This window comes from Muscardinus avellanarius, assembly GCF_963383645.1.
Source record: "Muscardinus avellanarius genome assembly, chromosome: 2".
Lineage (NCBI taxonomy): Eukaryota > Metazoa > Chordata > Mammalia > Rodentia > Gliridae > Muscardinus > Muscardinus avellanarius.
In genome coordinates this window covers 9,770,959-9,915,137 of record NC_137787.1, presented here as the reverse complement: position 1 = coordinate 9,915,137, position 144,179 = coordinate 9,770,959, and the positions used below count along the sequence as shown (strand labels likewise).

The window sequence follows — 144,179 nt, the reverse complement described above, 5'->3', positions numbered from 1 at the left end:
TTTAGAGTGTTCCTCAGAACTCCTGTGGTAGGCAAGAGAGCCAGGCTGGAGGTGGGACGCGGTTGCTGTGGAGGCCCCCGGGGCGGCGGCTGTCCCCAGGCTGCAGCATCTCCTCTCTGCCGTCCACCGTGATGTCCTGAGGACCTGCAGCCCCAGCTCCTGCTTAAAAGCCAGCATGAGTGCGCTGAAATCTCCAGCTCTGTGAGCAATAAAACCTCTTCCTGGTCTAGGTTGTGCACGTCCGGTGTGCAGGTCACAGCAGCGGAGCTGAAACACCCATCAATGCTCCAAGAAAAGCCATCAACAGTTTACGCCCTAAACACCTCCGTCTCAAAATATCTGCCGTGCTGTTTCCACCCTATGAAATCCCATTGTATCTGGTTGGGTTTTCTAGAAGTCACTCAGGGAGTGAGGCTCTGCCGCTCCCGCTCCCGTCCAAGACGCCGCGCGGCCCGGGCAGCGTTGACCCGGAGTACGGCGCAGCCTATTTTCTTTTTCTCTCTCTCTTTCTCTCTGTCTTTCTCTCTTTCTGCCTGGGTTCTGATGTGTTCGCAGTGTCTGTCCTGACGATTTGTGGGAGCTGGTTTGTGAAATGCAAGAGCACGGGCCACAGAGGGCTCCAGGCACGGCTGGGGTTTGCTTTTCTTCCTCTTTGTTTGTCATTCATGGGAAATCCAGGAAAAGGAGGGCAGAGCGGAACTGATCGCTGCAAAGGCAGCCAGGGCGGCGCGCACTGCTAATTCCGGTGCTCGGGAGGCTGAGAGGTTCAAGGCCAGCCTCAGCAAGTGCTGAGACTCTCATCCGCCTAGGGAAACCCCGTCTCCAAATAAAGACAAGATAAGGCTGGGGGTGAAGCTTGGAGGTAGAATGCCTCTGAGTTCAATCCCCAGTGAGAAAGAAAGAAAGAAAGAAAGAAAGAAAGAAAGAAAGAAAGAAAGGGATGAAAGAAAAGAAAGAGAGAGAGAAAGGAAGGAAGGAATAAGGAAGGATGAAAGGAAAGAAAGAAAAAGGAAGGAAGGAAGATGGCGACCGAGAAAAGCGGGGCTTGAGAGTCCCGCTAACAACCAATCTCCATTACCACAAAAAGAGCGCCTTTCATAGCCAGAAAACACCATCACCAGAAAAACAAAAAAACCACCAGGCTCCAGAGAGAAAGCGGACTGAGAACAGAGCTCAGGGCCACAGAGGAGACACACGCGCCCGAGGACGCGGCAGCAGCGCCATACTGCCGGCGGCAGCGGCGAACTCAGCGGACGGCTACAGCAAGCCGAGGTGAGCCACTGCGGAACAGCCAGGTGGGATTTCTCCACGCAGAGAGCGTCTAAAGCTCCCAGTGGCCGAGCTCAGCACACGCTGCAGGGATTCAGAGTGGAAATCAAAACCAGAGAAGAAAAAATACGCCAGCCTCATGGCCGAGGGCGTGGCAGAGGCGCCATATTGCCACCGGCGGCGGCAGCAGCAGTGAATTCACCGAATCCAGTACAGCTACATCTGCGTACTCAAGAACAGTGAGTCAAATTGCGGGCCACAGAGGAGAAATCGCAGTATTGGGCCTCCTGGGACTTGACCCAGTGAGGGAGTGGTGGTGGCAGAGATATCACACCATAGGAGAGCGTGCAACCTGGCACCCCCCATAGTTTAAAGCAGCCTCTATCGACTCCCTGGGTCGGAGACTCTGTGATACAACCCAGTAAAGGAGTAGTGGGGTCTGAGATAATACAGACTCGAGATCCAGAGCACCTTAAGTGAAGCCATAGTGACCCAAGGGAAGAACCCAGAGAAGGCACAAACCTCCGAAATCATGGGAAAGAGGAATAACACTGGAGTAATGAATGTGCACAACCCCACAACATCAGAACCTGATAAAACAGAAAATCAGAGATTTCTAGAAGATCAAATCAGGAAAATAACTGTAGAAATAATAGAGGTGCTTCGAAAAGAACTCAGAGAGAGCCAAAAAGAGATAAAGGATGCAATTAATGAAGTAAAGTCCTCAATTCAAAGCACAAACAACCGATTAGACCACATGGGGAACAGAATCTCGCTCTTAGAAGATGAGCAATCCAAAAATGAATGCATAGTTTCTAATCTAGAAAAAAATATCCAACAGCAGGAATCTGACATTGAAGAAATATGGGCCCATCTTAAGAGAGCTAACCTAAGAATAATTGGAATAGAGGAGGGAAAAGAAAGTGATACCAAAGGGATCAACAATCTCTTCAAGGAAGTAATAGCAGAAAATTTTCCAAATTTAGAGCAAGAGGTTGATACACAGATCCAGGAAACTTATAGAACTCCCTTTAGACAGGATCGGAGAAGAGGATCCCCACGCCACATAATTGTCAAAACGACCAATGTGGAAGCCAAGCAGAGAATCTTAAAGGCAACAAAAACAAAGGGCCAACTGACATTCAGAGGCAAACCAATTAGAATCACTCCAGACTTCCCAAACCAAGTCATGAGAGCCAGAAGGGCTTGGAGTAACATATTCCAAACTCTGAAAGAAAACAACTTCCAGCCAAAAATTTCCTATCCAGCAAAACTTTCTATCAAATTAGATGGAGAAATAAGAAGCTTCCATGACAAACAGAAACTGAAGGAATTTATGTCTTCAAAACCAGCGCTAGAGAAAATACTCAAAGAGATTAACTACAAAGAAGAAATAGGTAACACACACCAGAACCCGAGAAATAAGAGTTTCCATCCAACAGACAACTAAGATTGGTTATCTGTGGAGATTCATTATTTATGTTAGTCTTTTACCTATCTCTAAGTTGTATTGTTTGCCTTTATTGTTGTTAATTTTTAGGATTTCTAGTTGGAATATTAATATACCTTCAGATATAGCATTTGGAAATATTTTATCCAATTCTATTAGTAACTTTTAACTCTGTTTACATTGTCTTTGGATATACAATATTTTCTTTTATTTTTTAGGGAGTTTGTATATTCTTCTGTTGCCTGTGCCATTGAAATCATATCCAAGAAATCACTGCCAATTTCAATGTTGTGAGGTTTTATGACCCAGATTTTCTCCTAAAAGTTTATAGTCTTAAGATTTATATTTAGGTCTTTTATCTATTTTGAGTTAATACTTGTATATGGGATTAGGTAAAGGTCCAATTTTATTCTTTTCCATGTAATTATTATTTTTCAACAATATTTAGTTAAAAGATTATTATTTCCACCACCAAATGTTCGTGGAAACCTTGTCAAAAATAACTTGACAATATAGGGAAGAATTTAGCTCTAGGCTTGTATTTAACTCCAATGGTCTATATATCTGCCTTTAGAACAGTACTACACTGTTTCAATTATTGTAGCTTTATATGGTTTGAAATCAGAAAATATATATCTGCTAGCTTTGTTCTTTTTCAAGATCGTTTTGGGTATCTAGAATTCATATTTCATATTAGGATAGATTTTTTTCTGAAAAATAAATATATAAATATATGATAGTTTCACCTAAAAAAACAGAAAAAAATATGCTCTAGTAAGAAAGAAAGCAAAAAGAAATATTGAAATGTTATCTTTAAGTCATCAAACGCTTGGTATCAGACAAATGAAACTGTTATGTGAGATTATCATTTTTAATTTTGGATAAATTGCTATAATACTAGATGTCAACCACTAAGCCAAGCCTGGGAAGGAGGGATGGGGAGAGAATGGGGTGGGGATCGGGTGGGGGCTGACTGGGCGATGTGTGCATGTATGTCTACAAAAGTTTGTATCCCACTATGATGTATGAATACAGTGCACCAATAAAATAAAATTAAAAAAAAAAGAAAAAGGAAGGAAGGAAGGAGAAGGAAGGATGAAAGAAAGAAAGAAAGAAGGAAGGAAGGAAGGAAGGAAGGAAGGAAGGAAGGAAAGAAAGAAAGAAAGAAAGAAAGAAAGAAAGAAAGAAAGAAAGGAAGGGTCACGTGGCTCCCCGTGAAGCGGGGCAGGAAGCACTGGCGGGCAGTTTCTGCTGGCGCAGTGGTGCCGCAGACAGAGAAGTGCCAACTTTCGGGTGCATTTGAGGGAGGGGGGCGACAGGTCACAGGCTGCACCTGCCCTGGGGAATGACAGAGAGGGGTCAAGGATGCCTTAAAAAAAAAAAGAGGCTGCTAAGGTGGTGGTCCACATCTGTAATCCCAGGACTTGGGAGGCTGAGAGAGGAGGATCATAGGTTAGAGGCCAGCCTCAGCAATTTAGTGAGACCCTGTTCAAACAAAAATTAAAAGGGGGCGTCTGGGAGTGGAGATAGGTAGCTTAGAGGTAGAATGCCCCTGGATTTGGGAGAGAGAGAGAGAGAGAGAGAGAGAGAGAGAGAGAGAGAGAGAGAGAGAGAATGAATGAGAATAAAATCATTTTATTAGTGCCGCTATCTGGGCTTCTGCCTCGCACATCAAGCTCCGTCTGAAGTACACTGTGTCCCTTCGGGTACTTGTTATAAATCTTCCCAACGACCTTAATGAAATAAGAGGATGCTGATCTCAAAAGGAAAGCTAGAGAATTTTAGGTCTCACGACTCTCCAAAGAAAACCAGGCACTCAGAAGACAGCCCGTGCGGGTCTGTTCTTTTGCTAACAAAGCACTAGGGGCCGTCGCTCTATTTTGCAGAATCTAATTAAATTACAAGGAAAAGCTACAGTGCGGGCCACCGGCAGAAGTTGCTCCCGGGCTGCTCGGTCGCCCTGCGGTGATGATGCACGGAGCGCACACCGCGGCCACGCGACCACAGCGGCGGGCGCTGCGACCCCTGCCCAGGGCGCCTGGACACGGGCCGTCGGCGGACGGAGCCGCGCCCAGGGGCCTCTCTCAAGACCCAGCCAATTTATTCAGATGCAGATGTCACCGACTGATTAAAAAAAAAATACGGAGCCCACTTTTTTTTTTTTATTTCAGGGGGAAGAATGATAGATTTGGTTTTCTACTGAATCATGCTTCCATTCTGGGGATAAATCCCCCGTGGGAGGAACCCACTGATCAGAAACTGTGAAGCGCATGGAGGTGGGGCTGCCCACCTCCCCAAGAAAGCCAGGCAGCAGCCAGGGGTCAGCTCAAAGGGGCAGAGGCAGGGACAGGCAGGTGGGGACCAGGCAGCCCAGAGGAGGGTAGAGGAGGGTAGAGGAGGGTAGAGGAGGGTGGAGGAGGGTAGAGGAGGGTAGAGGAGGGTGGAGGAGGGTGGAGGAGGGTACAGGAGGGTACAGGAGGGTAGAGGAGGGTACAGGAGGGTACAGGAGGGTAGAGGAGGGCTCCGCAGGCTGCTCCCGGCATCTGCTGTTGAGTTGATCAAATCTGCACTTATCAGCTGGGCCTGGTGGCTCTGCCTGAATCCCAGTACTTGGAAGGCTGAGACAGGAGGATCAAAGGTTCAAGGCCAGCCTCCGCTACTTAGTGAGACCCTGAGTAACATAGCAAGACCTCGTTTCAAAATAAAAAATAAAAAGAAGTCCGGCGTGGTGGCGCACGCTTGTAATTCCAGTACTTGGGAGGCTGAGACAGGAGGATCCCGGTTCTCCGCCAACCTCAGCTACTTAGTGAGACCCTCCTCAACTTAGTGAGAACCTGTTTCAAAATAAAGAATAAAAAATCAGGTTGAGGGTGTAGCTTGAAGGTAGAATGCCCCTGGGTTTAATCCCCAGCACCACAAAATAAATAATAAATAATAAATAAATAAATAAAGCTGGAAGTGTCCCTAGGAAGTACAAAGCCCTTGAGTCCAATCCCCAATGCTCTCCGCTGCCCCCAGCCCTCCCCACACACAGCTCTGTAGTGCTTTGCTTCTCTGGAGCCGGGTGATGAATAAAAAGGCAGAGGGCAGCACCAGTCCAAACCCCGGCCTTTGCTGGGCAAGAGAATATTTCACTTTTTTAATTTATTTATTTATTTATTTATTTATTTATTTATTTATTTATTTATTTATATTTGGAAACAGGGTCTCTTAAGCCAGAGCGGCTGGCTCCGAACCTGCGCGATCCTCCTGTCTCTGCCTCCCTGATAAGTAAAATAAAAAATTAATGCGAGTAAAATAAAAATAAGTGAGTACGGCGGAGTGTGAAAAACACGAGAGAGGTCCGGTACACGTGGCATGTAAAGTTTTAATGGCACGGCTCTCCCAGGGATCAGGGCAAGGCACCGTGGGGCCCGCGCGCCTGTCCGAAGCTTGAGGACGCGGGCTCTCCTTTTCAAGGTATGCATCTCGCGAGATGAGGGTTTACTCGCGGGAACGCCCAATTCTCGCGGGGGTTTCAGCCCCTCCCTTGCCCTGCAGAGGTCATGTGACACAAAGTCACATGAGTGCAGGACCCAATTTATCACTCCCAAGCGCGGGGATTATAAGCGTGCGCCACCACACCCAGGTTAGAGAATATTTCACTTTTTAATTCTAAATTTCTCTTTCTTTCTTTCTTTCTTTCTTTCTTTCTTTCTTTCTTTCTTTCTTCCTTTTCCTGTGTGTGTGTGTGTGTGTGTGGTGCTAGGGATTAACCCGGGAGCAATCTACCTCCCAGATACGACCTTTTTATTTCTTATTTGGAAACAAGGTCTTGTAATGTTGCTAAGTAGCTGAGGCTGTCCTCCAACTTGGGATCCTCCTGTCTCAGCCTCCTGAGTACTGGGATTATGGGCATGCGCCCCTGTAGGGGTGCTGGAAAGCAGGCTGGAAGAAGTGCTTTCCTCCCCTATATGAGAAGTTAACTAGAGAAGTCTTCTCCCATATTAGGATTAGAAATAAGGTATTAAAATATAGTTAAGATAGAAGTAGGGTAGGATTGGAAATAAAATCAAGATCCATCCAAGGACAAGGGTAGGGGACCCACAAGGTCAAAGCCTCTAATCTCCAGTTTGCCAGCCAAGGTCTTTGTAAACGGGACCCCATCCCCATATCTCTGAGCTAGATCAGCAAACAAGGCCAGGCTAATCTGCTCTCCAGTGCAGAGATAATCTGTTCTTCAGTGCAGAGATAAGCCTGGCCCAGCCAAGGTGTGTGGGAAAGGCAGAGCAGGCTCTGACGTGTGTGGATGCATGTTTTAAAATTATTGGTTGTACTTGTTTGTCCTTGTATCTGATTGGTTGTATTCTAAGGTTGGCGGGCTCTGACGTGTGTAACCACTCCCTCGTGTGTAACCACTCCCTCCTAGGGTTATAAAATTCAGAGCGTGGAGTGGGGAGGGGTTGAACCTCGACCATTTAGTGTCTTTTTCTCGACCCCTGGCTAGCCGGGACAGAGCTGCAGCACAATAAACCTCGCTTGCATTTTACATCTCTTGTGAGTCCTTCGATATTTGGGTTGGTGGGCAATTCTTGGACCCTTCAGCCCCCACCCCTGGCTTGATTTTAGACGTATTTCTAAGATACACAATGTAAGCACTTGGCAGCCATTCTATAAGCAGGGCCCTCCTTGAGCATGTGCGATGTATAGAAAGCGCTGGACGCCTCTAAATACTGATCTTTACCATTAAAGAAAAATATCAGCAACTCTACATAGCAGTCCTGAATTATAGTTCCCAGCCAACAGTTGATCACTCTTTGTAAATATAATTAGTAACATGTATTCATTAACAATTAAAAATTTTTTTGTGTGTGGGTCTGGGGGTGGAACCCAGGGGCATTTGACCTCCGAGCTACACCCCCTGCCCTATTTTTTTTTATTCTTTATTTTGAAACCGGGTCTCACTGAGTTGCGGAGGGCCTCACTAAGTAGCTGAGGCTGTCCCCGAACCGGGATCCTCTGGTCTCAGCCTCCCGAATGCTGGGATTACAAGCATGCGCCACCACGCCCGGCTTACAATTAAAATTTTAATTGCCGGGCGTGGTGGCGCAGGCTTGTCATCCCCTCGCTTGGGAGGCGGAGACAGGAGGATCGCGCAGGTTTGAAGCCAGGCGTGCTGGCTTAGGAGACCTTGTTTCCAAATTTAAAAAAAGTCTAACATGGGTCTGGGAGTGTAGCCTGGAGGTAGAAGGGTTTCCAGGAACCCCAGTACCATATATATATATATATATATATATATATATATATATATATAATATATTATATACATATACATACATATATACATCATAATTACACAGCAGAGTGGGTTTTCTTGTGGAATATTTGCACGTGCACACAACACAATTCGATTGGTTTCATTGCCCTCCCCCCTTCCCCCTCCTGACCTTCTTCTACTGGTCTTCCTTCTATTTTCAGGCAATCCTTTATCTCTTTTTTCTTTCATGACAAAAAGCCTTCAGAGTCTAACTTATGTTCCTGAACATGATGCTCTTAAGTCCCATCCATTTTCTTATGGCAGACTGCAACTCCATTTTGTAGAGATACGCCACATTTCCTCATCCAAAAACAGCTAAACTTCATTTAAAAAAAAATATATATATATATATATATATATATATATATATATGTGAAATAATATTTTTTTTGGTGGTACTAGGGTTCCTGGAAGCCCTTCTACCTCCGGGGTACACTCCCAGACCCATTTTTATATTTTCTGTGGAAACAGGGTCTCTTAAGCCAGCACGGCTGGCTTTGAACCTGCGCGATCCTCCTGTCTCCGCCTCCCAAGCGCGGGGATGACAAGCGTGCGCCACCACGCCCGGCTAAAAACAGCTAAATTTTAAAAGACCGACAAGGACAAATGCCGGCAGGGGCACGGGGATCCCCACACACCGCTGATGAGAAGCAAATCGGCGCAACCACCCTGGGCCACTCTCTGGGTGTCAAAAAGTCCCACGTAAACGTGCCCCGTGACTTGGCGACTTCACTTCAAGATTTTACATGTAACAGAAATGCGGGTCCAAAGCACCAAAAGACACGTATGAAATGTGTACGGCAGATTATCTGGTTTAGCTCCAACCTGGCAACATCCTAAATGTATATAACCAGGTGACTGGATGAACAGATCACTGTGCGTTCATAGGATAGCTCAACAACAGAGAACAATGGCCAACCCTGTGCCATGACACAGCTGAACTCCAACCAGTCAACAGGATACACAACGCCGGGGCCAGGCCCAGGGCATCTCTGCGAGGAGCAGCTAATCACGGGCGGAGGCGGTGCCAGCGTCCTGGGTACTGTTGGTGGGCCAGTTCTCATAGGCACGGAAGTCACAGGGGTTGTAAGAACTCGCGGACATCATAGCCTTAGGATCTGCGTCCTTCTCTGTGTGTGTCTCTTTCTTTAATAATATTGCTTGTTGCCAGGCGAGGTGGCGCACTCTTGTCATCCCCGCGCTTGGGAGGTGGAGACAGGAGGATCGCGCAGGTTCAAAGCCAGCCTCACTGGCTCAAGAGACCCTGTTTCCAAATAAAAATATAAAAAAATAGGTGTCTGAAGTGTAGCCCGGAGGTAGAAGGGTTTCCAGGAACCCCAGTACCACCAAAAAAAAAAAAAAAATACTGCTTGCTGGGCATGGTGGCACACACCTGCAATACCAACACTTGGGAGGCTAAGACAGGAGGATCAAATCTTTAAAACCAGCCTCTGCAACTTAGTGAGACTCTTGGCAGCCTAGGTGAGAGTTTTTTGTTGTTGTTGTTGTTGCTATTTTATTTATTTATTTATTTATTTATTTATTTATTTATTTATTTATTTTTTGCAGTACTGGAGATGGGACCCAGGGGCATTCTACCACTGAGCTACACCCTCCAGGCCTAATTTTTAATCTTTATTTCATTTTATTTTTGCGGGTCTGGGGATGGAACCCAGGGGCATTCTACCACTTGAGCTATACCCCCAGCCCTCTATTTTAGTCTTTATTTTGAAAGAGTCTCACTGAGTTGCAAAGAGCCTCACTAAGTAGCTGAGGCTGTCCTCGAACCACGATCCTCCTGTCTCAGCCTTCTAAGTCCAGGGATGACAAGCGCTTGCCACCACTACCCACTGTTGTTATTTTTAAAGGGAAAACTTGGAATCAGTAATCTAAGCTCCTACCTTAAGAAGCTCTACAAAGAAGAGCAGTCTAAAGCCAAAGCAAGCAGAAAGAAGGAACCAGTGGAGATGAGAAAGGAAATAATAGCCGTGGGGTGTTATCTCATCTTCCAGGCAACGCCGGGTGCCGGGGTGCCGGGTGCCGGTGCTTTGTCCTGAGCCAAGCTCTGGGTGCTATGTTTCCACAGGGTAGCAGCTGCGGCAAAGGCGCTGGTCACGTGATGGGATGGACAGGTGATAGGAGATAAGAATGACTGTGTCTGCAAGGGGAGGGAGGGGAGGCACAGGACCCCGAGTTCTGAGAGGGCCACTTCTCAGGCCGCCCTGCCCAGGCCGCCCCACCCGGCCCGGCGCCAGCCCGTCCGCCCTGGCCTTCCTGGGCGGCACTTTCCTGGCCTCAGCAACACCATCGGTCAAACAGCTGATGGGCAGACGCAGGGAGATAGAGGACCCCAGAGAGAGGCAACTCCGGACATGTCGCAGGCCGCCCGTGAGTGAGGAGCGTGGATGGAAAGGAGAGACGGACAGGAGGGAGGGAAGCATGGCTGGAACGGCCTCCCCTCTGCATAGGAAGCCGGCTGAAGAGCCGCGCACGCTCTGTCCTAGCGGCAGGCTCTTGACCCTCTCCCAACCCAGGCTAAAAGTGTATTTGTAGCCAGGCGTGGTGGTGCAGCTTGTGATCCCAGCGCTTGGGAGGCTGAGACCGGAGGATCGCACGGGTTCGAAGCCAGCCTCAGTTACTTAGTGAGGCTCTCAGCAACTTAGTGAGACCCTGTTTCCAAATAAAATAGAAAATAGGTCTGAGAGTATAGCCCAGAGGTAGAAAAGCCCCTGGGTTCCACCCCCAGTACCACACACACAAAAAAATATATTTGTGTAATTCTCAGCTTATAATGAGGACGGCCTCATGCACTGGCCGCACACGGCTGACTCTAGAACATTCTCTCTACCATAGCAGCAACCACCCTGACCACTGTTCTCCCATTTACCTGCCAAAATAAACACGAACTGCCTCATTCTGCTTGGGCCCCTGTCCGTCTCTCCTTCAGACTCTCCCACGAGGGTGTCTGCACTGAGGCACCATCTCTACGGTAATCCTGTGTGTAGATTTCTTGTTTGTTAGTAAATGTATTAAGTGTTTGATAGTATGTGATAATATGTACAACACTAAAACAGACAAAACTTAGGGTGTTATGATGGCACACCCCTGTAACCCTAGTGCTTGGGAGGCTGAGACAGGAGGATTGGTACTTTGAGGCCAGCCTTAGCAACTTAGCGAGACTCTGTTTCCAAATTAAAAACAAGAAGGAGTCAGGCTTGGGGGAGCACACTTGTAATCCCAGTACTTGAGAGGCTGAGACAGGAGGATTTCAGGTTTGAGGACAGCCTCAACTACTTAGCGAGGCCCTCTACAACTTAGTGAGACTCTGTTTCAAAAATAAAGAATAAAAATCAAGCTGGGGGTGTAGTTCAGAGGTAGAAGACTCCTAGGTTCAATCCTCAGTACCACAAAATAGACAAACAAACAAAAAAACAAACAAATAAATAAATAAGGGCTGGGGCTGTAGCTCAGAATTAGAATACCCTTGTTAAAAAAAAAAAAATCCAGCCGGGTGCACGCTTATAATCCCAGTATTCGGGACGCAGAGACCAGAAGATCGCAGGTTTGAGGACAGCCTCAGCTACTCAGCGAGGCCTTTCGCAACTCAGTGAGACCCTGTTTCAAAATATAAAAAGGCTAAAAAATAGGCCTGGGAGTGTAGCTCGGAGGTAAAATGCCTCTGGGTTCCATCCCCAGTACTGAAAAGAAAAAAAAATCCAGACTATGATACTAGAAGTCCAGATTCCCCTTGAGGGAGGTAACAGCTGAGTGGCGCACAGGGGAAGAGTTCTCGTGTTCTGATAATGCTCCATTTCTTGATCTGCACACTGGTTACATGGGCTTTTTTTCTTTTTGTGAAAATTCATCAAGTTATACACAATAAACCGGGCGTGGTGGCGCACGCTTGTAATCCCAGCATTCAGGAGGCTGAGACCGGAGGATCGCGGTTCGCAGACAGTCTCAGCTACTTAGTGAGGCCCTCCGCAACTCAGTGAGACCCTGTTTCAAAATAAAGAATAAAAAATTGGACAGGGGGCATAGCTCAAAGGTCAAATGCCTCTGGGTTCCATCCCCAGACCTGCAAAAAAAAAAAAAAAAAAAAAAGGTCATACACAATATGTGTTTCTACATACACAGTTTTTATTTTATTTTATTTTTATTATTATATTTTGTGTGGTACTGGGGTTCCTGGAAGCCCTTCTACCTCCAGGCTACACTCCCAGACCTATTTTACATTTTTATTTGGAAACAGGGTCTCCTAAGCCAGCGCGCAGCTGGCTTTGAACCTGCGTGATCCTCCTGTCTCTGCCTCCCAAGCGCAGGGATTACAAGCGTGCACCACCACGCCCGGCTCACAGTTTTTATCTTATTAAATTAACATAAGAAAAACTGACTTCCTGGCAACATAGGCCTATGAATTTTAACTTAGGTAAAGATTCATGTGACTACCATCATCATCAGAATGCAAAATGGCTGTATCACCCCAGAAAAGTCCTTCATGATATCCGTCTGCGCTCACCCACTCTCCCACCTCAAAACTATAACAACCACCTATCTGTTCTGATATGTTAGTTTTGTCTTTTTTTTTTTTTTTTTTTTGCAGTACTGGGGATGAAACCCAGGGGCTTTCTACCTCTGGGCTACACTCTCAGACCTATTTTATACTTTATTTGGAAACAGGGTCTCACTAAGTTGCTGAGAGCCTCACTAAGCAGCTGAGGCTGGCTTCGAACCTGCGCGATCCTCCTGTCTCAGCCTCCCAAGCGCGGGGATTACAAGAGTGCGCCACCACGCCCGGCTAGTTTTGTCTTTTAAAAACTATCATATAAACTGGGGGCGGTAGTGCACGACTCTAATCCCATTCTTGGGTTCTAGCCACAGCGCTGCCAATTCTGAGCCACTCAAGCAGGTCCTTGAACCTGCCTTGACCTTTTCTTGTCTGTAACGTGAGGAACCTGGATCAGGTGATCGCTGAGATCTCTGCCAGCTCCAAGTGACAGGGTTTGGAGTTGCCCAGTACAGATCCGTTCCACACGCTTCCTGCTTCTGTTCAACAAACAGAAATCGGACCAAGGCAGAGACAACTGCCATTCTATCAATCATACGAATATCTGAAGAGAGCCGGGAACCAGGCGAAAAGAAGTGTGCTCTGAACATGCTTACGTGGATATTCAAAACCGATGCCAAAGGGGAGGAGGCCAGCTGGTCTCTAGTGTGACCCACCTGAAACTCCAAGGGCGGCCAGATCTCTCCACATAGCTCCTTTCTGTAAGCTATGAGTAAGTCACAGGACATTTCATCACCTGCACTCAGGGAAAGGAAATGCCCCTGAATATTTAAATATGCCTTTAAAATATTCAGCATCTCCCACAGGCAGTGGGAGAGATAGAGTTATCCTGTGTCGTGATCTCTCCGGGCAACGCCTGCATCTGTGCCTGGTTACAGCTAAGGTCAGTTCACTTTTAACAAGAGGATTGCGGGTCCCCGCATCCTCCTGCCGCAGAAAACGGGAGGCGGAGGCAGGAGGATTGCAGGTTCAAGGGCTGTCATGCCAACTTGGTGAGATCCTGTTTCAAAAGAAAAAAATAAAATAGGCTGGGAGTATAGCTCAGAGGTACAATGTCTCTGGGTTCATCCTCAGTACCGAAGGAAAGAAAGAAAGGAAGGGAGGGAGGGAGGGAGAAAGGAAGGGAGGAAGGAAGGAAGGGAGAGAGGGAGGGAGGGAGGGGACCTACTCTGAGGTACAGTAGCAAAGCCTCTTTAGTGACCCCCCCATTCACCTCATCACCTGTGAAGGAAAGCAGAAATGCATCCTCATTCAGCAAATGGGCCAGGCGAAGCTGTAACGTATCCGATTGCTTCTCTGCACCAGCAAAGTGAAAATGGTGTATTTGGAGGGTTTCCCTGCGGTGGCCATGGAAAGCCAAGAACCAGGCCCTGAGAAAGGTAACACTGCCAGCCGGGCGTGGTGGCGCACGCTTGTAATCCCAGCGTTCAGGAGGCAGAGACCAGAGGATGGCGGTTCGCGGACAGCCTCAGCTACTTAGCGAGGTCCTCTGCAACTCAGTGAGATCCTGTTTCAAAAATAAAAAGACTAACGCCGGGCGTGGTGGCGCACGCTTGTAATCCCCGCGCTTGGGAGGCAGAGACAGGAGGATCGCGCAGGTTCGAAGCCAGCCGTGCACGCTGGCTTAGGAGACCCTGTTTCCAAATAAAAATGTAAAAATAGGTCTGGGAGTGTAGCCCGGAGATAGAAGGGCTTCCAGGAACCCCAGTACCACCAAAAAAATAAAAAATAAAAAAATAAAAAAAAGACTAAGCCGGGCGTGGTGGTGCACGCTTGTAATCCCCGCGCCTGGGAGGCAGAGACAGGAGGATCGCACAGGTTCGAAGCCAGCCACGCGCACTGGCTTAGGAGACCCTGTTTCCAAATAAAAATGTAGAAATAGGTCTGGGAGTGTAGCCCGGAGGTAGAAGGGCTTCCAGGAACCCCAGTACCACCAAAATAAATAAATAAATAAATAGACTAAAAACTAGTCCTGGGGGTGTAGCTTGGAGGTACAATGTCCCTGGGTTCCATTCTCAGCACTAAAAGAAAAGAAAAGGAAATAAAAAAGAAAAGAAAGGTAACACTGTCATGAACCCCAGCAGGACTGGCCGGGGACACGGTCTGGGCTTCCAGAGCTGAGTGACATCTCGGGGCCCCATCACAGTGGCATCTTCATCATTTCTTGCTTTTTCTCCTGAGTGGCCAAATTTTTATCTCCTTTGGCTACAACAGTAAAATTCTTCATCCGTCTTCTCCTTCACCTGTTGTGGTTGGGGTTTAGAATGTCCCGTCAGAAGCTTGAGTGTAGAAATGATGGTCCCGGTATGTGGGGCATGGACAGAGGAGCAAGCTCACTGGGGTGTGGCCTTAGGGGGAGTGGATGCCCCCGGTCCCCTCCTCTCAATCTTCTTTTAGCTGCTATGACTGAGAGCAGCGCACACACACACACACACACACACACACACACACACACACACACACACCCCACATGCCTCTCGGCAGCAGTGTCTGCCTTGGAGCCAGCCAACCATGAACTGACCCTCTATAACTGTGAGCCAAATAAATTCTTCTTCCTCCAAGTTATACCTGCCAGGTATTTTGGTCACAGGGATGGAGAAGCTGCCGGGCGTGGTGGTGCACGCTTGTAATCCCAGCATTTGGGAGGCTGAGACAGGAGGATCGTGGGTTGCGGACAGCCTCAGCTACTCAGTGAGGCTCTCCACAACTCGAGACCCTGTTTCAAAAAATAAAAATGAAGCCGGGCGTGGTGGCGCACACTTGTCATCCCCGCGCTTGGGAGGCGGAGACAGGAGGATCGCGCAGGTTCGAAGCCAGCTGCGCGCGCTGGCTTAGGAGAGCCTGTTTCCAAATAAAAATGTAAAAATAGGTCTGGGAGTGTAGCCCGGAGATAGAAGGGCTTCCAGGAACCCCAGTACCACAAAAAATAAATAAATGGACAAATAAGAAATAAAAATAAAAATGAATAAAATATAGGACCAGGGGAGGAGCTTGAAGGTAGAATGCCCCTGGGTTCCATCCCCAGTAACCACTTCCCAAAAAGAAACCCAGCCCTTACTGCTTCGGGAGGAAAGGATTTCTTATTTCCGCCATCCACTTGGAGCTCATTTCAGAATGACGGGGCCTGCAAACCCATCCCAGCACTACTGTCCAGGGAGGAAGGAAGCCTGCCTCGCCTACTGCGTCCGTGGACAACGCCGGGAGGACCACGGGCTCTTAGTCCCAGAGGGTTGGAAACTGTAGCTTGACTACTTCTCATCACTGGAACTACTGAACTTTGTTCTATGTATTTAGTGAGGGCTGTTTTCTGGGAAGTGGGACAAGCGTAATGACATTTTTTGAGGCAAGTGGCAGTCGCCCCTCGAGTCAGGGGTGAGAGGATGTCCTAGGGTGTGGAGCGGCGCGGGCAGGATGGCAGCTAAAGGTCACTTTCACAGTCTACTTGTTTTGGTTTTGAGACAGGCTACTTTGAACTCAACGAGATGCCAGGCGAGCAGCACCGCACCTGGCTGGATCTCACTTCTTACCCTCTCTTGCTTCTGCTCGCTAAGTTCTGCAGTTTTGATTGTTACTAAGTACAATCACTGGCAAAACGTGACAACTGAATCCTCCCAAAGCTGCACCACAGAATCAGCGTTTCTCGAGTGGGGTGATAACGCCTTAAATCTGGAATATTCGGGAGAATTAGGAGACATTTGGGGGTGTCTGAATGACCGGCAAACGCTTCAGCTATCTGCCCAGGAACTAGGAATCCATGTGCTTTGATGGCTCACTACCCGGAAGAATTATGCCAACGAAAGTGCCTCGGTACTGGAGGGCATCCCACAGAACCCACACCAAGATGCCGAGTATCAACGCGTGAGCCTGGTGAGCCCTGAGCGGGCTTGGCAGACGAGGAGGGCGAGGCCCAGCGAGGCGAGGCGCTACACTCGCTAGGAGATGGAGACGGAGCCGGGACGGTCGGGCTGCTGACTGCTCCAGGTGGTCTTCACAGCGCTCAGCGAGTTCTCACACCTGGGGCTCTGCTGGGACCCAAGACCTCTGTGTTCTGCGTGGTTTGGTTTGGTTATTGTGATGTTGGGATTGAGCCCAGGGCCTAAGGCATAGTAAGCAAGCATGACATCAGGACACACTTTGGAAGTAGAAGGAAACAGAAGACGGACTGCATGAGCCTCCTTAAAAAAGGAATGAACCAGCCGGACATGTTGGCGTACGCTTGTAATCCCAGCATTTGGGAGGTTGAGACCAGAGGATCGCGATTCACGAACAGTTTCACCTACTTAGTGAGGCCCTGTTTCAAAATAAAGGATAAAAGTAGGGCTTGGAGGGAGAATAATCCTGGGTTCCATCCACAGTACTGACAAAAAAAAAAAAAAAAAAAAGGAAAAGAAAGGGAAGGAAAGAATAAACTGGGTGTGGTGGCACACGATTGTAATCCTAGCATTTGGGAGGCTGAGACAGAAGGATCATGGTTCTTGAACAGCCTCAGCTACTTAGTGAGACCCTGTGTCAAAATAAAGACAAAATAAGGCTGGGGTGTAGCTTGAAGGTAGAATGCCCCTTGGCTCCATGCCAGTACTGAAAAAAAGGAAAGCCAGGCTCTGTGGCACATGCCTAGAATTCCCGTATTTGAGAGACTGAGATAGGGGGATTGCAAGTTCAAGGCTAGAAAAGTAACTTAGCAAGATCACTTCAAAATAAAAAATAAAATAGGGCTGGGGGTATAGCTCAGAGGGAGAATGTCCCCAAATTCAATTCCCAGGACCAAAAAAGAGAGGGGGAAAAAAAAAGCAGAGCATGGTGGCACAGGCTTGTAATCCCAGCTCTTGGGAGGCTGAGCCAGGAGAATCACAGATGTGGCCAGCCTCAGTAATTTAGTGAGATCCTGTTTCAAAATAAAAGAATAAGGCTGGAGGTGTAGCTTGGAGGTGGAATGTCCCTGGGTTTAATCCTCAGCACCCACTGAAACCCCCCAGGGACACCAGAAGCCTGGATGTAGCTCTGTAGCTCAGTGTTGGAGCCCTTGCCCTTGGGTTCAGTGTAACAGTGAACCAAGATCTTTGGGCTATCCTTCAAGGAATGCTAACTTTACCGATGTTTGTTGATAGCAGCTACCCATGGAATATTACTGGTACCTTGTTCTTTCCGTCTGGATTCGTTTTTTGTCCTAATATTCCTTAGTATTTTATTTTTTGCGGTACTGGGTGATGGAGCCCAGGGCATTCTACCTCCAAATTACACCCCCAGCCCTATGTTTTATTCTTTATTTTGAAACAGGGTCTTACTGAGTCCCAAAGAGCCTAAGTAGATGAGGCTGTCCTCAAAATGTGATCTTCCTGTCTCAGACTCCCAAATGCTGAGATTACAAGCATGTGCCACGATGTCTGGCTAGTATAAGTTTCTTGAGAATAAATTCCTAATATGGTGTTCCCAATGACTGTTTCAATGTATTTAGTCACACGGTATTTAGGATATTAAAATCTGTTTTGGAAACCTCAGTTACAGTGAAAGTGTGACCTTCTGACATGAGTGCTGGGGCTGAGCCACCGCAGGGCTCAGGTACAAGCACCTGACTTATCCGTCAATGTCGCCTCAAGTCCCACGGGAAATTTTTGAGGGCTGAATGATTTGGAGTTCCCTGCAGGTTCTTGCATAGGAAGGAGAGCTCTGACCTGCCAGTACTTCTCACACAAAATAGGATGCCTCAGTTTCACACCGGGCGGATGCGGGAAAGGACGCGTATGGCTTCTGTAAACGACAGTTCTGAGACAGTACTGCAGTGGTCGCACACTTCCCCCTCCCAAAAGTGTGGTGGGTTTTTAACGCGTTGGTCTAAAGAGGGACACTGCACTTTTCCATGAACCGCGATCATCCTGCCTGAAGCCTTCCAAATGCTGGGATTATAAGCATGTGCCACCATGCCCGGCTTCACTTGCACTTCCTGTTAAAGTGACCAACTATCAGTGAGATTTAAACTTTCATCCACGTGACCCTTCCCCATGCCAACACCAACTCCCACCATCATAGCAACCGAGTGTGCAACACAGGACAGACAGCATCGCATCGGTTACGAGCTCGACATCAACTGTCCTGGGGTAGGCTCGGATAGCAGCGTCTGTGTATACAGTCACCATCTGTGACTTGGTCCTTTTGCAGACCAATAAAGACATCAAAGATGTGCTTTTTCCTCAGTTACACCAAGACACTATATGTTTGTGTGTGCTTGATATGTCTTATGTATCTGTACCTATATATTTTTCATTTATTAAAAATAGCAAAAAAAAAATTGTCTTCCCATACCAGTCACTCTTTAAAAAAATTTCTCATTTGCTTTCTCGTTAATCAATTCCACATTATCTTTTCTGGGTTCAGAACGAGACTGATAGGGACACTGGTCAAAGGCCAAGCAGCCGGTAACGACAGGAACGACCAGTGACTTCAGTGTCCCGAGTACAAGTCTCTGCACATTTTCATACATCACCTAATCCCAGACACTATTTCACCAACGCACAGGAGTATCACACATGCAAATCTCTCTCGATGAGTAACAGGGCCATTTCTGTATTTCTTACAGTGTTCTCCACTAACACCACTGCAGTACTTATTGAAATAGCCTCCCCCAAACCATCCACACGAAGACCACTTCTCAGAGGCACCCTCTAATTGTGCGTAATTTAATCAAATTGACCATGTAGGATAATGCTGTTTATTAAAAATATAGTCAGGGAGAAGGAAGTCAGTGCATTTATGCAATTTTACATACACATTTGTAGTTTGAGGTTCCATTATTTTTCCAACAGTTCATATAAATCACTGTTTCAGATAAAAGGAAAAAAAAAACCACTTTACACAGATCAGCAATTGGTTATAGGTTTGATAGTATGAGTAGGCTTGTAGTAAAAATAAAACCACCTCGCCATTGTTAAAGATTGCTTCCTTTATGCAGAGCCAGTCTTCAAGAGTTAGAGATCTTTTCTTGCCTAAGAATTATTTAAGTTCTTGAAAAACAGCCAATTGTTTTCTCTTTATAGAAATGCTGTTTTGTTGGATTTATTTTTGAGATTAACAAAAGAATTTTCAATGACTTGTGACTAGATTATCCTTTACTGTGAATGCTAACTACTGCAGTGTCAAACCTAAGACTCAAAAAAAAAACCATTCGCAGAGAATTATACAGACCATGACATTGCCAAACAACATTCTCATTACAACAGGGGAAATGAAATGGGCCAAAACACAAAGGCTAAAATAATTGAAGGGTGATCATTTTTGCAAATGGAGAATAAGTAGCATCCCGAATCCCTCCCAGAGGGACTTGGCTTATGAATACACTTTTGGGTGCTTTCCCCAACAAGTCTCATTACTTAAGCGGCCTTTTGTCTTGGGATAGCGAAGACACTCCCATTTCCTGAGCTCACACTTCCTGGTAGAAACAACACAACCTCAAGGCGATAAACCAGAAGGAAGACTACACACTTAACTTGTCCCAGATAACTCTTACTGTGGGAAATCAAGAGTTGGGTGCAACTTCCTGGATACAGAAGCTGGTGCTCTGCCCCTGGACTCTGGCCTTTGTGCACTGGGGGCTGTAGACGGGAAATCGCGTTCCCTCAGCTACAGCATTCCTTTCCATGCTATGTACCTGGCTCAGGAAAGGGACTTTTAGAGGACACCCGTCTTCGTTAGACGGAAGCGTTCTCTGACCATAAACATGGGGAGCCAAGGCCAAAGCACGAAGAGTCTGCGTTCCTGACGTGACATGAGGCTGTGGGAAGGGATTCTGCGGGGCTAAGGCCTCTAGAACTCACACGTCTGTTCACACTAGACGACCTAGAACCTACAAGGGACCTTTTTTGTGGGGCTGGGGGGTCAGGAAAGGAGATTACACTTGGCCATCTCTTCCTTCTCTGAGTGCAATGGTTTAATACGTACTTTGTGTAAAGCAGATCGACTGCCTAAATGACAAGTTCTGTGATTGCTGTGACTAGCATCTGGCTGGCTTCATCTCAGGAAGAATTAAAGGTCAAGTCACTACCCAAGTGTCTAAGTGTTTAAAGCATACAAAATGAGTGCTCGTTGAGAGGACTCAGCAAATAAATTTAAGGCATAACCGGAAAAACAGCAAACGAAGCACATACTTGTTCCCTTTGACGCAGTATTAAGGCTTCTACCAAGAAAGGGCGCTTTACAGCGGGAAGAGTTGTCCTGCCCCAAATTCACCAAGGGGCCCATGTACTGAAGAAGCAATCAGCCGAAGGCTGGCAACTCTCAACAGGTAGCTACTGACTCTGAAACACTCGACACGCCCAGAGTTTGAATCAAAACCATCACAGGTCCTCCTTAGATGCTGAAATAGTGAGGCTACGTCTGCCAGGGCCACACAGGGGAAAAATGCAAATATATTGTTTTAATATGAAACACTGTTATGTTTATACATGTCTAAATTTTAACACAACACCTTAAAAAATAAGAAATGAAATGCTACGTTCACACAAAAATCTTTGTGCTTAGTTCGTAAAAAGACACCAGAACTTCAATGGGATGGTCATTCCTTTCACCTGAGGAAGCTGCTCAGCTTCTTTGCTGTCTGGGACGGAACTGCAGAACCCAACTCCCTTCTTGGGCCTCAGGGCAAAGCTACTCACTCACCAGCCTCTGTGAAGATAGGGAGATCGCCTCCAGCTCTAGCTCCTGTGACGGCACTTCCCCACTCAATGGGGCCAGTGACCAAGTCAGCTGTCAGGAGGGGACGTTTCCAGGTAAGGCCATAAATGCGGATCAGGAGGTAACCTACGTAAAACAAGCCACTTCTCTTCTGGGTTGTGGGATGGGCAAAAGGGCTTCCAATGTCAATTAAGCAAGACTTTGGAAGAGTCAATAAAATTGATTTCTCAAAGTTCAATAAAAAAAACATTGTCTCATTATAATTTTCAGAGATGAAGTCTAGAAAATTCTCTCAAATTTATGCAACAGCCTTAATTAGAAGTGTAAGGAGGAAGGAATCTCCTCCAATTTTCTTTCCACATTTTAAGTTCTTCAAGTTGCTATTCCATCAAGATCAGCCATGACCCACATCATGGAGACGTGATGGTTTTTCTTACATCAGAATATATACATTGAACTTTATGCATACAGCACAGAACTATAAACGAAAAGGTGAAGCAAACTTTATTTATTTTCAGGTAAAAACATTAACCTGACGGATTATTGCAGATTTGAGAAATCAGCACATAAAACAAATGGACAGCATTGCTTACAGGTACTTTTATCTGTGTGGAGACAAAGGCTGAGCTGTTTGTCCCAAGTCAGCACTGGGAGAAGAAAGAGGGAACGGACAGGAGAATGGAATAAAGACTGTGAACAGAAATTTAAACAATAAAGGAGAAAAACAACTTTTACTCCAACAGGGAGTGAAAACTGCTTGTTTAAAACTTTACATCAATTTAAAACATTCTGGCCACAGAATAAATACTGGCTAGCCCAAGCTGTAGACTTTTTGACCTACACAAAAGAAGTGAATGAACATTTCTTCCCTCCTTCCATTCCAGAGGTGTCGCTGCCAAAATCACTGTGTAAACAGTCCTGGTATCACCTGGGAACACCAATGATACCGTACAACTCTATCAAAACTAAGCTACAATTAAAGCCTACCTAGTTACAAAGGCTGAATTACATTGACAATATATTTCAATTCAAAGAATTTTAAATTAATTTTAATTTGAGAGAACATGGGACAGCAAAAGCCCACAGCTCAGGACTGGTAACAACTGTGAGTGTTGTATACGGAAGAAAACCAGAACCAAACCCACCCACCCCCCCCCCAAAAAAAAAAAGAAAAGGAAAGAAAAGATCAAACCTGTGTGAACTGCACAGAGAATACTGAGTGGAGGAGAGCGATGGGAGGGAAGTGAGAAGCACGCAGGGTGCGCCTGCTCAACTACACTGGTCAAGTACAGGTGAGCTTTAGTTTCTGTACTTGTGGACAGGAGTTGTCTTTGGAGGAAACAAAACTGCAGACTTAGCTAGATGGATACACACAGCCCAGAAGTAAACTGCACAGCGACATTTATTGTTCCAGCCTGGAAAAACATCCCTTTTTTAAATTTCACACAGCAAAGCAAGTTAAAAACTTCACTCATCAAATAAATGATAATTTAAACAAGAACTTGCTAAAGAAACCTCATCACAACAATGCTTTAGGGCCTGATCACCTAAGTCCACGGGCCATGAATGGATATCAACCAAGTGTCTCTTATAATCTGCAAGCCGTTTTTTCCTACAAGAAGAAGGCGTAACATGTTTCCTTGACTCGGGTGATACATTTAGAAAAGAAATCATGGTTTTTTCTTTTGCTGTAACAGGCAGACTGATTTCTTGTTGTGATCAGGAAAGATGGAATGACTGCTGCCCTTCTCTTGCTGCTATCAATAGTTTGTCACGCATTATCTCAATGCTTGAGTAGTCCGGCAACTTAAGATAGTTCACGCAAGTCATTACAGAGGGTAAGAAGTCATCTGGGTTTTCTGTTGATTCAAATGTTTTCCGGACAATTGTCAAAGGTGGATTTAGACTCCGGAATCCTGGGTAAAAGAAGGGGGAAAAAAAAAAAAGACCAGGGAAGTTGGCGAGTTTTCTTGCCATTCAGAAAACAATACACTGCTCTGCTTGTACGGTATTACCACACACACACAGGGCATTCTTTTCTCTTGCTTGGTAACTACACTTTAACACACATTCAGGGTACAGAACCGGCTTCACTTATTTATCTTTTAAAAATCACTAAATAACATGGAGGCAATAGTTCTTAAGACAATATAAACATCTGATCTCCTAATGTACTGCTAAGAACAAACTGAAGACTCAAACATTGTATTGGAATAACTAAGGGGTTATCATATACACAGTCTTCCATATCGGTACAATACAGGTACAATAAACGCTGCGCTTCAACAGTGGACCCACCTCCAACAGGCAAACGTGGGCTGCCAGTCACAAACTGGAGAAACAACCTCTGCTGCTCATTATCAAAACTACTGAGAATCTCAAACAAGAACTTCACAGCCCGACTACAACAAAAAGAAATAGACCAAAATTATTTCCTCATTTTTAAAATACAGGTTTTAATCATACCAAATCTGATTTGCTAGCCCCTGGTGATTAGGTCATCAATTTCCAATAAGATTGCATGCAAATTCTTGGTGCAATGCACTAAGAAATCAAATTTGGTTTTATTTGGTTGTTTTAGCTATACTCCAAAGGGAATGATTGCTGTGATAAGAAGTGATCTGGTATTATACAGATACTTCTGCTTTACCATATACAATAGTGGGTAATGGGATTAAACCTGTGCCTATCCTCACCATCTAATTTTCCCAGAAACATGTGAAAAAGAAGCCCATGGGCCTTAAATTGTCTAGTTTTGAGAGAACTAAAACTAAAATATCTATATAAGCCTCCTCTAGCAGGTAGACAAACTTAAAAATAATCCCCCCAAAACATGTTTATATACATATCTTCCAAATTCTTAACTGATAGTTGAAAAACTGGCTAACCTAGTACTCACCTGTCGTGCGTGTAACCGTGATCAGGCCTGCAGCACTCCATCAATGTCTTTGCATCCCACGTGTCAGCTTTACTGCCACAAAGGAGCTGGTCCAGCTTTGGGTTTAAGCAAGAGTAAAGAATTACTATTAAAAACACCAAAACAAAACAAAACAAACAAAAACAAAACCCACCTACACAGCTGAGTGAAAACAAAGGTCGAAGTGTACCCTGGAGGAGAATCATTTTCAGCACAACCACCTTCTGCCCAGGCCCCTGCATAGATCCCACTCTTCTGGTAAACTTATTCTAGTTCCTTTTCAGTTGCTCGTCAATAGGTAACCTGTCCATTTGTAACGGCTAGGTTCTGGAGAAGCCTTTAATTTCACATAAAACACAGGAGTCTGATACAGACAGACCCTGAAATTTTGGTCTTACTAACCATTCTTATTACTTGGGAGGCTTTAAAAAATGACAATCTGCTTCCAACCGGGGAGATTTTATAAACCCTGGCTTTCAGAAACACAGATGTGTACAGAAGCTAGGAGATACAAAATTGAGTTGAGGAGGGAAGTGAACAAGAAAGCCAAGTGGACACAGGAAATTTTAACAAGAGGCACATCTTTGCCACAAGTTTGGTTGTCTAAGGACCAACCTAGAGGTTACAGAAGGAGTATTAGAAAACAAATATTTCTATGCCCTTAGAAAATATAGTGTTGGTTTTAAATTAAACATTTCTTTCCGCTGGTTAACCATCCACTGTGGAAGACCACATAATTTTGAGAAAATCAAATTCAGGGAAAATGAAGTTTCATACCTATTGAGTGTCACTCACTGTCAGATTATCTCATGTATTTTCTTAATTTTGATCACCCTATAAGAAAGGGATCATCCCAAGTTCATGGGTGATATAGTCATAATACATACAGTAGCTTGGATAAGCGTATGTAGTTAGATGACGACCCAGACTCAATTCCAGGAGCCACAACTGACACACCACACGCTTGGCTAAGTGGCAAATCACAGTGAACATACAAACAACAACAGACTAAGTCACTCAAAGGCTTCTGGAGTCTGCTGGTGTGTGTACACTAACTAGTATTTAAAAAAAAGGTTCTCAATTGGTGAAACCTAACACATAGTCCCCTTCTATGACATCTCATTACCAGTGAGTAGTTTGAGATTCTTACTGTACTTCAAAATATTTCATCCTCAGTAATCCCTGTTTTTAACAAAATCTGCAATAGTTCCTTAAAACTTTAAGGATTATGATCTCGAAACCTTAGTTACTTCATTGCAGGCTGTCCCTGCAGCCTCAACATGCATAATGTGCCTCACATCCAAGTGCCATTCTCTCCTGAGAAGCAAGAAGGTCTCAGGTGACACAATGCCTTGGTTCCCACACGGACCTGCCCGCTGTCCTAGAGAGGACACTTGTTTAATATTCTTCCCCGAAGCTCAGGAATTTCCTCAACTTTCCCATCCCCTGCTCTCCAACCCCATTGGAAAAACAATAGTCTTTTTGATTAGATAGCACAAAAACATTCTACCAAGAAAATCAGAGGCACAGAACTCGACATGGCTGTTTTTAAACTCGAGCTACTCACTTCCTCTGGGTAGAAGTACTGAAGATGACTGAGTGGGAAAACCGATTCAAATCCATCTCTGAACGAGTCAAATTGCCTAGAAACGCCTTCATTTAGTGCCCAGAATATAACCAGCTGGAAAAAGAAAAGTATTTTTAAAACTGTTACAAGATTTCAAAGCTTTTACTATTTAATATGTGGTGAAGTGCAGTAGAACACACTTCTGGATTACTTAAAAACAAACAACTAACCATGTTATTAAATCTTTAAACTATCTCTCAGAAAACTGCACGAGTATCAACAGGTCAACCTCTAACTTAGGGGTTGGCCAGTAAGAAAATGTATCCCCCACACAAAAAGCTATAAGAATTCAGTGTCTTTAAAAAAAAAAAGTCCTTATATAAAACCCCTATAGTACAGTTGTAGTACCTCACAAGATAAGAAGCTAACGAGAATTTTCCAAAAGGAAAAAATGTTCCTGAAAATTAAAGATAACCTTTCATGATCATAGACAGCAACTGGTTAAGAAAGCCTTTAATGTAGATTGTATAGTTCTAACTGCAGTAAGTTCTGAGAATCCAACTCTTCTGCAGTGTGGGCTTCCTCTCAGAAGTAGGTACAGTCTGGCAAGGCAGGCACATGAAAATGAGAGGTAAGAGAAGGTGACCATTAATTGACCCAACATTATCTAGCCATCAGAGGCTGGGGCTAATCCACTGGGTAGAGAAAGAATGTATTCAGATAAAAATGAAAAGTTAGCATTTTGCTGATAAAAAATACAAGCAATATTCAAATTTATTATTAATTGCAGCTGGGGATCGAACCCAGGAGCACTCTGTTACTGAGCTACATCCCCAGCCCTTTTGCTAAGTTGCCTTAGCTTCCTGACTCAGATCAGAGGAGTGTAAACCATGCAGCCAGGTGTGGTGGTGGTGGTGGTGCACACTTGTAATCCCAGCATTTGGGAGGCTGAGATAGGAGGACTGCAGTTCACGAACAGCCTCAGCTACTTAGTGAGGCCATGTGCAACCCAGTGAGACCCTGTTTCAAAAGTTTCAAAACAAAGAATAAAAAAATAGGGATGGGGGTGTCGCTTGGAGGTAGAAAGCCCAAGTTCCATTCCCAGCACTGGGAAAAAAAAAAAAGTTAGTACAAGTGGACCATATGATAAGATAGTCCTACTAAAGAGTAGAAAGAATTACTCAAGATTTATAGAATTCATGGGTAACAGGATCTCAAATTACTTTATCTTTTCTTTTTTTCTTTGAACCTGATGATACAACTAGAAGTCCCAGTGTAAGTAGGAAAAGTGAGGTATAGGAGTAGGTGGCTGATTTAAATTCAGTTTTCTTTTACCTAATCCCAGGAACAAAGCCAAACAAGACTTTCAAACACTGGCAATATACTTTATAGGTTATAATTTAAAACATAATTTTATTTCTCTTCAAATACAAGTGTGTGTGAGTGCATCTGTGTGGGTGTTGGAGGCAATTCTGTAATGCTAGATGGTGTGGAAAAAAAGGATGCAGTGCAATTTAGTAAGGACAAGAGTGACGGCTCCCTGTCAACTAAGAAAACACAGCGCTGCGTGCTGCATTCGAGCCTGAGGGTCTGTAATGCCCAGAGGCTCAATACAAAAGCTGGGGCCTGGGAAGCTGCCCTCATGAGTGGCCTCAGGGATGTGGAAGACCACAAGTCACAGCCTGTGTGGCAGTGGCCAAATATCCTGCCTGGGCTTCAGTCAACAAGGTCCCTTCTTTTTTGTCTCAGGGGAGTACAGCAAGCAGTCTTACATTTCATTTGCCCCTCAAAAGACATGTACATACTCGTAGGTACTCCTCTAAATTGTAGATGGTGACTGGTATATCCTTCCCTCCTTTCTTCAGTTCGATGTTGGGAAACCCAGGTAGCGTGAAATCCAATCCTAGATCTTCAACTGAGCAACCATTCATGGTAAGGGCTTCTAATGCATACTGCAGACTCTCTTTGGTCTTTAAAAAAAAAAAAGGAAGGAAGGAAGGTGTCAAGCACAAGAACTCATTGAGTTATATTTCTGTGTTTATAAAAATATAATCCTAATATAATTATGGCTCCTTTAGCTGTTAATCTTATTATTTATGGTCATACTCTGCATTGGAACAGGTCTCTGAGATCACAAAGGAAACAATCGTAAACATCTCAGAATCCAACCATTTTTGTATGTGAAAACAAGATCGCTAGTGTCCTGCACAGAGATACCTCTGCTCACTTTAAGCAAACAAATCAAATTTCACAGACTGTAACAGTGTGAACCCTAAAAGTGGAAAAACTTTATAAATTCCATGCCAATCTTGAACCTAACATTAAGTACACAGTGAAAAATGAGTAATACAATTGGAAAGCTATAAATATTAATAATGTGCTTTCTAGCAATACATATTAGCACTTTCCCCTGAGAAAATGCTCAAGAATGCTCTGGAGATGCTTCATTCAACTACTGCAAGCTGCTGAAGCATGGCACATTGGTATTCATACAGCAACTGATGAAAAGTGCCCCCAAGACAGGCCTAAGAAAGGCCAGGCCATGCGCTGAAGTAAGTGTTAAAAGCAGACTTTAGTACTCATTTTTAAAATGACTAAGATTTAAAAGGTCCATACGGCTGGGCATGGTGGTGCACACTTGTAATCCCCGCGCTTGGGAGGCAAAGACAGGAGGATCGTGCAGGTTCGAAGCCAGTTGCACTGGCTTAAGAGACCGTTTCCAAAATAAAAAGTATAAAAAAAATAGGTCTGGGAGTGTGGCCCGAAGGTAGAAGGGTTTCCAGGAACACCACCACCACCACTACTACTACTACTACTAATAATAATGATAATAGCCGGGCGTGGTGGCGCACGCTTGTAATCCCCGCGCTTGGGAGGCAGAGACAGGAGGATCGCGCAGGTTCGAAGCCAGCTGCACGCGCTGGCTTAGGAGACCCTGTTTCCAAATAAAAATGCAAAAATAGGTCTGGGAGTGTAGCCCGGAGGTAGAGGGGCTTCCAGGAACCCCAGTACCACCCCCCCCAAAAAAAATAATAATAATGATAATAATAAAAAACAGGTCCATACAAAGTATTTTTTTCCCCTTAAGATTAGGAATCAAGCCGGGCGTGATGGCACACGCTTGTAATCCCAGCATTTGGGAGGCTGAGACTGGAGGATCAGATCACGGTTCACGGACAGCCTCAGCTACTAAGTTGAGACCTTGGTTCAAAATAAAGAATAAGGGTATATTCATTTCGAGTCACCCCCCCCCCCGTGCCATTTTGGCATGGGGCTGTATTTCTATTTTCTATATTTCTATCTTTCTAATAAACTTTAAATCTTCAAAAAAATAAAATAAAATAAATAAAGAATTAAAAAATAGGGCAGGGGGTGTAGCTCAGAGGTCGAATGCCCCTGGGTTCCATCCCCAGACCCTCAAAAAGGGGGGAAAAAAAAAGATTAGGAATCAAAGGTTGACATGCAAAAATGCACATCTATCTGAAAATGAAAGCATCCTGTAGAGAAGCAAAGGCTTTCCAGATTGGAGATGCCTCTGTGTATGCAATTCCTACAGTTGTGGTACAAAAACCAAGTCATTTAAACTAGAAAAGGCTAGGAAGTCAGGGTTAGGGGTTAGTTGTTGTTGTTTTTCTTTTTCTTTTTTAAAGAGGAAACGGAGAGCTGCTTAGGATTCTAGATAATTCAGAGCACCAAGGAGGTGGCAGCTGTTTAAGATTTGGGCATGGTGTGGCTGCTAGGGTGAAATCAGTGCTAGACCTCTTTCCACTCAGGTGCACCATGTGAGGACCCTCAGAGGGAGGCTTTTTGTTTCACTGTTTTCTTCAGCAGGAAGTTTTCCTTTTGTCCAAGTGGCTCTCCATATTAATGGTCACCACTAAAAAGCTCTCAAAACTGCCCCCATACCTCCCATCACAGATCAAGGTGACTGCTACTATTCTAACCAAAGTCTCTGCTCATAACTACAAAGAAAACCGCTCATCTGCAGAGATGTGCACTACAAAGTGCTTTCCATAGCCAGGAATCTATAATAAACAACACGTCCTGGATGTGTTTAAAAGGAATTTACTGCTGTTTCTCTAAATCTAATGTGTTGAATTCAAAGCTAAACTCTGGTGCCTTTTCCATGGATCTTCAAGAATTAAAAACTAAAGGATCTGAGCCAGGGCAACTTGACTCATCTGTATACTTTATAAAATAACAGAAAAGGTATCTTTAGAAATGCCACCATTTCTCATGCTATGGCCAAAAGCTGGTTAATACTAATTAATCAATTTCTGGAGGATGGATTCTGTATTGTGCATTTTAAAACTGACAATATCAGGAATAATAAGGGGGGGACACATCGAAAGGAAACTGCTGTGGAGAGCTGTGGCAGTGCACTGTGCCAGGAACAAGGGTGCCCAGAGCCTCTAGTGTGGCACACAGCTTACGCGTCAATCCCAGCTCCAACCCATGTGCCTTCCATTTCTTATCTGTAAACTTATATACCAACAACATCTCAACCTCGTATGAATCCAAAAACAAGCCAACTGAAACAGCACCAGGAGTTTCACTTTCATTTTTTCCCTTTTTTGACCAGTATTTACCTACAACACCATGCTAAAAACACCACAGTACTTTACAACTCACTAAGTGGTTAAGTGTAAAGCTAAGCAGTACTAAATATCCTAAAACACCAGATTTTATACTGTAATAAACTTGCATTCTTTAAACACTAGTTTTTCAATAAATAAACATCGTTCTCCCCCAAAAAGCACCAGTTAATAATTACTAATATGAAGAAAAAATAAAGTTCCTTACCAGTCATTTCCCTAATGTAAAGGCACTCCAAAACACCATCCCTCTACTGTAAACTTCTGCCTCATGAGACAGGTGACACCCCCCCAGCTTGACACAGAATTGCAATTTGTTACTCTTACTTTCTACAACTTATAAAATGAGAGCTGATTTAACATAACATCAATATTACCCATGAGAAGTAAGAGATACCACACATGTGCTACCAAGAATCACCTTTGACCTTCAACAAGGAGTATCATTCTGAGATCTCTAGAAACACATGAACTGTCCTAAACTACCTTCCTTGATAACAAATGTCCTGAGAATAGTTTTACTGATTTAAATGCTTACCAAAAAATTCAATATGATAAACCATACTTACTAAAAAAAGGTCTTATTTACAGTTTCATTTCATTTATAAGTAAATTTTATTTGGAAACCAAGCTGTTTGTTCACTACTTGCTATTATGGCTCGGACCCACTATGAAGTCATGTTTCAGTTAGTATAAAAGAAATATTAAACAATCTCTCTTAAAATAACCTGTTAGTAAGCCAGACAGGAGGACTGTGCAGGTTCAAAGCCAGCTTCAGTTACTTAGGCTCTCAGCAACTTAAGTGAGACACTGTTTCCAAATACAATATAAAATAGGTCTGGGAGTGTAACCCAGAGGTAGAAGGCCCCTGGTTCTACCACACACACACACACACACACACACACACACCCAATCAAACACAAGCTACTTATCTTTCCAAGATAGATATGTGATCCATCAACCATCTACTAAGTCTACCTGGGATTTATCCTGCTCCAGTCTTTTCTTCTGCCTGACAACATCTTCTAGATGATACACGGATCTGGCTACAACGGGGTCAATGTCAAACAAATCATGTGATGTTAATGAAGTTTCTTGCCGCAACATCCACTTATAAAAGGGTAAGCCAAGGGGAAGGTCCACCTGGAAGAGAACATAAAAAATATTTTAACTGTCACAAGCTTCTGCAATTGCTTAGTTCTCTAACAGGCACTATAGAGGTCACTTTAAAAAGGTCAAGTAGTTCCCAAGAAAGAGTAATTTAGGATCTATATCTCTCATTACATCAAACTAATTACCTCAATCTGGGAACCTGATCATTATTAAAACTTTAGACTACTGAAGACTCCTACTTAAACAGTAACGCTAAAAAGGAATTTTTCAATGATTGACATATATTCTCCATAATCTGTATTTACATGAGGGCCTCTGAAACACCAAAGGTGCTTAGAGGAATTTTACTCTATTTTGAGCCAAGTAAACCCAATTCCACTACACTCCATATTATTGAATATTCTGAAACAAGAGACGTTAAAATAAAAAACTTGTAATTATATTTAAAAAAAGAAAAACAAATGAAATTTTAAAAATAATAAACTGTCAAACTGGGCGTGGTGGCAAACACTTGTAATCCCAGCATTTGGGAGGCTGAGACCGGAGGATCGCAGCTTGCGGACAGCCTCAGCTACTTAGTGATATCCTCTGCAACTTAGTGACACCCTGTTTAAAAAAATAAAGAATAAAAAATAGGGCTAGTGGCACTGGGCGTGGTGGCACACACTTGTAATCCCCACGCTTGGGAGGTGGAGACAGGATGATTGCACAGGTTCAAAGCCGGCCTTGCTGGCTTAAGAGACCCTGTTTCCAAATAAAAATATAAAAATAGGTCTGGGAGTGTAGCTGAGAAGTAGAAGGGTTTCCAGGAACTCCCGTACCACCAAAAAAAAAAAAAAAAAAAAAAAAAAAAAAAAAAAAGGGATAGTGGTGTAGCTCAGAGGTAGATGCCCCTGGGTTCTATCCCTAGTACTGCAAAAAAAGATTGAATAAATATATAAACTATCTACTCTTTAGTTCAAGTGAAAATGTAAGCTTGTGAATTTGACAGACAAAAATGTCTTTACAAATACTAATCTTTCTTTCTTTCTTTCTTTCTTTCTTTCTTTCTTTCTTTTTTTTTGGTGGTACTGGGGTTCTTGGAAGCCCTTCTACCTCCGGGCTACCCTTCCGAGACCTATTTTATACTTTTTATTTGGAAACAGGGTCTTTAAGCCAGCACAGCTGGTTTCAAACCTGCACGATCCTCCAGTCTCTGTCTCTCAAGCGTGGGGATTACACGCGTGCGCCATCACACCCGGCTACAAATACTGATTTTTAAAAAAAATCTAAAAAAAATGTGAGGGAAAAAAAGTCCAGAAATATTTGAATCTGCTGGGCATGGTGGCGCACGCTTGTAATCCTTGCGTTTGGGAGGCGGAGACAGGAAGATCGCGCAGGTTCGAAGCCAGCCTTGCTGGCTTAGAGAGACCCTGTTTTCAATTAAAAATATAAAATAGGTCTAGAAGTGTAGCCTAGAGGTAGAAGGGTCCCATTTCCAGTACCACCAAAAAAAAAAAAAGAAGAAGAAGAAGAAGAAAAGTACTGATTACTTGGGTTTTCATATTTTTAGGGGTGGGAAGCACTAGGAATTAAACCCAGAGGCATTCTACCTCTGAGCTACACTCTCACCACCTTTTATTTTAAAACAGGGTCTAAGCTGGGCGTGGTGGCGCACGGTGGTAATTAAAGTACTTGGGAGGATGAGACAAGAGGATCGCACAGGTTCGAAGCCAGCCTCAGCTACTTAATGAGGCTCTCAGCAACTTAGTGAGACCCTGTTTCCAAATAAAATATAAAATGGATCTGGGAGTATAGCCCGAAGTAGAAAGCCTCTGGGTTCCACCCCCAGTACCACCAACAAAACAAAACAAAACAAAACAACAAAAAAACAGGGTCTAAGTTACTGAGTTAAACACACGATTCTCCTGTTGCTTCGCCTCCCAAGTACTGGGATTAGGGGCATGTCCCCCTTAATAAATAACCCATGCCTAGCTGGGTTATTTTCATCAGAGCACTCTAATGAAGGTTTAATGAGGTTCAGCTATATCCTCATGTTCAAAAATAAAAATGTAACATCAAACACCTTTGAAAATATGAATGCCACCATTAATGTTCCTGATTCTCTGAACCCTCACTACTCAAGGAGTGGTCCACACACTGGTCGCTAGGCTTGCCTTGGTAACTGCTCCAAGAACTCAAGAGTCCTGGACACTGGACAGCCTCATCCCTACCTTTCTGAATCAGAGCTGGCATTTTAAATACCCCCAACCCAAGTAATTCATATGCACCTTAAAGTTTAAGAAGCAGCACTCTAAAATAAAGCACTGAGTAAGAAGGAACTGAGGTACTTTCATAGAACACTGTACACCAAAATTGTAGAAAAGTAAACAACCCGAAACTTACCAATCTGAAATCCATGATAGCCTTAGCCATTAATTTTCCTAGGAAGCGAAACTTCATCTTAACTTTTGCAATATGAGCTGGCTTAGCTGTCCTACCAAAGGGAAGCGCAAACAGGCCCTGAAGGTTTTGGATATATTTGGTCCCTTCTTGGCTTCCTGTAAAACGAGCAATACACCAACACCAAACTTGAGATTATATTTCAAAAACAAAGCAAAACAAAACTTGGAAACTAAGAACATGTAAGAAACTCAGTATTCTGAAGCTGCAGAGCGATCACTGAGAAGTCCTCCTGGGCTGGAAGGGCCTTCCCCATCTGGCAGCTGAGACCACAGAGAGGGCCTCAACAGAAGGACTCATCAGCTGAGCCAAGCAATGCAAATTGATTAACCACTTAAAATTACCTTTTGGATTGCTGAGAGTTACTTCTTCCCCTCTCCACAGACCCAAATCAGCTCTTTGTAGTTCCTGAGATACAAGTGCATAAAACTCCAGTGTAGGTCCAAGACCTGTACCAACCTACAAGAAGAACAAAGTAGAATCGTTTCATATGCTAGAAACTGTGGTGCTATCTCATCTGCCAAGCTCTTGGCAATGTGCATACTAATAACCATCTGCCAGAATGCATTAGATGTTATTGTCCAAAATGTCCTAATGAGACATTTCAGTCCTTCAGTCCTGGCCATGTGGAACAAGAGCGAGTGACCTTTACTATTTGCTATGCCCTCGCCCCACACCTGACCCGCACAGTTCAAGCTTCAGGGGACAACGTGGCAAGAGTCTCTCTCTTGAGTAACTGTTATCCCACAGCCAACTCAAAGTCACCACCTCAGGAGGAACTTCCCTGTCTGCCCCCAAACAGTTTGTCCCATTTCTTAGGACTTGTATTTCAGCTACTTAAGTACTTCTACAGCGATTTCATTATATCCTCGCATATTTCATGAGTTGTCTCAGTCACCTTGTACTCCCTACTGTCAGGCACATGGTAGCCATTCAGCAGAGGCATGTGATCCATACCAGCAGCACAAGGCCAACTCAGCCTCAGAAAGGACACCAGTGCTTTCCAAGGTGGTCTAGGATCCCCAAGAGCTTTATCACGATACACACATAGAAGCCAGGGGTACATCTTGAAAGGTTCTGATCTGGGTTAGTTTAGCACCTATGTACTCTTTCTTTCTTTCCTTTCTTTCTTTCTTTCTCTTTCTCTCTCTCTCTCTCTCTTTCTCCCTCCCTTCTCTCTCTCTTTTTTTTCTGTAGTACTGGGGATTGAACCCAGGGGTGTCATACCTCCCAGCTGCACTGTAAACTTTTTGACTTTATTTTGAAACAGGGTCTTGCTAGGTTGCTGAGTTTCACTATATTGTTGACCCTCCCATCTCAGCCTCCCACGTACCAGGATTACAGGCACGCACCACCACATTCTGCTGGTATTTTTCAAATAAGCTCCAAAGGTAACTGTGCATCCCTGAATAAAACCGCTGCTTCGTGAGATGCATGACACAAACATGCCTGGGGCAGCCTTCAGAGCCTCATCGTTCCTTCATATTCTAGCAAGAACCTACCAGCACGGACCGAAAGTGAAGATGCACAGCTAATGACAAGTTCCTATCACAGTTTACAGGCTAAATCTAACTAGAACCTCCCAAGAAACTACATTTCACCTACAGACTACTTGTAAATAAAGGATGTCCTTTTATAATTATAATTACTTTTTAAAAGAATTCATACCAACTTAAAAGATCAGATGTAGTCAATCAAATGTTTAACTGACTTTCAAAACAGTGACTGGCTGGCATCTTCTTGATTAACTCCATTTCTCTTAGAATTCCACAAGCACACCACATCACTATTTACCTTGGAGCAAGGCAACAGACCAAAGTTTTGCAGCCATCCTTGGCTCTCCTTTTCCTTAATCCCCACAAGCTAGACTCTGAGTAAACATGGTAAGCTCTGTCTTGAAAACACGCCTTAAACACTAGCCGGGCATCCCACTGTCACTGCAGCAAGAGTGATCCTGAGGACACAGAAGCGTGCAGCACTCCTCCACCACCTCCGAGGTGTCCTGTGTCACTCAGGCCAAGCTTGCACAGTGCCCTGGAATCCTCGATTCCTCTCCTCCTTCCCGACACTTCCCCCTTGACTCCTACCACCCCACCTCTGCCCGCGCCACCCTGTCCCTTCACAAGGCCAGCACGCTGCCTGCTGTTGTGCTGCAGCCACTCTGCTCCACACCACAGCACTCAAATGTCATGGTCGACCGCCCTGTGCCGCCTCCCCATTGCATGCCATCCTCCTACCTTGCTTCACTTCTCCTGACCACATGGCCTGGCAGAAACACACACACGGAAACACACACACACACGCATGCGCACACACACACACACACACACACACACACATACACGCAAGTGCGCCTGAGCCTCCAAAAACTAAGGGGAAGGCTCCGTAATTGGAGGGATCCTGTACACTTTACTCTCCACTAAAGCCCAGGGAAAAGAAAGACAGAGACAAAGAAAACTCTAGAGTCACACTTGGAAGCCACTTAATTCTTCTTTGACATAAAATTATTCTAGGCTAAGGAGAAACCCCAAGTAAATTAGTATATTTTTTTAATCCAAACACTAAACAGGATTAACTTAAAATATGCAATCCCATGAGTGTAAAGGAGAGCGCCTCCTCAGTGTTTCCAGGGGAGACAGAAGACCCCTGCCACATCTGCTTTGGCAGGCCAAACCCACCAGGGGCTGGCCAGCACCCCTGCAGATCAAGCAGACCTTTCCAAGAAACTTCCTTCTACCCAGCCACTTCACTGAAAAAGCAGCTACCTTTTTCATTTCTGTTCTTAAAAGAATAAAAACCATTAAAACTCTAGAAACAAAAACACAAGAAAAAAAAAAAATACAACCGGACTTAAAACTGAGTCTTCCCTCAAAGCTCACACATACTAGATTTCCTATATGACAGGCAATGTGCTACATGCTCACATCTTTTAGTTTATTAATCACCTAACACCATGATGATGTGGGTGCATTTATTATGCCTGTGGTGGACGTGAGGATAGTGCGAAGTTTATGAAACTTGCAGACTTTGCACAGCCAGTAAGCAGGGACACCAGGCTCCACAGTGCAAGCTGCTAGCCATTTACCATCCCAGAAGACGAGGTCAATTGTAGACTTAGTTCCTAGGGCTTAGCTGGCTAATCAGAAAATCTTCCTAAAAGCCCTTAGCTAGTTCATACAGCTGAATTTGATTCACAGCCTGAACCCCTGTGCATCCATAACACCAGTGCTTAGGGACATGGGGGGACTACCTCCTCTCCTAATGAAGCCAGGTCCTGGAATCTTTTCCAGAGTCAAGAGGTAAGACCCATCAAGGAAGGTCATAAAACCTTGATTTCTGCACCAGCAATTCTATCCTGGTCCACAGAGCAGTCGGTGTGGGGCCATTCTGAGCTTGTTTAGGATTCACATAAGATGTGATTTGAAGAGAACCATGAAGGGTGAAAGAAGAAAAGACATTTCTGGCAAAATATAAATATGCTCAAGTAAAATACTAGAAAGCCCATTTAAGCAAAGCCAGCACATCAACCTGGTTAGACCAAAGCTGTGCAGTGTTATAAGAAAGAAATGTGAACATGTAAACAGGTAAGAATTTTGTCTCCTGAGCAATAGACTAAATCAGTATAAACTGTAAACAAAACTCAAACTTCTTACCCATTAGTGAAGGACCTCCAGTGGCCTTTCCTTGCCCATCGCATTCTTTCCCAACACTTCAGTAGAGAGCCCCTTGCTGCTCTCCTGCAGTAAGACAGGCCTCCCACACTCTCCCACTGAGGTTTAGCCAAGAGATTCCTTCTCCACGAGACCTCCCCATACACCTGAGACAGGCGCCGTGGTGTGAAAGCCTCATCACTGTACCTCTACTGCTCACCTGCCACACCCTTTTGTTCTTCTGTCTTGTGTCTCCCTGACTACATGGTGAGCTGTGTGGGAATTCTGCCATGACCGGATTACTAGCACACACACACATAAAACTTCTTGGATACATGCAGACAATACTGCCGACTAAACTTAAAATTTGTAATGCTTACATGTGCCACATTGTCATAAGCTCTTCACATATATTAACTCAGTCACAACTTTGAAATTGTACTATTACCCACATTTTGTAGATTAAAAAACTGAGGGGCAGCCAGGCGTGGTGGCGCACGCTTGTAATCCCTGCGCTTGGGAGGCTGAGACAGGAGGATCGCATAGGTTCGAAGCCAGCCTCAGCTACTTGGTGAGGCTCTCAGCAACTTAGTGACACCCTGTTTCCAAATAAAATATAAAATAGGTCTGGGAGTGTAGCCCAGAGGTAGAAAGCCTCCTCTGGATTCCAACCCCAGTACCACAAAAAAAAAAAAAAAAAAAAAAAAAAAAACCTGAGGGGCAAAGCAGTTTGCTAATGTAGTAAGTAATTGGTATAGAGAAGGTTAAATATTTAAAAAGTCTGTGAGAAAGCTAGGTGTGGTGGCGCACCTTTATAATTCCAGCATTTGGGAGGCTGAGACAGGAGGTTCGTGGTTTGTGGACAGCCTCAGCTTCTTAGTAAGACCCTTTGCGACTCAGCGAGACTCTGTTTCAGAATACAGAATAAAAAAATAGGGCTGGGGATGTAGCTAGGAAGTAGAATGCCCCTGGGTTTCATCCCTAGAACTGGAAAAAAAAAAAAATCCTTGAGAGTTCAGAGAACTCTAAAGTCACTAAGCCTTATCTTTTCAATTTGTAGTTAAAATGTCAACAGCTCCCCTCAAAAAGCCTTAATTGAATCTTTTGGTATACTTTCCTTTCTATGGAAAGAAGTCAAAGACAAAGATTGGAAAGGAGGAAATAAAGCTGTCTTCATCACAGACGGTATAGAGGTCTGCAACACAGGCCAATCGCAGCTCTGCTTAATCCCTGCTTTTGTGACTCAAGTATGCCATGAAGAATTGTTAGGTTTCTAGATGGTTGAAAATATCTTGAAGACTACTTCTGTGTGAATATGAAAGGAACTTCAATTTTCTGGGACCATCAAGTTTAACTGAAACACAGCCACACTGATTCATCTATGACTGTTTTGCCACTTTCACACTACACAGGTAGAATCCAGTAGGTGTGACGGAGACCACATGACCCCCAAATTTAAAATGTCTACTAATATATATACTGCTTTACAGAAAAGTTTCCCAAGTCCTAGGTTTACAATAATCACAAAAGATGTATTAAAAGTTATTGGTATTAATAATTAAGTTTATAGCCGGGCGTAGTGGCGCACGTTTGTAATCCCCATGCTTGGGAGGCAGACACAGGAGGACCGTGCTGGTTCGAAGCCAGCCTCACTGGCTTAAGAGACCCTGTTTCCAAATAAAAATATAAAATAGGTCTGGGAGTATAGCCTGGAGAAGGGTTCCATCATCCCAAGTACCACCAAAAAAAAAAAAAAAAGTTTATGACGGTCACAGAGAACAAGGACAATATAAACAACTCAACTGTATTTCCATAAACCACCACACTGGAAATTGAAATAACAGCAGCATCAGAAAAAAAACAAAACAAAATTCACACCATCAAAAAAAAATATTTGGAGAAAAACTTAAAAAATATGCACAAGGCTCCTAGACAAATTACAATGCAATGCTGAGAAAAATTAAAATCCTAAATAAATGAACAGCTATAACATGTTCATGGATAAAAAGAAACAATACTGTAAATGTCAATTCTCTCCCAACTGATAAAAATTCAAAAAAATCCCAATCAAAATCCGGTCAAGCCGGGCGTGGTGGCGCACGCTTGTAATCCCCTCGCTTGGGAGGCAGAGACAGGAGGATCGCACAGGTTCGAAGCCAGCCATGCTGGCTTGAGACCCTGTTTCCAAATAAAAATATAAAAAAAAGAGGTCTGGGAGTGTAGCCCGGAGGTAGAAGGGCTTCCACGAACCCTAGTACCACACACACAAAAAATCCTGTCAAACTTCATGTAGACATTGAAAAGGAGATCCTAAAATAAATAAATTAAATAAATTAATAAATAAAGTTGGCAGACTATCCTTTGATTTCCAACAGAAGTGCAAAGGTAATGTAATAGGGAAAAGAATGGTCTTTTCAATGAATGGTGCTAGGAAAGCTGAATGGTTTTTATTTAAGAAAACAAAGGAGTCGGGCATGGTAGCTCAGGCTTGTAACCCACATTTGGGAGGCTGAGACAGGAGGATCCCAGTTAACGGACAGCCTCAGCTACTTGGAGGCCCTTCGCTTCTCAAGTGAGACTCTGTTTCAAAATAAATAAAAAATAGGGCTGGAGATATAGCTCGGAGGCAGAATGTCCGTGGTTTTCATCCCTAGTACCCCCCCCACACACAAATAAATAAGTAAATAAATAAGACTAAAAAGTAGGGCTGGGGGTGTAGCTCGGAGGTAGAATGACCCTGGGTTTCATCCCCAGTACCACAGTAAATAAATAAATAAATAAATAAATAAATAAATAAATAAATAAACAAACTAACTAACTAGGGCTGGGTATATAGCTTGGAGGTAGAATGCCCTTGAGTTCCATCCCCAGTACTGAAAAAGAAAGGAAAGAAGGAAGGAGAGTGAGGTAGGGAAGGAAAGAGAGAAAGAGAAAGAGAGAGGGAGAGAGAACAAAGGAAAAAGAAAAAGGTCCTCAACTCTTATTGGATAGAATGATCAGAAACTAAAAGCCAAAACTCTTAAGACTTCCAAATAAAACATACAGGAGAAGATTTCTTAGACCACAAAAGGAATGTACTAGAAAGGGAAAAATGATAAATTAAATTTCAGAATTAAGACCTCTGATCTTCAAAAGATATTATTTATTTTTATTAATTATATAATTAATTTACTTCTAATGCCAGAGATTGAATACAGGGGGGCTATTCTACCTCCAAGCTATACCCTTGGCCTAATTATTTTATTTGGAAACAGGGCCTCAGTAAGTTGCCATAAGCATCACTAAGTTACTAAGGCTAGCCTTGAACCTGTAATCCTCCTGTCTCACCCTCTCTAGTACTAGGATTAGAGGCATGTGCCACCACACTCTGCTTCAAAAGACATTTTATAAGGAAATGAAAAGCCACAAACTGGAAGAAAAGGACAGCAAAACAAAGAGTTGTATCCAGAAAAAGAACTTTGCGTTTGTGGTACTGGGGACTGAACCCAGAGGCATTCATACCCCCAGCCCTACCTATTTTATTTTATTTGTCGAAACAGGGTCGCTAAGTTGCTGAGGCTGGATGCAAACTTGCAATCCTCTTGTCTCAGCCTCCCAAGAACTGGGATTATGGATATGTGACATCATGTCTAGCTTAAGAAAAAAAAAAAAAAGTGACTCAATGATAAAACAATATCCTAATGAAAAAGTGGACAAAATTCTTGGGGACTTTTCCCAATCAGATACACTAATGACCAGTAAGCAAGGAAAAGGCAATGTCATTAACCATCAGAGAAAGGCAAACTAAAACCACAAAAAGATACCGCTACAGTCTTCCTAAAATAACTAAAATGAAAAAGACCGATAATATTAAGTATAGGTAAAGCAGGAGAAAGAACTGAAACTCATACTCATACATTACGGATAGAGATGTACACCATGACTGCCACTATAGGAAACGGTTTGATATTTCTTATTAAATTAGAATGTATCTTACCAAATGACTTAGCAATTCAATTCTGAGATATTTACCCAAGAGAACTAAAATCATGTCTATACAAAGACTTGATCACAATGTCCAAATGTTAGTCAAAACAGTAAAATATTAAAAACTTAAATATGCATCAAGTGATGATTGGAAACATATTATGGTAAATACATAGATGGACCACTACTCAATAAAAGACACACATGCAGAAGTGTGAATTCTGATATGTGAAAGAATGATGCAATGATTATGTACTTCCAGACTCCATTACTACAAAACTGTAATGTAAAAAGCAAAAAACTAGATCAATGGTGCTAAGACTCAGATGGGGCAGGGGACTGACTGCAAAGTAGTCTGAGAGAACTTCTGGCATTGACAGACGCTTATCTTGAAATAGTGATGGTTACAAAAATCTGCCAACTCTCAGAATTGACAATTAAAAGTGTGTGGTTTATTATTATATCTCAGTAAACCTTAGTTAAGCATTTCTAAAGTTATTAGAAATTCAAAAGTCTTTTACTTTATAACCCTAAAAGATTACACAAATGAGCGAGAAAGGGGTAGGAAATGTTTTAAAATCATACTGCTGAGCCAGGCATAGTGATGCATGCCTGTAATTCCAATACTTGGGAGGCCAAGATAGGAGGATCTAAGGTTTAAGGACAGCCTCCGAAAGTGATGAGATTTTTCAACCTAGTGAGACCTTCTTTTAAAATAAAAATAAAATAGGGCCAGGGGTGTAGCTTGGAGGTGGAATGCCCTGAGTTAAATCTCTAATACCACACACACAAACAAAACCTCTCAAATGACCTCTTATTAAGAGCACAAGTAAAGTTAAGCCCAGCATTGCTGGACTAAAACTCACCTCATTTTCATACTGGATTTCTAACATGGCTCGTGAGCTGCCAAGGTCCTGCATCACAGACTCGGCTTGTTTCAACAGCTCCTCTCTATTCACAGTACGCTAAAAAGAAAATACAGGTGTGAGGAAACTATACTTATATTCCAAGTTCAAGTTCATCAGCAGGGGCATTTCCTGAAGTACAAGATAAGCCAACTGTTAAAATATGAAATTCTTTAAACACAGACCTAAGAAAAGGTTTAAAAGAAGCTGCACTGCTACAAATATCAACAGCAGCCTTATATTCACCAAGAAAAGCTAGATTACTAATTTATTTGGAACCCATAGCAAGGTCAAAAAATTCAAGTTGGAGAAGAAAGGCCCTCTGTAACCCTGCCAAACATCAGTGCAATTGATGGGCTGCAGCTGTATGCAATCTCCCTGGGCACTTTTATACTGTGATCATGGACAAACAGGCATGGACATGGCAGGTGAGACAGGTGAGCTGGGAGTCTACTGGCTCTGACCCGCTGAGATCCTCCAATCTCTACTACAGACACCTACTGATGAGACTTATGAGGATAAAGATCCTGCCATTTCCACAACTAGGACAACATTACTGCTTAATCCTCACGAGGCCGGGCGTGGTGGCGCACACTTGTAATCCCAGCATTTGGGAGGCTGAGACAGGAGAATCAAGGTTCAAGGACAGCCTCTGGTACTTAGCGAGGCCCTTTGCAATTTAGTGAATAAAAAAATAGGGCTGGGGTGTAACTTGGACGTAGAATGCCCCTGGGTCCATCTCCAGAACTCGAAGAAAGAAAGAAAGAAAGAAAGAAAGAAAGAAAGAAAGAAAGAAAGAAAGAAAGAAAGAAAGAAAGAAAGAAAGAAGTAAGTAAGTATCCTCATGATTCTAATCTATACATTAAGATAGAAGCAGCATGGTTTTTAAACAATATTTTTTTCCCTTTGTTTCTCATCACAAATGCATGTTTTTCATATATATTTGGGGGGGGGGGGTCTGGGGATGGAACCCAGAGGCATTCAACCTTCGAGCTATACCCACTGCCCTACGTTTTATTCATTTTGAAACGGAGTATCACTGAGTTGCAAAGGGCCTCACTAAGTAGCTGAGGCTGTCCATAAGCCGGTTGTCCATAAGCCGCGATCCTCTGGTCTCAGCCTCTCGAATGCTGGGATTACAAGCATGCGCCACCATGCCCAGCTTTGTTTTTCATAATTATTAATACTTTTTTTTTGGCGATACTGTCGTTCCTGAAAACCCTTTTACCTCCGGGTGACACTCCCAGACCCATTTTATATTTTTATTTGGAAACAGCAGGGTCTCTTAAGCCAGAGAGGCTGGCTTCAAACCAGCGCGATCCTCCTGTCTCCACCTCCCAAGTGCAGGGATTTTAAGCATGCGCCACCGTGCCTGGCTGATTGACACTTATGAGAATTTGAGATAAAACTTTTGGAAGAGAGATGTAAAACCTCAACAAACAAGGGGCAGAGAATAGAAGAGTGTAAAGTAAAAAGCAGTGCAAGTCAGAGTTGTGTGTGTGTGTGTGGGGGGGGTGGTAGATGAAAATTGTTCAGGGAACTGTGGTTGACAGTGATTACTGTGACACCAAGATTAGAAGCAAAGGAGCCGGGCGTGGTGGCGCACGCTTGTAATCCCAGCATTCAGGAGGCTGAGACCTGGAGGATTGCGGTTCAAGGACAACCTCAGGTACTTAGTGAGGCCCTCTGTGACTCAGTAAGAACCAGTTTCAAAATAAAGAATAAAAAATAGGGCAAGGGGTGTAGCTCAGAGGTCAAATGCCCCTGTGTTCCATCCCCAGACCCGCTAAATAAATAAATAAATAAATAAATAAATAAATAAATAAATAAATAAATAAGAAGCAAAAGAGTTGTGCTTGGAAACACTGAAGCGGACTGGTGCAGAGAGAATCCCCCCCATTTCTTTTAAGGGAGTGAGATGGATTTGATTTACTCTAAAGGCTCAATTTTAAAAGGAAGGCTATAGTTTGAATTCCTTACTTAGATAGTCTCAGAGAAGACATTTCCCCCCCCCCCTTGGAACAACAGTTATGGTAACTAAAGGGAGAAAAAAAAAGGAGTATAGAAATTATTTCAGAAAGTGGGAGAAAGGAACTCCCTACCAGAGCATAAAGAAAAGTCACAGATTTTTCACAGTTCAAGAAACTGAAAGGAAAATGCGGCTAATACAGAGGTGAGAAGAAAGATGGTATGGCTTCGGTGGGCGTCCAAAGCCAACAGGCACAATGAGGCATACCATTATTTATGGCTTTCCCATTATTTTGAAAGGCTCAGTTTAGGTGCCTTTGGGGAGACAACTTACCTTTTTTCTATCCAATCTAGGTGCCACTCTGCTATCTTGAGAGTCAGACTGGTTGATCTCCGGGTTGGTATCAAGTAATCTTTGCATTGCCCGGTCCCGATCAAACGCAGTTACATAAAAAAGCATTTGCCGGGTATCAAAAGGGAAAAAAAATGGGCTGTAAAAAGATACAATATAAATTTATTTTCATAAAATAAACAATAAGAAGCCACTAAACAAATCAAACAACTTCTAATATATTACAGAATAATAATTATAAGTAATTTCAATGTCAATAGCCACAAAGGACCAGTGACTACTGTTATCAGTCTACAGCCTCTGGCGCTAACAGGTTCAGAGAATCAAGGAACATCTTTGGAGTCCAATTTTATGATAACAGGAGATCTGTGACTCTTCTCAAATATCCATAAGTACATTTCCATTTTTGCATATAAAGACCCATACTGTCACGGAGAACTTGACCAGGCCCAACTTAACTAATCTGTTTGTATGGGTTTTTTGGGGTTGTTTTTTTTTTTTTTTTAAATATGGAACACTTCATGAATTTGCATGTCATCCTTGCACAGGGGCCATGCTAATCTTCTCTGTATTGTTCCAATTTTAGTATATGTGCTGCCGAAGCGAGCACAATCTGTTTGTATGTTAAAGCTATTCTATTAATTAAGCTATGATAAAGAGATCCACTAAAGACAAAGCTTCCGTAACATAATATGGTGATGTTTGCCTATAATCCCTGACATAGAAGGATTACAGGTTTGAGGCCAGTCTTAGCAATTTAGCAAGACCCTGTTTGAAAATATATTAAAAAAAAAAAGGACTAGAGGTTTTACTTGGAGGTAAAATGTGTGTGTGTGTGCGCGCGCGCGTGTGTGTGTGCGTGCGCGCGTGTGTGTGTGCGTGTGTAACACCAACTCATTGCTGTTCAGAGCTCTAAGGGACTGTCTTACCAGGTTTTTCCTAGTTCAGTAAGCCATGTTGGGATGTTTCCGGTCATGATTACTAAAGGATCTTGAAGCTGCCTGTTTGCTTTTGCTGTCAACTTACTGTTAATAAATTCACTAGTTGGAATAATCTCCTTGCACATTGCATTCTGTTAAAAAAAAAAAAGTCTACATATAGTAAAACATCAAGATTATATTCAAAATCTCTTCTTTTATTCCAAAATATATGCAAAGTCCCTAAATTTCACCTGTGAATTTCTAATACACAACACACAGCTTCTCACTGGTGTGTCTTAACAAAAACAATTTTTGGCTGGGTGTGGTGGTGCATGCCTGTTAATCCAAGTACTTGGGAGGCTCAGACAGCAGGATCTCAAGTTTGAAACCAGCCTCAGCAACTCAGTGAGGCTTTCATCAACTTAGTGAGACCCCATTTCCAAATGAAATAAAATAGAACTGGTGGTGTAGGTAGGAGGTAGAATTTCTCTGAGTTCAATCCCCAGCACCACAAAAAAAAAAAAAAAAAGAAAGAAAGAAAGAAAGAAAGAAAGAAAGAAAGAAAGAAAGAAAGAAAGAAAATATAATTTTCATAGCACACTGCTAAAACTACCCCTACTTCAACACATGCACCCCTGGTATTGGCTTAGTTGTCGAGGGAAGTCAATATTTAATGCAAGGCCAACTGCTTCATTCTTTAATAAATCATAAACATTTGCATAAATGTACCTAAAACATTTTAATTATAATAAATCTATGTTTAACTTTCATATTGTAGCTTAGTTTAATATATTTATGACTAGAGAAAAATTTCATCAGTCTGCCCAGAGAACTAAATTCAAGAATGTAGGGCAGAGGGGGTAAAAAAAAGGTGGGAGAGAAAAGTTTCTACAAGACAGGGCCTTGTACTTCACTGTGCTGGGATTCCTGTATTGGGCTGAATCACTGTTTCTGTTCCTAATGCAACTGAACAGAAATCATGAGATAACATGACATGAATAAGGGAATGAGAACTTCATACTTACATCATACAAGTAATACCAGTATCGACTGATGGCATGTAAAACTCTCAAAAGAAGGATCACATCTAACGATGGATCTTCAAAGGTTATATTTTCGGGTGGTGTGGGAATGAGGTAAACTTCTAAAGGATTTGAAACCGACGGGCATACTCCATCTAGAGGACAAATGGTCAAAGTTTACATTTGATAGAAGTTACAATGGCTAAGCCAGTGGAGGCAGGCTCACTGGATCATCCATAAAATGATAATCAAAGCTGTAATATTTAATTCTTGATACCTTATTAATAGGGTATCAAAGCATACCATTTTCCCTTCTTATACCTAACAACCAGGATTATGAAAATTTTATTTTCTCTTCCAATTTCCAATACCCAAGTAAATACTATAAAGAAAGCTGGGGGGTGCGCTCTTGTAATCCCAGTATTTGGGAGGCTAAGACAGACTCATGGCCTGCCTCAGCCACTTAGTGAGGCTCTCTGGAAAGAAAGAAAAAAGATAGGGCCGAGTGTATACCTCAGAGGCAGAATGCCCCTGGGTTTAGTCCCCAGTACTGCAAAAAAGTAAATAAATAAAAAATACATGTATATATACATACGAATATATATACTGTGCATAACAACAATATATATACATATATAAGAGGATAAAAACCAACTCACTTGCATTTCTCCTTTACGCCATAAACAACAACTAACAAAATGGCCAGAGAAAAGTAAAAATAAATCAACTAAATTTAAACTGGTGGCACATGTTGTAATCCCAATACTTGGAGGCTGAGACAGGAGGATCGGAGGTTCAAGGCCAGCCTCAGCTACTGAGACCCTCTAGAACTTAGATCCTGTTTCAAATTAAATTAAAAAAAAATTAAACTGATTGTTAAAAATATTGCCTGCATTTCTTATATACTGCTTAAAACTGTCACATAAGATAAATATCCTCAAATTATAAATCTAATAAAGGAGATCTGGCTATTTAATTCAAGATTTAGGATTATGAGTAGACTATTTTTAAGTAGAAGAGTTTAAACAGGATCATCAATTCCTTTGTTGTTAGATTTCAATAAAAAATAGCATTTCAAAATAAAAGTCTGAAGGATTCTAATGGTAGCCATTAATTTTTACCAAGCAAAAGAATGAAAAGATTACTGCATCATTACTTCATAAAGACAAAGTTGTTGTTTTGCTGTCCTGGGGATGGAACCCAAGGGCATTGTACCCCGAGCTATAACCCCAGCCCTACTTTTTATTCTTTTTTTTTTTTTAAACAGGGTCTCACTAAGTTGGAGAGGGCCTCACTAAGTAGCTGAGGCTGTCTGCAAAGTGGATCCTCCTGTCTCAGCCTCTGGAATGCTGGTATTAGAAGCGTCCGCCACCACACCGGGCTAAGACAGCATTTTTAAAGACCAAAACCACAGAAAAAACAATCTTAGAATTAAGAGGATTTAGCTGGGTATGGTGGTGCATGTCTGTAATCTCTGCACTTAAGAGGCTGAGAGAGAGGACAATAGATTCAAGGACAACCTCATCAAGTAGTGAGACTGACTCTCAACCTGGCAAGACTGTTTCCAAATAAATTGGGCTGGGGGTGTAGCCTGAAGGTAGAATGCCTCTGGGCTCCATCCCCAGTACCACCAAAACAAACAAATAAAAGGCTTTAAAATAGAACAAGCTGAAGTTTTATGAAGCTAGAAATTACTACATGGCCTGTATTTCTGTAGCTCAGGAATACCAGTGCTTAAAAATTACTGTGCTGGGGCTGGTCTCCACAGGCTTTATAACCATCATATTAAAAAATGGGCAGGCCAGACATGGTGGTGCTTGCCTATAATCCCAAAACTTGAGAGGTTGAGACATGGGGATGAAAGGTTTGAGGACTGCCTTGGCAGCATAGAGACTGTTTCAAAAATAAATAAATAAAATTCTGGCCGGGAGCATAGCTCAGATGTAGTACGCCATTTGGGTTTCATCCCCAGCACCAAACTTAAAAAAAAAAAAAAAAAAAAGAGGAAGGGGGGCTTGCCGTGGATAGTAGAAGGCAGTATTCCTGAAAATAAATGATAGATTAAAAAATTAAAGAATGAATCACAATAATAGTGAAAGGCCCATGTGCCATGGACCAGCCACTGCCTTCAGTCATCTTAAGTAAATGAGTTCTACAAAGTTTCACTTTTTATGAAAATGGGCTTCTTTTCTTTTCTTTTTTTTTTTTGGGGGGGGGGGGGACTGGGGATGGAACCCAGGGGCTTTCTACCTCTAGGCTACACTCCCAGACCTATTTTATATTTTTATTTGGAACAGGGTCTCAGTAAAGTTGCTGCAAGCTGGCTTCGAACCTGCGTGATCCTCTTATCTCAGCCTCCAAGTACGGGGATTACAAGCATACGGACACCTGGCTCTGGATTCTTATAGAATTGGAAGTAAGAGATTTTTCCCCCCACTTTTCAAATTTAGTTTTGTAGCTACTTAATTTTTCATTTTCTTCACTGATGGTCAAGGATTCAATTAAAAACAATCAGAGCTTCATGGTGGTTTATTTCTAAACCATTTTCAAAGATTTGCTCGGTGTTATCACCACTCTGAAGCCATGAACACAAGAGGGCTCCTGCCTGGCGGCCCGTCCTTCCCTCACACATCGTCTTACCATGCCACAGCTCGTCATGCTTCTTCGCATTCCTAGGGGAAGTTTTCGTTGGAGCGGTCTGGGCTCTTCCTCTTTTGCCACCAACACAGTCTTTATTACTCTCTTCATCCTCTCTCACAGGTTTGTACCTGAAGTGACAGCACAGTATGTTAAGCAAATGTAGCTTTGAAGACTGCAAATTATTCTACAAGTTCAAATTCAAGCAACACAACATAACTGAAATCTCTGACCTGTATTTATTCTAACTTGGATTCAGAAAATTACCAATGGCACAGCTTCCTTGAAAAGATCTTTCTAGAATGGGCCACCTGAGAAACTCCAAAGTCTTTCTGGAAGAAAGACTCTCTTCAAAGATAAGTAGCAGTAGCAGGCACCATCAGGCAGTGCAGGAAGCTGCATCCAAATGCCTCTGAGCACTCAGGAAACGTCAACCAAACTTTTTATTGCCTAATAGAACATCATCTTATGGAGATTTTTACTTCAATTAAAGACTTCAATTCAGAAAGGTCGATGTACTAATGTTTTCCAGTAGACTAAATGGGGAAACTACAACATATGCATCTAAGCACACGACTAAATATTTTAAGTGGCTTTTTTTTTTTGGCAGGCCTGGGGAAGGAACCCAGGTGCATTCTACCTCTGAGCCACACACCCCCACCCTATTTTTTATTCTTTATTTTGAAACAGGGTCTCACTGAATAGCAAAGGGCCTCACTAAGTAGCTGAGGCTGTCCATGAACTGTGATCCTCTGGTCTCAGCCTCCTGAATGCTGGGATTACAATCATGTGCCAAAAAGCCTGGCTTTGAAGTATCTTTTAATAATTAACATGTAGGGTGGGTATGGTGTAGCACACCTCTAACCCCAGAGTACTTGGGAGGCCAAGACAGGAGGATCACAGGTTCAAGGCCAGACTCGGCAAATGTAGTGAGACTCCCAACAAACTAATGAGACACAGTTTCAAAACCAAAATATCAAAAATTAGAGTGGTGATTTAACTTGGAGGTAGAATACCTCTGGGTTTAATTTCCAGTGCTATACATACATACATACATACATACGTATGTACATACATGCATAATTTTAAAAAGTTAGAATGTAGAATTTACAGTGTCCTTTCCTTATAAAATTCAACCATGAATTTAACGTAAATTCTAAAACACACAATTTCAAAGTTCATAAAAATATCAAATAATTTTCACACTTGCCATATTGTATGAGTCTTTGTCCAAATACCAGCTCTCCCTAGAGGATTGCTCTCATCATCTGTGGATTCTCTTTCGTCTTCAGCCTGTATACTGAACTGCCGTACCGCCTGATACACAGTCATATTATATGGTAGCAAATGTTCACCAATATAGAATTGTAGCCTGTGTCTTACATTTCCAGAATTTAAGAACTGAGCAGCCTGAATAAAGCAAAGTGAAATCCATTTAAGCTACAGATATAGGGACTACCCTTATCAACTGCGGATACAATGTCCCAGTGGGTGCTTGAAACTGTAGATAGTACTGAACCCTATACAGGGGAGTATCCTTTACGTGAAATGTTTGCAACCAGAAGTGTTTCAGATTCCTAACCCCTCAAACTCTGGAATATTTTCATATACATAATGAGTTAGTTTTGGGATAGGACCTCAAGTCAAAATAGGAAATTCAATTTATAGTTTATGTATGCTTTATATACATATCCTGGAAGGAAAATTGATACAATAGTCAGAATGGCCTTCGTTCTGACTATGATCTGTCCATAAAGTCAAGTATAGAATTTTCCAGGTGACAATGCTGGTACTCAAGTTTCATATTCTGAAGCACTCAAATTTTGGATTTTTATATTAGGGATGCTCAATCTATATTCTTGTTTATTCCTGTACTATGTAACTATAATAAAGTTTAATTTATAAAAGGAAGAAATTAACAATAACTAGTAATAAAGCAAGCATAATAATATACTGTAAGTTAAATGAAAGTTACTTAAAACTTATGAATTGCTGTTTATTTCAAGACACTCCTATGTAATAGTTTCAGATAGTAAATCATAGCTAAAGGACAGGTAATGAGCGACTACGATACATTACAAGGTGAAGGAATGAATGGTACCTTACCAAAGATTCATCTATTTCCTCATCGGATCCATCATCATCACTATCTTCATCATCTTCTCTTACTCTTCCATATCCTAAGTACCCAAAAGATTGTTAAATGACTTTAGGTATGAAAGAAAAGCCTATACACTGGTTAAACTGATATTTCTATGAAGCAGAAAATCCTCAAACACAAAATGTCTTTTCTACAACATTCCAACATAATAAAGGAGCTCTTCATTTCAGCTGTCAACCTCTAACATACACCCATTTATATAATAGGAACAGGCTAGAGGTGTTGCTCAGGGTAGAGAGCTGGCCTAGCACGCACAAGGCCCTGAGTTCTATCCTCAGCAGCATAAAATAAATCAGAACAAAACAAGATACAGGAACACAAGTCGTTGCTACTTAAGTCTTATCAGAGCAGCAATAAACATAAAAAATAGTGCGTATACCTTTTAACACTAAATTCACCCCAAATGCACAGATCAGTATTTAGGATTAGTACCTCTAACTACCAGGTATCTCTCAATAGCTTGCACCAAGGCCAGGGGGTCGATCTTGACAGGTCCTCCCTTCCACTGCTTCACATTTGCACAGTCGGGGTGTCTCTGTAACTGGCATTTTAACTGATGTGTGTTGAAAAATTTTAAAGCCTGTGATCCTCTGTTAAGAGAAAAGCTCAAGATAATTTGTGAAAAAAAGTTATTCTATTGTTTTCACCATCAAAACACATTAATTCAAATAAAAGCAAGATAATACAAAATTATTTTCCTAAGGCAGAAAATGAGCATTTGCTCTATCAATGAGAAAGTCAGTAATTCGAGGTATTCAATTAAAGTTATTATAATAAGAAATATGAGTAGATAAGCATGCATAAGAAAACATTTTATCAACATTCCATCTCTGTCCCACCATGAATCCACGTGAGCACAAATACCTGGCCATAGACATTTACTTATTTCACTTGAATAAAAATTCAACTATTTAGCCAGGCATGGCGGCTCATGCCTGTGATCCCAGTATTTGAGAGGCTAAGACAGGAGGTTACAGGTTCAAGTACAATCTCAGCAAGTAGTAGTGAGACTCCAATCTAGCAAGACACTGTTTCAAAATTAAAATAAAATAGAGCTGGAGGTGTAGCTCAGAGATAGAATGGCCCTGTATTCAATCCCTAGTACCACCAAAAACAGAAGTATCAACTATTTATTAATACTTCTGCAATACTTTGCTTTTTCCTACTAAATTCTATTTTAAAATAAAAGCAAACAAAATGTCTCTTTTTATGCTATTAAATTACTTTAAAAACTAACCTTTACATTTTACTTTGCTATGTATTTTTTTTTTCCCTTTTTTTTTTTTTTGGTGGTACTGGGGTTCCTGGAAACCCTTCTACCTCCAGGCTACACTCCCAGACCTATTTTATATTTTATTTGGAAACAGGGTCTCTTAAGCCAGCGAGGCTGGCTTCGAACCTGCGTGATCCTCCTGTCTCCGCCTCCCAAGTGTAAGGATCACAAGTGTGTGCCACCATGCCCGGCCTGCTATGTATTTTAATAGATACAGAAGTTGAATTTAGTAATGATGTTTAATTTCTTTAAAGTTCTGGCAAATGCAAATACATAGACAAAAAAAAGTGATTTTCTTTTTTTTCCTCTCTTTTTCTTTTTTAGTGCTGGAGATTGAATCCAGGGGTCAGTCTATCACTGAACTACACCCTCATCTCTATTTAAGTTTTTGCTTTGAAACAAGGTCTCATTAAGTTCCTGAGGCTAGCCTCAAATCTGTAATCCTCCTGTCTCAGATTCCCAAGTACTGGAATTACAAACATGCACCACTACATCTGGCTTAAAATGTGATTTTTTTTCTATAAGTTTCAGTAACACATCCAATAGGGGAATGGGGAAAATATCCTTTTATATTACCATGTATGTTTTCAACATACGTATTTCATACAAACCTGGACAAAGATTGAAAGGCTTCATAGTTTGCTTAAGCACAGATGAAACTGTCCATTAATTTCATAAATTATTCAACAATAGTAAAATGATCCAAACTAAACATACCACACCATGTTCAATTTCTCTCCCTTTTTTTTCTTTTCTTTTTACAGTACTGGGGATGTAATCCAGGGGCATTCTACCTCCAAGCTACAACCCTAGCCCTATTTTTTTTTTTTTTTTTTTTTGTGGGTCTGGGAATGGAACCCAGGGCCATTCAACCTCTGAGCTACACCTCCTGCCCTATTTTTTTATTCTTTATTTTGAAACCAGGTCTCACTGAGTTGCAGAGGGCCTCACTAAATAGCTGAGGGTGTCTGTGAACCACGATCCTCCAGTCTCAGCCTCCCGAATGCTGGGATTACAAGCGTGCGCCACCGCGCCTGGCTCTATTTTTTATTCTTTATTTTGAAACCAGGTCTCACTAGGTAGCAAAGGGCCTAAGTAGCTGAGGCTGTCTTTGAACTGAGATTCTCCAGTCTCAGCCTCCCAAATGCTGAGATTACAAGCATGCGCCATCACACTCGGCTCCCACCATGTTCAATTTCAAGCCAGAAAACAACCCAAGAGGTCTATACTGAGATGGCATTAATAAACGCTAGTTCTGTTTAAATATTTAAAACTTTTTAAGGAATATCTGGAATTTTATTTTTGGCACTGGGGATTTTAGTCCAGGCATGTTTTACCTGAGCTTCATCCCCAACCCTATTTTATTTTTAATTTTGAAACAGGGTCTCACTAAGTGGCAGAGAGCCTCACTAAGTTGCTGAAACTGTCCTCAAACTTACGATCCTTTCTCAGCCTCCCAAGTACTGAAACTGCAACCATGCGCCTCCATACCAAGCTAGAAAAGTGATTTTTAAAACCAAGCTAATTTCTAATTTTCTAGGCTTCCAAACCCAATATTATCCACGAAGCCTATAATAGCCCATAATACTTAACATTTAGCATTTACAATTAGTTCTTTCTGTAATGCCTTAAGTCCAAACATTATAGAAAATAGATTTATAATTAAAACAGTAAAAACTCTAAATTAATACTTACTTATTAAAGCCCATCAAAATACAAGGTTATAACACTAATAACATGGAACCATCATAAAATATAAGTATTTTATTATCTATATCCACAAAATTTGGGAAAAGGCTTTAATAAAAGTTGCCAACATAGTCAAGGGTTTGCAAATTTTTAAAACATCAGACACATGGAATGATCTTAAGGGTAAAAAGCATTTGATCTTTCTTTAGATGCTGAAATTCTTGAGTCAGTACAAATGAATGTTCTTCAGATAAGCTAAGACTTCACCAGACCTATGCTGCCACTGGACTTCAACAAAAGTAACCACCGAATCCAGCAGCAAGGCGATGCGCAGGCGATGGTCCTTACCTGCCTCCTGTCCCATTGCCGCTAGGAAAATCGTGCACTTTAACTGGAAACTGTTCCATCTGGCTGAGGCAATTGTTCATCTTGTGAACTAATGCCAACAAAGGTGCATGGCCCACCGGCTCTACTCTGCCAATGGGCTCTTCTCCAGGAAGCTGAAGTTACAAATAAACCAACAGGTTAAAAAGAGGAAGCATTTAAAAACTGGAATAGTCCTCTACAAGAAAACACAATAAGCAGCTTTACAAGAGTGTCATTCTATTCATTTATCGTTTGTAACAGATTTGGTTGGGACAATTTTCTAAATAAACTATTTCAATACGGACAGTATTTCGTATGGCCAATAATCCTTTATTTATGACTCCTAAACCAAACAGCTGACATATAGAATCTGAAGGCTACTTACTCTTTACCTAATTTCAGTAAGAATATTCTTTTTGTGTGTGTGTGGTGCTCCGAGCTATACCCCCAAGCCCTATTTCCCCCCCCAGTACTGGGGATGGAACCCAGAGGCATTCTACCTCCAAGCTACACCCCCATCCCTATTTTTTCATTTTGAAACAGGGTCTTACTGAGTTATGAAGGGCCTCGTTAAGTAGCTGAGGCTGTCTGCAAACCCGGATCCTCCTGTCTCAACCTTCCAAGTGCCGGGATTACAAGTGTGCGCCCCCGTGCTTAGCGTCTATTCTCTCTCTTTCTCTCTTTGGTGGTACTGGGGTGGAACCCAGGGCCCTTCTACCTCTGGGCTACACTCCCAGACCTATTTTATATTTTATTTGGAAACAGGATCTCAAGTCAGTGCAGCTGGCTTCAAACCTGCGCAATCCTCCTGTCTCCACCTCCCAAGCGCGGGAATTACAAACATGTGCCACCATGCCTGGCTTTTATTCTTTATTTTGAAAAAGGGTCTCAGTAAGTTCCAGAGCGCTTCACTAAGTAGCTGAGTCTTGTCACGAACCCGAATCCTTCTGTCTTAGCCTCCCAAGTACTGGGATTACATGCATATGCCACCACACCCGGCTTGGAGTGTTTTTATACAAAACACTTAATGTGTATGATACAGAATTCTACTGAGAATATACTGGGCTATTAATGTATATTATAGAACTCTTCACATTCTTTCAGCCCTAGGGTTTTCAGATAGGTATTATAGACCTACAAATAATTATAAACATAGTACAAACTATATCCAATACTGTTACATATTTATTGAATCTCTAATATGTATCAATTCTACTTTAGGCAGTCTTTTTAGTTAAAAAAAAAATACAAACAGTGCTCAAATGCCTGTGAACACTGCAAGAGCATTAACATAGTTTAATAGTTTTGCTGAAACATAGAAGAGTAACCATTAGGTCTACTACTTTGTTTTTTGTTGTTAACAAACAAAAACACAAAAAAACCACTTCCTCCTAAGGGGAATTCCTTCTCTACAGCAGTTTTTAAACTAAAAAGTGTTAAGTCAATAGGGCCCAGAGCCAGGCTACTGTTCCTAGCATTTATCCCACATTATAAAAGGTGTATGAAGCCGGGCATGGTGGCGCACGCTTGTAATCCCCGCGCTTGGGAAGCTGAGACAGGAGGATCGCACAGGTTTGAAGCCAGCCTCAGCAACTTAGTGAGGCTCTCAGCAACTTAGTGAGACCCTGTTTCCAAATAAAGTATAAAAATAGGTCTGGGAGTATAGCCTAAAGTTAGAAAGCCTCTGGGTTCCACCCCCAGTACCACAAAAAAAAAAAAAAAAAAAAAAAAGTGAATGAATACCCTTAAATGAAATTGTCAAGACTGTGTTATATACAAAATGAAAATAAATGTCTACTCTATCTTATAGTCGTAGCTTAACTATGTCTACCTATTTCCCTAAGACATTGCAAACTGCCATTGTGTTTAAAAAGAAATACTAAAAATGAAATATATTCAGTGTTAAGAGAGGCTACTATTAGTGTTTGTCTTGCATGGGGGGGGGGGTGTCTCCAAGTACTCTGGCCATAGAAAGTGACATGGGTTTATTGAATCACCATTGTTTTGTTTTACTATTTACTTTCATATATGAAAGTCTAAGAAATTCAACTGTAATAAAGAAGCTAGAAATGTATCCTTAATATCTTGACCAACATGTACTAGAATTACTGGGATAAAGACACATGCATCGCCGGGCGTGGTGGCGCACGCTTGTAATCCCCGCGCTTGGGAGGCAGAGACAGGAGGATCGCGCAGGTTCGAAGCCAGGCGCGTGTGCTGGCTTAAGAGACCCTGTTTCCAAATAAAAATACAAAATAGGTGTCTGGGAGTGTAGCCCGGAGGTAGAAGGGCTTCCAGGAACCCCAGTACCACAAACAAAACAAAACAAAACAAAAAGACACATGCATCAATGAACAATAATTATTCACTTAAGATATATAAGCATTATTAGATAACTTACCGGAGAGGAAAAAAATACATGAAGGAATCTCTTTAATCTTATCTCTCTGCTCACAGCATCCTTTTCACTTTTAGATGTCAAGTACAGCAACAGCTGCTTCACAAATCCACTATGCTGAATTTCAAATGATGAGACATCTGACTCTGAGACTATGCTACGAATTTCTACAAGGCACTCAGCTCCACCATCCACCTGAAAAAAATCGAGAATAGTATATCTATATTGATTTAAACAACACTTATTAAATGCGTGATTCACATTTCCCCAGAGAAATCAAATGCTGTCTAAATGCCTCTAAAGGAAGGGTGGAGGGAACGAATGGTGCATTCTGACACACAGACACTGATAATGTTAAATGATGAAAAACAAGCATCCAAGACAATACCAAAAAAAAAAAAAAAATCTCTACCCCCCCCCTCCCCGCCTTGCAGTACTGGGATGGAACCCAGAGGCTTTTCAACCTCCGAGCTATACTCCCAGACCTATTTTTTATACTTTATTTGAAAAGAGGGTCTCACTAAGTTGCTGAGAGCCTCACTTGGTAGCTGAGGCTGGCTTCAAACCTGTGCGATCCTCCTGTCTCAAACTCCCAAGCACTGGGATTACAAGCGTGCGCCACCACGCCTGGCTTAATCTCTACCATTTAACTAATGCAGTTTTCTTTGAGAAAGAAAGAAAACAAATAAAAGGATATGGGGCTATATAGTATCAGAATGAGAAGATAAAACAGGAATAAAAAATTTTATTTATGAAGTAAACAATTTCTTGAAAATTTTGAACAAAAGTTACTTAAGGTATATAAAACAAAAATACCCCTAATCAGCAAATGAAATGTAAAAGGAATATATTAAGCCTCTGTCCTCCCCAACTAACTACTATGAGACAGACCCCAGGTGGAGAAGGGGAAGAAGAGGATACCACCTCTATTATCCATAATTGAAGAGGATATAGAAAAGACATATGCTGGAGGGACATTCTGAAATTTCTCCACTTGTCAAGAAATATGGGATGCAAAGAGAAAAGAAAGTCAAAGATGAGATGTCTAGTATATTTAATCAAAAATGCTGAACCACGATAGTCAAGAGACAAGAAATATCAGTGGCAAAGATACATACCTGATGAAAAAAACAAAGTCCACCAATAAGAGCTAAACTCATGGAAAGTTAGAGAGTCATCAAGGAAAGAAACGGCAGGAATAGAGAGGCCGGAACTGACTGGAAAGGATCAGCGAGATGCACTGCAAACAATACCTGGAGGCTGAGCTGTTCAGTTGCAGCACAAAGTCTCTGAAGCACGTTCAGTGCAGGGTTGCTTCCGTCCATATTCTCAGAACTAAAATAATGCTCTACGAATTTATGTGCCTGCTCCTTAATCCAACCTTTAATTTTTTCTCTACAAGGAAAAAAAAAGATATTAGAATCTCAGTGCATATAGAAAGATTCTTGACTATAATTTTTTTATCAAAATCAAATAACTGAAACAGCACTTAAAACTCAAGTCTCTGCTTAGATGAATAAGTTCTGATACCATATTAATCAAATTAAGCTTCATTCTGAAAATGGCTATGATATATGGAGAAAACTCTTCAGGTCCTAAAAATACATTTCAAAGCCAGTGGTGGTAATGTACACATATAATTCCAGTACTTGGGCGACTTGAGGCCAGCCTCAGCAATTTAGTGAGGCTCTGTGGTTTTTGTTTTTTTTTTTAATTTATATATTTTTTTAGATTCTCGGAATGGAACCCAGGGGCATTCTACCTCCAAGCTACATCCCCAGCCCTACTTTTATTCTTTATTTGGAAACAGGGTCTCACTGAATTGCAAAGGGCCTCACTAAGAAGCCGAGGCTTGCTGCTAACCACGATCCTGTCTCAGCCCCCCCCCCCCCAAGTAATGGGGATTAGAAGTGTGTGCCACCATGCCCAGCTTGCTTACATTTTTTTTTTGGGGGGGGCGGTACTGGGGGTAGAACCCAGGGGCTTTCTACCTCTGGGCTATACTGCCAGATCTACTTTATATTTTATTTAAAACAGGGTCTTACTAAGTTGCTGAGAGCCTCACTCAGTAGCTGAGGCTGGCTTCGAACCTGTGTGATCCTCCTGTCTCAGCCTCCCAAGTGTGGGGATTACAAACGTGCGCCACCATGCCTGGCACTTGATTATTTTTTAGGTGAAATTCAGAAAAACAACAACCAAATTTTAGAAATCATTTTTCACAATGGTATTTGATTTTTTAAAAATGTTTTCTTTGCCAAAGTAGTAATCTGTGTTGGTATTCTATATCCAGAGCCATAAAACAATTCCAAAGGATTTTTTTTTTTTTTTTTTTTTTTTTTTTTTTTGCTGGTACTGGGGTTCCTGGAAACCTTTCTACCTCCGGGCTACGCTCCCAAACCCATTTTATATTTTTATTTGAAAACAGGGTCTCTTAAGCCAGCATGGCTGGCTTCGAACCTGCGCGATCCACCTGTCTTCGCCTCCCAAGTGAGGGAATTACAAGTGTGTGCCACCACGCCCGGCATCCAAAGGATCTTAAAAGCTATAAACTACTATGAAATAGTAAAGCATGCAGAGTGCTAATTTATACTTAAAAAGGGGAGGGGAGTTCTCCTCTAAAATCTTTAACTACCATTGATAATAGGCAAAAAAAGGTTTTATAAAAAAATGTTTGAGGATGGGCTAGGTGTGGTGGGACATGATTGCTTGTAATCCCAGTATTTGGGAGGCTGGGACAGGAGGATTACAGGTTTGCAGCCAGCCTCAGCTACTTAGTGAGGCCCTGGGCAAGCCCAGTAACTAACTAACTAACTAACTAACTAACTAACACACACACACACACACACACACACACACACACACACACACACACACACACACACAGAGAGAGCCAGCTTTTCCTTATCTACAACTTAAAAAAAAAAAAAAAAAAGATTCCACATGGAAACAAGAGTGTGTTTGGGTTTCAACATATATGACTCCCAGCTACAGATGCTGGATGAAATTTTAAAATTTAAGACTGGAACTTAAAACAAAGCCAGATACAGGGTTCATGAGAATCCACCTCATCCTTGATCTGAAACTTCTGAAACAAAGTTCTGTGTCTATGTATCATCTCCATATAATAAATGTGCTGGATGAAACAATGTTAAAGGTTTTTGATAGAGGAATAGAAGCAATATAGATTCCACCCCCTTCACCTATTATTGGATATGGTGTCCTTCGAGGCGGTCCTGGCAAGACCGCTAACTCCTGCAGTTCTTGCCGGCTCGATGTTGTTGCTATTGGACTGTGCACTTAACCTTCCCCACGTTTTTGGATTCAAGCTTGCCAGGAAAGAAGATTTCGGTGACTGAGTAGTGGTGGGGCTTTTAGCTATGAAAAGAAAATAAATCCATGGTTAAATCATTTTAGCATAACTGATAAACACCAACTCAAGATTCAGTTTTAATAGATTAACTGGAAGAACTAACAACACCAGCTCTTCAGGCAACTCACGTGTCCACTCGAGATCTCTAGGTTTCAAAGAAATTACCTTGATTGTCTACTTTGTCGTCATCTCTTGGAGGTGAGTACTTTGGCCTTCTTGGCCCTCGTTTTGGCAGGCGTTTTCTTTTTAGAACATCACTCAATCGACTGGCACATGGGAAAATATCGGATAAGTTTAGTAAATACCAATAAAATCACAAGCTTAAAGGACAGAAATAATGAGTTATAAAAATACTGATGTAGCCGGGAGTGGTGGCACATGCTTGTAATCCCAGCATTCGGGAGGCCGAGACTGGAGGATCGCGGTTTGCGGACAGCCTCAGCTACCTAGTGAGGCCCTTTGCAACTCAGTGAGACCCGGTTTGAAAATAAAGAATAAAAAAGAGGGCAGAAGGTGCAGCTCAGAAATCGAATGCCCCTGGGTTCCACACCCAGACCCGCGCGTGGGGGGGGGGGGAATACTGATATAACAGCATTTTTCATTTAGTAATTATTTAATAATAATTCTTTGCCAATTATGTTTTAGAGGTGACTAACACAGGAAATGATTGGTAACTACTCTAAGTAAAACCAAATTAAATCCCTGATAAATCTTATAAGTTTTCAACTTTTCCTAATGTAGTACTTAAAATATGTAAAACAAATATATAAAATAAAAAATCAAAATAGTAAAACCTACATGATCACAAACTAGAAGAGCATTATAAGTATTAATACCAAATTTCTTCCCTAATCTAATGGTCATAAATAAAATTGCATGAGGCTTCAGTGTTCAGATTATGAAAATACTTAACTGCTTATATTATACTAACCAAAGTAATTTCATGGTGTGACACTGTTAGTAACATCCTAAATGAATGCATTTATAAACACTTTAGTTAGGTTTATAACCTATACGGTATCTGGTGAGTGCAAGTAACCTATTTTGAATTAGAACCATAAATGAAAGCAAACTGTGTTGCAGTCTGTGTTCTTAACACTAGGAATAATTTTAAATAGCAACAAATTCTTAGAATAACAAAGCTAAATACAATAGAAAAGAGGAAAAATGTTCTGGTTCAATAGTCTGTGGCCCAAATAAAATTGGGGGCTGAGGGATAAGAGAAGCAAGGTGTGGTGACATGTGCTTATAATCCCAGTACTTAGGAAGCTGAAACAGGAAGATTGGTTTTGAAGCCAGTGTCAGCAACTTAGTGAAACTGTGTTTCCAAATAAAAAAATAAAATAGGAGCTGGGTGTGGTGGTGCACATTTGTAATTCCAGTATTTGCGGGGATGAGACAGGAGAGTCATGGTTCTTGGACAGTCTTAGCTACTTAGGCCCTCCACAACTAGTGAGACCTTGTTTCAAAATAAAGAATAAAAAATTAGGGCTTTGAGTGTAGCTCAAGAGGTAGAATGACCCCTGGTTTTCATCCCCAGTAGTATTGGGGGGGAAAAAAAAAAAAGTTAAATTATAGCCAAGAAGTAGAATGTTCCTGAGTTCCATTTCCAGTACCAGATTCATGCACATACATACATACATACATACATACATACATACATACATACATACCATACACAAAGGGAAAAGTCACCCAACACTTGACATTTCTATAGCATATACTTAATTTTTTAAACGTGTTTGACAACCAGGACAAATGGATTTTCAAAAGATAAACTAAAATACGACTAAACAATTTCTACCTTCAAGTAAAACTAAAAAAAGTTTCACTTGAAAAATAGTGCCACTTAAACTGAAAATATTTTAGGAGAATGGTTCTTTCCTCTTTCTTTGAAACCAAGTGTTAGACTCTATAATCGATATCAACTCAATTTAAAGTGGCTTAGAAAAACTTTATTTGTCTGATTTGAATAACAATACCCTGAAATTCACTTGTATACTCATGATGGATGTCTCAGACACCATGGCTATAGCACACAGCTAAACCCTGCAATAACAGAGTTACCAGAGCTACCACACCACAGAGAGCTGGCGCAGGGTGGGAGGAAGGAAAAGGGACAACGCTAGAAAACAACAGACAAGCACAGTCTCAGAGCTGGGAAGGAGGAGAACCCCCAATATGCTCCAGGCCTGATTTTAAGCTTGTCCAACAACACAGGTGACATCTAAGCTTAGCAGTTCTCCTAAAATAACAGTCACTGTTGTCGGATGCCCCAATTTGCTACAAGTCCTCAAACCGCCAAAATTCCTACTTGGCTCAGAGTGGACAACTGCCAGCAGGTGGCGTCAAAAGCAGCCCGACCCCCATCACGGTGGGCAATCCGGCTAATCAACACTAGCTACCAAGAAGTATTTAAGCTTTAATTTTTGTACCTCACTTACCAAGGATTACTGTTTGACCATGATCGACTTTTTAGTTTAAAGGGAGCAAAATGAAGCATTGGCCCGAGTACATAAATTTCAGAATAAAATTTGGTTCATCAAACATTACTGTTCATATAGTAATAATTTAAGTTTCTAACACCAAAGAATGAAAAATACTTTAAAAACTATGATCTGTTTCTAAATCAACAAAATAAAAGTCACCGTCTCTGAGCTTTAATTACCCTGTGCATCAATTGGAATTGCATATATCTCCTTTATTTCCAAAACAAGGCCAAATGCAATAGTTTCTAAAAATGTGTTCTTTCTACCCATTAAACATCTAACAAAATACAGAGAAAAATATACAATCTCCACACTCTTTAACAGTTTACTCTCTGAGAACATAAAATCACAGCACAACCTCACTTACCCTTGAGGGCTGAGATCTAAAGAGTCATCTCTGCTGTGCTGCAAGCTGGGCGATCCTAGGTCAGCTGCGGCATTGGTGGCGGCGGTGGCCGTCCCACTGCTGACTGATGTTGTGGACCCCAAAGACCCCGACCCATTTGTACATGCCTTTGGTGGACTTGTCAACAAGGACTCTGATTCTGCTAAATGTTTTACTTGATGCATTACACCTTTATAGAAAGAGGGATGAAAAGGAGTCAGTTTTAATTAGGAGGACCACCTCCTCACCATTACAAAAGTCCCGAATGCTAACACCAATATACAGAGAATGACTAAACAGCAGCATGGGGATCAAAGTTTAGAGACCAGAAAATTCAATTTGCCTCTAATCAGAACAATAATTTGATATTTTTGGATATGTCTTCTCAGTTCCAAAACATATGTAAAATGTAACAAGGCATTTAAAAAGTCCTTACTCAAAGTTCAGACTCTCTATTAATAAAAACAATGACTAAGCCAGGCGTGGTGGCGCACACTTGTAAATCCAAGCACTTGAGATGCTGAAATAGGAGGACTGCTCAGGTTTGAAGCCAGCCTCAGCTACTTCGTGAGACCCTGTTTCCAAATAAAATATAAAATAGGTCTGGGAGCATAGCCCAGAGGTAAAAGCCCCTGGGTTCCACCCCAGTACCACCAAAAAAAGAGAAAATTTTTTACTGACTACAGAAATATAGTAGTTGGTCAGTGTCAGTGAAGCTCAAGTAATAAACACGTAGTTGCTCAGCATCAGTTAAGCTCCAGTGCTACAAGTTCTAGCACATTCTTGGAGGTCTATAAGGAGAGCCAACTGCATCCTATGAAGCAAGGGTGTTATCCAGACTAGGATCAGGAGACCATGTGTACACAGTGCAAGAAAGTCCCTGGGAGCACTGAGGTGAGTGAGCGTACATGCCTTCACACTGTGCAGGGGAAGAGTTCAGAGCTTCCATCAAATTGTTTAAAAAATTAAAAAAAAAACTGCTAAAAAGAAAATGCCAGAATGAATTTAAACTTCAAGACACTAGAAGTTCCACAAACAGTATTTAATGTAATTATATACCAGGTGTAGTAGGTACTAAAAAGATAACAGCAAAAGATAAATGTCTGCAGGAGACTAGGTGATTAGGGGGACAGACAAATTTTTCAAGAAATTAAAGGAAAGGAGGTGTGCTTATGAGAAAGAAAAAGTGCCGCTACAGCACATAAAAGGAGGACTTAACTGAAACGGAAAACAAAGCAATATATCTGGGGAGGCTGAAATCTGAAAAGACCAGTAGGAACTAGTTTGATGCAAAATAGCAATAGCAATCCAGACTCCTCCATAAACTTCGTAGTCATTTGCTATATAAATATGAGGGTGGTAAATATAATCCAATAGCAGTAGTTCATATCAGTTAAAAATCACTTTAATTAAAAAAGACTGAATCCCATATCTTCCAAAAATACAAAACTCAAAATGCAAGATAACCTGAGACTAGAAATAGAAAACATTCCAAATATTTGTATGAGCCTAAAAAATATCTATTCTTATACATAACCTGATACTTATTGGCTATCCTTGGATAATGGAGGACTTTTGTATTTAGTATAAATATATACTGTTGAATTTTTTGTTTCTTTTCCTATGGTACTGGAGATTGAACTCAAAGGCATTCTACCTTTGAGCTAAACCCCCAGACCAATTTTATTTATTTGGAAACAGGGTCTCATTAGGTTGATGAGTTTTACTACTTGCTGAGGCCTGTCCTCAAACCTGTGATCCTCCTGTCTCAGCCTCTCAAGTACTGGCATCATGGGCATGCACCACCATGCCCGCTAAACACTGCTATTTTTTTTTTGGGGGGGGGGGGCAGGTCTGGGGATGGAACCCCGAGCTACATCCCCTACCCAATTTTTTATTCTTTATTTTGAAACAGGGTCTCACTGAGTTGCAGAGGGCCTCACTAAGTAGTTGAGGCTGTCCACGAACCACAATCCTCCGGTCTCAGCCTCCCGAATGCTGGGATTACAAGCCACCACGCCTGGCTAAACAGTGCTATTTTTTAAAAACTTACTTTGAATGGTGAAAATTTCTTCCCATTTTTGTCTAATGCTATTATATTGATGTCTAACTATATTCTCAAGATATAGATTAAGAATACTGCATAAGAAAGATGATCAAAATAGAAATCAGACTTTATAAGAACTAGAGAATGTTTGTAGAATGGGAGATTAATCATTGCCTAAGGGGAAAACCCAATTATTTCCCATAACCCCAGTAAGACCTTAGCTAAAAGACCAGGCAAGCCTGAAAGAAATTTCTGTTCAGAATTTCTTGATCAATTAGGTACAGTTTTGACAGGTTTATCTCTGAGGTCTTCAAAAAAAGAATGAAAAAGCACCATGTATTCTGGTTGAATGGACATGTATATGCCTCAATCTGAAGAACTACACAAATTGCCTTCTGAAGTAAAATACTCCATTATATATACAACAAATGAAAACATATCTCTAACATTTAAATTATTCTGATCTACTGATATGATTCTGGAAAACCAACATCTGACCTTTTGAAGAATTCTTTATTGGCAGCCATACATTACCTATGTTGTAAAAATCCTTGATTGTTTCTGCACTCAGTACTTATGGAAACACTGAATTCATTGAAAATTACTAAGTACTCAGTTGACAGTAAATCACACATGAATTGCACATACATATAAACAAACATTTAGATATACATAAAGGATATACTGGAACTGTAAGCATGTAAATGTCTAATATTTAAAAAGTGAATAACTCATCTTCTATAAATAAAACTAATTTCATCAAAGTACTACTAGTCTATGTGACTGATCATTAAGTTCACTGTTAGAACTGACATTACCTTCTCTTCTGAAGTAAACACTAAAAATATCAGGTAACTTCTGCATTAAGATTTCTGCCATCTGAAGAGCTCCAACTACTATCTTCAGGTCTTGGCTTGATAGCATGGAAGCAATGTGACTAAAAAAGGAAAGCATTTATATTAAAAAAAAAAAAACTGCCTGAATTATTAATTTTGGCCATACTAATTTAAACTTGAAAACGAATTCTTTCCATCATAAAACCACTGTCATTATCAACTTTCTTATTTTTATCAAGAGTTTGTGTTAATATAAATACACCAAAAATATACTCCAAAATGTTGTATATATATTTGTTCTGTACCATGTCTCTTGCAGATTTCTGAAATTATTTGCAGACAAGAATTTCTAATATATTTCTTACTATTTTCATGAACATACCTTGAAACAGCATGATTTTTCAGAACATCCTTGAGAAGATCAGCATCCGCAAAATAAATTATCCTAAGAATTGCTCTAAGGCACTTATGTCTGACCGCAGGTCCTGCTGAGGAACTATACACTTCATAAAGAACACCAAACAATGTCTTAATGAAAGACTTAGCCAGTTCCGGATCCTCTTTCATAAGCTGTGCTCGAGCATCATCCTTCTTTAAATCTGAATATCCACCTGTTTAAAAAAAAAAATCTTAGAGTAATAGACTTCAGAAATATAATATACAATATCCAATACACAATACTTAGACTAATAGACTTCAGAAATATAATACACAATATCCAATGTGATTACTTGAAATATTAAACATATTTTCATTATAAGATATTATTTTCATTAAAGAATTCATCTGCAGTCTACACACTAAAGGCAGCATTAAGACAAAATTTAACCATAAAAAACTACTGAACGTTATGGCCAGTTGAAGATAAAAAGTTATTACCATACTGTACTACATTTGGGGGTGAGGGAGGGATGTAAGTAGAGATTGAACCCAGGAGGGCTCTACCACTGAGCTACACACCAGCCTTTTAATTTTTTATTTTGAAACAGGGTCTCACTATGTTGCCGAGACTGGCCTCAAACTTAGAAACCTCTTGTCTTAGCCTATCAAGTACTGGGATCACACGCATGTGCCACCACACCTGGCTTACACTGTACTAATTTAACATATAGTCACTAAAATATTTGGGAAACTTCAATACTAACTAGTGAGGAGTGGGCAGTGAGTATACAGCTAAAAAGCTACACAAGTGTGTGAGATGATATTCCACTTTGCTTAGAGGGTAAGGCGTAGGGAAAAGGTAGCCAATGAAAGCTATAAACCAGGGAATAGCAGGGGATGGTGCAGAAGACCAGCACAGGTTTCGCTTGGCTTTATAAATTAAATCTTATTAGAACACAACCCAATACACTTGTTTACATATTGCATATAGCTGCTTTAGAACTACAATGATAGTAGTGAGTACAGAGACTATATCACCTACAAGGTCTAAAACATTTACTATCTAGCCCTTTGCAAACAAAAATTCTGACCACTGGCACTGACTAGAGCTGCAAAAATCTCTGAGGGGAAAAGAAAATATGTCAGAAACATGGGGGGAACCATTATCATTTGTTCTTCATTCACTGAGAAGAGATTTTTGGCAGGAAAGCATAAAAATAAAAAGGGTAAAGAACTAGTCTGAGGAGTGTATGAATATAAAGGCAGAACAGCGATAAGAAGACCTGTTCTAACTAGAATTCTGGGTTATCATTTAAGTAAAAAATCCATGGAATACTATTTGAGTAATACTACCCCATTCACTGATTTTAGCGCATCATTTTTAAAAATCAAAATCAAACTGAAGCATGGTGGCATAAGCCTGTAATCCCAGTACCTGGGAGGCTGAGACAGGAGGATCAAAGGTTCAGGACAGCCTCAGCAAGTAGTGAGACTCCCATCAACCTAGCGACAAGACCCTGCTTCAAAGTAAAAATAAAATAGGGCTATAGAGTAGATCGGAGGTAGTATAACCCTATTTCAAAATGAAAATAAGGCTGGGGGTGTATCTCAAAGAGAGAATGCCCCAGTTCAATTCCCAGTATAAACACACACACACACACACACACACACACACACACACACACACACACACACACACACACCACTAAAACCAAGCACCCCAAAATACTCAGTGAACCAATTATTTATTGTGCAAGTAGAAAAAAATACTACTCACACAACAGCGTAACAATATTTTAACTCTAAAGGTACTTATACTTACTAGTGTTAGTATTGGCTAATGGGTTAGGTTTTCTCTGAATGGCACGTGCTGTTCCCGTGTCCTCATTGATTTGCTGCATAGAATTAAAATCAATAGTATAAACTCGTCCCAGAGTGGACAAGCTTATCTCATCCTCACCGACCTGATGGGCTGCCTGAGAGCAAAGAGAGAGAAACCTTGAATATAAACATGGAGAAATTCATTACCTTAAGATACAGCAGGGACCCTCCACACATGCTATCTTACACATTTATTGCATCAGGTCTTAGATGGTGAGATAACAGAAGATGAAAATTTTAATGAGTGTGTTAAGACAAAATTCATTCATTAACCAATCTTTGTTTCTTTCTTTTCCTTTGTAGAACTGGGGATTGAACACAGGGAAAATCTGCCTTCAAGCAACACTCCCAACCCTGTAATTTTTTTTTTTTTAATTCTTTATTTTAAAACAGGGTCTCACTAAGTAGGTGAGGCTGGCTGCGAACTGATGATCCTCCCATCTCAGCCTCCCAAGTACTGGGATTACAAGCGTGCACTACCATGCCCAACAAATAACCGTTTAATTAAAAACAAAAGATATACACATAAGGCACTATCAGATACCCATAGACATAAGTCCAGGTAAAATTCTGATGAAATGTCTAGCTATGTGGCATCACTGATATTAAGGGAGGATTTTTATTAAAGTTTATGAGACATTGCTGAGAGAAAAGTTTGTTATCTAAAACCTTAGCATTCTAATTCTTAAATTATAAACATTATTTACACTATGAATTCTAACTACTCTACCTAAATCCTCCTTCCAACAACAAGATCCTATAAAATTGTCCTTAGGTAAACAGAGAACGTATATCTAAAGAGTGCTCTAAGATTGAAAGGAACAAAACTAAAACTAACAAGATTTTTTGCCAAGATTGCATGCACTACACCAAGCACTATTTGATTTTAAACAGCAATATTAACCACATAATATTCATCTGTACAGTCCAACCTAGGCTGAGACTCCCAGGATTAATGGAAGAAAGGAATCTCAAAAAATCTAAACAGTAGACTTAATAGTGAAAATGCAATTACCAGGAAAATGTTAAAAGAACACTCAAAGATAAGCCACTAATGGGAAAGGACTACTTATATTCTAAGGTTAACAATGCACAGAAGAGTGTCAAAAAATTAACTTTTTCAGAAGAGTGGGCGGGCTCCAAATCTAGATTCCTTCAAAAGAATTTTTAATTTTAAATACATAGAGATGGTTCAAATTTTTTCCAAAAATTTTGAAAAACTGGAAGACACTGGTTAAAGAAGAGTACCTATAGTATAAGTGTGATGTATTAAGAAAATTCAAGTACCAAAAGTTGAAGTTAGAAAATATAGTAGGATTTACAGGTATCTTAAGTATTTAAAATACTAGTAAATGGTGCCTGGAATCTCAAATAAGGCAATACTTACTAAGTTAGGGCAAGTTTATTTTGCTGACTTGGTAATTTTTAAAAATATTTCAGTAATAATGTATTAAGTATGGAAATAAAGTCACACATAAACTGACACAGAAAATCGCTGTTAAAAATTGGAAATATTCCTTTCTATTTTTCTTTCTTATTCATCAAATTCCCCAAAAAGATTCACACAATTTTGTATATCATTTTTCTCTATTTAAAACTTATCCTATAAATAAACAAATTATATGAGAGTTTAAGTATATGTCATAATTTTCCTTATCATTCATTCACCAAGAGCTAAATAAGTGATTATTTTTCATGGTTTTTTTTTCTAAAACAGTATTGAGAAGTTGGTAAATCTTTGCTTTTGGGAGCTCTCTTTTGGAATCAAGTGGAAGATGAATGTGTTTTAAAAGCATGTAGCCTAACTTCTCCAATGTTTCCTTTCAGGAATGAGGAAACTATGGAATAGAGAAATTACTTGCTCCAAGTCAATCAGGTAGTTAGCAGCAGAAGCAGGACTAGAACATCATGTTTTCTGACCTGAGCAGAAATGAGGATCTTGTTTTCAGGAGACAAAAATGAGAAAATCTTAAGTTAATTCAAAAGTGAGCAGACTGAAGTACACACAGCCACCTCCCCATCCCATCCCTACACCCACTCTCCACCAAAACAGGCTTAGTTAAACGGTACGATGAAACTACTACCTCAATGATCCGGCTGTCAATCCGGTTATAGGGATGCCAGAGGCCCCGGTCATCACGCCACTGCCATATTGCACCATCTGTATTCTGTGCGTTTCCCTTCTTCAACATAGTATCAACAGCAAAAATGCCTTCTTTTGGCAAACAGGGCATAAGTTCACTGAAAACAAAAAGTGCAATTATTTTAATAAGCGGTATCCTGAACTACTAGTAAATGTTAGTTTTTTAGGTTTGTTTGTTTTGGTGGTACTGGGGATGGAACCCTTCTACCTCTGACCTACACTCCCAGACCTATTTTATATTTTTATTTGGAAACAGGGTCTCTTAGGCCAGCGAGGCCGGCTTCGAACCTGCGCGATTCTCCTGTCTCCGCCTCCCAAGCGTGGGGATTACAAGCGTGTGCCATCATGCCCAGCTAATGTTAGGTTTTTAAAGGAAAGTAACCTCACTAGCCCCATCCTTACCAAATCAGCGATGTCAGTTCGTACAGTTCTTGAGGACTTCGTGGAACGAGATCAATCTGTTCCTGACAACTTCCATTGGAGGCACCACACAGGAGGAAGTGAAGCGTTTCTGCAATGTCTGTGAATCCAGCAGAAAAACACAAAAGCCTGTTAAATTAGTATAGTGTCTAATTTATAGGCAATAATTCCCCAGGGCAAAAACAATTAGAATTGCTTTTCTTATGAAGCAACAGAATATAGAAATTAAAGTAAAAAGTTCAAATTAGTTGTAATCAAAAACCCAAGAAATGCTGGGCATGGTGGCACATGCTTATAATCCTAGCATTTGGGAAGCTGAAACAGGAGATGGCAGTTCGCAGACAGCCTCAGCTACTTAGTGGGTCCCTTTGCAACTCAGTGAGATCCTGTTTCAAAATAAAGAATAAAAAATAGGGATGGATGTGTTGCTTGGAGGTAGAATGTCCCCTGGGTTCCATCCCCAGTACCGCTTAAAAATAATAATTAAAAAAAACTAATAAGAAATTTTATAAGTACTTTAATAATTTCTACCTGAGGACATCAATTCTTGAGGCCAACCCTCCTAGTGGGGTGCACCTCATAATTCTACCCTCTCATCCCTGAAACCTCAAGAATTTTTTCCCTTAAGAAACACAGTACTCTGTATAAAAGTACATTCAATACACTTGTATTTATATTCATATACTTGTCCTTGATCCAAATATACTGAAAATGTATGGCCAAGAGGACACTGTATAGCACTTGAATGCATCTGGAGTTTACTATGACCAGGGAAGCCAATGCCTTATGTGTCTACTTGATACAAAGATCCAAGTATTCTCTACCTAAGTTTCCATTTCCATTAGACAATATTTTCTGAAGACTTCTGCATGGAAACCACTCAGATATCGTGAGTGCGGGGAATTCCCTGTCTCCATGACTAAGTCACTCTAATGGCTAAAATCCAAAGACAAAGTCTTTTTCTGCTATGTATGAAACATGTATCTGTAAATATCAGATGGATGCACAAATACACAAAGTAAAACTTTTATATCTCTAGACAAGGTAGTTCTGCTCGTTTTATCAAACAATGCATATACATGAAATAGTGCTTTTTAAGAATTTTTATAAAGAAATCAGAGGATGATCAGAAAACAAATAGATAAATAGATAAAATGTTATCACTATATGTAGAAAGAAAATATGTTTGGCAGCCCTTATGAGTCGAAAACTTCCAGGACAAAAGTGATGAAACCATCAAAGAACAATTCTAAAACATTTTAAAAGGCAACAATTTCCTAAAGTGTTTAGGGATGCCCTGCTGTGTCACAGGGCAACCAGAGACAATCTGTATTCAACCTTTAGGAAATTCTGATCTTAAGGCTCAAAGAACTCTGGTGAGGGGTGGGTTCCTAGAAATAAGTAAACTGAACTGAGACTACTCAAAAAGAAGCTGAACCTTTCCCAAACTTAATTAAGCAGATAACATTTTGTTTATGGCACAAGCAAAACAGTACACTTCTTTCTTTCTTTTTTTGGTACTAGGGGTAAAATCCAGGGACTTTTTACCTCCAGGCTATACTCCCAGACCTATTTTATACTTTATTTGGAAACAGGGTCTCACTAAGTTGCTGAGAGCTCACTAAGTAGCGGAGGCTGGCTTTGAACCTGTGCAGTCCTCCTGTCTCAGTCTCCCAAGCGCGGGGATTACAAGCGTGCGCCATCACGCTCGGCACAAGACAGATCTTTTCAACTAATGACCTCAATAACACTATCATTTTACCAAACTTTATGCCAAAGCATTAATTTACAACAAATGCAACTAAATAGAAACTTTCCCAAAACAAACATATATTGTTAAATATACTGACTGAAATAAGAAGACCAAAAAAAGCAATGGCTTTCAAGATAACTTTCTTCAAGATTAAAATTAAGGATATAACACTTTTCTCAATACTAGAAATAATCAAGCGAGGCGTGGTGGCACATGTCTGTAATCCTAGTACTGGGGGACTGAGACAGGAGGATCACAGGTTCGAAGTGCCTCAGCAACTAAGTAAGGCTTAGCAACGCAGCGAGACCCTGTTTCAAAATAAAGAATAAGCCGCGTGTGGTGGCGCACGCTTGTAATCCCAGCATTTGGCAGGCGGAGACCAGAGAACTGCGGTTCGCAGACAACCTCAGCTACTTAATGAGGCCCTTTGCAACTCAGTGAGAGCCTATTTCAAAATAAGGGATAAAAAGTTAAGGCTGTGTGTCGCTCAGAGGTAGAATAGCCCTGTGTATTATCCCCAGTACCACAATAAATAAATTTATTAATTAATATAAAGGGCCTGGAGTATAGGTCAGAGGTAGAATGCCCCTGGGTTCTATCCCTAGCACCAAAAAAAAAAAAAAAGAAAAGAAATAGTCAAAACATGTTTCTGAAGTCTCACCATCCTGATGCTAACTTATAAAATTAAAATGTAGGGAAAAATCATCAGCTGTAATATTAATGCAATAAACTTTTATCTCTTCAAAACCAGGTACAATTTAAAGCCTGGAGTGTTGGCGCATACTTGTAATCCCAGCATTTGGGAGCCTGAGACAGAAGTATTGCAGTTCATGGACAGCCTCTGCTACTACTGAGGCCCTTTGTAACTCAGTGAGACCCTATTTCAAAAAAATGAATAAAAAATAGGGCTGGGAACATAGCTCAGAGGTCGAATACCCCTAGGTTCTATCCCCAGTACTGCAAAAGAAAAATAATAAAATTTTAAAAACTGGGTACAGTTTAGAAACCCCAAATTATCACACTTCAAAGGCATTTGTAAATTAAGTTTCAACTTTTTGAAAAAAGGAAGCATTCTAAAATCAGATAAACTTAGATGGGAGTAGTGGTACATGCTTATAATCCCAGCATTTGGGAGGCTGAGACAGGCGGATCATGGTTCTTGGACAGCCTTGAAGCCCTTTGCAACTCAGTGAGACCTTGTTTCAAAATAAAAAGTAAAAAGCCGGGCGTGGTGGCACACATTTGTAATCTCAGCGTTTCAGAGGCTGAGACAGGAGGATCACATGGATTTGAAGCCAGCCTCAGCTACTTAGTGAGGCTCTCAGCAACTTAATGAGACCCTGTTTCCAAATAAAGTATAAAAAAAAGGTCTGGAAGTATAGCCTGGAGGTGGAAAAGCCCCTGGGTTCCACCTCCAGTACCAAAATAAAACAAAATAAAATAAAGAATAAAAAAAAAAAAAATAGGGCTGGGGGTATTGCAATGACCATGGGTTCCATCCTCAGTACCACTAAATAAATAAATAAATAAATAAATAAATAAATAAATAAATAAATAATAAAATAAAAATCAGATAAATATCTGGAAAAATCTAACAAGAGCAAACAGGACTACAGCACCTACCAACCAAATAGAAGTTATTTGGTAATATAAAACTCAGACTCCTAGCCAGGCATGTTGGTACACACTTGCAATCCTTGAGACAAGAGGGGTCACAAGGGGTCACAAGGGGTCACAAGTTTGCAGCCAGCCTCAACTACTTATAGTGAGAGCTTATTTCAAAATAAAGAATAAAAGCCAGGCGTGGTGACACACGCTTGTAATCCCAGCATTCGGGAGGCTACGACCGGAGGATCGCGGTTCGCGGACATCCTCAACTACTTAGTGAGGCCCTCTGCAACTCAGTGAGACCCGGTTTCAAAATAAAGAATAAAAAATAGGGCAGGAGGTGTAGCTCGGAGGTCGAATGCCCCTGGGTTCCACCCCCAGACCCGCCCAAAAAAAAAAAAAAAAATCCTTCAGAATTTTAATGAGGAGTATCACTTGATTATTATATAGAAATCAATATCAGGTCATCTCTAGAACCACCAAGATTAATTTTTCAAAAATTACCTATAATGTATTAGCATATACTGTCCCAACACAAATGTATTATTTATTTTTCTTTTTGCAGTGCTGGGAATCAAACCCAGGACCTTCTTCATGCTAGGCAAGTGCAGTACCACTGAACAACATCCCTACTCTAATATTTTTCTTTGAAAGATCCTGAGATATTAGTAATCTCTTCTATTTGCTCAGCTTAAGTTGACTTTGCATATAAATGAGGAACAAACATGCATTTTTCTAGTTAAAATAAAATAGCACTTACTTTGCTTCATAAGTTGAACAGCTAATGTTGGACAGTTGGAACACATCAGAGAAAACATTCGAACTACCATTATAAACATCCCAGAACTTAAAATTGGTGGAGTCACTACCAAGAGTTGTTGGACATTTGTAAGCAGATCTTTGGAGGCAACCTGCTGGAGTAAATTCTTCATGAACACAATAAAAAAGAGGGTTGTTATATTCTGAATTTTTACATCAACAACCTTATAAAATATCACCAAAATAAAGTACTCAGTGAATTTAAATGAAGATCAAATATTAAATACTTACCTCCTCATGTTGGAAGTTGTCTACTAGACGTGCAAAACAAAGGCAAGTGCTTTCTACTGACTTTTTGTCCTATTTTTAAGAAGGAAAATAAAGTTTATTAATATAAAACATTCGCATTGTCATATACCACTATCTTTTAAGCCTGACTTCTTTAAGGGAACATCAATTCATAGATGTGAGCATTGCAAAGGTATATAAGCATAAGCAAGGTACAAATGGCAGCATCACGATTCCAAAGCAAAAAGAATCATATTGATAGAAAACCACCTTCTTCCATAAAGGGCCCAAAAGAAGCAAATAAAAAGAAAAGGCAGAACAAATATTGTGCTTATATCATCTCCATACCTAAACAAAGCTATACTTAAAAAAAATTAGTACTATCCTTCATTAAGTATTCCAAATAGAAATGTTTAGATTTGTTGTATTATTAAAACAGTGTAGAAAAGATTCACTTGAGTCAGGTGTCGTGACACACGCTTGTAATCCCAGTACTGGGGACACTGAGACAGGAAGACGGCAGGTTTTTGAGGCCAGCTCGCAGAGCTCTTGTCTCAGCCCTCCAAGCACTAGGGTTATAGGCATGTACCACCACATCCAGCTGGTTTTTCTAATTTACAAGTGGACATTCTATGTAAAAACTAGACTTGTAGCCAGCGAACTAAATAGACACTTCACAAAAAAAGAAATTCAAATGGCCAATAAATGCATGAAAAAAATGTTCAACATCATTGGCAATCAGAGAGATGCAAATCAAAACTACCCTGAGATTTCACCTTACCCCAACTAGAATGGCAACCATTAAAAACACAAAAAACAACATATGCTGGTGAGGATGTGGAGAAGTGGGAACTCTATAACATTATTGGTGGGATTGCAAATTAGTGCAAGCACTTTGGAAAAAAGTATGCAGAATCCTCAGAAGAATGGGAACAAATCCACCATTCGATCCAGCAATACCTCTTCTGGGTATCTACCCAAAAGAAAGGAAACCAAACTACCAAACTAATGCATGTGCATCTATGTTCACAGCTACACAATTTCACCATAGCCAAACTATGGAACCAGCCAAGATGTCCATCAAAAGATGAATGGATTACAAAACTGTGGGACATGTACACAATGGAATTTTACTCAACCATTAAAACCACAATTGCAGCATTCACAGGGAAATGGATGGATCTTGAGGACATTATGCTAAGCGAGATTAGTCAGTCCCAAAAGTAAGGAATCAGATGCTTTCCCTAATATGTGAAAGCTAAGATGAAAGGGGTCACAGGAGGAATTCCCGGTGAAAAAGGAGATTCTATAGAGGAGCAAATAAGGCAACCTAACTGTGGGGATGGAGAGAAGGAAACTCTTTAAAGTGCACAATGTACTAATTCATATCTTAGTCAACCACTAAACCAAGCATGAGAGGGAGGGATGCAGAGGAAGGGGGGTGGGAACTGGGTAGGGCTGGCTGGGTGATGTGTGCATTTATGTCTACACAAGTTTCTTGATTCATCATAATGTATAAATACAATGCATCAATAAAAATTTAAAAAAATAAAATAAACTTTCAATTACATACATCCTATTAGAAGACTTAAGACACCAGTTAAATCATATTAAAACTTGTTCATAACACATAAAACAGGTTCCTATTTTACCTGATGGGTTAGCCTTTGGGTAAGCAATGGGAGAGAATCTGCCACAAAATGAAATTCATCTGGTGTGATACTCTGGCAGCAGTTGGCTGCAATTGCTAGTGCATTTCTTTGGGCATTTATGCTGAAGAATTCTAGATACAGCAAGCAATCTGCCAAACCACCCTAAAATACAAAAAATTAGTAAGAAGAAAAATCCTTTATCAGCAATAAAAAAAAAATTACTAAGTAGTCCAGCATAATACTATGGAAACAACATGTACACCTTAGACTGCAATCAAGGAAGTAGTACAAATACATATACAACTGACCACTGAGTCAAATGTGGTTTTTCATTGACAATACTTACCGCCTGTAGAATGGCTTTGCTGTGTCTCCGTGACAACATCTCCAAGGCAGTCAAGGCCTGCTCCGCCACATCGATACACTGAATCACTTGCAGCTAGGAATACACAAATAGGTACTTAGTTATCACTTAAGTTCTTTTCCAGAAGTTTAACTTCTACTGAATAACACAATATTTTCCTCTAATTTTTACTAAGCTATACCGCCATTAACATAGAATTCACTATAGGAAACAAGTCACTTATGAAATTAAGCTCTATGGTATAGCCAACCAATCGTTTCATCCCAACTACTTCACTAGTTTGAGATACATTTAAATTAGACGACTGTTTTTACAAAATATTTTTAAAATTAGGTTATATAATTTACATATTCCATGTGTATCAAAACAAGCAATTTTTAGTGCACATTTAAAAAGATCTGTTACGCATTAAGAAAAAGGACCCCAGACTAAGTTATATGGCAGCACTGAGGCAGTGTGAAGTGAATCACTTGAGCCTGGCCAAAACAGTGAGACACCATCTCAAAAGAAGGGCTCAAAAGACAGACCAAAAACCTAACACACACAGACCACATGAAAAAATTTTCTTTCTCCAGAGCCTCAATTTTATGTTCATGAACAAGAAACTTTGTCTCAATCTTCTTAATTTTAAAACATGGATATAAATAGCTACTGTTAACCTCACTGATTTTTCTAAAAATTAGATTATTTCTAATTAGTTACTTTAAGTGTTCTCTAAAAGAAGTTATACTAATGTGGTAAAATTAGAATGGCATTAAAATGATTGGGTTCAACTGTAAAGTATTGGTCTGCTTAACAGGAAATATTTTTCTAGGATATTAGCTAAAAATCATACTTCAGTATAATAGAAAACAGAATTTTAAAGTTTGAAACTTGATTCCCAGGCCTATTTTTGAACAAGTTAGGCAAAAGCAGGACTACCTTTTCTAAAAAGACAGGAATAGCATCAACTACGACGGCAGATGATCGAGGAAGTGCTTCCATCATGTATGTTAAGGCTCGGCAAGCATGGTTCATCTACAAAACAAGGCTTTTACTCAATAAAAACTCAAAACTAAAATCTGGAGTGTTTTAAAAATACAGTATATACTTACAATATCAAAATTATGCTCCATTTGTAGCAATGTTATCTGTTAAAAAGATAACAAGGAATTAGAAACTATATTCTTAAACAAAAAGGCCTAGAAATATTTCTTGCTCTTCAACTGAAAAGTATCATTCAAAACTTTTTGTTTGATGGTATTAGAGATTGAACCCAGAGGCATTCTACCTCCGAACTACACCACCAGCCCTTTTATTTTTATTATTTATCTATTTACTTATTTATTTTTGCAGTGCTGGTGATGTAACCCAGAGGCACTGTACCTCCAAGCTACACCCCCAGCCCTAGTGGTTGGTTTTTTTGTCTATTTCTGAAACCAAGTCTCAGTGAGGTGCAAAGGGCCTCGCCAAGTAGCAGAAGCTGTCTGTGAACCATGATCCTCTGGTCAACAAATGCTAGGATTACAATCATGTGCCACCACGCCTGGCTACCAACAGCCGTTTTAATGTTTTTGTTTTGAAACAGAGTCTTGCTATGTGACCTTCCGGTCTGTGCCTCCAAAGCACATGTGTCTTACCATACCATGTGTCTTCAAAACTTTTTTTTTTTTTTTTTTTTTTTTTTGCGGTACTGGGGATGGAACCCAGAGGCATTCTACTCCGAGCTACACCCCTAGCCCTATTTTTTTATTCTTTATTTTGAAACAGGGTCTCACTGAGTTGCAGAGGGCCTAAGTAGTAGCTGAGGCTGTCCATGAACCACAATCCTCCTGTCTAGGCCTCCCAAATGCTGGGATTACAAGGGTGCACCACCATGCCTGGCTTTTCAAATTTTTTAAAATCCAAAAATAACAAAGATAAAAGCCATACATATGAAATGGCTATACCTTTGATTGCATTCAATATACACTGCAGCCCTTAGAATATTGCTAGATAACCATCACCTCACAACTGGAGTAAAAAAAATCCTTCCTGTTGCCGGGCGTCATGGTGCACGCTTGTAATTCCCCCACTTGGGAGGCGGAGACAGGAGGATCGAGCAGGTTCGAAGCCAACCTCCCTGGCTTAAGAGACCCTGTTTCCAAATAAAATATAAAAAATAGGTCTGGGAGTGTAGCCCAGAGGTAGAAGGATTCCACCCCCAGTACCACCAAAAAAGAAAAAAAGGAAAAAAAAAATCCTTCCTGTTGCTTAAAACCAACCCTTTGGTGACTTTAATTACCCTTCAGAGCCATTAATATATACCAAGGACTTATTGGCACCAGTAAACATTTGATATATAAATCCATAGGACAAAAGACGTACTGAATGAAACAAATTAGATTCAGGACTATAGATCAAACACTTGTAAACAAGCCTCTTTAAGAGATAAACCTCATTTAACTCAAGTAAAAATTTTAAAAGCAAGACTGTTTACAACAGAAACTACTAATGCACTAAGTAAGAGTCAAAATAAACTATATCACATATAGTCTAAATACTTGGCTTTATTACATTTATTCTTATGAAAAAGAACTTAAATGAGTGTAGCTATGTTTTTCAAATAAGGGAATACAACACGGGGCTAACAATATACACTCTCCATGTTCCTGAAGCATGAATTGCCAAAGAAAAAATCTTCCTTAAAGAGAAGACAATTCAGTCTTCTAACTCAATATAAAATTTTAAATTCACTGAAATTAAGCTATTAAGTATCTTTTAATTAAATGTCTAACTACAGTAACAGGCATTATAGTCTAGTTAATACGCATTCAATACGTATCTTCTCAGCTCTGAAATTATGAAAGTATACCTTATGCCACCAGGTCCTGAAAACAACTGTTTAAAGCAAAAAAGAAGGAAAAAAAAAAAAAAAAAAAAAAGAAGGGAAAAAAAAAAAAAAAAAACCATGCTCACATCCCTCCCAATTTTAAAATCAAACAGACTATGTCTCAAATGACCTATAATCAGCCACTAAAAACATTTAGTCTAAATCTAAAAGGGTTGTCATGTTTATAGAAAAAAGGAGTACATTCCCCAATCATAAGGTTAAATGAACCTTGTAAGACCATATACAGGGAGAATCGCTGTAAACACACTGCTTTACACCAAAACTAAATATTTATGATTACACGAGTATATGCTAATGGACATATATTTGTAATAAAAGGTAAATCTGGACAATTCATTAACAGATAATATTAATAGCAAGTATCTAAGTTTAACCAATAAGCAACCAATATGTGTCAGCAATCCTGCCTACATTTAATGTTTTACTTATTCAACTAATAAAAACTGTACTTAAGCTGCAGATAGTACATGTTAAACACAGTTCTCTGTTGCTCCTTACTTCGTGGTGAAGACTGAACCCAGGGGTGGTTGACAAAACAGCTATGTCCCCAACACTTTTTGAAACAGGGACTTGTTAAGTTGCCCAAGCTGGTCTTGAACTTTCCAATCCTCCAACCTCAGCCTCTGATCACTGGAATTAGAGTTGTGTGTGTGGCCTGCCTATATGCTGTTATTTATTCTTTAATTATCAAAACAATAAAATATCTTTATTCAGGTCATGGAAGCTAGCTACTAAAAAATAAGTAATTTGAAAATGGCTATTAACAGGCAGGTATAGTGGCACAACCCTATTTCAAAATAAAAAAAAATTAAAAAGGAGACTAGAATGTTTCTGGATTCAATCCCCAGTACAAACAAACAAACAAACAAAAAAAAAAAAATCCAGGAAAGTGTGTATCAACAAAGACACAATCTAAAAATACAAAGGCTAATAATATTGTTTTTATGAAATGCTCAGAAGCTGATATGTAAACCTTTCATTAGAATGGAACTGATAAGGTTTTAGAATGGTTTCCATTCTCTGAAGGCCTGACAGGGGAGGGTCTGATCTGTCTACTCTCAGTGCTGCCAGCGCACTGCCTCCCAACAATAAGAACAGGCAGGCTAAGGGTTATGTCACCGTGTACTGCCTGGCCTTCACTCAGCTTGCTCCTCCATACATCAGCTATCCATAATCTGATGTACTGACCATTTCATTTTGTCATAGTTATTATGTTAAAAGATGGACACAGTATTTCTTTCCCAAGTAAAAATATGCTATAAATGCAGTCATAATTTGTTTTTTTTTTTTACTAATACTGTCTCAGACTTTGTGTGTGTGTGTGTGTGTGTGTATGTGTGTGTGTGTGTGTGTGTGTGTGTGTGTGTGTGTGTGTGTGGTGTGCTGGGGATGGAACCCATCGGCTGTCTACCTTCAGGCTATACTCCCAAACCTATTTTCTATTTTATTTGAAAACAGAGTCTCACAAAGTTGCCGAGAGCCTTACTAAGTAGCTGAGGCTGGCTTCGAACCTGCGCAACCCTCCTGTCTCAGCCTACCAAGTACTGGGGATTACAAGTGTACACCAACATGCCTGGCTCAGACTTAAATTTTAAGTTATCGCCATTTTCTTTTAATTTGAACTAAAAAGGCACTATAAAAGCCAATGTTCAGGAAGTGTTTTTTTCCCTAGTCTTCACATTAAATGGCTTAATTTTTAAGATATTAATCAAATATTAAGTCTTAACTGTTGAAAAAATCATAGAAAAGCTTTTTTTCTTTCTAATTTTCCCTTAAAACCTTTTAAACTGAAAGGATTCATATAACATACCAACTTAACCACTCTTGGCATGCACACACTTAAACAGAAAACCTTTCTGGTCCACAAGAATAACCCAAAGTGAGCTTCTGATTATTACTGTACATGGATCAGGGTTTAAAAGAGAAGACTTATGCATTTTATATAGTAAGATTCAAAGTGTTGCTGATAGGACTAAAAACATAGAATTTTAAACTATTTATTTAAATATCAAAAATCAAGTAACTACTCATCAAGAAATGGCATAGCAATCTTATTAACTAGGGCCCTGGATGTAGCTCCGTGGTAGAGTGCCTGGCCTAACATGTTGGAGGCTCTGGGTTCAATGCCCAACACCCAAAATAAAAAAAAGAGAATTTACAACTCGTCAGCAATCATTCATAATATGTACAAGCATGAAATAAAAGGACCAAGCCACAAACTCATAGGTCTATTGTGTTTTAAAATTCATAATCACAGCCGGGCATGGTGGCGCACGCTTGTAATCCCCGCGCTTGGGAGGCGGAGGCAGAGACAGGAGGATCGCGCAGGTTCGAAGCCAGCCGCGCGCGCTGGCTTAGGAGACCCTGTTTCCAAATAAAAATGTAAAAATAGGTCTGGGAGTGTAGCCCAGAGGTAGCAGGGCTTCCAGGAACCCCAGTACCACCAAAAAAAAAAAAAAAAAAAAAAATTCATAATCACAATTAATCATGCATTCAGTAAAAATTCAGTAGGCTTCAAAGGACAACTGAGGTAAAAACAAGTGGAAAACTGAACACTTACCAAAGCTGGAACAACGCTCTTGACAGGAAACCCTCCCAGTGTCTCCTCATTTCCCATGACCAGTAACTGACACATTTCAATAACTGCCTGAAGCTGCTGACTTTCATCACTGGCTTGTAGTCCTTGCAGAAGCTGTTGGGCCTTGGAACCTTCAGGGGGAAGAAAAATTATGTTTAAATGCTTCAGTATATTTTTATTGAGCATAAGGTGTGAGTCTGGTGATAACTTGTTTAATCTTCATTGGATGCCACCTGAAGGCTATAGATCTATATTAGGCTCAAGACATGCCTGGCATATTCAAAGCAAAATTAAATTAGTTGAATCTGCTCTACTTTAATATGATCTCATTTCTACATTTTTTTCTTTTGAGAGCTGATTAGTTTTTATCAAAAAAAAAAAAGTTAGTACCCATAAAACCAATATGACCTGAGAGTTTTAACATACCTGCTTTATAAAAGAAATGTATATGGTAAGGAAAAGCTTTTCACAGTAATAAAACCTGTTAAGCAATGGTTTAAGACTTCCTGTTAAGACTTCAAAAAAAATGAAAGCCATGTTCCTCTATCTGCACCAGAATAAATGGAATCTGAGCAATAAAGGGGGAGAAAATAAAGACAAACAGAATAATGCATCTAACAAAAGAGGGTATAAAGAATGGAATAGTCTGTTAAAAGTTGTATTACTCTGATTTCATGTGCAGGTGCTGTCAGAATACTTTTACTTTTTTTTTCTTTTTCTTTTCGTGGTACTGGGGTTCCTGGAAGCCCTTCTACCTCCGGGCTACACTCCCAGACCCATTCTTACTTTTTTTTTTTTTTTAAAACAGGGTCTCCTAAACCAGCACGCGCGGCTGGCTTCGAACCTGCGCGATCTTCCTGTCTCTGCCTCCCAAGTGCAGGGATTCCAAGCATGCGCCACCACACCCGGCAAATACTTTTACTTTTTAAAGACTCAATTCCATTGCCCAAACAATTGGCAAGCAGCTTCAACTAACCAGAGAAATTAGCTGTCATGAAGAAAAAGGGCTCACTCTAAACAAAGCCTACATATGGGCTTCATTTTTCATGGGCACTTTCTCCTATGTGAAGCCATAATGGAGTCAGTGAATGTTTACCATACCTATATCTGATGTTATTTTTATGCCCTTTCTCTTCTTACACCTTTTCGAACTGTTCTTTATATATTATTGAAATTTCCCACTCCTGTATCATTAAATACTGAAATGCGTAGAAATTGAATAAATGTTTGGATACTATTAATCAATGTAGAATTTTAAACAAAACCTATTTCTTTTCTTTTCTTTTTTTTTTTTGGTGGTGATACTGGGGTTCCTGGAAACGCTTCTACTTCCAGGCTACACTCCCAGACCTATTTTTATACTTTTTTATTTGGAAATAGGGTCTCTTAAGCCAGCACAGCTGGCCACAAACTTGCGCGATCCTCCTGTCTCCACCTTCCAACCATGGGGATTACAAGAGTGAGCCACAACGCCCGGTCAAAACCAATTTCTTATTTTAGCTAAACTTCAGTGATCTTAATGGGAACATACACTCAAGTAGGCACATGGTCATCCTTGGAAAATTTATTTTCTCTATTGTATAAGATTATGGCTAGTAAATTCCTTAATTATTGCTGCCTACTCATCTTTACAAAAATTAAAAGTCCTTTTAAAAAATACATTGTAAAGCCAAGCTCAGAGGAGTATCAGTATTTTTTGCTTTATGGTGCAGGGGATTGAACCCAGGGGCATTCTACCTCTGGTGTACCCCAGCCCTATATTATTCTTAATTTCAAACAGTCTCAGTAGGTGGATGAGAGTCTATTTGCTGAGGCTGTCCTTGAACCTGCAATCCTCATGTCTCAGCCTCCCAAGTACTAAAATTACAGGTGTGCACCACCACACATGGCTGGATAATCCGAATTTTTAATTTAAATAATATTAATTCCTACTGGGACAGGTATAATTTTGTGCTTAAATAATGTAGAAGGAAAAAATCAAGGGAAATTAACTAATGAAAACAGACGTCTCAGTTGATTCTAACTTTCTAACTTCATTTTTAAAGGAAAAAGCAGTTTATGTTAAGTATGTTTTAATAGCACAACCATCTAAAAAAGAAAACACTGACAGATGCCATACAAAGTGTGCCTTACATCAATGGGGCTGGCAGAATTCTAAGTATATGAATCTCTGCAGCAAGTATCGTCATCAATATCCCTGAAAATTTGAGATGACCTCATAAAGAACTTATGCTATATTGAATATAAAAAAGAAAAAACTGCGACAATATATCCTCTGAAATGTGAAGAAAATCCAATCCCAGATAAGTAGATTTTGGATTTAGGACTAATTAGGAACCCCAAAGCTCTTTTATGTAGGTTATATCTGGTAATGTTTTCTAAATGTGCTCTGAATTAAAACAAAAAAATTATTATCTATCAATTAACTCATTACATTTTAACACAAAGACCAAATTTTTGTGAAAAATGAACTTTTTCAAAAAAAAAAAAAAACACAGTGAGAAAAGTAGCCTCATTGTTTTTGTCAAATTGTTCTAGTGTCAAGCTTAATAAAACACAGCTGGGAGAGCTGGGCATGGTTGGGTACACTTGTAATCCCAGCATTCGGAAGACTAAGACCAGAGGATGGTGGTTCGCAAACAGCATCAGCTACTTAGTGAGGCTCTTTGCAACTCAGTGAAACCCTGTTTCAAAATAAAGAATAAAAAAAAAATAGGGCTGGTAGTGTACCTTGGAGGTAGAATGCCCCTGGGTTCCATCCCAAGTGGGTGGGGGTGGGGGGGCAGCTGGATACTCTACTGCCCTCAAACTATGATGATGTTGAGACAAAGTAAATGAAAAACCGGGCCCCATTTTGTCAGGAAGATACTAAAACAACATGAACTTAGGAGTTAAGACCTAACTCAGGTAATAAATATGTCTTATACTTATGAAGGGCATCCCAAAGCTGAAGTATTTTATGAGTGTCACTGAGTGAATGTATTCAACTGGCATCAAATACAGTGAGAGTGTGAGTCCCGTCTGGTGTCACTACTTTCAGTCTCGTTAAAGTCTCACAGTTTTACCCACCACACTTCTGTACTACCAGTTCAAATGTCAGCAAAGTCGAAAAGGAAAAATCTTCGTAACTATTACTAGTTTTAACCTTACAGAGTCTATGTAATAAGGATCTCAGCAACCTCTCTCAAAGATACAGACCACACTTCCACAAAAACTACCGTAGATCAGAAGCAGACAGGCAAATAAATTCCTACCAAGGGCCACACAGAAATGATTTTTGTCTTTGCGTCCATATGTTCTTTACAGCAACTATTCAACCCTGGCTTTAGAGTTGGAAATCAGTTATGGACAACGTGTAACCAAAAGAACATGGCTGTGTTAAAAAAAAAAAAAAAAACAACACTTTATGGATACTTCAATTTGACCTTAATTTTCATGCCATAAAATATTGCCCTTCAAAAATTGTTTCAGCCATTTAAAAATATAGAAACTCACACTCAGTTCACAGGCTATCTAAAAACTAGCATGAGGCTAGATCTGGCTCTTGTGCACTAGTTTGCTGACTCTTGCCACAGTAGACTAATGCGCTGAACTGAACTGCTCCCACCAGACATTTGCCAAGTTTGGAAACCACGCAAAGGGACAGGGCTGCATAAAAGGGTTTTGGGGGGCATTGTTTTTCTCTCCTCCCCAGTACCGAGGATTGAACCCAGGGGCATTCGACTTCTACACTATACCCCCAGCTCAATTTTTTATTCTTTATCTTGAAAAAAGGTATCACTAAGTAGCTGAGGCTGTCCCTGAACCCTCAATTCTCCTATCTCATTCTCTCAAGTACTGGAATACATGTGCGTGCCACCACACCGGGCTTCATAGAAGATTTTGATAAACAGAATAAGATGTGCAGTCTGACAGTGAGAGGGGCCTGCCTCAAACACACAGCTCATCCACCCCAAACACCCATCACATACAAGTCTGAGGAGACAGATTTCCAAGTTTCTCACTCACAACCTTGGGACAGTCACAGCAGAGAAACTGAGATGAGCCGTAAATATGAAACAAGTCATGCTGAAATTGCAACTCTGGTCAAAACAAGCTCAAGTTCTGACTAGAGTTAAAGTGAACAACTCTATGCCCTTTATGCTTACTAAAAAAGAAGAAACACACTGTCATACCATGTGGGACTTGCCTAGTTCTTTTTACACAAAATGTCTGGCATATGATCAAAAAATAGTCTTAGGCAGACATGGTATATTAAGGTTTGCAGCCAAACTCAGGAACTTAGTGAGGCTTTCAACAACTTAGTGAGACTATTTCAGAATAAAGAATAAAATAGGGCCAGGGGATGTGGGTTGGCAGCAGAATGCCCCTGGGTTCAATCCTCAGTACCAACAAAAAAGAAAAAGTCACCTCACCCAACATAGTCAAACAATTTAAAATACTAATGATGGCTAACAAAGCAAATCTTTTAAAATTTAGAGAAAAAAAGACATTATCTTTAAAGGGTGACAGTTAAGACTGCTAAAGAAACAATATGTAAGCCAGAAGACATTACAAACTGCAGTCTTATACCTGAGAAATATAGCCTTTTAAAATTAAGGAAAATCAAGGACTTCTCAAACAATATTAGAATTATTATTCCCAATCCTGCACTATAAAAAAAAAATGTTCTCCAGGCTGGAGGAAAACAATCCTTGATGGAAAGGAACCGCAGAAAGAAATTAAGAGCACTGCAGCCCGGCGTGGTGGTGCACCCTTGTAATCCCAGCATTTGGGAACCAGGAGGAGCGCGGTTCATGGACAACCTCAGCTACTTAGGCCATTTGCAACTCATGGTGAGACCCTGTTTCAAAATAAAGAATTAAAAACTAGGGCAGGGGGTATAGCTCAATGGTAGAATGCCCCAGGGTTCCATCCCCACTACCACAAAAAAAAGAGAGCACTTCAAAGAGCAAATAAACAGGCAAATTAAAAGGTTGTGGATGTCTAACACAATTGTCTTAACTTTTCAACACATGTATAAGTCTAACAAATTAAAGTAACAGTATTAAGAATAGCAAGTGGTAAGGTAAGCTACTATAAGATTCTTGCACTATGCGGGATATCATAAAGTATTCACTTTTTTCCCGTACTGAAGATAGGACCCAGGGGCAGTATACCTCTGAGCTACAATCCCAGCCCTATTTTTCAGTCTTTTTATTTTTGTATTTGTTTGTATTTATTGGTTTGTTTGTTTTGTGGGTCTGGGGATAAAACCCAGGGGCATTCAACCTCCAAGCTACACTCCCTACCCTATTTTTTAGTCTATTTTGAAACAGATTTTCACTAAGTTGCAGAGGGGCCTAACTAAATAGCTGCGGCTGTCAGCGAACTGTGATCCTCCGGTCTCAGCCTCCCGAATGCTGGGATTACAAGTGTGCGCCACCATACCCGGCTAGTCTTTCTAATTTTTGAAACAGGGTCTCACTGAGTTGTGGAGGGCCTTGCTATGTAGCTGAGGCTGTCTGCAAACCACCATTCTATAAGCCTCCACCTCTGGAATGCTGGGATCCGGCTATAAAGTATTAATTTAAGGTAGGATGTATTAAATCAAGGACAAGTGTTATAACCTCTAGGGCAACCATTGAAAAAAAAATATATAAAGACAAATTAACAGGCAAATTAACCAAAGAGGGAAAAAAAATTATAAAGAACACTCCGTTCCAAACTACAAATTATCCAATTTTTTATCTTTTAAGTTTGGCAAAATACAAAAGTTTATCATCACATTTTGGTATACATGATTGATAGGGGGAAAGAAATCCCCCCAGAGGGGGGAGTTACAATATCTCCCCCCAAATTTCGTGTGCATTTTATACAGCAACCCTGATTCAGGAAATCTATCCTGTAGATAATTAAAGGGGGTTCGGAGGAGCCATACTGTACTGCAGCACCACCATTAAGCACAAAATTGAAATAGCCACATGTTCAACGAGAGGGGACTCGCCAAAAAAACTCTATATATCCACACAATGGAGTAAAATATGACAGATTTTATAAAAGAACACAGAATCCTCTCCCTGCCTCCATATATGAGCAGCTATGAAGAGTAAACATCAAAATATACTACCAGAAGCAGAGTATGTAAAGTGTATTGATATTTTCATGTGAGGAATAAATAATAGGGAGGTGTTTTTATTTTCTTAATAACCGAAGGACAAGATGTATATTCTAAATGGCTATCTATATGGGTGGAGGAAAAAAGTACAAGAAGTATCAAAAGAATTTCTAAATGGTTTACATTTGACTTGTAAATATAAAAATTACTTACATTTGAACCATGTAAATAATAAGAGCAAAATTATGGCTGAGTGTGGTGGCACACGCCTGTAAAACAGGAGGATAGCAGGTTCAAAGTCAGCCCCCCAAATTTAGTGAGACTCTCAGCAACTTAGTGAGACAATGTTTCAAAATAAAAAAATGAAGAAGGCTAGGTAAGTCAAGCATGGTGGCACACATTTGTAATCCTATTACCACAGGTTTGCAGCCAGCCTTTGCTACTTAGTGATACCCTGTTTCAATGTAAAAGATAAAAAAAAATAGGGCTAGGGATGTAGCTCAGGCGTAGAATGACTGTGGTTTCAATCCCCAGTACTGCAGGGGGAAAAAAGAAAAATGAAAAGGGTTGTGGTATGAAGGCAAATGACAAGTTCAATCCCCCTTACCAAAATAAAAGCGAAACTGAGTAATAAAAAGCAATCCCTAAAACTCAAAAGCAAATAAATCTAATCATCTTGGTAGTATGAACAAGGAGGAATTATTACAAATGACTTTAAAAGATAAAGAATTGACCACAAAGTCCTTGACTCTTAAAAAAAAAATTAAGTTGAAATCCTACAAAATTATTGTGCGATAGAGCAAATGAGTTATTACATTATTATCTTTGGGAAATAAAACTTTTGATATGGGAGAATGGAGATGTAGGCATCAATTAAATAAAGACCCTGGAGTCCTAAATTAGAACTGACAGTATCAGTATAAAGTTTGGAAACAAAATTAATATATAGTTATTTCATAACTTTGCCAATACAGAATCTAACAATAATGATGAATCTATTAGCAACAAATATACTCAGACTGTGGTCTCTCAATTATATCTCATATAAATCAGCCGGGTATGGTGGCACACGCTTGTAATCCCAGCATTCAGGAGGCAGAGACTAGAGGATCGCGGTTCGCGGACAGCCTCAGCTACTTAGTGAGGCCCTCTGCAACTCAGTGAGACCTGGTTTCAAAATAAAGAATAAAAAATAGAGCTGGGGGTATAGCTTGGAGGTCAAATGCCCCTGGATTCCATCTCCAGACCCACAAAAAATAAAAAAATAAAAAAATAAAAAATAAAAGAAATCAGCTGGGCATAGTGCCGCACGCTTGTAATCTCCCAAATGGGGATTTTGAGACAGGAGGATTGTGGTTTGTGGACAGCCTCAGCTACCACTTAGTGAGGCCTTTTGCAACTCAGTGAGACCCTATTTCAAAATAAAGAAGAAGAAATAGGACTGAGAGTATAGTTTGGAGGCAGAATGCCCCTGGGTTCCATCCCCATTACTGAGGAAAAAAAAAATTCAAGAAAAGGAGAAACAAAACCAGGATCTGTGGCAAGATGCCCAATTTCAGGGAAGGGAGAAAAAATGTCAGTTAAAATTGGTACATTTTTCCATAGCAGAAAGGAAGGAGGCTATCAAAAACAACTATGGTTATGTCAAAAAAAAAAAAAATCAGAAGCCAGCCTTAAAAAGATCTCGTCATTCAATGATGACACAACTTGAGAATCAATAAAAATCACTGAAATGTCTAAAACACGTCTCAACCCACTGTTTATCATAAGTAATACACACATCGCCCAACCCAAGAAGCCTAGTATACTTGTGGACATAAAAAACACTATTTTGAAAATTGGCAAATAAAGAGGAAAAATAATTTTTCTTATATCAACTATTCTTAGTAACCAAAAAGAAGATAAAGATAAACTTTTTTTTTTTTTTTTTTTTTTGCAGGTCTGGGGATGGAACCCAGGGGCATTTGACCTCCGAGCTACACCCCCTGCCCTATTTTTTATTCTTTATTTTGAAACCGAGTCTCACTGAGTTGCAGAGGGCCTCACTAAGTAGCTGAGGCTGTCCCCGAACCGCGATCCTCCAGGTCTCAGCCTCCCGAATGCTGGGATTACAAGCGTGCGCCACCACGCCCGGCCCAGGAAAAGATAGTTTTGTTTTGCATTACTGGACCCAGGGACATTTTACCTTCAAGCTACACCCCCAGCCCTAATTTTTATTTAAAATGATGTTTAAAATTGGCATCACTGAAAGTAGGGTGAATGGCGGAAGCTTTAAATGAAGGAGTCGTTGATACACACAGATAACTATTGATGGCTTATGGGAGTTATTAAACTCTACACACTCAACTTTTGCCTTTTTGATCTTTAATAGTAAAGATCATGTCATTCTTTCTCTAAGCCCTGGGGTGGCTCCCGGCCACCCACACTTGCTGCTGCCTGTGAGGGCCCTCCTGACCTAGGAGATGCCCACACCTACACAGCCTCCTCACCTCCCACTGTCCTTTCCCCCTGCCCCTGACCCTCTGCTTGCTGTCTGTTTTTCAATCACGCCAAAGCCCCTCTGAGCTCTGCTGCTGCACTGTTCTTTCCTGCAGACCTGTGCACAGCTAGTTTCCTCGCTTCACACAAAGCTCCTCCAACCAACCTACATCCTTATGCTGCTGTTTTTCTTCACTGTACTGACACCATATAAAATCTTACAAAAATTGTTGTCTGTTGACCTGGTCACCTCTGGCAAGGGAGCTCCTGTGGGAAAATACTCTGCTTATCTTGTTTATGATTCAGTACAATACCAGCACTTAGTAAAGGGTACTAAATAAGTAGCCACAGTCTCTTGAGAACTTTCTTCATGAGAACTTTGTAACAGGGTATATTATCTGAAATCTGAGTGCAAGAACAGCAAAGGAAAACAGAAACATAGTAGTTGCTCCTTAAATATGCTTGCTGAATAGTAAGGCAAGATATTGGAAAAATCTTCAAATATAAATATACATATGTGAGCACAGGCATACATATTGCATTGTTTGAAGAAATAAAGAACTCGAAATATTTGATAATAAATTATATAGCACACATTAGTAAGAACGAACAAGTTTTGAGAACACTTTAGAATTTTGAAATCAAGACTTAAGTCTACAAAAAACCTACTGACTAAATGTAAATATTATAACATTAAAACAAAATATTTGTAAATTTTAAGGAAGCTACAGATTAAACCCTACAACATAAAGAACTGGATTTGTAACTGTATAAAAATTATTCTTAGTTATAAATTGAGACTTCGTCACTGTTGTGTCTATCATATATGGTTAGACCTATGGGATAAAATAGTCTGATAATGAATCAAGTGACTAACAACTGCTGAGAAATCTTTAGAGTTTATATTAAGATTATTTTACGGATTAACTTTTATCATACCATTAAAAAACTTGACTGAAATCTAAACGATCATAATCATCAACATACTTTATTTACATTTCACTCTTGCTATAAAAGTCTAGTTTTTAATTATTCTAATTTAGTAATCAAAACTAAAATGCAGAAGTCTAATGGATGTTATATTTGAGGCAAAAACATGCACAACCTTCTTTATAAGAACGAATGAAAGTTTATGTAATTCCCTACTTATTATATAGGTAATCAGTTAAAAGAGCACTCAACTAATTATTAGACTGTAGGGATAACAAATTTAAAAGTATTCACTTACTAGCTCCACTTCCAATTGTTCTATGGAAAAGTTGTGACATCCGAGGACCAAGTGGACCAAACAGGTGAGGAGGAAGACCCCTGGCCTCTAACAGAGCTAAAGAAAAGAAGGGCATAGGAGCAGTTATTCACAGCAAATGATCTTAGCTAAAAATGTTAAGCAACTGATTCATCTCACGTATCTGAATTAGCCAGTTACTTTTCATTCTGAATTTTAAGAGAAGGTACTTATAACCTTTCAAGACCACACATACATTTTAATGTAATTATAACATTGAAATATATATGTGCCAATTCCGAGTATCTGAAAGTTTTGTGGAGAATTTAAAAAACCCAAAGGCAACAAAAACTATGTAAATAGTACAAGAAAAACCTAAGGTAAGTATCAATTTTGAAGAGTTCTGTATTAACGTTAAGGTGTGGTGCCATACACTACCTGCAACCCCAGTACTGGGGCAGGAGGATCACAGGTTTGAGGCCAAACTCCACAACTGAGCAAGACCTTGTTTAAAAAAAAAAAAAAAAATAGGGCTCGGGTATAGCTCAGTGGGTTCAATCTCCACTGCCTTCCTTAAAAATAGTGCCCCTGCCCCACTTTGCCTCTTATTCCCCAATTGGAAATGGTTGTGGAACTCTCCAAAAACATTTTAAGACTCAGTTAACTATATCAGTCACTTCCAAAAGTAAGAAAAACTATGTGCGCATGAGAGTTCTAGTCAAAAAGAACTGCCATATGCCTCAGGATCCTCAACAAAATCTGACACTGACTTATAAATAATGTTCCTGATAAGCTTCATTTGGGGATATGTTATAAATCAGTCCTCTGAGGTAGAAACACACAGCCATCCACTTTTGGAACATATATATAAGGTTGCTTTTTGCAAAAGCACTTATAACATAAAAAAATAGTCTGCAGTTTATATACACAGTAAATAATTCACTTTTAAGTGATCAAAAAGACTTAGAAAAAAAAGCACATAAAACAAAAACTAGAGGCATTGAAAATCTGTATCTGGTACTTAATATTATGTATTCAAAATGTTATTAGTTACTAGAGAACAATAAGCTACTCCTTTCTCAAAGTGTTTGTAACATTACTAAAACTAGCTAAAAATGTAACACAATGAAGAAAAACTTGAAAACCTAAAAAATAAGGCTTTGTCTAGTTTAAACAGTTAAATGAAGACGCAGCTCATCTTCTACTCCAAATCACGATCTGATCATGCAGCAAGTATAGGCACTACTAGATGATATGTAGATGAATGTATCTGAAGTAATTTCAATAAAGAACTGGTAGCCCATGGTAATAGCTTCTCATAGGCTCAATGACCGTCTTTACCTTGTAATCGTCCCATCTCGGAATCATCTGACTCGCTCTCCCCAGAGGTGGTCATGCCAACAGCCCCTGCAACAGAACTAGAGGCTTGGGGGAGGAGAAGGCAAAGTTAGCAGAGGAGCTTTAAACTCATTGTGTCTGGTTTATCTCAAAGAAATACCAAAATTAACACACTACAATAAATGAAGGCAATTAAACTTGTCTTTCTATTGCACACTCAGCTGTTCTAGACTTCATTCTGTCCTATTTATGAACCAAAGGCCAGACTGACTACTTTAAGTATCAAATAAGTATAAAACACAACCTGTGCATTCATCCATGGCTTTTCAAAGACTCATCTTTGAAAATGTTCTTGATTAAGTCTTCTCCTAGATTCCTCTACCAGCTAAAACCACAGTGATATTTCATAAATAGCCAACAATCATTTACCTGTTCTAATTTCAAAGCGCAAAACAATATATACTAAATAGGACAAAATATTTATATATTCTTATCACGAGGACAAAATATTTTAGATACACCTTACAAATTAAAAGATGACTGCAAAGCATTTCTACGAAGCATGAAAGAGGTCAACTAAAATGTCAAAACTGGTGTGGAATGAAGAGTTGAGATTAAAAAGTATACTATACACTATCCTCCACAAAAACAAACCAACCAACCATCAAATGAACAGACTACAAAAATCAAGTGCTAAACAGGTAAATCTTCCGACTCTGACCAGAGGTGAAACCATTTTCCTGCAAAATGAGTAGTTACCTGTACCTGTTTATTGAATTCTAACATTTTAAAAAAGATGATCCATCTCCAAAAAACCTTAAGTGCTATTTATTAGACAGATAATTAAAGAATGTAAGCCAGGGATGCTAAAGAGGCACATGAATGACATGTGAGACTTAAAAGGCTTTTCTGAAGAAAGACTTGCCATGCCATGCGTGGTGGCACACAATTGTAATCCCCACGATTGGGAGGCTGAGACAGGAGGATTGCGCAGGTTCGAAGCCAGCCTCAGCTACTTAGTGAGGCTCTCAGCAAATTAGTGGGACCCTGTTTCCAAATAAAATATAAAATAGGTCTGAGAGTGTAGCCCAGGGGTAGAATGCCCCTGGATTCTATTTCTAGTACCACAGAGAGAGAGAAGGGGGAGGGAGGGGGAGGGGAGGAGGAGAGAGAGAGATGCCAACACCAGCCACCAACTCTGTATTTTGTCAAACTTTCTTCACACACCATTACTTTCATTTCAATGAGATTTTCAAAAATTCTTAGAAAAACTTGCTTATTAGAATCAACGTTAGCAAACTGTGACCCAAAGGCCAAGTCTAGTCTAGCACATGGCTTTTTACATAGTTTATTAGAGTACAAATACATTGTTGTGTGTGTGTGGTGGTACAGCATGCTTGTAATCTCAGTACTTAAGAGGCTGAGACAAAAGGACTGCAGGTTCAAAGCCGGCCTCAGTACCGTGGCAAGGCTCTAAGAAACCTAGTGAGACCCTGTTTCCAAATAAAATAATAAAACTGGGCTGTAAGCGTAGCTTGGAAGTAGAACACCTCTAGATTCAATCCCCTATACCAAAAAAAATAATAATAATAATAATAATAATAATAATAATAATAATAATAATAAATAAAAAGAAAAAAGAAAAAAAGAAAAGAAAAGAAAAGCCTACAACCACTCTCGATGGTTCACAAACCATAAAGACCATTAAGAAAGCCTAAAACAGTTACTTTGGCCTTTTACAAAGAATGTTAACATCTCCATGGTTTAGAGGCACAGATTAGCCAGAAATGTTACAGGTATCAAGCTTTAACTAAATCCATACATCTGGTGAAGAAAAAGAGTAAGCAATAACGGCACTATGCTGATTATAAAAAGCACTTATTAGATGCTTTGGAGTGGAGTAGAGTAACTGGGGAATTAAACCCAGGGGTGTTCTACCTCTGAGCTATACCCCCAGATATTTTAAGTTGTTGCAGTTGGCCTCAAACTTGTGATCCTTCTGTCTGAACCTCCAAACTACTAGGATTAAAAGCATGCACCAATACGCCTACATTATTAAATGCTTTCTATATGCAAAAATTGTTTAAAAGTTTCCTCACAAAGGGGGCTGACACATCATAGACATGAAGAAACTTAAGGCTTATAGTTTTGAGTGTATTTGCCTAAGTCAGATCAGAGATTTGACTTATGGATCAGAGATTTGAACCTTGAAAGTCTAACTTCAGGTTGTTTTCTTTTGAACCATGGTATATAGAATGTTTAAGTATACTCTTTTGCAATAATTTGTAATTAAAATATAGTAAGCCAGATATGGTGGTGCATGGCTGTAATCCCAACGTGGGAGGCTGAGACAAGAGGATCGGCTTCGCAGCTAGCCTCAGCTACTTAAGTGAGGCCCTCTTTCAAAAATGAAGGATAAAGCCAGGCATGGTGGCTCACACTAGTAATCCCGACGCTGATATAGGAGGGTCACACGGGTTCGAAGCCAGCCTCAGCTACTTAGTGAGGCTTCAGCAACCTAGTGAGACCCTGTTTCCAAATAAAATATAAAATAAATCTGGGAATGTAGCCTGGAGGTAAAAAGCCTCTGGGTTCCACCCCCAGGAAGGAAGGAAGGAAGGAAGGAAGGAAGGAAGGAAGGAAGGAAGGAAGGAAGGAAGGATGGATATAAAAAAATTGGGCTGGGGTGTGTGGCTCAGAGGTAGAATGCCCCTGGATTCCATTCCTAGCCCAAACTCCCTGTCAACAAATACCGGATGCCAATTATAGTTGAGTTTATTGTAAGTGGCTCTTACAGACATGTGGAAAGTAAATACAAAGTTTTAACAAATCAAAAAGTTGGTTTGGGGGGGGGGGCAGGCAGGCAGACAAGTATGGTGGCACACGCTTGTAATCCTAGTACTTGGGTGGCTAAAACAGAAGGACTACAGGTTCAAGGCCAGCCTCAGCTACTCACTGAGGCCCTCTGTAACTTAATGAGATCCTGTTTCAAAATAAAGAATAAGAAACAGCTCAGGGATAAAATGCCCCTGGGTTCCATCCTCAGTACACAAAAGAAAGAAGAAAAAAAAAAAAAAGACAAAAATGCCACCAAAACCTCACTAAGGTAGTGCTTGTTTTTGTTGTCTGTGTGTGGGGAGAGAATTAATGGGGACTGAAGGCAAGTGCATTTTACCTCTGAGCTACACTCATGACTTTTTTGTTTCATAATTATTATTGATATTATTTGGTGGCACTGGGAATTGAACCCAAGAAGATACTACCTCTGAGCTATACCCCCACCCCTATTTTTGTTTTGAAACAGGGTCTCAGCAAGTTGCTAAGGCTGACCTCAAACCTATGATCCTCCTATCTCAGCCTCCCAAGTACTGAAATTATAGGCCTGAACCACCATGCCAGGCAATGCTGGGTTTTTTTAAGGTTTAACCTATTTTTATTTTGTTTTTACTGGCATGTTTACTTGGTCTGGCTTTTAAATGTCCTATACATCTATAACCTTTCATCATATCTACTACATGTTACTTTTTAAGCATACTACTCTAATAACTTTCATAATGCATGTCTCAAATTACACAAAGACATTAACCAAGATGTAAAAATTTTAAAAGCACATAATTAAAAGAGCTGCTAAAGCTGTGCGTGGTGGTGCAGACCTGTAATCCTGGTACTTGGGAGGATGAGACAGGAGGACTGCAGGTTTGAGCAGCCTTGGCAAGTAGTGAGACTCTCAAAAACCTAGCAAGACTCCGTGGCAAAATAAAGATCAAATAAAGCTGGGGTGTAGGTCGGAGGTACAATGTCTCTGGGTTCACTCCCCCATACCACACATGCAAAAAAGAGCTGCTAGGGTTCTATTGTAGTGGAGTCCAAACCTTGAAGACGTAAAATCACTACTAAAAGGCGCCAGAATTGTCCTGCTTTTCAAAAGAGATGGAGTGCCAATTTTGACAGATATCAGTAATTAAAGGCAAATAAAATATTCCTTTTGGCAGTCTTTTGATATCAAGTGGGAAACATATGTCCGTTATTGTTCCTTTTATGAATGCTTAACAAAATCAGATGACTCAAACCAGCCTAATCCTTGACTAATTTAATTAAGAGTAAAGAGATAATTGTTGCGTAAAGTCCAAAGACAAGAAAATGTAATCAACAAGGATCAACTAGAAACTTTTTTAGTCAAGGATTCAAACCTCCTTGAGCACAGCACATGAACCAAATTCATCCCTAGAGTTAAATAAAAAATATTACTATCAGCAGAGACACTCCAAACCAGATTTTCGGCAGTGTCAATCTTTCTTTTTATCTTAAGTCAGTTATTTCTCCTTTCTAGTCTTAGCATTTCTTCATAGCACTACATAAAACAATTGACAACAAACACTCAAAAACAATGTAGAAAATGTTTGTCAGAACACAAATGTTCTATTTTATGCAGCATCGTATCTTTCACATTTTTATACTTTAACCACTACAACTCGTACATAAAAAAGCAAAGATATAGTATTAGAAAGATATAATATTAGATATAATATTAGAAAGATATAATATTAGAAAGCAAAGATATAATATTAGAAAGCTACAATTAGAAAGATATAATATTAGAAAGATATAATATTAGATATAATATTAGAAAGATATAATATTAGAAAGATACAAAGATATAATATTAGAAAGATATAATATTAGAAATTAGAATTTACCAGATGGATAAGTATTAAGAGGCAACAGAAACTTGAATGTCACAAAATCTTTTGATTAAGGCCAGAAGATTGGCCATTAGGAATGTAATTTTTTCTTTACCACAGACTCAATCATCAGGTAATTTGTAGTAGTGCTAACCAAAAGTAATTAGAGAGAGAAAAGTATATAAAATTAGTTTCCTTTTTGTGATCTCATTTCTTAAAAAATTATGAGGATTCTCAATGCAAAAGTAAGCTACAAAAAAATGCCTAATTTTCCTTGCCTGGGATTTTTTTTTTGTTGTGGTACTGGGGTTCCTGGAAGCCCTTCTACCTCCGGGCTATACTCTCAGACCTATTTTTTAAATATTTTTATTTGGAAACAGGGTCTCTTAAGCCAGTGCGGCTGGCTTCGAGCCTACGCGATCCTCCCATCTCTGCCTCCCAAGCGTGGGGATTACAAGCGTGTGCCACCACGCCCGGCTGCCCGAGATTCTCAATACCAACTATGGAAGTCCCGTCCGACAATGAGATACTCATCAAAAGGGAGTCTAAGTCACCATCGCAGACCTGTACTCTATACTAATTTAGAGGTTTATGCACAGAGAAACTAAAGTACAGTACACTGAAGAACTTAATGTAAAGCTGATACAAGACCTACAACCCATAAAGGATCCATTCTAAAAAGTGTCATGAGCCAGTTCTCTTCTAGTATCAGTGGGCACATCACATGAATCTTTATCATCAGTGACAATAAACTTGAGCAATACCTTTTCCATGCTGTGATTTCAAATAAAAATGACAAGCAAACACACTAACATATTTAGGAAGACAGTTGGATTGTCCTGATTACCTAGAAGCTATTACCTTTTGGGTAATTCCAACAAAAGTTTACATACTACCCCCTCATTCTGGCCTTCAATTACATCCAGATTAATTAAATTCTTATAACTCCAGGGAAACAACAGCTCAACTGCTATAAATATGCAACTGACTTCAAAGGCCTTGATTTCAAAATCACACAGCCTAGCTGTAACCCTGAGCAAGCTTAACCAGTATGTGCCTCAGTTTTTCTTTCTTTATAAAACAGCAACAACAGCACTTACATCTCAGCAGGTTATTGGGAATATTAGGTGAAAATATATGTAAGGTGTTCAGTACTGATTCTGCAATAGAATGTATGCTCTATAAATAGCGCCTATTCTAATTACGGTAATGAGTCTAGCACCACATTCAGCAGCTCCATTTCTGTCATCCATTTGGGAGCTGCCCCTACTTCCACATTCAGATGTGAATAAATACTAGAAGACTGGGAAGTGTACAACCCTGAGAATGACACACGAACAGCTTCAGTAAGTGCACATGAAATGGCCTGTATTTTTTCCAAACATTCATCAATTAACTTCAGAAATACTTCTAGGATAAAGGTATGGAGAGAAAAACATCCTCCCTTTAAAAAAAGAGATTCTATAAGTATGCTGATTTGTCACAAAAACTGGAGAGGAGTAGTTTAAAGAGAGCTAAGCCAGACAGGGTGAAAGGACAACAGTAGTAAGTTAACCAGAACCTTCCCAACACCCTGTGATCAACCACAGGATTAAAGAAAACCAGCACATACTCTAATACTAAAGCACAGTACAAGAAATAGCTTTGTTCAAAAGTAAGTGAGCATAAATCTAAACCTATGGACACCAGCCTGATTTAAAGGGCTCATACAGCTGGGCGTGGTGGCGCACGCTTGTAATCCCCACGCTTGGGAGGCAGAGACAGGAGGGTCGCGCAGGTTCGAAGCTAGCCGCGTGCGCTGGCTTAGGAGACCCTGTTTCCAAATAAAAAATGTAAAAATAGGTCTGGGAGCGTAGCCCGGAGATAGAAGGGCTTCCAGGAACCCCAGTACCACCAAAAAAAATAAAGGGCTCATACACACGCCCATAATAATGAACTTTAATATTTTTGTATCTGTTAAGAAATGCCAACAAACTACATTTTAAAACACACTAGCCACAATTAATATATCTTAAAGAATTAGCCTGGCTTTGATAACAGTAATACATACATATTTAAAGCTAAAGGGAGGTAGAAAAATCACCTTATTTGCTGTTCTAAAATAAAGAAAATTGTTAAAAAGAAGTGCACAAAAACATACCCAAGTGCAAATGCAATGTTTTTATTTTTTTAGGTCCAATATAATTCTAAATTATAATTTGCTTATTTATGAAGTAATTCATGTCATATCTTTACATTTATTATAAATGTATATATGAAAAAAGTTTACACCTTCCTAAAAGCCCCTCAAATGCAATTAAGACAAATCTGAATTGGAGAATTTTAAAAATGACATATCTGCTAACCAAAATACCAAATCTATAAGGTAAAACAAAACAGAACAAAAAATTCATTTGATGGTAACGTCTAGCATACTTCTGTCCTCTCCTTCTTATCTCCTCCTATAATTCAGGATATAGAAGGAGGAATTTATGTCTAAATGTATCTAGAAGATACAGAAATGCACTGTAAAGCTGAGAAGTGTCAATCTACCTGCAGCTCCTTGGGGAGCTTCATCCGTCCGGGCAGCTGAAGAATTTACTGTCTCCTGGTTGCTTTCAGGGTCTGCCATTTTCTCCTGTCGACGAGCCTCAGCTGCTCCTCTTTTGCCCAGGCCAGAGCCTCGCCGACTGCAACAGAAAAATGTCATCATAGGCAGCACTGAAGCGGGAGCAATGTATAGACAACACAAAGCTCAAATTCACAGAGCACAAAGCCAGTTTCTTCTTCTTAAATAAAAATTGTTGTAGAAAATCCTATGCGTAACAACTAAGACTTTGTATATTTAAAATTCTCCCAAGTTATATAGTGTATTCACAATACATGCTTTTGTGTTACTAGAAGCTGTTGTCATCCTTACAGTTAGAAATGATTTTTAAACACTTTGGAAAAGTGACTCCTGAAGAGAAAAATTCAATTCACTTAAAATAAAGCCCCACTTCCAGGCTGAAAAGTGATCTATATACACAGGCTTGCAGACTGACAATGAGGGAAAGAGAAGGACAGAAAAACATTCCCATTCTGTGTTCCAGATTATCAAAATCTTAAAAAAATAAACCTATCTTAAAAATGGACAATAACTTCATCCTATAAAATAGAGAAACAAGGATTTAATATTTATACATAAATACAGATGGAAGATATTTAGGATAGGATCACGGTGTAAGATATAGAAAATAGAATGCTGATTTTTCATGAAGCTTGTTTTATTAAATGTCGACTTTTTTTTTTTTTTTTTTTTGGTGGTACTGGGGATGGAACTCCCAAACCTATTTTTATATTTTTACTTGGAAACAGGGTCTCTTAAACCAGCGAGGCTGGCTTTGAACCTGCGCTATTCTGTCTCCACCTCCCAAGCCCTGGGATTACAAGCGTGCGCCACCACGCCCGGCGTGACCTTTCTATTTTAATAATCAGTGAGCAAAGCAGGCAGAAACAAAAGATGCCCTCCATTATTAAAACCAGATACAGTAGCTTCCCAAATTACCTTAAAAAATACAGAACCGAGTACTAAAACATTTTAGGACTTAAAAAAAAATCTAGTGAAATTACATGCTATCTCATTAAAAAAAAAAAAAAAGCAGGCATAAGGTATAATTGTCGTGTAAATGAAAGCCCTGAATTACTGGTGCCTACTGTAAGAGTTCATTTTCTGAATTAATGAAAAACCTTCCTAACACAAGAGTTGGTTAACTAATGTTTCCCTCACAGGTGAACCAGTCAATGCAATCCAACTCACCAAGCTAAATTAGGAGCATTCTAATTTGTTTAACATCAGATTGCACCAATGCCCTGGACTGAACACGGATGCTGCCCTCAAAGACTGTGAAGTCTAAAGACAAAGACACAATGTGAGTAGGCAAGCAAGGCACTACATTTAACTGGAAGCTCAAATCACACAGAGAAAGTTTGTAATAAAGGTATTTCAGGGAGATGGGCTAGATGGCTTGTGCATAGTACATACACTGGAAGTAATTTCACATGCATATATTAAATGATCATGTGTAGAATGGAAGAAGCGTGAAGAAAAATGCCAAGAATTTTAACACTAGATTACCTGACTTCACATACAGTTAAAATTCACTTCAACCACAATAAATTCAGTTTCTATCTCACTGCTAAGACCTTTCTGCTTCGCTGAGTTAGAGTAAGACAAGCCAAGCTAAAATCACTGCTTCCTCACTGGCTTTGATACATTTAGTAAAGAAAAGAAACTACATATAAAAAGTGGCCTTAAATCTGGCTCTTGAGCTGGGTGAGTTGTCACAAGCTTGTAATCCCAGCATCTGGGAGGCAGAGACCAGAGGATCGTGGTTCACAAACATTCTCAACTACTTAGTGAGGCCCTTCATAACTCAGTGAGACCCTGTTTCAAAATAAAGAATAAAAGATAGGGCTGGGGGTATAGTTCAGAGGTAGAATGCCCCTGGGTTCCATCCCCAGTACTGCCAATCAATCATTCAATAAATAAATAAATAAATACTGTGATTAGCCAGGTACTGTGGCACACACTTGTAATCCTACTACCTGGGAAACTAAGACAGGAGGATCACAGGTCCAAGACCAGCCTCAGCAAGTTAACTGAAACCTGTTTCAAAAAATAAAAAAATAAAAAAAGGCCAGGGGTATAGCCCGGAGGTAGAATGCCCCAGGTTCAATCCCTAGTATCCCCTTTCAAAATACTGTGACAGTAAACAGATTTAAGTAAGTATGAGGAAGGAGGACTGGGTGTGGTAGCACACAACAGGAGGATCAGAGGTTCAAGATCAGCCTTGACAACTAAGCAAGTCCCTCAGCAACTTAATGAGACCCTGTTTCAAAAAGAACAAAAAGGACAGAGGCATAGCTCAGAAGTACAATGCCTCTGGGATCAATCATCAGTATCAAAAAGAAAAAAACATTGGGGAGGGAGGAGAGAATTCACAAAAATAGTAATCCTTAGTGATGCTAGAAAAAAGTCTTTGCTATGTATGAACCAGGCGTGGTGGCACACGCTTGTAATCCCAGCGGAAAATCATGGTTCACGAACAGCCTCAGCTGCTACTAAGTGAGACGCTATTTCAAAATAACAAATAAAGCCAGGCGTGGTGGCACACCCTTGTAATCCCCGCACTTGGGGAGGTGGAGACAGGAGGACCGCACAGGTTCAAAGCCAGCCTCACTGGCTTAAGAAACCCTGTTTCCAAATATAAATATAAAATAGGCCTGGGAATGGAGCCCGGAAAAGGGCTCCATCCCCAGTACCACCCAAAAAATAAAATAAAATAAATAAAAAATTTAAAAATAACCAATAAAGCCGGGTATGATGGCGGATACTTGTAATCCCGGCTTGGGAGGCTGAGCCAGGAGGATCACACAGGTTCAAAGCCAGCCTCAGCTACTTTGTGAGGCTCTCAGCAATTAGTGAGACCCTGTTTCCAAATAAAGTATAAAATAGGTCTGGGAGTATAGCCCAGATGTAGAAAAGCCCCTGGCTTCCCACCCCCAGTACCACAAGAAAGAAAAGAAAAGAAAAGTGGGAGGAAAGGAGGGAAAAAAGAAGGAAGGGAGAGAGAGAAAAAGGGGTGTGGTTGTCGCTCAGAGGTAGAATGCCCCTGGATTCCATCCCCAGTACAGCAAAAAAAGAAGAAAATCTTTGCTCAATATCTCAGTAAAAATTATTTTATGTTACTATTTTTTCAAGGACAGAACTAAGGATTTTGATGAAAGTTGAGAGATCTAAGTAATGCAATGTAAATAAAAACAAACTAAAATTTTAAAACAATAACAAATTAATTACCTGGTACTAGCACAGGAGCCCGTGGTCTTTTGGCGTGTGCTCCGCCTCAAACTGGGGAGCTCAGCAGGTGGGGACTCACTGCGCTTCTTAGTAGATTTCCTTAAACCTATACATGGAAAACACCAAATTAAAATTTTATAAAAAGAAGTTATCATAAATTAAATTTACAAAATCCTACAGGTCAGCATGCTGTATTTTTAAAAGTTCACAGTAGCGCCTTGGATGATTTAAAAGACTACAGATTTGAAGGTCAGGTTAGCTAATGATGCAGCCTGATGGCGCAAGTGCTTTCGTACTGCAGGGCCAGAGCTCAGTGTGCAGGAGCATCCCTGTAGTCCCAGCTACTCAAGTAACTGAGGGTGGAAGATCACTTGAGCCTGAGAGTTTGAGACTAACCTGGGCAACATGGTCAGACTTAATCATTATAAAAAATGGTTGTAAAATCATAATTGCCTCCCTTTTCTCATCCATACAATAAAGAGAGTGGTAGTGCTTCCTTTAAAAAAAAAAAAAAAGCCATGCGTGGTGGTGTGCGCTTGTAATCCCTGCTTGGGAGGCAGAGACAGGCTTAAGAGACCCTGTTTCCAAATTTAAAAAGTATAAAATAGGTCTGGAAGTGTAGCCCGGAGGTAGAAGGGCTTCCAGGAACCCCAGTACTACAAAAAAAAAAAAAAGAAAGAAAGAAAAAGAACAGAATTCATAGTATCTTTCTATGGCCTCTCTGACAAAGACTAAGTTACACTTTTCCTAACCTACTCATCATCAAAAGCTGATGGGACTTGGCACTTCAGTTTAGTGTTAGTCCACTCACTTTGGCCCATACCTGACTCAAGCTAACCCATACAATGCAAGACAGTCCACCTCTCCTAAACCATCTTTTCCCCAAAGTTCCTGTCTCTTCAATACTAGTATTGTCCACTAATACAATATGGTAATATACTATATATTTCAATGTTTACTAAATTTCATTAAATTTCCTGTTCCTACATTGTCCCATTAAAGCTAGTTTACTTGTTTTGTTAATAATGTTATTGAAAAAGAAAAAAAATGTTTTCTTTCTTTTTTGGGAAGAATACTTGGGATTAAACTCAGAGGCATTCTATCTCTAAGTTATGCCCCCAGCCCTAATTTATTTTTGTTTTGACACAGGGTCTTATTAGGTTGATGAATCTTACTACTTGCTGAAGCTGTCCTCCAACCTATAATCCTTGAGTCTCAACCTTCCAAGTACTAGGATTATAGGTATGTCACCACACCATCCCAGCTAAATGTTTTCTTTATACCATCCCATGAATAAGGAACATATACTTCAACTGAAGGTTACAGAATATTCAATTTAAAGAACACTGCATTATTAGGAGAAAAGTCAATGGAAACACACTTTAGATATTTTAAAAGCATGAACAATCTAACCCCAAAGCCAGTAGAAGACAGGGAATTATTAAAATCAATGAAGCAGAGAATTAAAAAGAAAATACAGAAAATCAACAAAACCAAAAGCTGGTTTCTCAAAAAAAAAAAAAATTAACAAGATAAACCACTAGCCAACCTAACTAAAAAAATAAAGAGATTTTCAATTCAAATTATGAAGATAAGATGAAAAAGGAGACATTACTACTTACAGTGTAGAAATCCAGAGGATTATCAGAAACTACTTTGAAAAACTATGCTACAACAAAATGGAAAATCTGGAGGAAACTGACAACTTTCTAGATAAATACAACCTTCCTAAATGGAGTCAATAAGATATAAAACACTTAAACCAACCAATTAGCAATCAAAGAGATTGAAGCAGCAATAAAAAGCTTACCATCAAAGAAAAGCCCAGGATCAGATGGTTTTCCAAGTGAATTCTATAAAACCTTTATAGAAGAGCTAACCCCAATACTCCTCAAACTATTTTTTGAAATAGAAAAAAAAGAATTCTCCCAAATACATTCTATGAAGCCAACATCATACTAATACCAAAACTGAATAAAAACAGTTCAAGGAAGGAAAACTACAGCCCTCTATCTCTGATGAACTTGGATACAAAACTATTAAACAAGGCTGGGCGTGGTGGCACACACTTGTAATCCCTGCACTTGGGAGGCAGAGACAGGAGGATCAAGCAGGTTCGAAGCCAGCAGCACTGGCTTAAGAGACCCTGTTTCCAAATAAAAAAATATAAAAATAGGTCTGGGAGTGTAGCCCGGAGGTAGAAGGGCTTCCAGGAACCCCAGTACCACCAAAAAAAAAAAAAAAAACAAAACAAAAAACACCTAGCAACATGCATTCAAAACCACATAAAGAAAATCATACACCATGACCAGATAGGGTTCATCCCAGGGATGCAACGCTGGTTCAACACACAAAAATCGATCCATATAATTCATCATATAAACAGAATTAAAGACAAAAATCACATGATCATTTCAATAGATGCTGAAAAAGCATTTGATATAATCCAACATCCATTTATGATAAAAAGCACTGCAGAGAATTGGAATAGAAGGAACATATCTCAACATCATAAAGGCAATCTACAATAAGCCTACAGCCAACATTAAATGGGGGAAAAATTCAAGAATTCCCCCTAAAAATAGGAACAAGACAACGATGTCCATTATCACTACTTCTCTTCAATATAGTATTAGAGACTCTAGCCACAGCAATAAGGCAAGAAAAGGAAATCAAAGGAGTACAAATAGGAAAAGAAGAATTCAAACTTTCACTATTTGCAGATGACATGATACTGTATTAGGAAAACCCAAAAAACTCAACCAAAAGGCTTATAGAACTGACCAACAAATTCAGCAAAGTGTCTGGATACAAAATCAATCTCAAAAAAATCAGAAGCTTTTCTGTACACCAACCATATTTCCACTGAAAATGAAATTTAGAAAACACTTCCACTCAGGATCTCCCACAAAAAAGTGTAATACTTAGGAATAAACTTAACTAAGGAGGTAAAAGACCTCTACAAAGAAAATTATAAAACATTGAAAAAAGAAATCAAAGAAAATCTTAAAAGATGAAAAAATCTTCCATGTTCATGGATACGCAGAATAAATATCATTAAAATGGCCATACTTCCAAAAGTGATCTACAGATTTAATGCAATGCCCATTAAATTACTAAGAGTATTCTTCATAGACATAGAAAAATCAGTCCTTAAATTCATTTGGAACAACAAAAAAACAAGAATAGCCAAAGTATTTCTCAGCAACAGAAACCATGCAGGAGGAATCACAACACCTGACTTTATACTACAAAGCCACTGTAATAAAGCACAGCTTGGTACTGGTACAAGAACAGATACATAGACCAATGGAGCAGAATAGAAGACCCAGAAACAAATCCACACACTTACAGCCAATTGATATTTGACAAAGGGGCCAAAAACATACACTGGAAAAAAGATAGCCTGTTCAACAAATGGTGTTGGCAAAACTGGTTAGCCATATGCAGAAAACAGGAAATTAGTCCTACTTTCTCACCCTGCACAAGAATCAATTCAAGATGGATCAAAGACTTGGAAATTAGACAATTTGATTGGACAATCAAATATTTATAACTGCTGTCATAATCATACCATAATGTAAAATGACTGTTATGCTAATATCCATAACTCCATCTTATTAAACCAAGAAAGACAACCCCAAATTCTGTTTTCTGGAATTCTGTTTCCTGGTAAAAGAGTAGCTATGTATAATGCTCTGTAGTGGAAAAGGGATAGCACTATTTACCACCCAGTCTCAACCCAAGATGAGACACAAAACTAGGCTTTATATATTATCTCTGCTCCCAGTAACTGGAACAGGGGAACACCTTGTATAATTGGTAGTTTTTTAGCATTTTAAAACAAACTGAGTCAAAATGATTTAATAAATAATTCTCCCCAAAACTTCTACCTAAGAGCTACATCCCCAATCCAATTTCTTCTTTATTTTGAAACAGGGTTTCACATCACTAAGTAGCTGAGGCTGGCTGCAACCTGTGACCCTCCTAGCTCAACCTCCCAAACTCCAGGCATGGTGGTTTACATTCTTTGAAACGGAAAGTCCAAGCTGACGAAGTCTGGTAGTTCACTTTCTAGAAAATGAAGACAGCTTAATCTTCCTTTGCCCATTCAGCATCTGATGATACATTATCGTCACAATTTTGGACTATTTGAGTTTTCCAAAAGCACTTTCAGATATAAAATTAGTATTCCTACCACTCAGACACAAAAGTGTTAACTGTATAACACAGGAAAACTATATGATCCCTGAGCTTGTTTGAAGCCTAAAAGAGATAGTTACATATTCAGCACACCCAAGTCTGGCAAAGTGCTAAAATTTTGCCATATGGTTCAAAAGAAAACTTCAGAATTTCTCATACACAAATACAGTTATTTTATAGAAATGCATTTCTTGCACTTTCTGGTCAAATGAGTATTTCAACAGAAGCATAGGGTAAATGTAAATCTATAGCCTACTGAAAACCAATTAAAAAGTCACACACACACACACACACACACACACACACACACACCTTTCCAGGCTCTGTAATGCAGCAAAATTATATTTATTACTTACTTATTGGTATTTATTTATCTATTGGTACTACAGATTGAACCTTAGGGGCATTCTACCTCCAAGCTACATCCTAGTCACATTTTTTTTCCTTTTCAAACAAGGTCTTGCTAAATTGCTGGCGCTGGTCTTGAATTTATAATCCTCCTGTAGAGTCTCCTAAGTGCTAGGATTATAAGCATATTTGTGCCACCATGCTTGGCACATTTATCATTTATTTTTATGATGCTACTCTAAAAAGTATTATCACTAAACCAAATTCTCATTTCCTAGTCAATGCAGAACCATTTTATGCATGAACTCAGCAATATGGATTAAAAATCAGAGGTATGTAAAGAGCCCTAAGTGGAAGCACATACATATAATCCCAGGACCTGGGAGACTAAGACAGAAGAATCCCAGGGTGGAAAACAACTTCAGCTGCCCCTGGGTTCAACCCCTAGTATGGGGGGGGGGGGGGACCGACTGTGGGATTTTATCGACTGAAAAAACAAGTTTAAAAAAATAATAAAAGAGCTAGGACAGTGGCTTACACCTATAATCCCAGTACTTGGTAGGCTGAGACATGAGGATCACAAGTTAAAGGCCTGGCAGAACAATTTATTGAGCCCTGTCTCAAAATAAATTTAAAGGGGGAGGGAGGTAGAGTGCCTTTGGGTTCAGTATGTAGTACCACAAAAATAATGACACTGAGAGGAAGTTTCCCATACACACAAAAAAAATGCCAACCAGATGAGGAAACAGTCAGATAAACCTCCTGTACTAAGGGTTTACAAACTAGAGTTTTGGTCTTACTCTACCCTTGAGTGTAAGGAGACAATCGGGAATAAACAGAATCTAAGGAAGGCCTAGTCCAAAACATGAAACCAACTTTCCCTCAAAATACCATGTGAGCAAATTAATTTCCTCCAAAAAGAAAAATATCCATAAACCAAACACAGTGTTCTATACACAACAGAGGAAATAAAGCTGGGCATGGTGATGCACACCTATAATTCTAGTACTTGGGATGCAGAGACAGGACAATAGTACGTTTAAGCCCTGCCTTGGCAGCTTCACAAGGGTCTCAACACCTCAACTAAGACCCTATTTCCAAAAAAATGAGTAAAAAAAATAGGGCCTGGAGTATAGCTCAGAATTGTAAAAAGTACCTGGATTCAATCCCCAGCACCACAAAAATAAACAAATAAATAACTAAATAAATAACAACAAAAAAGTCTCAGCAACTGAGACCCTGTTTCAAATGAATAAATAAAACAGGGTTGTGGGTGGAGTTTAGAGGTAGTATACCCCTGGATTCAATCTCAAGCACTGATGGACGGACAGGAGGTAGGGAGGGGCGAAGAGAAGGGAAGGAAAGGAAAGGGCAGAGAACAAAATAATCTCTTGAAAATAAAGCAGACAGGCACGGCAGTGTGCGCTTGTGACCCGTACCTGGGAGGCTGCCTCATTTACTCAGTGAGACCCAGTTTCAAAATAAAGAGCAAAAATAGGGCTGGTGTAGCTTGAAGGTAGAATGCCTCTGGGTTCATCCCCAGTACCACAATAAAGAAAACAGAGCAACATGGGGTGGGGACAAGAGAAATCAATAGAAAGGCTGATGGAAGATGAAACTGAAGCAGCTTACTAGAAAAAGAACAAAAACTGGAAGCAAGAGCAAAGACACCAAAGAAGACAATCTCACCCAAATAACAGGAACCTGAGAGAGAGCAAAACAGTCAGGAGAACCACCATCCCAGCTTCCCTGAAACTATTCTGGTTTTAGAGCTGAAATTCCTGAATCAGGGAATGCCCCAGACAAGGGAAACCAGGACAGCTTGTTACCTTTACAAGGAATCAAAACAAACTCATAGCAATAGACAATATTTTGACATTTCTATCTAAGTAACAGAGGTAAAGACCTGCAAGCTTCTGTAAAAACAAATTACACATATAACAGGTCAGAAACAGAAATGATTCCAGTATTGAAAACTATCAAGTTTTACATTTCTTCCAAATTTTAAAGGAAGATAATTCCCAACCTGGAACTCGACATCTAACCAATCTGCCAAGTAAATATTTTCAGTCTCTCAAAATCTGAAAAAATAAAAAGCTTTTCAAAATCTAAGTAGTTCTTAGAAAGCAAGAGAAATATGTATTCCATCAAAACAAAAAAACCAAGAAAGACGACATGGAATACGGAAAAAAGAAACTAGGAAAACTGAAGAAAACCCCAAGGCTACAAAAAAGTACTACTGCAACCAGGCAGAAAGAGCAGCCATCCCGAAGTCAGAGATGCATGGAGACAGGCTGAGAAAAGATTTAGGCAACTGGTTATCAGCACGTAGTGAGGAAGTGATGGGTCACAGAAAAAAGTAAAGAAAACCACACAAAAATCATTAAATTCAGGAAAAACAAAAATGTTCTAAGGAAACATTCTTACATGGCTTAGTGTAGACATTTATGTATCCATGAACTATAAAACACTACCTACAGATTGGCGGTGACTGGGAAAACAGAAAACGTGTAGAGCATGTGTTTGGTGAGTTGGGGCTGGTGTGAGGCTAGAATGTGAAATTCTCATTTTCCATAAGAATAGAGATTAAACCAGGAAAAAAAAAAAAACCAACAGACACTGTAAAACACATAACTGAAACTAAATAATATGAAACCCAAATAACCAGCCATAGAAAGGACACTTTGACAAGATGACACCTAGGTTTTCCTTGGAGGATTTTCTTCAAAGTACTGAACCCAGGGCCTTGTACACAGTAGGCCTGAGTTGCATCCCCAGCTCTCAAGTTTGAAACAGGTTCTCACTAAGTGGCTGAGGCTGGCTTCAGACATGTGCAGTTCTCCTGTTTAACCTCCCTAGTAGCCAGGATAGCAGCCATGCAGACCACAACTGCTGTTAATAGTAAGTTATAGCCGGGCATGGTGGCGCACACTTGTAATCCCCGCGCTTGGGAGGCGGAGTCAGGTGAATCTCACAGGTTTGAAGGCAGCCTCACTAGTTTAAGAGACCCTGTTTCCAAATAAAAATATAAAAATAGGTCTGGGAGTGTAGCCCAGAGGTAAAAGGTTTTTTCCAGGAACCTAGTACCAGCAAAAAACAAAAACCAAAAAAAAAAAAAACCAAACAAACAAATAGTAAGTCATATAATTCTTTGACTAAACTGCTCTTAAGTATTAATATGAAAAGAAACGTAAGACACACACACACACACACACACACACACACACACACACACACACACAGCCCTTAGCCAGTGAAATCAAAATCAATGTATTTTTCTTCTTTTTGCTGGGTTTTTCCTTTCTTTTATAGTAACATATTTTAGAACCAGAAGTGTCAAAACTACTTCAGAATACAGAGGCAAAAACACAAAAGTCATTTTAACTAACATATATAAGTTCAAGAAAATGTAATTTGGCTAAGTTAGTTCTTATTTTGACTTGACATATACAAACACATAATGTGGTCATTTAACTCAAACAATGTAAAACTTAGCACAGCCTTTTAATAAAGAAGGCAATATTTCTTTCATTATTCTGTTTTTAAAAGTTGTCAACCTTTAAAACTTACTGAATTTTTAAAGCCTCAATGATATTCTTTGTTGGTAATTTTCCAAGGTAGTTTTATATTGGAACTATTAAACCTATAAGTCGCTATTTTATTATCAGCTTCCTCTTAATATAAAAAAAAAAGTTTTCACTAAACACAATGCTCACAGATAACCCAACTTTTTCAACTGAAGAAACTAAGTGTCTAGCTTCCAAAGTATTCTCTCCTGCTCAACTCATTTAGGGGTAGGGGGGAATACTAGAGAACCAGGGGCATTTTACTTCCAACACCCTGGGCCCTATTTTTTTATTCTTTATTTTGAAACAGGGTCTCACCAAGTTGTGAAGGCCTCACTAAGTAGCTGAGGCTGGCCACGAACCCACAATCCTCCTGTCTCAGCCTCCCAAGTACTAGGATTACAGCGTGGGCACCACGCCTGGCTTTCAAATCATCTCTTATTTGCTCTCTCTCTATGCTGGGGATGAAAGCACTCTCTCAGGCTGATGGAAAGAGTCCTGATCCAAGCTGAATTAGCTTCCGTACTTCATTATTTGCCTAGCTATAATCACCATCTTACAATTATATGCTATCATCCACTACTCTGCTCAAACATTTTGAAATCATTACAATTTTTTTTTATCTAGGCTTTTTTTTTTTTTTGGTGGTGGTGGTACTGGGGTTCCTGGAAATCCTTCTACCTCCGGGCTACACTCCCAGACCTATTTTTATACTTTTTTATTTGGAAACAGGGTCTCCTAAGCCAGCACGGCTGCCTTCGAGCCTGCGTGATCCTCCTCCCGTCTCCACCTCCCAAGCACGGGAATTACAAGTGTGCGCCACCACGCCCTGGCCTCCCAGACCTATTTTATATTTTATTTGGAAACAGGGTCTCCCTAAGTTGCTGAGAGCCTCACTAGGTAGCTGAGGCTGGCTTCAAACCTGCGTGATACCCCTGTCTCAGCCTCTCAAGCACGGGGATTACAAGCATGCACCACCATGCCCGGCTGAAGTTACTTTAAAAAGGAGACAGATTACCAAAATACATTTTGGATTACCAACATGCATCACCACACCCGGCTTATATTACAAATTCTTTTTTAAAACCATCCTTATTACATAGCCCTAATGCTTTTATATTTATGCTACATAAGCTTACATAATTAAGTTACTTGCATTAAACAGCACATAGTTAAAATAACTTTCTAATATATATCAAAAATGCTCACATAATGCTATCTTCCCTGTCTGGGGTATTCTTGAGACCCATACCAAGTGATACAGAGTGACCTCTGCCCCAGAGCTATTTTGATCAGTTGCAAGCTGGCAAACAGCATGCTTCAGGAAGCCCGTCACTAAGGTAGCTGTTTCACTAGCTCTCCTGCCAGCCCTAGTTCCTCACCAGGAACACGTTGATCAGCCTATCACCCATTACTGAAATAGCATACCAGGAAAGGTCTTGCTGCTGAAATGTCCTGACTAAATGCATTGTGTCACTTCCCAAAGTGTATTCCATGACCCACTACTATCCCCAAGGTAATACTAGCTGGTCAAATAATGGATTAAGCACAAGTTATTATAAGACCTCCTACAGCTTACAATATGCTAAAGCATTTCCTGAATCGCTGTGAGTAATATCAAACCACGAAGAATAATTTTTTGCATGTACAGTGACACACCTGTAATCTCAGTAGATGGGAGGCTGACAGGTTCAAGACCAGCCTTGTTTCAAAATAAAAAATACAAAATAGGGCTTGGGTATAGCTGAGAGGTAAAGTACCCCCAAGTTCAATCCCCAGAACCAAAAAGAAGAAAGTTTTTCACAAATCATCTGTTTTGTACTGCAAAAATAAAGTACTGTAAGATTCACTGAATCTTAGAAGTTGAAAGAAAACATCATTCAGGAAAAATAATTAACTCAGAGTCATTTTAAGTTTTTTTTAAAATCTCATGACATAATAGCCCATTCCATTTTTAACATATAGGTTTTTCCCCACCAAGACTTATACTAATAAGAAACCTGCCTAACAAGTTGTGCTCGTTAAAACGAATTCTGTCCTTTATTAAGGTTAAAAACAAAAAGGACACACAACCTGGACACACAACCTTGGTGCATACAAAAGCACTTCAAATCCATAACTACAATTATAAATACTGTTATGTTCCTGAAGTAAATGACTTTTATTATACAAAGTCATTCTCACCACCAAGAGTAGAGGTTTATGTTTATAATCCCAGTACTTGGGAGGCTGAGATGGGAGATCGCAGGTTCAAGACCAGCCTCAGCTACTTAGGCCCTCTGCAATTTATTTCAAAATAAAGAATAAAAAAATAAGGCTGAAGACGGGCATGGTGGTGCACCCTTGTAATATGAGTACTTGGGAGGCTGAGACAGAAGGATTACACAGGCTCAAAGCCAGCCTCAGCTACTTAGTAAGGCTCTTAGCAACTTACATGAGACCCTGTTTCCAAATAAAATAAAAAAATAGGTCTGGGAATGTAGCCCGGAGGTTGAGGGGCCCTGGGTTCCAGCCACAGTAATACACACACACACACACACACACACACACACACACACACACACACACACGGCTGGGGGTGTAGCCTGGACACAGACACAGACATACACACACACACACACACACACACACACACACACACACACACACACACACACACACACACACACATATATATATATATGGCTGTGGGTATAGCTTGGAGGTAGATTGCCCGAGTTCCATCCCCAGTACCTCAGATGGAAAAAAAAAGTTATTCTCATATTTGTTCTTTTATTTTTGTTTCATGAGAACAGATATTACTACTTTGCATTGTAACTATACTTGGAATAATCTGCTCAACCTCAAAACTAGGAGATAATAGAACTATAAATCTGGGTCTTCCAACTATAAAACTGCTACCTAAAAGTGATCAATGGCCAGGATTCACCCAGCCTTCATTTTCAAAATACTGCTGTTTTCTGCCTTAAGATATTATATTCAACTTAAGTTTTGCACCCTAAATCTTAGATGTCTGTGATCAATTTTCTTCAAACAGCTTTTACACCCATTTTACAATAAAAAGTTAAAACTTTCCCATAAGTCACCACTTGGTAAAATGGAAGAAGTAGGATTCAAATCAAAGTTTTATTTCTATATTAAGGGCTCTTTACCCAAAATACCAGTATTTCAAACCCAGAGATCACCATAAAATACCTCATTATTATGCCTCTTATGTAAAATTACCTGCCAATTCTACTATGGCTTCTTATATAAAGACTCCTTCCTGAAGTGGCACATTTAATCATCCCCAAGGCACCCCTCCCCATCTGACTTCAAGAACCCTTCCCAGATTTAGCTCATCTGATCTGCTTACTCCCGGTGCATTCTATTTTCGAGAACAATTTCTACATGGCCTGAGTCTAGCTCTTGGTTCTTATCACTTCTTAGTTCTAAAACCTTGGACAGGTAACTTAACCAAGGACTCTGTTTCTCAAATGATAAGCTGGGACTAATGATACCTGCCACACAGAAATGATGAAGGGCAAGTAGGAAGAATCCATGAAAAGTTTTTAATACAATTATCAAGTGCTAAGAGGATTTTGAAGTGTTCTTCATTTAGTTTAAAAAAAGGTAAATATATGGTGAATGTTATATGAATCCCTGGGTCCACAGAGTCTCGTTCCTCAAAAGTAATCAACAGTGGCTGGGTGTGGCCACGATGCTTGTGTTCCCAGCACTTGGGAGGCTGAGACAGGAGGATCGCACAGATTCAAAGCCAGCCTCAGCTGTTTAGTGAGGCTCTCAGCAACTTAGTGAGACCCTGTTTCCAAATAAAGTATAAAATAGGTCTGAGAGCATAGCCCGGAGGTAGAAAAGCCCCTGGGTTCTACCCTCAGTACCACCAGAAAAAAAAGAAAAGAAAAAGTAATCAACTGCAACAAAAGATCAAATAAAATTTTATTTCCCTCTGGAGTCTTAAAATCTCTAAATGACCCAATTATGTCATATCAGTAAAACATAGGAACACAGGTTTAAAACAAAAAAAAAAAAAGTACAAAAGTTTCAACGAGCCGGGCGTGGTGGCGCACGCTTGTAATCCCCACGCTTGGAAGGCTGAGACAAGAGGATCACACGGGTTCGAGGCCAGCCTCGGATACTTAGGCTTTCAGCAACTTAGTGAGACCCTGTTTCCAAATAAAATATAAAAAGGTCTGGGAGTATAGCCCGGAGGTAGAAAGCCTCTGGGTTCTACCCCCCAATACCACCAAAAAAATTAAAAATTAAAAATAAGTTTCAACATCCTATTCTTCAAATTCTAACTCTGCCACACTTAGGAGATATGTTACTAGGAGCAGTTATTTCATCTCCTTCAAATAAATTTCCCTAATAACTATCCTAAAGCACCATTGTTTTGAAAAGTACACATGCTTGGATATCTAAAATACCTGGCACTTATTAGACGCTAACCAAATGCTAGTTCTCTTGTTTCAATAGCTAAGGCTATAAATAGAGTTTAGAACTAGGGAAGCTGCAATGGGACTGGCAAAGAAATATAGTGACAAGAGATTAAACACAGATTCTGTGAAGGTCAGAAATATCACGAGTTTTAAAGTATTAAACCAGTTTGTGATCAGTTTGTGATCATGTATAAGAGAAGATTTACTAGAATTATCTGAATTAGCTTGTTCCTAGCTCAGTGTAACTGCCAGCATTCTTGATGTTTCCTGACTCAAAGCTCCCTCACAACTAAGGAAACCCCATTAACTGGCTACCGGTAAGGGAGATTTTCTTTCAAAAGTCATGTCAACAACCCTGTAAGAAACGAAAGCAAAGCTCTAAGAAGAGTCAAGGCCATGACACCCAAGCAAATAAGAGCTAAAAGAAAAAAAGAGATGAACCAACTCTTCAACTGAGGTAGACTGGACAGAAAAAGGAAGAATAAATCCCACAGCACTTAATGTGAGTTCACCAGGGTCCATGGCTGTTGTGATTACACAGCTACTAAATGGACAGAGCCGCACACATGTTCCTACATCATTCAAAGCAGAGGGAGTAGGAGCTATAAACGCTGACATTAGTAATTCCAATTGTCAAGAAAACCTTGGCAGGACAAATAGAAAGGTGGCTGTCGTTTTTTAACCTAGTCTTTTATTTCCTTTTGACTTCAAAATACCAATATAGTGAGTCCTGAATCATTATCTGTACCTTTAAAGTGAAAGGTACGCTATATTATAAATACCAAATTGATCAGTCTAAAAGTAAAAGATGAGCCGGGCATGGTGGCACACACTTGTAATCCCCGCGCTTGAGAGGCGGGAGACAAGAGGATCGCGCAGGTTCGAAGCCAGCTGCGCTAGCTTAAGAAGAGACCCTATTTCCAAATTTAAAAAAAGCATTAAAAATAGGTCTAGGAGTGTAGCCCAGAAGTAGAAGGGTTTCCAGGAACCCCAATACCACCAAAAATAAATGTAACAACAACAACAACAACAGCAACAATAATAATAATAATAATAATAAATTAAAAAGTATAAAAATAGGTCTGGGAGTATATCCCAGAGGTAGAAGGGCTTCCAGGAACCCCGGTACCACTAAAAAAAAGATGAGCCAGGCAGGGTGGCGCATGCTTGTAATCCCAGTGCTTGGAAAGTTGAGAAAGGAGAATCGCACATTGGAAGCCAACCTTGGCAATTTAGGTGCTCTGCAATATAGTGAGGCCCTGTTTCCAAATAAATAAAATTGGTTGGGGTTTAACTTGGAGGTAGACTCTGGGGTGCAATCCCCAATTTTTCACAATAACCTATGTGTGGTGGTGCACGCCTGTAATCCCAGGACTTGGAAGGCTGAGACTTGAAGATCACCGGTTCAAGGACAGGTTCAGCAAGTAGTGACTCTCACTGATCTAGAGAGACCCTGCTCAAAATAAAACTAAAAAATGGGACTATGAGTGTAGTTCAAAGATAGAGTGCCCCTAGGTTTAATCCCCAGTACAACACACATATAAAGACAATAACCCTATGACATAAGTTAAACATAATTCACATATTGCCTACTAATATTCTTGTCAACATTAGCTAATACCAAATCAACCAAATGGCCGCGCGTGGTGACGCACACTTGTAATCCCAGCATTCGGGAGGCTGAGACCCGGAGGATCGCGGTTCACAGACAGCCTCAGCTTCTTAGTGAGGCCTTCTGCAACATAGTGAGACCCGGTTTCAAAATAAAGAATAAAAAATAGGGCAGGGGGTGTAGCTCGGAGGTCAAATGCCCCTGGGTTCCATCCCCAGACACACAGACACACACAAAAAAAATATCAACCAAATGCAGTTATAAATTATAGTTTTAAGATAAACAGAACTAAGAACTCTAAGTCAATATTGGGTTACTAATATTAACTAAATTTCAACAAAAATGCCAGCAGACATTATGTAAAATCTTCTAAAAGGACTCAAAAGGGAGAAAAAGTAGTCAAAGGCAAGTTTTCTGACTAAATACAACAAAAATTAAGTTCATTAATAAAATGTGGATAAGTGAGCACACTGATGCATTCTTGTAATCCCAGCTACAAGAGACTGAAGCAGGAGAACTGCAAGGTTGAGGCCAGCCCAGGGAATTTAGTAAGACCCTGTCTCAAAGTAAAGAGGACTGAGAATATAGCTCCGCAGTAGAGTTTGCCTAATACGCTAAAGGCTCTGGGCTTAATCCCCAGTATGGCAAAAAGAAGGGGGGGGGGTGGACAAATCCTTCCTTATTGTATCTGTCCTTTTATGATTTCTTAAAATAGAACCACAAAATTTTTTTCAGGCCGGGCATGATGGTGCACGCTTGTAAATCCCCGTGCTTGGGAGGCGGAGACAGGAGGATCGCACAGGTTCGAAGCCAGCCTCAGCTACTTAGTGAGGCTCTCAGCAACTAAGTGAGACCCTGTTTCCAAATAAAATATAAAATCGGTCTGGGAGTATAGCCTGGAGGTAGAAAGCCCCTGGGTTCCACCCCCAGTACCACCAAAAAAAAAAAAATTTTTTTTTGTATTACAGTAAACATGTTATTGAAGAGGGGCATGATCGGTTCTAATCAGTTCTAACGAGAAGGCTTTCTGAAGAAGTCTTTTGGGAAAACAGGAAAAGTACCTGAGCATCTACAGGGCTGGATCATAAAGTAATGTCATAGCACTACTTCTCCTATCTGTATTTTGTTCCTTTGCTTGCATGTATTATTCTCCAACATTACTTTCAGTCCACTTAAAGGTTCAAGAGGGCACAATTCTTTCCCACTAGCCTAGGACCCAGAGCAACGTATAAAACTTAAGAAGTATTCAGCTTTAGATGAAGCTCCTTTCAAGACCATAAACTGTTACACAAGTTTTAATATATATGAGGGTACATTCACCTTAATAATTTAATTAACTATTACCATATATCAAGAATATATAAGACTCAAAAATAACATCTAATTGTTATTAAAAGAATTCACAACTAAAATAATTTTACATCTAGTAAAGAAAATCCAACTTTATGTCCCATTCTGATTTTAGAAAATAAATGAAGTAGCACATACTGCCAAGAAAAAAAAGATACAGCTACTAAAATGTGACAGTCTAGTATAAACAATAGACATACGTCAACTACTGTGATGTATGCTATCCCAAAGACTTGGGAGGCTGGGGCAGAAAGACCACAAGTTTGAGAGCCTCAGCAACTTAGTGAGACCATCTCAAAATGAAAATTTAATTTTAAAAAAGAGCTGAGGATATTGCTTAGTGGCACAGCTCTCCCGGGTTCAATCTATGAAATAACAAAATTCCTTGTTTATCTCCATAAAACTAATAAATGTAGTATCAAGTATTGTATGTTTTTATATACAGATACAGTAATATATCTAATACTGCCTCAAACTGCAAAACAAACATAACCAACTAGGAAGCATAATAAACACTTGACAAACCTAGAGACATTTTCTTTACTTCAAGCAAGATCTTCTGTAAACTTACTTGCTAATTTGGCCTGTAATCCAGAAGGTCCAGGTTTTGATGTCTCTGACTTTGAAGACCCTGGAAGAGACAGTTTTGTTTTAGGAAGGCTAACTTTAGGGCTGAAACGAGCAGCCCAATCAAATTTTGAAGAGCCACCAGTTTTACTCTGCTCCTTTTCCCTGCTACTTCTTCTGGGGCTGGGGCTGGATGCTGATCGGGAGCGCCTAGCCTTGGTCTGGTCTTTTCCTTGTTTCACCCTGGCACCTGGTGGCACAGTGGAAGAGGCCGAGGCTACCGCAGAGGACGAGGAGGAGGTGGAGGCAGCAGAGGAAGAATCAGTGGCGGTGCTACACCCAGCTTTGGCTGAGGCGGCCGATTTTGAAGCCAGCTTGGTAGGTGTTGCAGATCTCTCTTCGGCACCAGTTGGTTCGGACCCAGAACCACTCTTGACACAACAACTCTCTGTCCTTTTTCTTTTCTGACTCCGTGAACTACCAGCAGCCACACTCTTCCTGGTGTGAGCCTTGCTTGTTGATGGTGATTGTGCAGATTTTAGTTGTTGCTCCTGGTCTAAATGTCTCTTCTTTGATTTACTCTGTGGCTTACTTGTTTCTGAGGGAGACTCAGTATGCTCAAGTGCTTTGGGTTTTTTCGCAGAGCTAGGAGAATTGGTCCTGTTGTAATCTGGACTAGCACTGCGTTTCACTCCACGAGAATTGTCTTTCTTAGGCACCTGCCCCGTTTTTTGCCTTTCTGAAGTATTAGCTCTGTCTGGATCCTCTGGCTGTGGAACTATGACAGCAGATGATGAACTGCAGCTTCTAAGAGGTTAGATAAGAAAAGAGTTAGTGGCAGCCTGTCATGAGCATACCTATCATGTAATACTTATTTCCTAACTTCGTAAATCTATGGAATTCAGTGCTTGGAAAAGGACAACAATTTTCCTGATAAGTACAAGAACCAAAACAAGGGTGATTTTGGGGAGTGACAAAATATTTGGCTTGAAGATAAGGGTGCTCTTTTGACTCAAAGATTAACAACACTAAGATTCCTAATCACAAAATAGGAAAGAACGCTAAGAGGTTCAGAACTAATGGAAACTAGATACTGAAGCTTCATTCATAAGCACAACTGTAGGTCAATGCTTGGAAAACACAAGCATTAACATAAGCACCTTAAAAGGAAGGTTAGAATGTTTTACCTTGTTGTATTATTGTACCTTCACAGCAACATTCCTTTTCAAATATTCCTAACAAACTAGAATCATCCACCTGGACTATGGCTCTCACAGGAAATTCTTTAAAAAAAATGATAAGTGGCATTTCAGATACCTACAATGCTTTGTTAAGCAAATGGGAAACCTCAGTTTTCTGTGAAGGAAAAACTTCATTGTCTAGGGCACAGTGTGCTGATTTCACTGCAAAGGTGATAAACTACTAATCCAAAAAGTTACACTCAGAATAATGAAAACATGTGCTAACATACTGGACAACTTGGTGAGTTTAAAAATTATGCAATGACTCAAATGAAATAATTCTGCCTTGAAAACATATAAGCAATGTGAAGATTTACCTTTTGGAAAGGTGTCCCCTTGACAGTTCAGGAGTATTAGACTGCACTTTGGGTGCCTTAGAATTAGATTTTCTACTCTCAGGAGGGCTATATCTCTTATGTTTTGCCTGCCCTAAATGTGACCTGTCAGCAGAAAACCAAAACAGAAATCTATCAGGAAACTGAGATGCAAATACAATACTGAAAGTGAAATCTTTTTACATTTATAAAAAGACCTCTCAATTCATTATTGACCTACCCTTGTTGGAAGTATTCATAAAATTATTATATCAATTATCTGACAAGTAACCCAATCCATACCTGAAAGTTAAGAATTCTTATTACTACCAGTTGTCTTAATTGCATAGCAGTATTATGGTTACTTAAACAATCATGTCTCTTTCACCAATTTTAAGACATTCAAATATACTACATTTTTACAACAGGAAAATCCATTTAAAATCCAAACACTAATCTTAATAGACAACATGTGCATTTCACAGTAAGATGACTGTAGATAATAATGCACCTTATATTCCAAAAACTAGAAGGTTGAATGTTTTCACGAAAAATGATAAATGAGGAGGTATATAGGATTAACCCAATTTAAACATTACACAATATAAACATATCAAATCATATGATACCCCGTGTGTGCAATTTTTGTTTTTAATCAGTTAAAACAAATTTAGATTTATATTTTAAAATGTTTAAATAAAACAAAATAACTAATGCCTTTTTAAAATGTATAAAAAAGGTAATTTGAGATTCACACAATGATAATAGGTTCCAATTTGTACATTAAAATTCAGGTAAATCCTGGTCTGGTGGGGCCCACCTATAATCCCAGTGCTTGGGAGGCTGAAACAGGAGGATTACAGGTTTGAGGCCAACCTTAGCAATTTGTGAGGTCGCTATGCCAACTTAGTGAGACCTGTTTAAAAATAAAAAATCGCCGGGCGTGGTGGTGCACGCTTGTAATGCCCGCGTTTGGGAGGCAGAGACAGGAGGATCACGCAGGTTTGAAGCCAGCCACGAGCGCTGGCTTAAGAGACCCTGTTTCCAAATATAAATATAGCCAGGAGTGGTGGTGCACGCTTGTAATCCCCACGCTTGGAAGGCGGAGACAGGAGGATCGCACTGGTTCGAAGCCAGCCTTGCTGGCTTAAGAGACCCTGTTTCCAAATAAAATAGGTCTGGGAGTGTAACCCAGAGATAGAGGGGTTACCAGGAACCCCAGTAACAACAAAAATAAAAACAAATATAAATATAAAAAAATAGGTGTCTGGGAGTGTGGCCCAGAGATAGAAGGGTTTCCAGGAACCCCAGTACAACAACAAAAAAATAAGTTTTTAATTAAAAATAATTAAAAAATAAAAAGGGCTTGGGATATAGCTCAGAGGTAGAAGGCCCCTGAGTTCAATCCCTAATACCTCCCAAAATCACCCCCCCCCAAAATATTTTCAGCTAAGCACAGTAAATGCAAAGGATGCTGAATTCTCAAACTGATTTTACACAGAAAATCATAAACACTAAACAGTAAACAGCTCATATGAAATCAAGGTGGTAATATTTGCTAATAATTTAAAATACTGATTAAAAAAGTACAGACAAAAAAAAAGTCCCACAAAGATACTCAACAGAATTTAGCATAAGATATTCCAAACACATTCAAAAGACTCCATCATTGATCTGTCTGCATTATAACAAAGACATATGCCAGCACTGTTCTTAAAGCTACTTTGAAAGATAGGAAGATACTGTGTTTTCAGCTATTATATCATTTTTATTTATTTTTTAATTTTTTTGCGGGACTGGGGATGGAACTTGGGCATTCGACCTCCGAGCTATACCCCTGCCCTATTTTCTTATTCTTTATTGTGAAACAGGCCCTCTGCAACTTAGTGTGACCCTAAGTAGCTGAGGCTGTCTATGAACCGCGATCCTCCGGTCTCAACCTCTCAAATGCTGGGATTACAAGCAAGTACCACCATGCCCGGCTTCAGCTATAATAATTTTTAAACAGTCAATAGTTACATGAGATTTGTGTAACCAATAAAAAAGAAGCACATATCAATACAGACCCAAAACTAATACATCTGAAGTATTACCAAATGTAATTTATGCAATTCACAGTAGAGACCGGTTCTCCATATAAGACCATATACACTAATGAGAACTTAGAACAAAGTTTCATCACTACCAAAATATACTTATTTTGTTAAAACAAAAATTTTTGGCTGGAGTATAGCTCAGTGGTAGAGCCTGAATTTAGCATTAATGAGATCCTGGGTTCAATTCCAGCAGCGAAGACTTAAAGGCTTTCATTTCTAACACCATCTCAAAGCAACTTAGAAATAAATCAATGAGAACTTCACACAATAACTGTAACTCAATCTCTAAATATGTTATAAATTCCCTAACATAAATACATATACAAACACCTCCTTTAAAAGAAGATCAAAGCCAGGCATGGTGGTGCACACTTGTAATCCCCTCGCTTGGGAGGCAGAGACAGGAGGATCTAGCAGCCTCGCTGATTAAGAGACCCTGTTTCCAAATAAAAATATAAAAAATAGGTGTCTGGGAGTGTATCTGGGAGGTAGAAGGGTTTCCAGCAACCCCAGTACCACCAAAAATATAAATAAAAGAAAATAAAAAGAACATCAAAGGTTTCCCTTTACAATACAATGATTTCAGCTGGAGTATACCTCTGGGAGATCACTTGCCTGGCATGCCCAAGACCTGGGGTTCAATTCCCAGTATCACCAAAAAACAATTACCAGTATACTGATTTCTTCTTCTATTTACCCTGAATTCAAAATGAATTAAGCTGGGTGTGGTGGTGCACGCTTATAATCCCAGCATTCAGAAAGCAGAGACCTGAGGACCACAGTTTGTTGACAGCCTCAGCTACTTATTGAGGCCCTTCACAACTCAGTGAAACACTGTTTCAAAAACTAAATAGACTAAAAATAGGGCTGGGTGTATAGCTTGGAGGTACAATGCCCCTGGGTTCCATTCCCAATACTGAAAAAAAAAAAAAAATCTTAATAGAAGAAATTAATGTCTTGATAAAAGAAAGTAGTTTTTGAATCTCCAAAACCATTCTGGGGCTATGCGTTCTAGCTCAGTGGTAGAACATCTGCCTAACCTGCTCAAGGCCCTACCCCAGGCTCAAGCCCTAACAATAAAAAAAAATCCAATATAACTTTCATTTAATACAACTTAGTCTAGCTGGGCGTGGTGGTACATACTTGTAATCACATGGGTTCAAAGCCAGCCTCAGCTGCTTAATGAGGCTCTCAGCAACTTAGGAAGACCCTGTTTTCAAATAAAGTATAAAATAGGTCTGGGAGTATAGCCTGGAGGTAGAAAAGCCCCAGTACCACAAAAAATAAATAAGTAAATAAAATGACTTAGTCTTAGTCCTTACTTTTAGTAGCAAAAGGTCCTCAGGCTTTTCTCCTCCCATTTCAGTCCCCAAGATATGTATTCTAAAGGTAGAGCTAAGCTAAAACTCCAGATTCCTGTGTTATGAGGGGATTTTTTCCTATATTTTTTTATGGCATGGGATATGTGGCCTTCTATCAAAGACTACACCCTCATACCTATTTTATGTTTTATTTTGAAGCAGGGTCTCAGGAAGTGGCTGGCTTCCAACCTGTGTGCTCCTTCTGTCTCAACCTCCCAAGTGCTGGGATTAATAAGCATGCACTACCACCCCAGCTGAGTTTTTATTTTTAGTTTAATTTATTTTATTCTATTTGTTTTATTTATTTATTTATTTTGCGGTGCTAGGGATGGAATCCAGGGGCATTCTACCTCCGAGCTACACCCCCAACCCTACTTTTTATTCTTTTTTTGGGGGGGATGGGGGGTGGTACTGGGGTTCCTGGAAGCCCTTCTACCTCTGGGCTACACTCCCAAACCTATTTTTTTATATTTTTTATTTGGAAACAGGGTCTCTTAAGCCAGCACGGCTGGCTTTGAACCTGCCCGATCCTCCTGTCTCTGCCTCCCAAGCACGGGGATTACAAGCGTGCGCCACCACGCCCGGCTTGATTCTTTATTTTGAAACAGGGTTTTACTGAGTTCGTGGACAGCCTCAGCTACTCAGTGAGGCCCTCCACAAGTTAGTAAGACCCCGTTTCAAAATAAAGAACACACACACACAAACACACACACACACACACACACACACACACAAAATCAAGCTGTGGTGAAGCTTTGACCACAGCACCACTAATTAAATAAATATATAAATAAATAAATAAATAAATAAATAAATATGGAAAGACCAACCTCTAAAATATGTTATAGTTGGATGTGGTGATGCACTCCAGTAATCCCAGTACTTGGGAGGCTGAGATATGAGGACTGCAGGTAACAGGCCAGTCTCAACAATTTAGCAAGACACTGCTTCAAAATAAAAAATAAAATAAAAGGGCTACTAATAGGGTATCTCAAAGGCAGAATGCTCCTGGCTTCAATCCTAGTACCCAAATGGGAGTAGGGCTATAAATGTTATATAGCCCTACTAAGTCTCAAAAAATAAAGATAAAAAGGTATTGGTCTGGCCCGTCGTGGTGGCGCATGCCTAAAATCCCACTACTTGGGAGGCTGAGACAGGAAGGTCGCAGGTTCAAGGATAGCCTCAGCAAGTAGTGAGACTCTCATTAACCTAGCAAGACCGTTTCCAAATAAATAAAATCAGGGTGGGGGTATAGTTTGAAGGTAGAATATCTCTGAGTTTAACCCCCAGCACCCCCCCCACATACACACACAACAAATCTATTTGTCATCAGAAGTTGATTCATAGCCAGCATGGTGGCACATGCATACATTCCCAAGACTTGGGAAACTGAGGCAGGTTCGTGGACAGCCTCAGCAACTTGTAAAGCCCTACACAACTTAGTGAGACCATTTTACTAAGTCTTTTTTTATTTTTTGGTGGTAATGGAGGTGGAACCCAGAGGCTTTCTACCTCCGGGCTATACTCCCAGACCCATTTTATATATTTTTTGGAAACAGGGTCTCACTAAGTTGCTGAGAGCCTCACAAAGTAGCTGAGGCTGGTTTCGAACCTGCACAATCCTCCTGTCTCAGCCTCCCAAGCACGGGGATTGGGGATTATAATCCTGAGCCACCACGCCTGGCTAGTGAGACCATTAAAAAAAAAAAAGGAAAAAAAAAAAAAAGAATAGAGCCGGGTGTGGTGGCGCACACTTGACCAGAGAATCATGATTCGCAGACAGCCTCAGCTGTTTAGTGAGATCCTCCGCAACTTAATAAGACCCTGCTTCAAAATAAAGAATAAGATCGAGGCGTGGTGGCACACACTTGTAATCCCCACGCTTGGGAGGCTGAGACAGGAGGATCACATGGGTTCGAAGCCAGCCTCAGCTACTTAGTGAGGCTCTCAGCAACTTAGTGAGACCCTGTTTCCAAATTAAAAAAAAGGTCTGGGAGTATAGCCGAAAGGTAGAAAGCCTCTGGGTTCTACTCCCAGTACCACCAAAATAAAGAATAAAAAATAGGGCAGCAGGTATAGCTCGGAGGTCGAATGCCTTTGTGTTTCATCCCAAGACCCACCAAAATATAAATAAATAAATAAATGAAACAATAAATAAATAAATAAATAAATAAATAAATAAATAAAATAATACAAAATAGGGCTGGGGCTGTAGCTCAGAGGTAGAATGCCCTTAGTTCAATCCTCCCCTCCAAAAATGTAAAGAAATTGACTTCACATACACCTAATTATAAAGGTAGCAGTTCTCTTTTTAACCCAAATAAATTATTCGCTGGTCTTAAAACATGTCTAACTTTGGTTTGCAGCTAATACAAGGCCTGTAGCTAATTCACACCTCATTGACTCCAGAATTTCTCATAACCTTACCAGGTAAATGCTCAGTATCAGATTACAAAAAAGTAAATAGGAGAGACTTCCAGGAAGATGGCGACCAAGAAAAGCGGGGCTTAAGAGCCCCGCTAATAACCAATCTCCATTACCACTAAATCAGCACCTTTCATAGCCAGAAAACACCATCACCAGAGAAACAAAAAAATCACCAGGCTCCAGAAGGAAAGCGGACTGAGAACAGAGCTCAGAGCCACGGAGGAGATAACCAGCCTCACGCCCGAGGACGCGGCAGCAGCGCCATACTGCCGGCGGCAGTGGCAAATTCACCGGACGGCTACAGCAAGCCGAGGTGAGCCGCTACGAAACAGCCAGGCGGGATTTCTCACCGCAGGTAAAATCTAAAGCTCCCAGTGGCTGAGCTCAGCACACGCCGCAGGGATTCAGAGTGGAAATCAAAACCAAGAAGAAATACGCCAGCCTCACGGCCGAGAGAGTGGCAGCAGCGCCATATTGCCACCGGCGGCAGAGGAAGAGAATTCACCGAATCCAGTACGGCTACATCTGCGTACTCAAGAACAGTGAGTCAAATTGTGGGCCACAGAGGAGAAATCCCAGTACTGTACTCCCTGGGACTTGACCCAGTGGGGGAGGGGCGGTGGCAGAGATAACACACCATAGGAGAACGTGCAACCTGGCACCCCCCACAGTCTAAAGCAGCCTTTATCGACTCCCTGGGTCGGAGACTCTGTGATACAACCCAGTAAAGGAGTAGTGGGGTCTGAGATACTACTGACTCGAGATCCAGAACACCTTAAGTGAAGTCATAGTGACCCAAGGGAAGAACCCAGAGAAGGCACAAACATCCGAAATCATGGGAAAGAGGAATAATACTGGAGCAATGAATGCCCACAACCCCACAACATCAGAACCCGATAAAACTGAAAATCAGAGATTTCTAGAAGATCAAATCAGGAAAATAACTGTAGAAATAATAGAGATGCTTCGAAAAGAACTCAGAGAGAGCCAAAAAGAGATCAAGGATGCAATTAATGAAGTAAAGGCCTCAATTCAAAGCACAAACAACCGATTAGAACACATAGAGAACAGAATCTCGCTCTTAGAAGGTGAGCAATCCAAAAATGAACGCATAGTTTCTAATCTAGGAAAATATATCCGACAGCAGGAATCTGATATTGAAGAAATATGGGCCCATTTTAAGAGAGCTAACCTAAGAATAATTGGAATAGAGGAGGGAAAAGAAAGTGAAACCAAAGGGATCAACAATCTCTTCAAGGAAGTAATAGCAGAAAATTTTCCAGACATAGAGCAAGAGGTCGATACACAGGTCCAGGAAACTTATAGAACTCCCTTTAGACAGGATCAGAGAAGAGGATCCCCACGCCACATAATTGTCAAAATGACCAATGTGGAAGCCAAGCAGAGAATCTTAAAGGCAACAAAAACAAAGGGCCAAGTGACATTCAGAGGCACACCAATTAGAATCACTCCAGATTTCCCAAACCAAGTCATGAGAGCCAGAAGGGCTTGGAGTAACATATTCCAAACTCTGAAAGAAAACAACTTCCAGCCAAAAATTTCCTACCCAGCAAAACTTTCTATCAAATTAGATGGAGAAATAAGAAGCTTCCCTGACAAACAGAAACTGAAGGAATTTATGTCTTCAAAACCAGCACTAGAGAAAATACTCAAAGAGATTAACTACAAAGAAGAAATAGGTAACACACACCAGAACCAGAGAAACAAGATTTTCTATCCAACAGTCAACTAAGATTGGTTATCTGTGGAGATTCATTACTTATGTTAGTCTTTTACCTATCTCTAAATGGTATTGTTTGCCTTTATTGTTGTTAATTTTTAGGATTTCTAGTTGGAATATTAATATACCTTCAGATATAGCATTTGGAAATATTTTATCCCATTCTATTAGTAACTGTTAACTCTGGTTACATTGTCTTTGGATATACAATATTTTTTTTTTATTTTTTAGGGAATTTGTATACTCTTCTGTAGCCTGTGCCATTGAAATCATATTCAAGAAATCACTGCCAATTTCAGTGTTGTGAGGTTTTATGACCCAGATTTTCTCCTAAAAGTTTATAGTCTTAACATTTATATTTAGGTCTTTTATCTATTTTGAGTTAATATTTGTATATGGGATTAGGTAAGGGTCCAACTTTATTCTTTTCCATGTAATTATTATGTTTCAACAATATTTAGTTAAAAGATTATTATTTCTACCACCAAATGTTCGTGGAAACCTTGTCAAAAATAACTTGACAATATAGGAAAGAATTTAGCTCTAGGCTTTTATTTAACTCCAATGGTTTATATATCTGCCTTTAGAATAGTACTACACTGTTTCAATTATTGTAGCTTTATATGGTTTGAAATCAGAAAATATATATCTTCTAGCTTTGTTCTTTTTCAAGATCGTTTTGGGTATCTAAAGTCCATATTCCATATTAGGATAGTTTTTTTTTTTTTCTGAAAAATAAATATATAAATATATGATAGTTTCACCTAAAAAAATAGAAAAAAAATATTCTCTGGTAAGAAAGAAAGTAAAAAGAAATATTGAAATGTTATCTTTAAGTCATCAAAAGCTTGGTATCAGACAAATGAAACTGTTATGTGAGATTACCATTTTTAATTTTGGATAAATTGCTATAATACTAGATGTCAACCACTAAGCCAAGCATGGGAGGGAGGGATGGGGAGAGAATGGGGTGGGGATCGGGTGGGGGCTGACTGGGCGATGTGTGCATGTATGTCTACAAAAGTTTGTATCCCACTATGATGTATGAATACAGTGCACCAATAAAAAAAAAAAAAGTAAATAGTATTTATCATCTCATAAAAAAAAAAAATCAAAGTTCAACCAGGCATAATAGCACACACCTGTAATTCCAGTACTTGAGAGGCTGAGATTGGAAGATACAGCTTTGAGGCCAGCCTCGGCAATTCAGTGAGACCCTATTTCAAATATAAAATAAAATTGGAAGCTGGGCATGGTGGTACACGCTTATAATCCTAGTACTGGGAGGCTGACAAAAAGATTGCAGGTTTGTGGCCAGCCTCCGCTACTACTCAGTGAGGCCATCTGCAACTATCTGAACACCTAACAACGTAGAAGTAAGGTAACAAGTGATGCAGAAAAGTCAGAAATAAAATCCAAACCCTGGAAATTACTATGTGTACAAGAAAGACAAACAGAGCTGACATGTTCCAGCTGTTTTGTAATTGTAGCTCCAGTGATCAGAGCCAAGATCAATGAGGTCATCACTGAAGTTTCCCACTGGAGTGGCTCTCAACAGCACGCACGCCCATTTCCTCTAACTGGCTGGAACTGCTTGTATCAAAGGCTATTCTCACCTTCATAATTGCTATATAGTACAATTCTTACCAGCATGATGCTCTACAAATTAATGGACACAATCTTATATTGACTTATTTCAAGTATATCTTAACTCCCAGAAGAGATTAAAATAATACGTGCAAGCAAAGCACAGTGACACACATCTATAATCCCAGTATTTGGGAGGCTGAGACAGGAAGAATAAAGGTTTGCAGCCAGCCTCAGCTACTTAGTGAGGACCTCCAAAAACCTAGTGAGACCCTGTTTCAAAATAAAAACTAAAAACTAGTGCTGGGGGTGTAGCTCAGAGAGAGAATGCCCTTGGGTTCAATCCTCAGTAGCACAATAAACACTCTCTCTGATATCTTTACTTCTCTCTGCCTGCCCATCTTTTCTGTAAGGCAAGAAATATGGCAGCAGCCAACTCTAGAATCACAACTTCCTACCTTACCAATGAAAAGATAAAAACTAAAATAGCCAATTTGTCCAAGGTAGATCACGTGTCCACACCAGTCCTATCACTGTACTCAAAAAGATGGGCCACTGCACATCCTCCCAACTTGGGCAAAGGTTCGGCAATGGCTCGCTAGAGTCAGTTAGACAGTTCTCTAAAGTGCAGGGAGACCATCTCAGAAGAGGACTGCTGTGGTGAGAAAAGCTGCCAGCAGTTCCATAACACACACACACCACCATGCAAATATGATACTTTTAAAATTCAAAAGCAAAGCGGAGTTGATCTGTTGAGAAGAGGCCTAAAATTTAGCCTGAAAATAGGTAGCCATGGTGGTACAGAACTATAATTCCCATAAATTATATTTCAAAATATACCTCTTTACCTAGCAATTCCATGTGTGACAGATATCCTGGCTTAGACAAAGTATTAGTACAAGTTTACAATAATAATAAGAATGCTCAGTGTGGCATCATTTGCTATAAGAAAACCCTCAAACCAAACTGTTATCGAAACAATTACATTAATTTATACATTGGCGTAATGAAAAAAAATTATACAAACATTAAAATTATTTTATTGACAGGTATTAACATGTAGAAAATGTCTGCTAAAACAGTGCATGTAACCAAGCGAGGTGGCACACGCTTGTAATCTCAGCATTCGGGAGGATGAGACCGGAGGATCATGGTTTGCAGACAGCCTCAGCTACTTAGTGAGGCCCTCTGCAATTCAGTGAGACCGGGTTTCAAAAAATAAAGAATAAAAAATAGGGCAGGGGGTATAGCTCGGAGGTTGAATGTCCCTGGGTTACAAACAAACAAACAAACAAACAAAAAAAAAAAACAAAAACAAAAAAAGAGTGCATGTAGGAGCCAGGGGCACACTTGTAATCCTAGTACTTGGGAGGCTAACACAGGACATCACAGTTTCAAGGTCAACCTCTGCAACTTAGTGCCACCCTGTTTCAAAACAAAAGAGCTCAGCGGTAGAATGCCCTGGGTTCTATCCCTACTACCACAAAAACAAAACAAAACAAATACTGAATGTAGAAATGTCAGAGAAAAGAGCAAGTCATATTAGACTGAAATGATTCCATCCTTAAAAAAATGAACCAAAATAAAAAATGCAAAGCTATCAGAATGTCCCCTTAATTTAAATGTTTGACTTTTAAAACGCAAAGCCTTCTATAAACTTCTTTATCTTCATTTTTTATACTTTTATTGATGCATTATATTCTCATCTCATAACATAGTTCATAGAGATGGTGACATGCATGTACACTTTAACTGCCCTTATATAGGACTTAGAGGGATCAAGTCTGTATTTCCCATCAATTGTGTGTCATTTATCATCTACCCCGTAATTCCTATCTTGCCAACTATTTAAATAGACTGCCTTAGCCAGGCATGGTGGCTCATATCTGAAATCCCAGTACTTGGTAGGCTGAGACAGGAGGACTACAGGATTGAGGTCAGTCTGGGCAATTTAGCAAGGCCCTCAGCAACTAAGAGAGACCCTGTTTCAAAAAAAAAATAAAATAGGGCTGAGGGTATATAGCTCAGGTGGAATGTTCCTGGGTTCGATCCCCAGTACCAGAAAAAAATAAAATAATATAGACTAACTTTGACTTCTCTGAGCCAATTTTGAGAGACTAGGTCTGTATTTTTAAAACAATAAATCAATAAATATCAGCTATACACATTAAAAGGCCAGTTTTTCTGTACAAGTGGCACGAGAGGTAAATAACATACAAAGATTATCAATACATACACATTCAAATGTATTCTTAAAGAAGGAGCTTAGAAAACAAATAACCTAACCAAAAATGGGCAGCTGATAGCCGGGCGTGGTGGCATACGTTTGTAATCCTCGAGCTTGAAAGGCTGAGACAGGAGGACTGCACGGGTTCAAAGCCAGCCTCAGCTGGCTCAAGAGACCCTGTTTCCAAATAAAATATAAAATAGGCCTGGGAGTATAGCCCGGAGGTAGAAGGCCCCTGGGTTCCATGCCCAGGACTACCAAAAAAAGGGGGGGAGGGCAGCTGAATTAGGCACTTTACAAAAGAAGAAATACAAATGGGCAATAAATGGGAAAATGTCCAACATCATTAGTACTTAGAGATGCAAATTAAAACTACCCTGAGATTTCACCCAACCCCAATTAGAATGCCAAACATTAAAAATACAAAAATGGGTCCGGGATGTAGCTCAGCTGCAAAGTGTCTGCTTTGCAGCAGGTATGGCGATCTGGGTTCGATCCCCGGTTCCAAAAAAGACAAAAAAAAAAAAAAAAAAAGAACCCTTTTAAAAATACAAAAAACATTCAGGAGGCTGAGACCAGAGGATCACAGTTTGCAGACAGCCTCGGCTACTTAGTGAGGCCCTCCACAACTCAGTAAGACCTGGTTTCAAAATAAAGAATAAAAAGTAAAGCAGGGCATGTAACTTGGAGGTCGAATGCCCCTGGGGGGTTTCATCCCCAGTACCGCAAAAAAAAAAAAAAAAAAAAAAAAACCAGCCAGGTGTGGTGGAACAAGTTTGTATTTTCAGTACTTGGGAGGCTGAGACAGGAAGATCCAGGTATTCAAAGCCAGCCTCAGCTACTTAGTGAGGCCCTCTGCAACTTAGTGAGACCTTGTTTCAAAATAAGTAATATAAAGAAATGGAGCTAGGGATGTAGCTTGGAGGTAGAAAGCCCAGGTTCAACCCCCAGTACCTCAAAAAAAATACACACACACACACACACACACACACACACAATAACAAATGCTGGGGAGGGTATGGGGAAGAAACTCTAATGCATTGCTAGTGAGATTGCAAATTAGTGCAACCACTTTGGAAAACTGTACTGAGGATCCTCAGATGAATGGGAATGAACCTACCATATGACCCAACAATACCACCAATACCACTTCTTGAGAGTCTACCCAAAAAGAATAGAAACCAAACTATCAATTAATGCATGTGTGTCTATATTTATAACCAATTCACAATTTCCAAACTATGAAACCAGCCAAAATGTCCATCAACAAATGAATGGGTTACAAAACTATGGGATATGTACACAATGGGATTTTACTCAGCCATAAGAACAAAACTGTGTCATTTGCAGGGAAGTGGATAGAAGGAGAACATTACGCTAAGGGAGATTAGTCAGTCACAAAGAGTGAGAAGTGGGATGTCCTCCCTAATGTGCGGGAGCTTGGGACGTAGGGACCCCAAAGGAGTAGAGAGCAGATGAGAGAAGAGGCAACCTGGGGGGAGGCAGAGGGAAGCACTCTAAAGCCCATGATGTGCCCTCACAGTAGGTCAGTCACTGACCCCACTCGAGGAGGGAGGGAGAGGGACTAAGATGGGAACTGGGGAAGGCCTAATGACTGATGTGTGCCTAACTGGTTAGGCTGGCCTCAAACCTACAATGCTCCAGTCTCAGCCTCCCAAGTACTGGGATTACAACATGGGCCACAGTGCCAGTCGTGTGTGTTCACTTACCATCAGTTACCACCAGATCCTAACATGGGCAAATGTTAATATTAGTGTGGGCGAAAGGATCGTGAAGCAGCATGTTGTATATTGGGTATAACCAGTAAAAGATCAAAATGTAATTCAAAGACAAAAATTAAAATGTCAACAGACTTATCTTTAGATAGTATATGTTCTTTTGTATTTTAATGGTTCTCATCCCTTTGAAATGGTTTAAGCAAAACTTTGTATATGATAAAGCTTATTTTCACCAAATCTCAGCTTTAAAAATGTTAACAAATGCTGGGTGTGGTGGCGCACGCTTGTGATCCCTGCGCTTGGGAGGCAGAGACAGGAGGATCGCGCTGGCTTAAGAGACCCTGTTTCCAAAAAAAAAGTTTAAAAATAGGTCTGGGAGTGTAGCCCGGAGGTAGAAGGGCTTCCAGGAACCCCAGTACCAACAACAACAACAAAAAATGTTAACAAAAGGGTATAACTTAAGAGTTCTCACAAGTATGTTTTTTACACAATGATCAATAATTATTAATGCTTTGCTGGCAAATTTTTAGTGGGGGTAGGAGGTTACGTGGACTGGAACTAAGCATTTCTGCTTGCCACGTAAAAAAATATGGATTACCATCACAATGCAAAAATAAGTCATAACAGAACTGAGAAGAAAAATTATTCTTGGTATGGTAAAAGCAAAGAAAAAGTAGGAATAATTGTCTAAATGTATAAGCTGCTTTAAATTAAAAAATTTGAAAATAAAAAAGTATTTATAAGCCAGACGTGGTGACGCACGCTTATAATCCCTGCACTTGGGAGGATGAGAAAGGAGGATCGCATAGGTTCAAAGCCAGCCTCAGCTACTTTGTGAGATCCTGTTTCCAAATAAAATATAAAATAAGTCTGGGAGTATAGCCCAGAGGTAGAGAGCCTCTGGGTTTCACACCCGGTACCACACACACAAAAAAAAAGTATTTATAAATGTCACTAGGTTAGTGCCCTTTCAAAAAGGGCTATATATATAAAAAAAAAAAAAAATCTCGGAAAGAATAAAGAAAAATTACCAATTTGTGGCAAGATTTTAAATTCTGTAATAAAAGAAATGCTAATTTTAGCCAAAAGAATCCTTTTATCTGCAAACTTTGCTCTGTTGACTAGGACTTGGAGAAATGGGCACTTTCACAAAGTAATGTCATATAAACTGGTCTACTCTATGAAAGACAATTTGGCAATCTTTTATGTCTTCAAAATATTCATAATCTGATAACATATAAATCACAGGAATTTAATAAAACCAGAACCTTACTCAAATGTAGTAGGCATGGCTGTGTGTGTGTGTGTGTATATGTTTATATAAAACAAAATGTGGCTTTCACATTAAAGAAAATCATAGAGCCACTTAAAATGTCCTCATAGAAAAAGGTTACAGAATTCCAGAAAGTACATCTAGTGACAGTCACTAAACTATGTTGTCCTTACTATTTTCAAATTGGAAGTACATATACAGAATAGACAATAAAAAAATTGGAGCACAAATATGATCCATGGTTATCTGAGTGGTAGGATTAATATATATATATATATATTTTTTTTAACTTCCAGAAGCTCCCCAATTTCTTATTCTCCATATGCACTGTTTTTATAATAAAAACAGCGTTAATGCAAGCTTAGCCAAAATTGCTATAAAAACAATTTAATCCCACCACTGCCATTTGAGAGAAACAGGTTGAAAGTACACAGTATAATGAAAATGCTACCACATGGCCAAGAGGAAGGGGTAACCTACAAATACCTGTGCTAGAAGTAGAAAAGGCTAGAAGTATCCCTGAGAGCAAGCCAACAGAGAAGCAGTGGAAGGGAATGATTTCCTAAAGAAGAAAAAGAGAACAGAAAAGAGAGTAACAGATCAGCTATCATCCAAAACCGAAAAGGGAAAAGGGAAAGAAAAAAAACAATGGAAGAGGAGCAAGATGTCTAGTTCAATTACGGATGGTAATGACAAATAAATGAAAGGCGAAGTTATCACAGGAGAAATTAAATATATTCCAAAGTTTCTTTAATCTTAGGGATAAATGAAAAAATATCCTAAAACAGGTAAGTGAACTTGTTTTGAAAAAAGGGCAGGTTCGGTCTCTGAAGAAAGCTACACAAACGTGGTAGCTTAATTAGAGATGCAAGAAAATAAAGTAGATTGAAAATGAATCAACTCAAAAATTCTAGGAGGAAAACCTACTTTTATCCTAAAATGAATGAACTATTTTAAGTACTTTATACCCTCCTAGTTTCTCATCATATGGACGAAGTCTTAGTGTAGTGAAAATGAGTTGGCATAATGAGTGAATCACTACCATTAAAGTCAAGAGGTCTGGAATCAAGTCCTGACTATATTGCTGTATAAAGTTGAGCTAGCTTCCACACTGTAAAACAGAGACTACAGCTGGGCGTGGTGGCGCGCGCTTGTAATCCCAGCATTCGGGAGGCTGAGACCGGAGGATCGCGGTTCATGGACAGCCTCAGCTACTTAGTGAGGACCTCTGCAACTCAGTGAGACCCAACTTCAAAATAAAGAATAAAAAATAGGGCACGGGGTGTAGCTTGGAGGTTGAATGCCCCTGGATTCCACCCCCAGACCAAAAAATAAATAAATAAAACAGACTACATATTTGTGCATAGAGTTTCTGTGAACCTCAACTGAAAGAATATGCATAATGACTTTTTCATAAAACATGCCAGGCATGGTGACACATGTCTGTAATCCCAGTACTTGGGAGGCTAAGACAGGAGTCTGCAGGTTAGGGGTTCAACAACTAGCAAGACTGTTTCCGAGCCGGGCATGGTGGTGCATGCTTGTAATCCCAGTACTTGGGAGGCTGAGACAGGAGGATCATGCAGGTTTGTAGTCAGCCTAAGCTACTTAGTGAGGGAGGCTCTCGAAATGTAGTGAGACTCTGTTTCCAAATAAAAAATATAAAATAGGGCTGGGAGTGTAGCCCGGAGGTAGAAACCCCCTGGGTTCCATTCCCAGTAACACACACACACACACACACACACACACACACACACACACACACACACATTGTTTCTAAATAAAAAATAAAATAGAGCTGGCGGGTATAACTCAAACTACCCCCAGGTTCAATCCCTGGTACCAGGTATTTAAACATATTTCGTTCCACTAATGTGATCCTGGTAGTTATTACTATCATTATTTCAACTACTATATCTCTATGAACATTTTAATATGCCCAACTCCACTGTTTTCAGAAAACAAAAGCTATAGTAATATTTTACTTAAGAAAGCTGACCGAGTCCCTTGAAGAGAATGAAATGTATTTGTAACTGCTCTCTTCCAATTAATCCTAATCCTCTCATTCCCCAAAAAATTCAGTGATTTTGGTTTAAGTGATTAGATAAGTTGCTGGTAAAACACACTCCATCGGTGCTCCAAGTTTGTTCTGACGTTTGATGGGAAGACCTTCAAAGTTCCTTCCCTGCCCCGAGATTCTACTACCAGCAAAGAATCAAGGTAAGAAGGCAAAAGGACAGGCCAGCCAGTATTTTCAAATGTGCATTTTTAAATTAATAAGATTTTTCGTGCCTAAGTTCTTAGTTTCTATGTCCTGGTCATAATTATCCATATACAACAATTGGTGAAAAAATCTACAGATCCAAAGTTAGTACTAAATCATGGTGCAGCCACACCATTGAACACAAAAACTTTAAAAGTCAAGCAATAATATGAGAAATGAAATAAGATGCATTTTTAAAAGTCTTCTTGTGTTATTTTGATAGAGAAAAAATATTTTTAAATATATGCCAAGTTAGCCAGGCGTGGTGGCGCACGCTTGTAATCCCCACACTTGGGAGGCGGAGACAGGAGGATCAGGCAGGTTTGAAGCCAGCCTCGCTGGCTTAAGAGACCCTGTTTCCAAATAAAAAATATAAAATGGGTCTGGGAGTGTAGCCTGGAGGTAGAAGGGTTTCATTCCCAGTACCACCAAAAAAAAAAAAAAAAAAAAAAAACCCGCCAAGTTAGCCAGGCGTGGTGGCGCACGCTTGTAATCCCAGCACTTGGGAGGCTGAGACGGCAAGATCACGGTTCACAGACAGCTTCAGCTACTTGCCCTTCCCAATTCAGTGAGATCCTGTTTCAAAAATAAGAAAGAGCATAAAATAGGGCTTGGGGTGTAGCTCAGAGTTACAATACCCCTGGATTCCACCATCCCCAGTACCACACACACATAAAAAAGATAAACCAAGTTAAAGCCAAGTGTGGTTGTGTGCACACTTGTGATCCCAGTATTTGGGAGGCTGAAACAGGAGGATCAGAGTTTGCGAACAGCCTTAGCTACTATTAATGAGGCCCTTTGCAACTCAGTGAGACCCTGTTTCAAAATAAAGAATAAGAAATAGGGCTAAGGATATAGTTCAGAGGTAGTTCCATCCCTAGTACCGGAAAAAAAAAAAAAGGAAAAAAAAGGACACACAAAAATTATAAAAACTAGCCAGGCATGGTGGCACACATTTGTAATTGTAGAACTTGGGAGACTGAGACTGGAGGGACGCAGGTTCAAGACCAACCTCAGCAATTCAGTGAGACTTTCAGCAAACTAGTGAGACCCTAGTTCCAAATAAGAAATAAAATTGGTCTGAGAATGTAGTTCAGAGGTAAAATGCTTCTGGATTTAATCCCCCATACTATCAAAAAAAAAAAAAAAGTAAACACTAAAATGAAAGGGCGATGGTAAAACTATAAAACTAATCACTCTTTGCCTCTGTATTCTTTGGCATGTTTTCTCTAATTCCAAATACATTTTAAAATTTTAAGCTGGGCATAGTGGTACATGCCTGTAAATTCCAGTAACTTGGAGGCTAAGAGGATCACAGCTGAGGCCAGCCTCAACAAGTGAGACTCCCTAACTCTCATCAGCCTCAACAACCACGTGAGACCCTCTACAACTTAGTGAGATCCTGTTTCAAAAAAATAAAAAGGGCAGGAGGTGACAGCTTGGAGGCAGAATGCCCCTGGGTTCAATCCCCAGTACCAGGGGTGAGGGTGGATAATGTTCCCTTTTATCCTTTCCTTCACAATTGAATATATGATTAAAAGAACATGAACAACAGAAGATTTGCCATTCTACAATCTGACTTTCATCTCTATCAAAAGTTTATTAAGTTATTTAAACCAACATATCTTAATCATCAAATTCACTACTTCCATTTATTTCCAACTTATTTTTTTAAATTATGTGATACTTGGGAGGCTGAGACAGGAGTATCACAAGTTTGAAGTGAGTATAGTAACTTATCAAGACCCTGCTTCAAAATAAAAAATGGGCACAAACCTGATTTCCAAGAAGTTTAGAGATTGACAGGAGAATTGCAGGCTCACAGCCAGCCTCAGCAACTTAGAGAGAGTGCTTCAATAACAAAACTAAAATTGGGCTGGGGGTGTGACTCAGAGGTAGAATGCCTTTGTCTGGGTTCAATACCCAGTACCCACATGCAAATAGAGGCATAGCTCAGTGACAGACCCCCATTGGGTTGAGTCCCCAGTGACTGACGGATGGATGGATACATACATACACACACACACATAGTACAATTAAAAAAATAAGATGTACAGAAGAGGTAACACTGCCAAAAAACCATTGTGAATTTTAGAAGCATTGTGCTAATAGCCCAATGTTTTTCAGTTCATGTGTTTGTGTTCAAAAACAACCTGAAGCTTAGTATGAACAAAATTAGTTATTTGAAAAGTACAAGTTACTTATGCATGCATAAGTGTACATATACACTCACACACATTCAGCTAAAAAAAGACCAAGAACAAATATTGCTGTATCAATAGTAAACACTCTAAGTGGACTGTTAAAAAAAAAAAAAATTGGGGAAGACAGGTGTTGTAGCACATGCTTGGAATCCCAGCATTTGGGAGGCTGAGACAGGAGGATCATGGTTCGAGGACAGTCTCAGCTACTACTTAAATGAGGCCCTTTGCAACTCAGTAAGACCCTGTTTCCAAATAAAGAATAAAAAATAGGACTGAGAATGTAGCTTAGAGGTAGAATGCCCCATGGGTTCCACCTCCAGTACCAAAAAAAGGGGGGGGGGGATTTTTTCCTTTTTATTTCTCTGTATTTTCTAACTATTCTAAAATAAGTATGGTATATAACACTTTAAGTGGAAAGAATGATTGTGTGTGTGTATGTGTGTGTGTATGTGTGTGTGTGTGAGAGAGAGAGAGAATGTGTATGTGTATTTTATTGATTGAACTCAATAGCATTCTACTTGCAAGCTACACTGCCAGCACTATGTTTTTATTTGAAAATAGGATCTAAGTTGCTGACAGCCTTGCTAAATTGCTAAAGCTTGCGAGCTTCCTGTCTCAGCCTCCTACATACTAGGATTACAGGCATTAGCCATCACACCCATCCAGAGTGATTTTTGAAATCAGCAGCATAAAACTAAGTGTGGCTGCTTCAAAGAATAACCTGAATGTAAAAAAGCAAAATCAGAATTTCAGAACGGAATCCTACTAAGCATAGTGCTAAAAGCTTGGCACACTATAATACGTAAACCAATAGCCCAGGCTGGGAACGTGGCTCCATATTAGAACACTAGCTTAAGCATATGTAAGCGCCAGATGAAGAAATACTTGCCTGTAATCCCAGCTACTCAGGTAAAAGGATCTCAAGTTCAACAGCACCCTGGGATACGCAGCAAAACCTCGTCTCAAAATAAAAAATAAAAGGGCTGGGGATGTAGCTCAGTGGCAAAGCACCCATGGTTCATGCCCCAGTACCAAAACAAATCAATAACCCTGTAAAATAGCTATCCCTTTCTTTGGAGTAAGGAATTGGGGTTACCCAAAACCTTTAACAGAAGACACACAGCTATTTAATGGCAAAGTCAAAAGCCACACACAAAGCTGTCCTAATTGAAAGTCTACGTGCTTAACCACTTAATACCCTAATGTCAACATGATGTGCTTCAGTTTATTCTTCGCATTTGACATTTAAAGTTTTCTTAAACTTTACCAAACTGTATACATCATTATACCTTCCAGCTCCTACATCAGATGATGCTTTAAGAATTTATTCAGATCTACTTCAAGCTAAACATGACCGCTGAAAATCCTAGACTGAAAAACTAGGCCTTAAGTAGAGTTCTAAGTAATTTATACATACATTGACAGTCTTTGGCTCAAGCAGACCTAGAACTTAAATACTTCTATTCACACTACCTCATATAAAACTACTCCAATTAAAAAGATCAACACCAGACTCCCAAAGAGAATAATGTGACAGATGACATATTAAAGTCAAACCTCACTATTTAGACAGCACACACATGTGGTAAAAAAAAAAAAGAAAAAGTTATGAGTATGATAAGAAAACCCCAGCACTTAACACAAAGACTTCACTCAAAGGGAGTCAAGACATACATAAGATAAAGGCTCACAAATGGTTGAAAGCTGTGTGGTAGCATGTATTATGGAAGTAAAGAGAAAGGGCAAACAAAACATGTCATACCATACATATGATTCCAACCCTGAGTCAGGTTTTAGATAATTTTGATGAGTGAGAACTGTTTTTTCAGCCTAATGTATTTGAGGAAAGATTAAGGAATCACTTTGAATTTTAATTTAGTCATTCTTAGCTCAAGTTAGGAAAGACTGTCTGAAATGCATCATTCAAATTTTACTACTCATAATTAGGTTTTCTGGAATATATTTTATTCCCAACTCCTTTTCAAATCACCATAAAGTACACACCTTCCTCCTATAGAGTCGTCGTGCGGCTGGGCCCCGGCAGTGTTCCTCTGTGAACGTCGCAGTGACCCCCCTGGATTGTTATTAGGCCGGTTGGACATTGGCACCTCTCTCTTGAAGGGACATACCCTTTCTAGACACTACCATTCACTGGAAAAAAAAAAAAAAAGACATACATGATACAACACACAGAAGAAACCAGAAAAGGATAAGAAAATTTAATGTAAACAATTTATAGTCTTACAGCCTTCACCAATATTGAATTGTCTTATACTAAAATATTAATATATCAGAAAAACATCAGGAACGCAACAAACTCAAGGCACTGGTCTAGAACATATCACATAAAATTAAGATTTTTGGTAGAGTAAGAAAGAAATTCTTGATTCAAAGAAAACACACCACAGGTACAAATGCCTTTACTTCCACATTTCCACATCATACAGGGACCACCCCCACTACTGCACAGAAACAGGCACTGCATCTAACATTAAAACACCTATGGCTTAACAGATATTAAATCTGTAAAAACCAGTCTTTAAAGTTGAGATTCCAGTCACAGAATTAAAACCACGTCATGCCTACTTTGTTAATATGAATAAGTGAAATAATACAAAGGACTGTAAGACTGTTTATTTTTTGTAGGACTGAGAATTGAATCCAGGTGAGCGCTGCCACAGAGCTATATACCCAGCCCTTCTTATCTTTTGAGATAGGGTCTTACTAAGTTGCCCAGGCTGCTCTGGAATTTGTAATCCTCCTGCCTCAGCCTCCTAAGTCTGGGATTACAGGCATTTGTTACTTCACCTTGCCAAAAGTTCTTAAACAAATATGCTGGGTGTGGTAGCTCATGCCTTTAATCCCAGTCCTTGGGAGGCTGAGACAGGAGGATCACAAGTTGAGGACAGCCTCAGCAAGTAGTCAGCCTCTCATCAACCTAATGAGATCTTGTTTTTAAAAAAAAAAAAA

The 144,179-nt window shown here is 39.9% G+C and overlaps 1 protein-coding gene across 12 annotated transcripts; it reads right to left on the bottom strand.

Moving 5' to 3' along the window:
• Positions 1-22,965: 22,965 nt before the first annotated feature.
• TRIP12 (thyroid hormone receptor interactor 12) lies at positions 22,966-143,484 on the bottom strand (the record flags this gene model as incomplete). Of its 12 annotated transcripts, XM_080689602.1 has the most annotated exons (42): positions 143,214-143,484; positions 122,295-122,417; positions 120,888-121,543; positions 120,741-120,800; positions 104,652-104,757; positions 101,366-101,502; positions 94,155-94,238; positions 92,817-92,912; positions 82,996-83,144; positions 78,658-78,693; positions 78,485-78,580; positions 77,546-77,638; positions 77,200-77,361; positions 75,551-75,619; positions 75,261-75,426; positions 71,122-71,239; positions 70,661-70,817; positions 68,518-68,671; positions 66,697-66,925; positions 66,297-66,415; positions 63,414-63,621; positions 60,723-60,823; positions 60,388-60,562; positions 58,441-58,582; positions 57,191-57,382; positions 54,772-54,923; positions 51,894-52,051; positions 51,407-51,480; positions 50,505-50,710; positions 49,304-49,431; positions 46,667-46,818; positions 45,651-45,793; positions 44,704-44,860; positions 42,363-42,461; positions 34,225-34,339; positions 33,824-33,978; positions 31,304-31,468; positions 27,536-27,700; positions 25,731-25,844; positions 24,146-24,240; positions 23,545-23,648; positions 22,966-23,162 (listed from the first exon to the last, which is right to left on the bottom strand). In XM_080689602.1, the coding sequence occupies exons 1-42, from the start codon at positions 143,309-143,311 to the stop codon at positions 22,966-22,968; spliced, it is 6,105 nt and encodes a 2,034-aa protein (XP_080545728.1). In that variant the 5' UTR covers positions 143,312-143,484. The 12 variants fall into 12 exon arrangements, with proteins under 12 accessions (XP_080545728.1, XP_080545719.1, XP_080545724.1 ...); XM_080689593.1 differs by having other exon boundaries at positions 51,894-52,066; positions 70,658-70,817; positions 120,741-121,543; XM_080689598.1 differs by having other exon boundaries at positions 70,658-70,817; positions 120,741-121,543.
• Between the last annotated feature and the right edge of the window lie 695 nt (positions 143,485-144,179).